The following is a 102,200-nucleotide window of genomic DNA, read 5'->3' as shown; positions in this document are numbered from 1 at the left end:
AACCCCTTCCTGATGCAGTGATTAACCCCCCACAGCACCCCCATGCCCTAGCTCCAGCTGGCAGAATCTGGGCAATTCCTCCCCCCATGCCAGCCCACTCCCCCAACCCAGGCATCTCACCCACCAGAAAGCTGGACACCTGCAATGAATGTGCTGGGTCTGCAGCAGGCTGGCATGGTCCTGAGCAACGTCCGGCAGGGCCCCCGTGAGTAGGGGCAGGAGGTTGGCAGCAGAGATGGGTCTGTGAATCCCTGAAGTGGCCCACTTGGGGACAGGGTCCACTTCCTGTCCTAAATGTGTGGGAGGCTGTTCCCCAGCTGCCCCACTCCTGCATCCCAGCTCCAGGTGAGCCATTGTTATCCTTATAAGAAGCACACAGGATCTTTTGCAAGGGAAAAGGCAATACGCTCCTATCATAAACCTAGTCCCAGATTTGGACCTTAGCGTCCAAAATATGGGGGTTAGCATGAAAACCTCCAAGCTTAGTTACCAGCTTGGACCTGGTAAAGCTGCCACCACCCAAAAAATTAGAGTGTTTTGGGGCACTCTGGTCCCCCCAAAAACCTTCCCTGGGGACCTCAAGACCCAAATTCCTTGAGTCTCACAACAAAGGGAAATAAACCTTTTCCCTTCCCCCCTCCAGGTGTTCCTGGAGAGATACACAGAAGCAAACTCCGTGAATCTAAACAGAGGGATTCCACCCTCTCTATTTCCAGTCCTGGAAACACAAGCACTTCCCTCTTCACCCAGAGGGAATGCAAAGTCAGGCTAGTAAATCTAACATACACATCCTCTCACCAATTCCCTGGTGAGCTGCAGACTCAATTCCCTGGAGTTCCCCGCTAAAGAAAAACTCCAACAGGTCTTAAAAGAAAGCTTTATATAAAAAGAAAGAAAAAATACATAAAAATGGTCTCTCTGTATTAAGGTGACAAATACAGGGTCAATTACTTAAAAGAAATATGAATAAACAGCCTTATTCAAAAAGAATACAATTCAAAGCACTCCAGCAACTATAGACATGTAAATACAAAACAACAAACCATCTTTGTACTCACAACTTGGAAACAGAAGATTAGAAAGCAGGAAATAGAAAAAAATCACTCCTCATAGCCGAGAGAGTACAGGTAGAAGACCCAAGAACAAAGGACTCACACACAAAGTTCCCTCCACCCAGATTTGAAAAAGTCTTGTTTCCTGATTGGTCCTCTGGTCAGGTGGTTCAGATTACTTCTTTCCAGGTGAAAGAGACATTAACCCTTAGCTATCTGTTTATGACAGCTCCGTTGTGTGTGCGCGTGCCTACACACACACACACACACACACACACACACACACACACACACACACACACACACACACACACACACACACACAGTCCTGCCAGCTGATGTTATAGTTACCAGTTCAGAGTCCGGATCAATCTAGTGGCCAGCTAGGCTGGGTCACGGGTAGGGAGGAGCCGGGTTCTGTTGGTCGTGACATGATGCTCCAGGGAAGTCTTGGCAGGAGGAATCCAAAGTTTCATGGCGAGGCCCCTGGTTATACCGTGGTTCTCCTTCACTGGGACCAATGAGATTTGCACCATCATGCTGTAATCAACTGTTGTTTGACGAGAGCTTGTTTTCTTAAATTGTCCTTCTCATCCTTTATTTTGTTCTTTCATCAAGTCTCTCAGGGGGTTACCCCAGGCTGGTTATGATCACAGTGATCTTGTCCCCTTTGACAGGTGCCTGTCTCATCTTTAAAGTCGTAAATCTGCCCTCTTCTGACATTTCAACAGGGCATGTTGCTATCTTCTGGCGCCCTTGCGTCGGTTCTCGATTCGGCGATGGCCTTCACACGTATCTTCTAACACACACATTCCTCATTCACGCACAAACCAGAACTGATCTACACAGAACATTTGAACAGGAACATCAAGTTGCAATGCAAAAGAAAAACAGCCATGGCATTCTTGTACTTATTTTAAAATGCTAAACCTACAACAAAGTGGTGACCCTAAAAGGTCTGTTACTGCCTTGAAATCAGCTCAGACTCAGATTCTGGCTGATGCATCTCTACCAGTGGCCCATTAGACCGTTCCTTTCTGCTGTTCAAAAAGGGTGGCTGGCAGGGTATGGTTAAATCATACGCCAATACATTTCATACATGCTACATTGTTATTCTTTATCCTTCATTCTGCAAAATACAAACATAAAATCCTCCTACTACACCATCCCTGTGAAGTGTTGTGTGGTGTTGAGAGTGTGGTAGGGAGTTGGTGTTGTCAGAACTCCTGGGTTCTCTCTGTGGAGCTGGGAGGGGAGTGGTGTCTAGTGGTTAGAGCACAGGGGCTGGGAGCAAGGACTCCTCAGTTCTAGTCCTGGCCCTGGGAGGGTAGTGTGGTTGAGCACTTGTGGGTACTATTCAGCTCTAGAAGGAACAGAATCCCGGAGTCCTGCTCTCCCCCCACTTTTAAGCCTTCTCTCTTTCCCTGCCCCCGGCTTTCTGTTGTTCAGACCCCACAGGCCTACATCAACATCTTAACACCCTTGTCTTGGCTCCACAGGCCCAGTGCCCGAGGTGGGACATCCACGGGCCAGCCCCCCTTAGGGTTTTGCACTGTTACCAGGGGAAGCCACTCAGCTTCTCCACCCCCAGGACCAAACCTTGACCCCTCCAGCCCTCTGCTCCCCGCTGGGCGCTCCCTCCAGGTTCACCTGTGGGACCCTGAGGGAGATGTGTACCTCCAGAGGGGGCCTTGCCCCTCCAGCATCTGCCGGGGCTCCCAGCCAGCGAGGGAAGGGCAGGCGGATTTTTTAGGTGGCTGGACCCAGCATGGCCGGCCCTTGGGCAACCCGGAGAGCAGGAAGGTGCATCCGTCGGGTTCCCAACTCTCAGGATTTCGTCAACAGTCTTCTGACAGTTATTGTTTTCCTTAAAGCCCCAGCAACAGGAGCCCCAGGGTTCAGTTTCTAGTCTAGTCTTCCCCGCAGCACGTCAGACAGCAAGTGGTCAATACACAGCTTGTATCTCTATAGACCAGTGAGTCTGGAACATGTGGGGCTGGACACTGCAGCCTGGACAGCCCATGAGTGATACATGTGACACAACTCCTAACGGAGGATGCAGCTCTGGATGGTCCCAGGGGGTCTGATCCAGGAGGCAAAAAGGAGGGGGATAATGGGCTGGCTGGGTTGGCTCCAGGGGGCAGGGAGGGGGTGGGACCATGGGTCCCAGGTGTCACGGACTCACAGGTCATGCCCATTCCTGGCCCCGTACGGTCTATGTGGGAAACCCCCTTCAACGTGAAAGCCCTTCTCAAGGATCCACTTTTGGGGGTTAAGTCCCTATGCCTCCAGGAACCACACCTCTCTGCGCTTTAGCATGCCTCTGGACCACCAGAGCCTCCACTTCCAGAGGGAATAATGCCACCCTGTTCTCTAGGCCAGAATGACTCTCAGCCAGCGTAAAACAGGAGGGTTTATTGAGCGTCTGAACACAGCACCGGAAACTCTCAGGGCCTCAGGCCTGGCCTCCCTCAGCACAGAACATCTAAATCTCTCCTGCATCCAGGTGGGCTCTGCCTGCTCCCTCTCTCCAGCCCAGAGACCCCGCGTTTTCCAGCTGGGCATCCAATATCCCCTCCCGCAACAGCTCCTCGCCTGTCATTTGTCTTTTGTCCCAGGTAAACAGGTTGTTGGGGCCCTCTCTCTTCAGTCCTTTGTTCCCTTCTGGCTGGAACTAGTTGCTCAGGTCACCGGGGTCCTCTGTCCTCAATCCACTGTCCTCCCACTTGCTAGAACCAGCTGACTGCCAAGCTGGGGTGGGCCTCTTAGTCACCAGGTCACCGGTTGTTAGGGTTCCCCATCTCCAGGCCACTGTCCGGGGGGTCCCAGCTGCTGAGTGAGGTCACCCCTGGTCCTCTGCAACAACAAACTCTCTCCCACCACATTGTTAAACATGCATAACAAAGGGAAACGGGTAGAGACTGAAGTCAATGAATGGCTACACAGGTGGTGTCGGACAGAAGGCTTTGGATTCTTTGACCATGAGATGGTGTTCCAAGAAGAGGGAGTGCTAGGCAGAGACGGGCTTCACTCAACAAAGAGAGGGAAGAGCATCTTCACAAGCAGGCTGGCTAACATAGTGAGGAGGGCTTTAAACTAGGTTCACCGGGGGAAGGACACCAAAGCCCTAAGGTAAGTGGGGAAGTGGGATACTGGGAGAATGCATGAGCAGGAGAGCACAAGAGGGGAGGACTCCTGCCTCATACTGAGAAAGCAGGACAATCAGCATGTTATCTTAAGTGCCTATACACAAATGCAAGAAAGCTGGGAAACAAGCAGGGAGAACTGGAAGTCCTGGCACAGTCAAGGAATTAAGATGTGATTGGAATAACAGAGACTTGGTGGGATAACTCACATGACTGGAGTACTGTCATGGATGGATATAAACTGTTCAGGAAGGACAGGCAGGGCAGAAAAGGTGGGGGAGTTGCATTGCATGTTAGAGAGCAGTATGACTGCTCAGAGCTCCGGTTTGAAACTGCAGAAAAACCTGAGAGTCTCTGGATTAAGTTTAGAAGTGGGAGCAACAAGGGTGATGTCGTAGTGGGAGTCTGTTATAAGACCACCAGACCAGGGGGATGAGGTGGACGAGGCTTTCTTCCGGGAACTAACAGAAGTTACTAGATCACAGGCCCTGGTTCTCATGGGAGACTTCAATCACCCTGATATCTGCTGGGAGAGCAATACAGCAGTGCACAGACAATCCAGGACATTTTTGGGAAGTGTAGGGGACAATTTCCTGGTGCAAGTGCTGGAGGAACCAACTAGGGGCAGAGCTCTTCTAGACCTGCTGCTCACAAATAGGGAAGAATTAATAGGAGAAGCAAAAGTGGATGGGAACCTGGGAGGCAGTGACCATGAGATGGTCGAGTTCAGGATCCTGACACAAGGAAGAAAGCAGAGCAGCAAAATACAGACCCTGGACTTCAGGAAAGCAGACTTTGACTCCCTCAGGGAACTGATGGGCAGGATCCCCTGGGAGAATAACATGAGGGGGAAAGGAGCCCAGGAGAGCTGGCTGTATTTTAAAGAATCCTTATTGAGGTTGCAGGAACAAACCATCCCGATGTGTAGAAAGAATAGTAAATATGGCAGGCGACCAGCTTGGGTTAACAGTGAAATCCTTGCTGATCTTAAACAAAAAAAAAACTTACAAGAAGTGGAAGCTTAGACAAACGACCAGGGAGGAGTATAAAAATATTGCTCAGGCTGCAGGAGTGAAATCAGGAAGGCCAAATCACACTTGGAGTTGCAGTTAGCAAGTAATGTTAAGAGTAACAAGAAGGGTTTCTTCAGGTATAGTAGCAACAAGAAGAAGGTCAGGGAAAGTGTGGGCCCCTTACTGAATGAGGGAGGCAACCTAGTGACAGAGGATGTGGAAAAAGCTAATGTACTCAATGCTTTTTTTTGCCTCTGTCTTCACAAACAAGGTCAGCTCCCAGACTGCTGCACTGGGCAGCACAGCATGGGGAGAAGGTGACCAGCCCTCTGTGGAGAAAGAAGTGGTTTGGGACTATTCAGAAAAGCTGGACTAGCACAAGTTCATGGGGCCGGATGTGCTGCATCCGAGGGTGCTAAAGGAGTTGGTGGATGTGATTGCAGAATCATTGGCCATTATCTTTGAAAACTCATGGCGATCGGGGAAGGACCTGGATGACTGGGAAAAGCCAAATGTAGAGTCCATCTTTAAAAAAGGGAAGAAGGAGGATCTGGGGAACTACAGGCCAGTCAGCCTCATCTCAGTCCCTGGAAAAATCATGGAGCAGGTGCTCAAGGAATCAATTCTGAAGCACTTAGAGAAGAGGAAAGTGATCAGGAACAGTCGGCATGGATTCACCAAGGGCAAGTCATGCCTGACTACCCTAATTGCCTTCTATGAGGAGATAACTGGGTCTGTGGATGAGGGGAAAGCAGTGGATGTGTTATTCCTTGACTTTAGCAAAGCTTTTGATACAGTATCCCACAGAATTCTTGCCAGCAAGTTAAAGAAGTATGGGCTGGATGAATGGACTATAAGTTGGGTAGAAAGCTGGCTAGATCATTGGGCTAAACGAGTAGTGATCAATGGTTCCATGTCTAATTTGCAGCCAGTATCAAGCAGAGTGCCCCAAGAGTCGGTCCTGGGGCCGGTTTTGTTCAATATCCTCATTAATGATCTGGAGGATGGCGTGGACCGCACCCTCAGCAAGTTTGCAGATGACACTAAACTGGGAGGAGTGGTAGATATGCTGGAAGGCAGGGATAGGATACAGAGGGACCTAGACAAATTGAAGGATTGGGCCAAAAGAAACCTGATGAGGTTCAACAAGGACAGATGCAGAGTCCTGCACTTAGGATGGAAGAATCCCATGCACTGCTACAGACTAGGGACTGAGTGGCTAGGCAACAGTTCTGCAGAAAAGGACCTAGGAGTTACAGTGGATGAGAAGCTGGATATGAGTCAACAGTGTGCCCTTGTTGCCAAGAAGGCTAACAGCATTTTAGGCTGTATAAGTAGGGGCATTGCCAGCAGATCGAGGGATGTGATCATTCCCCTCTATTCGACATTGATGAGGCCTCATCTGGAGTACTGTGTCCAGTTTTGGGCCCCACACTACAAGTAGGACGTGGAAAAATTGGAAAGAGTCCAGAGGAGGGCAACAAAAATGATTAGGGGGCTGAAGCACATGACTTATGAGGAGAGGCTGAGGGAACTGGGATTTTTTAATCTGCAGAAGAGAAGAATGAGGGGGGATTTGATAGCTGCCTTCAACCACCTGAAAGGGGGTTCCAAAGAGGATGGATCTAGACTGTTTTCAGTGGTGACAGATGACAGAACAAGGAGTAACGGTCTCAAGTTGCAGTGAGGGAGGCTCAGGATATTATGAAAAACTTTTTCCCTAGGAGGGTGGTGAAGCACTGGAATGGGTTCCCTAGGGAGGTGGTGGAATCTCCTTCCTTAGAGGTTTTTCAGGTCAGGCTTGACAAAGCCCTGGCTGGGATGATTTAGTTGGGAATTTGTCCTGCTTTGAGCAATGGGTTGGACTAGATACATCCTGAGGTCCTTCCAACCCTGATATTCTGATTCTATGATTCCTTTGTTTCAAACACAAGCTGCCCAGCATAGCGCTTTCCATAGGCATGTCCCTACTTGCCTTGCTGAGTCACAAGGTATATCTGCCTTCTCTCAATGGGTCAGCTGTATACAGGGCCGGCGCTACCATTTAGGCAGCCTAGGCAATCACCTAGGGCGCCAGAATAATTGGTGGGAGGCATTTTGCTGGAGGGGGCGGCAGGCAGCTCCGGTGAAGCTGCCGCAGTGGTGCCTGCGGAGGGTCCGGTGCTCCGTGGCTCCGGTGGAGCCGCCGCAGTCGTGCCTGCGGACAGTCGGCTCCTCACGGGGCTCCGGTGGACCGCCCGCAGGCACCACTGTGGCAGCTCCACCGGAGCCGTGGAGCACCAGACCCTCCACAGGCACCACTGCGGCAGCCCCACCGGAGCCGCGGGACCAGCGCGCGGGGCAGCAAAATTGCTGTCCGCCTAGGGCGCTCAAACCCCTAGCACCGGTCCTGGCTGTATAGCTGATGGTCCTTAATGGGCCATCAAGCAGGCTAGGCAATGCTGATGCCAAACTGTCTGGGGTGTTACCCAGAAGCAGAGCACAAGTTTGAAATAAAGACGTACATACATATGTACAACCATAATACAAAGGCGATACAAACATATAAACAATATTATAATATCAGGCAAATTATAACATTTTTGCAGGTATTTTACATGGCATATCTGGCTGATTATTTTGTGGACGTTACCCCAGGAGCCAACATTTGAAACAGGTATAGAGCCAATACTTATAACTTTAAATACAAAAATGATCTATGCATACAGATAGCATAATCATACCCAGCAAATCATAACCTTTTCATAGACACCTCACTTGACCTCCTTCAAACAAGATTTGGTGCAATTATAGAATGTTAGTTGAAACAATGATCTATACAGTTATAGATCATGTGAATAACATCACACACTCGCCTCCCCCGGACCCAACCCATCCAACCTGATACCTGCCCCCCAGAGCTGACCCATCCAGCCTGGAACCTGCCCCCTTTCTGCCCCCTAGATCAGACCCATCTAGCCTGGTAACACCTGCCCCCCGAGCTGACCCATCTAGGTCAGTACCTGCCCCCCTCACTGCCCCCTAGAGGAGACCCATCCAGCTGGTACCAGCCTCTCCCTGCTCCCCCGAGCCAACCCGTCCAGCCCAGTACCCACCCCCCTCCCTGCCCACCATATCTGGCCCATACAACCAATAACCTGGCCCCTTCCCACCCCCTGGACCCAATCCATCCAGCCTGGTACCCCTCACTACACACCAGAGCCAAACGATCCAACCCAGTACCTGCCCCTTCCCTGCCCTCCAGAGCTGACCAATCCAGCCTGGTACCCACCCACTCTGGGCCCCCTAAAGCTGACCCATCCAGCCTGATACCTGCAGCCTCCCAACACCCCAGAGCCAATCCATCCAGCCCACTACACGCTCCTCCCCACCCCAAGGACCAAACGCATCTAGCTTGGTACCCGCCAGTCCCTGCTCCCCCACCAGAGCTGACCCATCCAGCTTGGAACCAACCAACTTCCTGCCCCCTGGAGCTAATCCATCCAGCCCAGTACCGTTCCCCCAGAGCCAACACATCTAGCATGGAACCCGCCCTCTCCCTGCCACCTACTCATCCCACCCAACTCCCAGAGCTGACCTATCCAGGCCAGTACCCACCCCCTGCCTGCCCCCCAGAGCCGACCCATCCAGCCCTGACACCTGCTTCCTCCCTGCCCTACGGTAGCCAATCCATCCAGCCTAGTACCTGCCCCCTCCCTGCCCCCCCAGAGGCAACAAATCCAGCACGACACTGTCACTGTCCTTCCCCCCAGATCCAACCAAGTAAGCCCAGTAACTGCCCCCTCCCTACCCTCCATGGCTGATCCCTGCAGATTGGTACCTGCCCCGTCCCTGCCCCCTAGAGACGACGAGCCCTGTACCTGTCCTCTCTCTGCACCCTGGAGCAGACCCATACAGTCCAGTACCTGCCCCCTCCCCACTCCTCAGAGCCAACACATCTAGCATGGAACCTGCCCCCTCCTCGGTCCCTGGACTGGACCCAGGCCATCCAGTCTGGTACTCACACCCTCCCTGTCCCCCCCGAGTCAACCAATTTAGTCCAATACCCGCCCCTTCCCTGTTCCCCACATCTGACCCATAAAGCCTGGTACCCCCACCCTCCCCGCCCCTCAGATCCAACACATCTGGCATGGAACCCGCCCCCCTCCTGGCCCCTGGACCCAGCCCATCTAGCCTCGTATCCACCCCATCCCTGCCCCCAGGAGCTGACCCATCCAGCCTGGTACCTGCCCCTCTCAGTTCCCCCAGAGCCGACCCATCCAGCCCACTACCTGCACCCTCCCTGTCCCTCGGATAGCACCCATCCAGCCCAGTACCCCCCACTCCCTTCCCTCCCAGATTTGACTAATTGAGTCCAATACCTGCCCCCTCCCTGTACCCCCTGACCCATCCACCCAGTACCCGCCCCCTCCCTACAACCCAGAACTGACCCATCCAGCTTGGAACCTGCACACCACCCCCCTGGAGCTGACCCATCCAGCCTGATACCCGCCCCCTCCCTGCCCCCCAGAGCTGACCCAGCCAGGCCAGTACCCGCCCCCTCCCTGCCCCCTGGGAGTCGACCCATCCAACCCGATACCCACTGTCATAGAGGTTACACAGGCTCAGTGCTCTGGAATCGCTCTGAATCCAACCCAGGCAGGACCCTCTTTAGTGTGACTCCCTTCAGGGCACACACTGCTAGGGGAGGGCTCCTTGGCTTCAACGCCTCCTGGGATCGACCTCGGAGCAGTCAGCACCCCTGTTCTCACTGTGAGCCCCTGAAGGGCCCTGTTCCCCAAAGTCGCAGCCAGCCGTGACTCTCAGCCAGCGTTGCAAAACAGAAGGCTTATTAGTCGACCGGAGCACAGCGTAGAACAGATTTTGTTCGCGGTACTGCGCTGGATGGGTCCGGACCTGGAGGCAGTGAGGGTGTGGGTACCGGCCTCTGGGGGAGCTGAGGTAGCAGGTTCCATGCTAGGTGTGTTGGCTCTGAGGGGCAGGGACAGCTCTGGAGGGATCAGCACTGGGGGGCTAGGGAGGGGACAGTTACCAGGCTTGCTGGGTCGGATCCAGGGGGCAGGGACAGTGCCAGTGCTGTGCTGGATTGGTCGCCTCTGGGGTGCAGGGATGGGGGCGGGTACCGGGCTGGATGGATCGGCCCCCGGGGTCAGGGAGGAGGTGGGTGCTGGGGCTGAATGGGTCAGATCCAGGGGGCAGGGAGTGGGTGTGTATCAGGGTGGAGCAGTCAGCTCTGGGGGGCAGGCATGGGGTGGGTACTGGCCTGGATGGGTCAGCTCTGGGGAGTTGGGTGGGGTGAGTACCAGGATGGATGGGTCAGGTCCAGGAGGTGGGGAGAGGGTGGCTTCCACTCTAGATGTGTCAGATCTGGGGGTGGGAAGTGGGTTGGTTCCAAGCTGGATGGGTCAGCATGGGGGCCGGGGGCGGGGGGGGGCAGGGACTGGCAGGTACCAAGCTGGATGGGTTTGGTCCTGGGGGTGTGGAGTAAGCATGTAGTGGGCTGGATGGATTGGGTCCGGGGCACAGAATGGGCAAATTCTGGGCTCTGGGGGGCCTGGAGTGGGAGGGTTCTGGGCTGGATAGGTCAGATCTGGGGGGCAGGGAAGGGGCAGGTATCAGGCTGGATGGGTCGGGTCCAGGGGGTGGGAAGAGGGCAGGTTAATGGTTGTATGGGCCAGATCTGGTGGGCGGGGGGGGGGGTACTGGGCTGGATGGATCGGTTCTGGGGGGTAGGGAGGGGCTGGTACTGGCTTGCTGGGTCTCCTCTGGAGGGCAAGGAAGGGGGGGTACCGGCCAAGATGGGTCTCCTCCGGGAGAATGTGTTACCAGGCTGGATGGGTCATGTCCAAAGGGTGGGAAGGGGGCAGGTACTGCACTGGATAGGTCGGATCTGGGGGCAGCTGTGATGGGCGGGTACTGACCTGGCTGGGTTGGCTCTGGGGGCAGGTGTTACCAGGCTGGAAGGGTCAGGTCCAGAGGGTGGGAAGGGGGCAGGTACCGCACTGGATAGGTCGGATCTGGGGGCAGCTGTGAGGGGCGGGTACCAACCTGGCTGGGTTGGCTCTGGGGGCAGGTGTTACCAGGCTGGATGGGTCAGGTCAAGGGGGTGGGTTCTGGGCTGGATGGGTTGGATCCGGGGGGTGGGGGACGGGTGTGATGTTATACACATAAAGTCAAGGAATAACAGATCCACTGCTTTCCCCTCATCCACAAAGCCAGTTATCTCCTCACAGAAGGCAATTAGGTTAGCCAGGCATGACGTGCCCTTGGTGAATCCATGCTGACTGTTCCTGATCACCTTCTTCTCCTCTAAGTGCTTCAGAATTGATTCCTTGAGGACCTGCTCCATGATATTTCCAGGGACTGAGGTGAAGCTGACTGGCCTGTAGTTCCCTGGATCCTTCTTCCCTTTTTTAAAGATGGGCTCTACATTACCCTTCTTCCAGTCATCCAAGACCTCCCCCGATCACCATGAGTTTTCAAAGATAATGGCCAATGGTTCTGCAATCACCTCCGCCAGCTCCTTTAGCACCCTCGGGTGCAGCGCATCCGGCCCCATGGACTTGTGCTCATCCAGATTTTCTAAATGTCCTGAACCACTTCTTTCTCCACAGAGGGCTGGTCACCTCCTCCCCATGCTGTGCTGCCCAGTGCAGCAGTCTGGGAGCTGATCTTGTTTGTGAAGACAGAGGCAAAAAAGCATTGAGTACATTAGCTTTTTCCACATCCTCTGTCACTAGGTTGCCTCCCTCATTCAGTAAGTGGCCCACACTTTCCCTGGCCTTCTTCTTGTTGCTACCATACCTGAAGAAACCCTTTTTGTTACTCTTAACATCTCTTGCTAACTGCAACTCCAAGTGTGATTTGGCCTTCCTGATTTCACTCCTGCAGCCTGAGCAATATTTTTATACTCCTCCCTGGTCGCTTGTCCAAGCTTCCACTTCTTGTAAGTTTCTTTTTTGCTTTTAGGATCAGCGAGGATTTCACTGTTCAGCCAAGCTGAACAGGAAGCACAGGTCGCATGGCAAGAGACTATAAAAGGCAACTGCATCCCCTTCATTTTGTCTTCAATCCTGCTTCTTACCTCTGGAGCAACTTTGCTACAAACTGAAGCTCGGAATAAAGGACTGAATGACCCATCCAAGCTGTGGCTGTACTCCAGAGACTTGACTTAAGCCAGCAGTTTATTCCATCACTGCTACAAGTCTGAACCAAGAACTTTGCCATTACTGTATGTAACTGATTCCATTTAACCCTTTTAACTCTCATGTATATTTCTTTCCTTTTATGAACAAACCTTTAGATTTTAGATTCTAAAGGATTGGCAACAGCGTGATTTGTGGGTAAGATCTAACTGGTATATTGACCTGGGTCTGGGCCTTGGTCCTTTGGGATGGGGAGAACCTCTTTTCTTTTACTGGGGTGTTGGTTTTCATAACCATTCATTCCCATAATGAGTGGCGCTGGTGGTGATAGTGGGAAAGTGGAGTGGCTGAGGAATTGCTTGTGTGACTTCTGGTTAGCCAGTGGGGCAAAACCGAAGTCCTCTCTGTGTGGCTGGTTTGCTGTGCCTTAGTGGTAAAGGAAATCCAGTCCTGCTCTAAGCAATTTGTCCTGAATTGATACTCTCAGTTGTGTCCCGCCAAAGGCCGCTTTGTAACAAGGTGGTACCAGGCTAGATGGCTCAGCTCTGGGGGGCAGGGAGGAGGCGGGTACCAGGTTGGATGGGTCTGCTCAGGGGGCAGGGAGCTGGCGATTACTGGACTGGTTTTGTCAGGTCTGGGTGCAGGGAGGGTGTGGTACTGGGCTGGATGGGTCGGCTCCTGGAGGGGGGGTGTTACTAGGCTGGAAGGTTGGCTCCGGGGGTGGGACAGGTGTTACCAGGCTGGATGGGTTGGGTTTAGGGGCTGGTAAGGGGGCAGGATACTGGGCTGGATGGGTCAGCTCTTGGGGGTGACTGTTACCAGGCTCAATGGGTCTGGTCCAGGAGGTGGGAAGGGGGTGGCTACCATGCTGGATGAATAGGGCCTGGTAGGACTGGTACAAGGCTAGATGGGTCAGGTCTAGGGGGCACAAAGGGGGCAGGTTCTGGGCTGGATGGGTCAGCTGTGGGGGGTGGGGAGGGGGCGGATTCCGGACTGGAGGGATCCGTTCCAGGATGAGGCGGGGATGGGTTCCCAGCTGGATGCATTGTCTCTCGGGGGCACATATGAAGCTGGATGGGTTGGGTCCAGGGAGTGGAGAGGGGGCAGGTATTGGGCTGTATGGGTCAGCCCTGTGGGGATGGGAAGGGGCGGGTCCTGGGGTGGATGGGTTGGATCCTGGGGGTGGGTGTTACCAGGCATGATGAGTGGGGTCCAGGGGGTGGGAAAGGGGCGGGTATGGTGCTGGAGGGTCAGGGCTGGGCAGGGCTGGTACCAGCCTGGATGGATCAGGACTAGAGGGTGTGAAGGGGGTGAGCTCCGGGCTGGATTGGTCAGCTGTGGGGGGCAAGGAGTGGGTCAGGCAAGCTCCAGGGGTCAGGGAGGGAGCAAGTTCTGGACTGTATGGGTTGGCTCCGGGGGGACAGGGAGGAGGGCGGGTACCAGGCTGGATGGGTTGGCTCTGGGGGGACAGGGAGGAGGGCAGGGTACCAGGCTGGATGGGTTGGCTCTGGGGGGACAGGGAGGAGGGCGGAGTACCAGGCTGGATGGGTTGGCTCTGGGGGGACAGGGAGGAGGGCGGGTACCAGGCTGGATGGGTTGGCTCCGGGGGGGACAGGGAGGAGGGCGGGTACCAGGCTGGATGGGTTGGCTCTGGGGGGACAGGGAGGAGGGCGGGTACCAGGCTGGATGGGTTGGCTCCGGGGGGGACAGGGAGGAGGGCGGGTACCAGGCTGGATGGGTTGGCTCGTGGGGGGACAGGGAGGAGGGCGGGTACCAGGCTGGATGGGTTGGCTCTGGGGGGACAGGGAGCAGGGGGGGTATCAGGCGGGATGGGTTGGCTCTGGGGGGACAGGGAGGAGGGCGGGTACCAGGCTGGATGGGTTGGCTCTGGGGGGACAGGGAGGAGGGCGGGTACCAGGCTGGATGGGTTGGCTCTGGGGGGACAGGGAGGAGGGTGGGTACCAGGCTGGATGGGTTGGCTCCGGGGGGGACAGGGAGGAGGGCGGGTACCAGGCTAGGATGGGTTGGCTCCGGGGGGGACAGGGAGGAGGGCGGTATCAGGCTGGATGGGTTGGCTCTGGGGGGACAGGGAGGAGGGCGGGTACCAGGCTGGATGGGTTGGCTCTGGGGGGACAGGGAGGAGGGCGGGTACCAGGCTGGATGGGTTGGCTCTGGGGGGACAGGGAGGAGGGCAGGTACCAGGCTGGATGGGTTGGCTCTGGGGGGACAGGGAGGAGGGTGAGTACCAGGCTGGATGGGTTGGCTCCAGGGGGGACAGGGAGGAGGGTGGGTACCAGGCTGGATGGGTTGGCTCCGGGGGGGACAGGGAGGAGGGCGGGTACCAGGCTGGATGGGTTGGCTCTGGGGGGACAGGGAGGAGGGCGGGTACCAGGCTGGATGGGTTGGCTCTGGGGGGACAGGGAGGAGGGCGGGTACCAGGCTGGATGGGTTGGCTCTGGGGGGACAGGGAGGAGGGTGGGTACCAGGCTGGATGGGTTGGCTCTGGGGGGACAGGGAGGAGGGTGGGTACCAGGCTGGATGGGTTGGCTCTGGGGAGGACAGGGAGGAGGGTGGGTACCAGGCTGGATGGGTTGGCTCCGGGGGGGACAGGGAGGAGGGTGGGTACCAGGCTAGATGGGGTTGGCTCTGGGGGGACAGGGAGGAGGGCAGGTACCAGGCTGGATGGGTTGGCTCTGGGGGGGACAGAGAGCAGGGGGGGTACCAGGCTGGATGGGTTGGCTCTGGGGGGACAGGAAGGAGGGTGGGTACCAGGCTGGATGGGTTGGCTCTGGGGGGACAGGGAGGACGGCGGGTACCAGGCTGGATGGGTTGGCTCTGGGGGGACAGGGAGGAGGGCAGGTACCAGGCTGGATGGGTTGGCTCTGGGGGGGACAGGGAGCAGGGGGGGTACCAGGCTGGATGGGTTGGCTCTGGGGGGACAGGAAGGAGGGCGGGTACCAGGCTGGATGGGTTGGCTCTGGGGGGACAGGGAGGACGGCGGGTACCAGGCTGGATGGGTTGGCTCTGGGGGGACAGGGAGGAGGGCAGGTACCAGGCTGGATGGGTTGGCTCTGGGGGGGACAGGGAGGAGGGCGGGTACCAGGCTGGATGGGTTGGCTCCAGGGGGGACAGGGAGGAGGGTGGGTACCAGGCTGGATGGGTTGGCTCCGGGGGGGACAGGGAGGAGGGCGGGTACCAGGCTGGATGGGTTGGCTCCAGGGGGGACAGGGAGGAAGGCAGGTACTAGGCTGGATGGGTTGGCTCCAGGGGGGACAGGGAGGAGGGTGGGTACCAGGCTGGATGGGTTGGCTCCAGGGGGCAAGAAGGGATTGGGTACCAGGCTAGGTGGGTCGGATCCAGTGGGCATGAAAGGGACGGGTTCTCAGCTGGATGGGTCAGCTCTCAGGGGGGCTGGGAGGGGTGGATACCAGGCTGGATGGGTCTGGTCTGTGGGATGGGAAGGGGGCAGGTTCCAGGCTGGATGTATTGGCTTTGGGGGGGTAGAGAGGGGGTGAGTACTGGACTAAGTGGGTCATCCCTGGGGAGGCAGGGAGGAGGCAGGTACCGGGCTGCATTGGTCAGTTCTGGGGGGCAGGGAGTGTGCGGGTTCTGGACTAAATGGGTTGACTCTGGGGTGGCTGGGAGGGGGCGGGTACCGAGCTGGATGGGTCATTTCTGAGGGGCCAGGAAGGGTGGTACAAGGCTGGATAGGTTGGCTCTGGGGGGCAGGTGTTACCAGGCTGGATGGGTCAGCTCTGGGGAGCAGAGAGGGGGCAGGTACCAGGCTGGATGTGTCGGCTTCAGGGGGCAAGGAGCGGGTGGGTACAGGGCTGGATGGGTTGACTCCAGGGGGCAGGGAGGGAGTGGGTACAGGGCTGGATGGGTTGGATCTGGGGGCCGTGAAGTGGGCAGGTACCAGGCTGGATGGATCAGCTCTCGGGGGGTGGAAGGGGCCGGGTTCTGTGCTGGATCAGTCGGCTCCGGGGAGTGCGGAGGGGGCTGGTGCCAGGCTGGATGGGTCGGCTCCAGGGGGCCGGGAGGAGCCGGGTACTAGGCAGGATGGGTAGTTCTGGGGCATAGGGAGGGGGCAGTTACTGGACTGGATTGGTCAGATCTGGGGGGGTAGGGAGGGCGCAGACACCAAGCTGGACAGCTCAGATCTGAGGGGGTGGGTACAAGGCTGGATGGTTTGGGTTCGATGGGCAGGGAGGGGGCAGGTACCATGCTGTATGGGTCACCCTATGTATGGGTCACCCTATGTATGGGTCACCCTATGTATGGGTCATCTCTGGGGGAGTAGGGAGGGGGCAGGTACTGGGTTGGATGGGTCAGCTCCAGGGGGCAGGAACAGGGTGGGTATTTGTCTGGATGAGTCAGCTCTGGGGGGCAGGGAGTGACGGGTACCAGGCTGAATGGGGCAGAGAAGGGAGCAGGCACTGGGCTGGATGGGTTGGCTCCAGGGGGCAGGGAGGGGCAGAGTCCAGGTTGGATGGGTCAGGTCCAGGGGATGGTTTCTGGGCTGGATATGTTGGCTCCTGGGGGCAGGTACCAGGCTGGATGGGTTGGGTCTGGGGATCTGGTGGTACCAGACTGGATGGGTCAGCTTGGGGGGCAGGGAGGTGGCAGGTACTGGGGTGGATGTGTTGGCTCAAGGGGCAGAGAGGGGGCAGGTATCGGGTTAGTTGGGTCGGCTACGTGGGGCAGGGAGGAGATGTGTACAGGGCTGAATGTGTCAGCTCTGGCGGGGGGCAGGGAGGGGGCAGGGAAGGGTGGGTTGCAGGCCGGATGGGGTGACTCCAGGGGGCGAGTGGTACCAAAATGGATGGGTTGGCTCTAGGGGGCAGGGAGGGGGCGGGTACCAGGGTGGATGGGTTGGATCTGGAGGGCAGGGAGCGGGTGGATACCAGGCTGGATGGGTTGGATTCGGGGGGCAGAGAGGGGGTGGATACCAGGCTGGATGGGTCAGATTCGGGGGGCAGTGAGGGGACGGGCACTGGGCTGGATGGGTCAGATTCAGGGGGCAGGGAGGGGATGGGTACTGGGGTGGATGGGTTGGATTCGGGGGGCAGGGAGCGGGTGGATACCAGGCTGGATGGGTCAGATTCAGGGGGCAGGGAGGGGATGGGTACTGGGGTGGATGGGTTGGATTCGGGGGGCAGAGAGGGGGTGGGTACCAGGCTGGATGGGTTGGATTCGGGGGGCAGGGAGGGGGTGGGTACCAGGCTGGATGGGTTGGATTCGGGGGGCAGGGAGGGGGTGGGTACCAGGCTGGATGGGTCGGATTCGGGGGGCAGGAGGGGGCAGGTGTCGCTCGGATCCAGGGGGCAGACCCAGGCAGTCTTTGCCAGGCTCCGCCCCATCAGGCTGGTTCCCCAATAAAAGTCTCACTGACTCTTTCCATGTGTTTTATTAAATATAAATTATTTAAGTCTGCGCCATTGACAGGTGTGTGGGGGGTTCACCCTGAGAACTCCCCTCCCCTCTGTGGGGGAACCCAGTGCCTGGGGATGGCCGGGAACCAGTGGGTTTTTAATGGTAGGAAAGACCCAGCCCCCAGTTGAATGGATTTGGCCCAGCCGGTTACTGCCAGAGGCTGTGGCCAGGGCCTGGCTACATCAACATCTTGCCCCCATGGTCTTGCAGGGGGGAATTAGAGCTGGTGCCCTTGGAGGGGAGAAGTCCTGTGCCCTATTCCCTCCGTGCCCAAGCTAACCAGGCCGCTGCCCTGGGGCATGCCTGAGGTTGCACGCTCTGAGAGGAGGACACTGCCCTTAGCATCCCAATGGGCTGTTCGCTTCGAGCCCCATGGATCTGGGGGACCCCTACCAGTCCCACCCCAGCAGGGGGTGGGGGTGGGGCAGAGGGCAGCAGACCCAGCCCCCCCATTGGTGGTGTGTGGGAGGGTGCTGCCCTTGGGGGGATTCACGTATATGTCCACTGCCCCCCATGAGCCCCATGGTCAGGCTGCACAGGAAAGTGGAGAGCTGCCATTTTTACTGGGCCTGCAACGCCAGCAGGCGGGCCCTAGCATCAGTTGCCATCTTGGTCCTGCGGTCGCCCTCCTGCATCCAGGCCTGGCTGAGCCAGTGCCAGCGGCAGTGGGGGAAGCCACTCGGAAATCCAACATCCACTGGCTCCTCCCTCCATTCGTCTCTGCAGGAAGCTGATTGGGCTGTTGGCCATTTTGGGCCCCTCTTGGTGGCCATTTTTTATCCACCTTGGCAGCCCTGGGATAAGCCAACCGGCCGATTTCAGGAAGTGAATGGGACCATCAGCCATTCTGAACCCACCTCAACGTCCCAGGGCTAAGCCGGACTTCTTCCCCAGCCAACTGTACTCATCACCAGGCTCAACCGTCAGCCATCTTGAACCCAACTCAACGGCCATTTTGAACCCATTCTTGATGGCCATTAGTGTATCTACCCTTGTGACTTCTTCCCTATCCAGTGCAAATCCATCCCCAGGTCCAACGGAGGAAGTCAACAGGGCCGTTTTGAACCCCCTTTGTCAGCCGTTTTGAACACATCCCTTGATTCCTAATCCCAGCCAATAGCCACTCATCCCCACCTCTAGGAGGAAAAAGTCAACTGGGGAGACAGCCATTCTGAACACCTTCCCCCAGCCGATGGCCACTCATCTCCACCTCCAGCAGCACAAGTCAGCTAGCCTGTCGGCCATGTTGAGAGAGTTGGCTAAGCCGAACCTACACCAACCCCCTCCCACAACAGGGACGACCCTGGGTGTCTGTCCCCCAATGGCTTGATGTGTGTTGGGGAGGAAGAGTCACACATGTGTCTGCATGCGCTGCTGGGCGGGCCGCCCGTAGTCTGACTGCTGTGAGAGGGAGGTGTAGGAGAAGCGGGAGCCACCCGACACCTTGCTGGCCTGGTCCGAGTGTTCGTAGCTGTTCTCTGCCTTCTCATAGGCGCTGGGCTTGACGTAGCTGGTGAAGGCCCGGGTGTAGGGGGCTGTGAGGTAGCCCCCCCCGTACACCGCATCCTGTGGGTAGTGGGGCTCGTAGGCTGTGCGGGAGCTGGGTGCCCCCAGCGTATAGCGGTGGCTGTAGGGCTGCCCTGAGGGAGGGAACATGGCAGCATGGGACCCAGCACAGAGGGGGCGCGAGGCCGGGGCATACTCTGAGAAACTGCCAGACAGGTGGGGCTCCTCGTGAGCACGGACCTTGTAGTAACCGTTGGTGGGGTCCTGGGGAGGGGTAGAAGAGAGACATCAGTGAGACAGACGGGGGAGGGGAGATTGGGGACTGCCCCTCAGAGTGGGGGGGGGCTGCCCCTCAGAGTGGGGGGAATTGCCCCAAGTGCGACTGACACAGCGATGCTGCCTGAGTCTGCAGAGAGCCTGTGCCCCTTGCTATTGGGAAGAGAGAGATGCTGTCTGCATCCCAATGAGGTGTGAATTCCCAGCCCCCGTAGCGTGGGGGGACCCCCAGCCCCACTCCAGCAGGGCACTCTATGTGGGGCAGGACGGGGCCAAGGGAAGTGCAGGGGGGCCACTGTGCCTTTAAGAGAGGGGGAGGAGACACCCTGGCATTGCCTCTTGGGGGAAATGGGGTAGGGCCTGGGTCAGGGGCAGGGCTTCCCACCTTAATATCCCGGCTGCCCTCTTCCTCCTCCAGGATCTCACTGTGCTCCGTGTGCGATGTGGCTGGGGACTCACTGCTCGTGGCCTGTGGGGTGAGGAGAGAAAGGGGAGGGGCTGAGTCTCGAGGTGGGGGGGGTCTGGCTCTGTCATCCACTGCCTGCAGCCAGATCCCGGGGCTTCCACCCCCGCCCCCCCCATGAACCTACTGAACCTGCATGCATAGCCCAGCGCGGCATTGCGGGGCGCCAGGCCGTGGGAAACAGGGGAAGGGGTTCATAGGGGGCGCTGTGCTGTAGGAGGTTTGTCAGGGGGCCGTGCCATGGGGCAGAAGCACAGTAGGGGGTGCAGGGCTGTGGGACAGTTGGGCTCAGTAGCGGGCACAGGGGTGAGGGGGCTCAGTAGGGGGCGCTGTGATATGGGGACCAGGGGGCTCAATAGGGGGCACAGCGCTGTGGAGACCGTGGGGCTCAGTAGGGGGCACAGAGCCGTGGGGACCGGGGGGCTCAGTGGGGGGCACAGCGCCATGGGGACCGGGGGGCTCAGTAGGGGGCACAGCGCCGGGGGACCGGGGGGCTCAGTAGGGGGCACAGCGCCATGGAGACCGTGGGGCTCAGTAGGAGGCACAGCACCGTGGGGACCGGGGGGCTCAGTAGGGGGCACAGCGCCGTGGGGACCAGTAGGAGGCACCATGCTGTGGGGCTCAGTACAGGACACCAGGTCGTGCTCACCATGGGCTCCTTGACATCTTCCTCTGTATCGCTGGGCCGGCTGGGGCTGCTGTCGCTTGCGCTGATCTGCACCAGGACCTCCGTCTTGGAGAGCGTGCTGCCTTGTTTGGCTGCTGGACACAGACAGACACAGGGGCGTGAACCTCCCCTGGGTCCCCAGCTTCTCTATGAGCCCCACCCACCGCTGGTTCGCGGGGGGGAGAATCTGTGCACTCCATTGGTGTGGTTCCCCAGCCCACCTCTGGGGGGGGACAGCCAGGTAACAGCTGTACATAACACTGCACAGGGATGACTCCCCTGGTGCTAAGATGCAGCCACCTCTGCATGGGAGCAGCTCGCCTAGCACTGAGATGAAGCAACTGCCACTGGAAGTGGAGGAGTCACTCCATCGGTGTGCAGCAGTAGAGAGCTGTTATCCTGCACCCGCCATTGGAGGGGCTGCCCACATATGCGAGGGTATGTTTGTGTGACCTTTACATGGGACACGTTTCATGCCTGTACAGACATGTTCTCGGGAGCATCAAGCCTATCCATGGCACCACGAGACTTCTAACACCAACCCGCGTGGGTTTCTGTACCGAAACTGGCGTGTCCATGTGTGTCCTCATGTGTCCCTATGCATAGAAGCGTGGGTCTGTGTGGTACCATGTCGGGGCATGTGTGGATCCACGTATTAGCCCAAGCACATTAATATATGTTAGAAGTGTGTCTGCATGTGAAGGGGGAAAAGCCCATCTCAGCCTTCGAAAAAGGCTTTTTAATTTAACAAAAGTTCCAGCAGCCCCCTGCCCTTCCCCCAGCCCCAGGTCACTGCACTCTGCCTCTGCCTCCTCCCCTGAACGCTGCTCCGGTCCCAACCCCAACCCTGGCTGAGCAGCCCCAGCCTGGCCCCCACCTCCAGGCAGCGTGGTAAGGGAGCAGCGAAGGGGTGTTGGATAGAGGGCAGGGGAGTTGGGGGGGTGGATTAGTGTCGGGGCGGTTAGAGGGCAGGGAACAGGGGGATTGAATGGGGGCAAGCATCCGGGATGGCAGTCAGGAAGGAGCAGGGGTTGGATGGGGCGGTGGGGGGCAGTCAGGGGCAGGGGTTCCAGGGGCAGCCAGGACAGAGAGAAGGGGTGGTTGGATGGGGTAGGTTGTCCCGGGGGGCCATCAGGAATGAGAGGAGGGGTTGGATGGGGCGGCAGGGGGCAGTCAGGGGACAGGGAAGGGGGGTGGATGGGGCAGGGGTCCTGGGAGGGGGGCTGTCAAGGAACGTGGGAAGTTGGATGGTACAGGAGTTCCAGGGAGGTGGGGGGGCATGACTCCCTTGTGGGGTGAGGAGGAGGGAACTGGTTGTTAATATTTTGTCAGCTCATCACTGACTCACGTCTGTAAGTGGGGAGGGGCAGAGCTAGCCAGTGACCTCACCTTTCCCGTGGCACCAGCGCAGGCAGCAGACAGACACGCCAATAACCAAGACCAGCAGCATGGTGACGGCAGCTGCGGCCGAGGCCCCGATTATCATGATGGGGAGGACCTCTGTGGGGGAAAGAGCAGATGAGAGCGGGTCCCTGCTGCTAAAGCACACAGACAGCTTGCCCAGTGCTGAGATGCAGCCACTCTGGGGAGTGGGGACAGCAGGAGAAAAGTCGCACATAACACCTCACAGGGATGGCTCACCCAGCACTGAAATGCAGCCACCTCTGGGGTGGGGCAGCTGGGGAACACGGTTCATCTGGTGACAGCCACCTCAGGAGTGGGCCATCTGGGTAAATTGTAGCTGGTTTGGTGTGGGAGGGTGGGGCAATTGGGTCAGGGGTTGGAACCCATGGGACCCATCCTGTCAGCATGGGGCTAAGTGGTGCCAGTCTGTGCAGCTCTTCCAGGGTTGCGTGTGGGTGGGGCCAGTTGGGCTGTGGGGACGGCTAGTGTGGATGTGGGCAGGGCTATGGGCTAGGGGCAGGACTTACCCTGCCGGCGCAGTGTGACGGATGCTGAGCGGGCCCCGAAACGGTTCCAGGCCGTGCAGTTGTAGGGCTGGGCGAAGTCCTCCAGGCGCGTGGGCTGGATGAGCAGGGCCGAGAGCACCCCCTGCTCCGTCAGCGCCGTGTCCACTGTGAAGCGCTGCTCTGAGCCGCTGTCCAGCACCCGCTCGCCCCAAGCCCATACCTACCGCGAGAGCAAGGCACAGGCCCTGTCAGTGGGAGGGCAGGCTGGGGGTGGGCAGGGGACAGCAGCACTCAGGATGCGGTGGGGGGCACGGTGGGGAGTTCAGGGGGTCAGTCAGGGGCCAGCCCTCACGATATAGTCGGGGCAGGTGGGAGGGCAGGGGGGCATCTGAACTCACAGTGTGTTCAGGGCAGGCTGGGGAGCTGGGGGTGAGTTGCGGGGCAAGCAGAGGGCAGCACTCACCATGTGGTCAGGGCAGGTTGTGGGGCTGGGGTATCAGTGGGGGCAGCACTCACCATGTGGTCAGGGCAGGTTGTGGGGCTGGGGTATCGGTGGGGGCAGCACTCACGATGTGGTCAGGGCAGGTTGTGGGGCTGAGGTATCGGTGGGGGCAGGGGGCAGCACTCACGATGTGGTCGGGGCAGGTTGTGGGGCTGAGGTATCGGTGGGGGCAGGGGGCAGCACTCACGATGTGGTCGGGGCAGGTTGTGGGGCTGAGGTATCGGTGGGAGCAGGGGGCAGCACTCACAATGTGGTCGGGGCAGGTTGTGGGGCTGGGGTATCAGTGCAGTGGGGGGCAGGTTGTGGGGCTGAGGTATCAGTGCAGTGGGGGGCAGGTTGGTGGCTGGGGGTCAGAGGACAGCACTCACGATGTGGTCGTGGCAGGTTGTGGGGCTGGGGTATCGGTGGGGGCAGCACTCACCATGTGGTCAGGGTAGGTTGTGGGGCTGAGGTATCGGTGGGGGCAGGTGGCAGCACTCACGATGTGGTCGGGGCAGGTTGTGGGGCTGAGGTATCGGTGGGGGCAGGGGGCAGCACTCACGATGTGGTCGGGGCAGGTTGTGGGGCTGAGGTATCGGTGGGGGCAGGGGGCAGCACTCACGATGTGGTCGGGGCAGGTTGTGGGGCTGCGGTATCGGTGGGGGCAGGGGGCAGCACTCACGATGTGGTCGGGGCAGGTTGTGGGGCTGCGGTATCAGTGGGGGCAGAGGGCAGCACTCACGACGTGGTCAGGGCAGGTTGTGGGGCTGAGGTATCGGTGGGGGCAGCACTCACGATGTGGTCATGGCAGGTTGTGGGGCTGGGGTATCAGTGGGGGCAGGGGGCAGCACTCACGATGTGGTCGGGGCAGGTTGTGGGGCTGCGGTATCAGTGGGGGCAGAGGGCAGCACTCACGATGTGGTCAGGGCAGGTTGTGGGGCTGAGGTATCGGTGGGGGCAGCACTCACGATGTGGTCATGGCAGGTTGTGGGGCTGGGGTATCAGTGGGGGCAGGGGGCAGCACTCACGATGTGGTCGGGGCAGGTTGTGGGGCTGCGGTATCAGTGGGGGCAGAGGGCAGCACTCACGACGTGGTCAGGGCAGGTTGTGGGGCTGAGGTATCGGTGGGGGCAGGGGGCAGCACTCACGATGTGGTCGTGGCAGGTTGTGGGGCTGGGGTATCGGTGGGGGCAGCACTCACCATGTGGTCAGGGTAGGTTGTGGGGCTGAGGTATCAGTGGGGGCAGCACTCACGATGTGGTTGGGGCAGGTTGTGGGGCTGGGGTATCAGTGGGGGCAGCACTCACGATGTGGTCGGGGCAGGTTGTGGGGCTGAGGTATCAGTGCAGTGGGGGGCAGGTTGGTGGGCTGGGGGGGGTCAGAGGACAGCACTCACAATGTGGTCGTGGCAGGTTGTGGGGCTGAGGTATCGGTGGGGGCAGGGGGCAGCACTCACGATGTGGTCGTGGCAGGTTGTGGGGCTGCGGTATCAGTGGGGGCAGAGGGCAGCACTCACGACGTGGTCAGGGCAGGTTGTGGGGCTGGGGTATCAGTGGGGGCAGCACTCACGATGTGGTCGGGGCAGGTTGTGGGGCTGAGGTATCGGTGGGGGCATGGGGCAGCACTCACGATGTGGTCGGGGCAGGTTGTGGGGCTGAGGTATCGGTGGGGGCAGGGGGCAGCACTCACGATGTGGTCGGGGCAGGTTGTGGGGCTGAGGTATCAGTGGGGGCAGCACTCACGATGTGGTCGGGGCAGGTTGTGGGGCTGGGGTATCAGTGGGGGCAGCACTCACGATGTGGTCGGGGCAGGTTGTGGGGCTGAGGTATCGGTGGGGGCAGGGGGCAGCACTCACGATGTGGTCAGGGCAGGTTGTGGGGCTGGGGTATCGGTGGGGGCAGCACTCACGATGTGGTCGGGGCAGGTTGTGGGGCTGAGGTATCAGTGGGGGCAGCACTCACGATGTGGTCGGGGCAGGTTGTGGGGCTGAGGTATCAATGGGGGCAGCACTCACGATGTGGTCGGGGCAGGTTGTGGGGCTGAGGTATCGGTGGGGGCAGGGGGCAGCACTCACGATGTGGTCGGGGCAGGTTGTGGGGCTGAGGTATCAGTGGGGGCAGCACTCACCATGTGGTCAGGGTAGGTTGTGGGGCTGAGGTATCGGTGGGGGCAGCACTCACGATGTGGTCGGGGCAGGTTGTGGGGCTGAGGTATCAGTGGGGGCAGCACTCACGATGTGGTCGGGGCAGGTTGTGGGGCTGAGGTATCGGTGGGGGCAGGGGGCAGCACTCACGATGTGGTTGGGGCAGGTTGTGGGGCTGGGGTATCGGTGGGGGCAGCACTCACCATGTGGTCAGGGTAGGTTGTGGGGCTGAGGTATCGGTGGGGGCAGCACTCACGATGTGGTCGGGGCAGGTTGTGGGGCTGGGGTATCAGTGCAGTGGGGGGCAGGTTGTGGGGCTGGGGGGTCAGTGCAGTGGGGGGCAGGTTGTGGGGCTGAGGGGTCAGTGCAGTGGGGGGCAGGTTGTGGGGCTGAGGTATCAGTGCAGTGGGGGGCAGGTTGTGGGGCTGAGGGGTCAGTGCAGTGTGGGGCAGGTTGTGGGGCTGGGGGGTCAGTGCAGTGGGGGGCAGGTTGGTGGCTGGGGGGTCAGAGGACAGCACTCACCATGCGGTCGGGGCAGGTTGTGGGGCTGGGGTATCGGTGGGGGCAGCACTCACGATGTGGTCGGGGCAGGTTGTGGGGCTGAGGTATCGGTGGGGGCGGGGGGCAGCTCTCAGTGCAGTGGGGGGCAGGTTGTGGGGCTGGGGGGTCAGTGCAGTGGGGGGCAGGTTGTGGGGCTGGGGGGTCAGTGCAGTGGGGGGCAGGTTGTGGGGCTGAGGTGTCAGTGCAGTGGGGGGCAGGTTGTGGGGCTGGGGGGTCAGTGCAGTGGGGGGCAGGTTGTGGGGCTGGGGGGTCAGTGCAGTGGGGGGCAGGTTGTGGGCTGGGGGGTCAGTGCAGTGGGGGGCAGGTTGTGGGGCTGAGGTATCAGTGCAGTGGGGGGCAGGTTGGTGGCTGGGGGGATCAGAGGACAGCACTCACGATGTGGTCGGGGCAGGTTGTGGGGCTGGGGTGTCAGTGCAGTGGGGGGCAGGTTGTGGGGCTGAGGTATCAGTGCAGTGGGGGGCAGGTTGGTGGCTGGGGGGGTCAGAGGACAGCACTCACAATGTGGTCGGGGCAGGTTGTGGGGCTGAGGTGTCAGTGCAGTGGGGGGCAGGTTGTGGGGCTGGGGGGTCAGTGCAGTGGGGGGCAGGTTGTGGGGCTGAGGTGTCAGTGCAGTGGGGGGCAGGTTGTGGGGCTGGGGGGTCAGTGCAGTGGGGGGCAGGTTGGTGGCTGGGGGTCAGAGGACAGCACTCACCATGCGGTCAGGGCAGGTTGGTGGCTGGGGGGTCAGAGGACAGCACTCACGATGTGGTTGGGGCAGGTTGTGGGGCTGAGGTGTCAGTGCAGTGGGGGGCAGGTTGTGGGGCTGGGGGGTCAGTGCAGTGGGGGGCAGGTTGGTGGCTGGGGGGGTCAGAGGACAGCACTCACCATGCGGTCAGGGCAGGTTGGTGGCTGGGGGGTCAGAGGACAGCACTCACCATGCGGTCAGGGCAGGTTGGTGGCTGGGGGGTCAGAGGACAGCACTCACGATGTGGTCGGGGCAGGTTGTGGGGCTGGGGTGTCAGTGCAGTGGGGGGCAGGTTGTGGGGCTGGGGGGTCAGTGCAGTGGGGGGCAGGTTGTGGGCTGGGGGGTCAGAGGACAGCACTCACCATGCGGTCAGGAGGGGGTGTGCTCCGCACTAGACACTCCAGCCGTGCCTTGTCCCCCAGCACCGTCTGCTGGCTGGACCCAGTGGTGATGATGGGGGGCCCTGCAATGGGGGAAGGCAGAATTTAGCGGGGGGGCACCTCCTCATACCTCTCCCCCAGCACAGACACCCCCGTCCTCAGACGCCTTCAGGCCGGTGCAAGAATGTTTCGCGACCTGGGCAAAACTTCCACCTTGCGCCCTCCCCCGTCCCCGAGCCCCCACCCTGAGGCGCCCCCTCCACAGCAGCACCCCTCCTCTGCCCTGAGGTGCCCCCCCCCGGCAGCTCCCCACTCTCCGCCCTGAGGGACCCCCCCGCACCAGCTCACCCCTGCTCGCCTCCTATCCAATGAGCATATGTGCCACAAGCCTGGGCGGCGGGAGAAGCGAAGCAGCCACGGCGTGCTTGGGGGGGAGACGGGGCAGGGGTGAGCGGGGACAGGGGGTTCCCCTGCATGCCCCCCGCCCTTACTTGCTGCAGGCGGCCCTCCCCACACTCCCCTGCCCCAGCTCCCTCCGCCTAAATGCCGGCGGCGACAGAGGCAGCTGAAGATCCGGCCGCCGCGGTCGCTGCCGAAGAAAATAGCGCCCCCCCAAATCCTAGCACCAGCTGCCTAAATCCTTGCACTGGCCCTGGATGCCTTCCCCACACCCTATAGGAAGCAACCCCCATGGGGCTGGGCCACCTGAGACTCCACCCATGGAAGCCCCACCCCCAGGCAATGCCCAGCCCCCATGAAATGCCCCACCCCTGCCCTCACCATTGACCGCCAGCGTCACCTCCTTGTCAGCCACACCGATGCGTGGCACGATGGCCTTGCACACGTAGGTGCCAGCATCCTCCTGCGTCACGGTCTTTAGGTGCAGGGTGTTGCCATTACTCAGCACCTGCAGCCACATGGCAGGGGTTAGAGTGGGGGGCCAGGACGCCTGGGTTCCAGCCCCAGCTGTGGGAGGGGATCGGGGTCTAGTGGTTAGAGCAGTGGGGCTGGGAGCCAGGACTCCTGGGTTCAATCCCTGTCCCTGGAAGGAAAGTGGGGTCTAGTGGTTAGGGCAGTGGGGCTGAGATCCAGGACTCCTGGGTTCAATCCCTGGCTCTGGAAGAGGAGTGGGGTCTAGTGGTTAGAGCAGTGGGGCTGAGAGCCAGGACTCCTAGGTTCAGTCCCTGGCTTTGGGAGGGGAGTGGGGTCTAGTGGTTAGAGCAGTGGGGCTGAGAGCCAGGACTCCTGGGTTCAATCCCTGGCTCTGAAAGAGGAGTGGGGTCTAGTGGTTAGGGCAGTGGGGCTGAGAGCCAGGACTCCTAGGTTCAGTCCCTGGCTTTGGGAGGTGAGTGGGGTCTAGTGGTTAGAGCAGTGGGGCTGAGAGCCAGGACTCCTGGGTTCAATCCCTGGCTCTGGAAGAGGAGTGGGGTCTAGTGGTTAGAGCAGTGGGGCTGGGAGCCAGGACTCCTGGGTTCAATCCCTGGCTCTGGAAGAGGAGTGGGGTCTAGTGGTTAGAGCAGTGGGGCTGAGAGCCAGGACTCCTGGGTTCAATCCCTGGCTCTGGAAGAGGAGTGGGGTCTAGTGGTTAGAGCAGTGGGGCTGAGAGCCAGGACTCCTAGGTTCAATCCCTGGCTCTGGGAGGTGAGTGGGGTCTAGCAGTTGGAGGCGGGAGCCAGGACTGCAACGGGCAGGTCACTCACCACGCTGGATCCCTTCTTGGTCCAGGCCAGGGTGAGGGGTGGGTTCCCAGCCCAGGCGCAGGTGAAAGAGGCATCGGCCCCGACATCCACAGTGAGGGGCTTGGGCTGGGAGACCAGGCGGGGCCCGACTGCAGGGGGAGGATCCAGTCAGTACAGGGGTGGGGCTTGCGGTGGGGGGGCAGGGTCATCCTATCAACACTGCCAGACCCCCCCCCCATGGTTCCCTGCCAATACTGTACCCCTCCCCCATGCATGCCCACCTTTAATTGTCCTCCCCTGCTCAGTGCCCAGCCCCTGCAGCAACCACAGCCTGGCTCCCTAACTGTGCCCATCCCTCACCCTCCCAGCCCACTCCTCTTCCCCACACTGCCAGCACCCATCCCCTGCCAACCCCCCACAGCGCCCACCCTCACTCACAGTGCTCATCCCTCACCCCTCCCAGCGCCCACCCCCACTCACAGTGCACATCCACCAGGGTGCTGACATTGGTGCTGCCCACGACGTTGGCCACCTCGCAGGACACAGGCTGGGTGAAGAAGGAGTGATCCACCCTGGCCTCGTAGCTGTCCCCATTGGCCTCAGCGATGACCACGCCGCCCTTCGCCCACCTGCCCCACAGCCGGCGAGGGGGCGGAGAGGAGACGCACAATCAGGGGGAGCCTCTGCGGCATCAGCTGGGGACAGTACCGCCTGTTCCCACCAGGGGGCGGGGATTCTCCTCTGCACCCGGTAGGTAAGGCAGCAAGAGCCGGTGGGGGGGGGGCCTGCACGTCCCCACTGCAGCCACCAGAGGGCAATGCATTCCCCCCCCCCTCCCCTGGCTGGGCCCGCGGGGTCTCTCAGGGCACCCGGACGCCGGGGTCCACCAGCGGCTCTTACCGGTAGCCAGTCACCTCGGGGTTGGCAGTGGCGGTGCAGAGGAAGCTGACCTTGCCCCCCTCTGCGACGGTCTGTGGCTGGACAGAGAGGATCACGGTGGGGGGGTCTGGAAGGGGGAAGTGGAAGACGGTCAGAGACATGCGACCAGCTCTGGGGTGGGGCTCACCTGCCCCCCGCTAAGCCCCCTGCCCCTCACAACACAGTGCACCCCACCAGGTGCACCCCCACCCACTGCAGCACAGCGGCACCGAGTCCTCTCCCTGCCCCTCACAACACAGTGCTCCCTGCAGCACAGTGCCCCCCACCTGACCCTCCCCGCTCCCCACAGCACGTTGAGCCCCTTGCCCGGGCCCCCACAACATGGTGCGCCTGCCAGCTCCCATCCCCCCACAGCATGGCGCCCCATGCCAAGACCCCGCCCTGCCCCCCCCCCCCCACAGCGCAGCACCTGCACCCCCAGGTCAGGACTCACACAGCACGTCAAGGGTGATGGAGGTCTGCCTGCCAGCAGGTGCGGCCGGGTTGGTGACGCGGCAGGTGTAGGCGCTGCCCATGTCCTGGGTGCTGGGCGTGACGAGCAGGGTGCTGATAGCCGTCGCCCGCTTCCCATCCTCCATCAGGGCCTGGGGAGCAGGAGCAGAGGTCAGGCCTCAGCCTGAGGCCCATAAGGCCCATCCCCCAAGGGGTCCCAGGGGCTGGGAGGGAGAATCTCCCACCCCCGCACTGTGCCATTCTTTCATGCCATATCCCAGCTCCCCTTTAATACCCTATCTGCCCTGCTCCTTTAATAGCCTGAGTCCCACCACACACCTGGGCTGCCCCTTTAATTCCCAACACCCCCCACACTTCAGGCTGCCCGTTAATAACCTGCCCCGTGCCTCCCCTTTAATGCCCTAGCCCTGCACCCTGGTGTCTCACCTTGGCATAGAGAGCAGAGTCTTGCAGCTGCCCATTGCGGTACCAGCTGATCTCAGGGGCAGGCTTGGCACCAGACACCTGGCAAGTCAGGTTGTAGGGCACGCTGGCCTGGACCCGGACGATGGGGCCATTCTGGATCACGGGGTCATTGGGCGGTACTGGGGGGGCAGATGGGAGACAGGGGATCAGTGATGGGGTGGGAGTCCCCAGAGCGGTGCCCCAGCTGTGGGGAGAGGGGGCTCCAGTGCTGTGAGCTTCCCCAGGGTGGTTCCCCAGTTGTGGGGGAGGGGACACTCACAGAGCACCGTGAGCTGGGCACGCTGGGAGCGCAGCGCCGCCTGCGTAGCCTGGCACTCGTACACGGCGTCGTCACCAAGCTCAGCAGACTCAATCCTCAGGTTGTGCTGCCCAGCCGCCGGATCCCCGACAATGGAGTACCGGGACCAGCCTGCGGGAGAGAGGGACAGACTGCCGGGACTGGCACAGCACCCCACAGGGACCCCCATCTCTCCCCACTGCAGCACAGAGCCCCCAGGGATCCCCAGTCCCACTCACAGTACAGCACCCCGCAGGGACACAGGGTATCCCCCCTGCAGCACAGCACCTCCCCAGGAACCCCTGGTCCCCCCTCACAGCACAGCTCCCCAGGGACCCCAGTCCTCCCCCCCACAGCATGGCACTCTATGGAGTTTCCTGGTCCCTCCCCCCCACTGAACAGTGCCCCTTGGGGACCCTCATTCTGCTCCCCTGCAGCACAGTGTCCTCTGGGGATCCCAGTCCGCTCCCCGGCAGCACAGTGGCAGTGGGGTCCGCTGATCCCTCCCTCCCTGCAGCACAGCGCCCCGTCCAGGAACCCTCAGTACCCCTCGCAGCACAGCGCCCCCTGCTGACCCCCCCCTCTGCAGCCGCATACATACCGGGCAAGTCTCGCTCTCCGCCCAGTGCCAGGCCATCCTTGGTCCACTGCACCATGCCCTGGTAGCCCACAACCACGCAGGCCAGCGTCACCGACTGCCCTGCCACGATCACCTGGTCCATGGGCTGCTGAAAGAAATATGCCCCCCAGCCTGGCAGGTGGGGGCAGGGGGAGGTGTTAACCAGACAGGGGTCCAGGGATTATGGGAGGGGGGATTGGGAGCCAGGACTCCTGAGTTCAATCTCATCTTGGGGAGGGGAGTTCATGAGGGAAGGCTCCCAACAGGCGCACAAGGTGGGGGGAGATTGGATGGGGAAAGGGAGCAGCATGGGGAGCACAGGCCAGTGGGGATGGGGGATCCCAGCAGCAGGGGAGGAGGGTGTGGGGAGCCCAGGCCAGTGGGGATGAGGGATCCAGGCAGCAGGGGAAGGGGGCATGGGGAGCACTGGAGGGAGAGATGGGGAATCTTGGCAGCAAGGGAGGGGTTGGTGTGGGGAGTGCAGGCTGGGGGGATGGGGGATCCAGGCAGCAGGGAAGGGATGTGAGAGGAGGACAGGATGGGGGGGATGGGGAATCTAGGCAGCGGGGAAGGGGGCATAGGGAGCACAGGATGGAGGTGGGGGGGGATGGGGGATCCCGGTAGCAGGGGATAGGGCCACCCAGAGGATTCAGGGGGCGTGGGGTCTTCGGTGGCGGGGGGGCCCCCACTTCGGCGGTAATTTGGTGGTGGGGGGTCCTTCCGCTCTGGGACCCGCCGCCAAAATGTCCTGAAAACCCGTGGCGGGGCCCCCCCGCCGCCAAATTACCACCGAAGATCCGGCACTTCGGTGGCGGGTCCTGCTTCAGCGGTAATTTGGTGTCGGGGGGTCCTTCTGCCCTGGAGCGGAAGGACCTCCCGCCGCTGAAGACCCGGAGCGGAAGAAGCTCCGGGGGCCCAGCCCAAGAGAGTTTTCCAGGGCCCCCGGAGCAAGTGAAGGACCCCGCTCCAGGGGCCCCAAAAACTCTTGTGGGTGCCCCTGTGGGGCCCGGGGCAAATTGCCCCACTTGCCCGCCCCCCCCCCCCGGGCATCCCTGGTAGGGGAGAGGGGGTCATGGGGAGCATGGGATGGGGGATCCAAGCAGCAGGGGAGGGGTGAGCTGGGATGAGGCCCTCAGTAAATCCATTTGATATTGCAAGTGAATGAGGGCCTGGCGCAGCTGGAGGGGCCTTTCCGTGGGGCCTGAAAGGGGAGGCAGGGTTGGCGCAGGGAGGCGGAAGGGGCAGGAAGAGAGGGGTGCATGGAAGGGCAGCTGCTGTAGTTGCCAGCGGGGCAGAGAATGGAGCCTGGGACCTTTCCCCTCTAGGGGGCGCAGCTGTGATCTGGACCCAAGATGGTGGCCTGGCTTGCAGGGGTGGGTCTGGTCCACCTGCACTGCCGCCCCCCCCCCGCCCCCCCGAGCAGTCCATAGGGGAGAGAGAGGGTTATGGGGTCTCTGCCAACCTCCCCACTCTGGGAACCTTAAGTAGGGTTGTAAGGGCATTGTGGTGCCAGTCCCCACAGAGCTGGCCCAGCCTTTCTGTGGGGCTGGCAGGCTGGCTGGAGGGGACATAGGTGCCAGGGCCCAAATGATGCTAGGGCTGGGGAACAGGAGTCAGAGACCCCCGCAATGTACTCAGGGCTATTTGCCCCGCAAAAGGTGGGGGCAGATTGGATGGCAAAGGGCTTCCCTCCTCTGCCCCCCCCCCAGTTCCACATCCCACAGACACACCCTTCCCCAGGGTCCCCCCAGCCCTTCCCTGGGGACTCTGTCCCCTAGCCTAACCCCACCGATACCCACTCGCACAACAGCCCCCAACTGTCCACCCCATCCCACTATAGATACCAGGGCCGTCCTTAGGATTTATGGGGCCCTATGCAGCATTATTTAACTGGTGCCCCATGCCTGACTTGGGGCACAGCCACCACCCCCGCCTGCAGACCCTCCAGAAGAACCACCCCCCATTGCTGACACACACTGAGCTTCCTACACAGCAAACGCTGCCGCAGCCCAGGCTCACAGCCCCGGGGGAAGGGACAAGGTAGCAAAGCAGAGTCACAGTTCCCCGCCCTGTACCCTCTCCCTCGGGCAGAATGCGTAGCGCCAGCACATTTGCCTCTGTGAATATGGCCTCTGCCTAAGGAGACTGCAGCGCATGCTGGGTGCGCGGGAGCCGACCTGCCCTGCCCTGCTGTCCCAGTGGTGCCCCAAATTCTCGGATACCCTGTGCAGCCGTGAATGCCTAAGGACAGCCTTGATAGATACACCCTCCCCCCACCTAATTCTGTCCCCCAATTGCCCTGCAGACTCTCCTCACTACCCCATTCCCCCTAGGCCATGCCCGAGACACCCTACCCCCACCAGCCTTCTATGCCCCAGCCCCAGCAGCCCTGGGGCAGGAACTGCTCCATTTCTGCGGGGAAGGAGCCCAGAGGCTGAAGGGTGAAAGTTCCTTTCTGCGCTCGGCTCTGATCTCCTGGCTAAACCCTTCTTAATTCCAATCCAATAACACCGCCCTTTGTCCCGATTGTTTCCAAGTTTACCCAATAAACCAGGATCTGAATAAGGGGATAATCCTCTGAGGAGGGTCAGGAGGGGCTGGGGCAGAGCGAGACAGAAGAAAGCAGAGGGAGAGGCACATATAGACTCATAGACTCATAGGTCAGAAGGGACCAATATGATCATCTAGTCTGACCTCCTGCACAAGGCAGGCCACAGAACCCCACCCATCCAATTTTATAACAACCCCTAACCCAGGACCGAGTTATTGAAATCCTCAGAACTGGTTTGAAGACCTCAAGCTGCAGAGAATCCACCAGCAAGCGACCCGTGCCCCACGCTGCAGGGGAAGGCGAAAAACCTCCAGGGCCCCTGCCAATCCGCCCTGGAGGAAAATTCCTTCCCGATCCCAAATATGCCAGGCTTTGTGCAGCACAGGGGATCCAGGAGTCCCAGCTCTAACCCATTACACCCCACCGCCTGGACCAGAACCCACAGACTATCAGGGTTGGAAGGGACCTCAGGAGGTATCTAGTCCAATCCCCTGCTCAAAGCAAGACCAATCCCCAGACAGATTTTTGCCCCAGAACCCTAAATGGCCCCCTCAAGGATTGAGCTCACAACTTTGCATTTAGCTGGTCAGTGCTCAAACCACTGAGCTAGCCCTCTCCCCATCTTGACTGCCAGCTCTCCAGAGCAAGGGAGAGACCCCAAGAGTCCTGGCTCCCAGCTCCCCTGCTCTAACTCACTAGACCCCACTCCCTCCCGGAGCTGGGGATAGAACCCAGGCGTCCAGGCACGCAGCGGGTTTCCAGGGGCAGGCAGGGAAGAGCGATGGGTGGGAAGCAGGTCATAACTGCCTGCAGAATTGGGAAGGAGGAGGATGTCCTGGTTAATTTCCAGCCCCCCTTGTTAATTTCACCCCTTGACTGGTTTTGGCTTCACTGATACTGAATCCTCCCCACCCCCCCCACGTGCACACACACACTCACACTCACACACGCTAATTAGATTTTGGCTCTGAAATTACAGGAAAGTTAATGGGATTTCTGTGGGGTGGGGAGATGCATGAGGGATCCCTCCTCCCATGCACAGTGTCAGGTGATGGACACCAGCCGCGGAGCAGGGACAGATGGGCATAAATTCTCACCCACTTGCAATGCCCGGCGGGTGGGGGGCTAGGCTGGGTGCGTGCTGGTCATCAGGGGAGGGCAGAGGAGGCTATGTACGCACACACACACGGAGATGCACAGACACAGCTGTGACAGACACACACACAGCTCTGATACCCATACACACGCTGCTCACTGATACACACACAGCTTTGGCTTGATACGCGAACACACCTCTCTCCTCTGTAGCCAGTGACACTGACTCTGACCCGCTCCACATCACACGCTGACTGAGACACACGGTGACATTGCCAGATTTACACATACACAAGGGATCACACACACCCTGACCCAGATTCACGCCTCCTGACACCCCCGCACACCCAAACAGGCTCACCCCCTCCCCCCACATGGACACAATCATGCACAGACTCACACTGGCGCTGGGGCATAGGGTCTCACACACAGACACACACAGTCCAGAGATGACCTGGACTCACCCCCAGGCTCCCTGAGAACATTCGCACCCCATGACGCAGACTTGCAGCAACAGCTGCAGTGCACCGGGCTGATGCTCACATCCTGACACACCTGCTCAGCTCACTGGGCTGGTCCCATGCCCCCACTCCTGGCCTGGGGGAGAAGATACATGGCACCCTGAGGAAGACCCCTGTTACAGCACCCCACTGTTCTCCCAGAGCTGGGAGAGAACCCAGGAGTCTTTGCTCCCAGCCCCCCTGCTCTAATCACCAGACTCCACTCTCTGCCAGAGGCAGGGATAGAACCCAGGACTCCTCACTAGAACCCACTCTTGGCCCACAGCTGGAAATAAGGGGAATGATTCCCAGTGGTTAGAGCGAGAGGGGACTGGGAGTCAGGACACCTGGGTTCTATCTTGGCTTGGGGATGGGAGCATGTCTAATGGTTAGAGCCGGGGAAAGGGGGAGGACTGGGAGTCAGGATGCCTGGGTTCTCTTGCCATCCCTCCTTCTCCACTTGTCAGCTCTCCCACCCCCTGCACTCAGAGATACTCAGCTGCATTTCCATGCTCAACTGCAAATCCCCTTGGAAGCTGCACAGAGGCCTCAGATTCCTGCCTCCTAACAGGCGTGAAATCTGGCCCCATTGTGCGCCTGGCTCTGGGGAGGGGGCACTGGAAGCCGCGCAGTTCCAACAAATAGCTTTGTGCAGAAAGTGGGCCCTGCTGATCCCAGCCTGGCTAGGGCCCCAGTAACTCCCCCTGCACAGAATGGGGGAAAGGGCCAGCAGAAAGCGCTGAGTCTCCGAGGATGGAAATAGCCAGAGGCAGGGTGGGTTAGCGGTTAGAGCATGGGACAGCACGTCAGGAAACACATACTCCACTGTGTGAACTCTGGGGCGGGGTGGGGCTGGAAGCCAGGACTCCTGGGTTCTCTCCCTGACTCTGCCCCTATACTGCTGCCCAGGTGATCTTGGACAAGTCCTGTTGCAGCTCCGTGCCTCAGTTTCCCCCATCTACATAAAGGGGATAATGAGAGTGACTGGCAGAGGGGGCAGCCTTAGGAAGCTGTCCCATTCCCCACCTGCCTGAGCCACTCAGCGCCCCATTAGCCTTGGGGCCAGTATCTTGTCTCTCATGGGGCAGGGAGGGGTGGATGAGGCATGTGAGTGCAGTGGAGGGCCAGGCAGACAGAGGCCAGGCCATGGGGGGCTGTGGGGTTAATGCAGGACGCACACAAAGCCGGTGTTGTGCTGGGAGTGGCAGTGGGAGGGTGTGGGGCGGGGAGGAACATGGGGGGCCCCACCCTGGGGCAGACAGCTTGTGAGAGCGGGAGCTGCCAGGACCCACAATGGATGCCTTTGTGCTGGGGCTCATTCAGCGTCCATCCCCCCTCCTCCATCCAGCCACTCCCATGCCTGCTGCCTTGGCAGCCCAGAGCAGGGCTGGCCACTCCCCCCGCCCCCCCCAGCCTGGTCCTCCTGCACCACAGCCTGCAACCCCTCTCCACTGGCCTGCCCCCCCACCCCACAGCCTGCACCCGCCATGGCCTGCATCTGCAGCCTGACCCGCCATGGCCACCTCCGCCAGCCTGGCCCCCTCACCTCCACCAGCCTTCCCCCCGCGGCTTGTGACACCCCCCCACCCAGCACTTCTCCACCTATGCTGGCCTGGCCCCCCCTGCCTCCACTGGCCTGGTGCCTCCACTAGCCTAGCCCCCCATGGCCTGTGACCCCCTAACCCCACAGCCAGCACCCCTCCACTTATGCTGGCCTGGCCCCCCTGCCTTCACTGGCCTGGCCCCCCCATGGCCTGCACCTCCCTCATGTCCTCCAGCCTGACCCCCACAGCCTCCTAGCCTGAACCCCCCACACCTCTGCCAACCTAGCCCCCACTGCCCAGAACACAGCCCAGCATTGCCCCCACAGCCCACTGGATAAAGGGGGGGCAGCAGGAAAGAGGGAGAAAGTGGGGGGTGCAGAGGGCAGAATATGGGGATAGATAAATGGATGGGTGTCCATGTGTATGCAGATGGATGGATGGCACCTTCTCTCCCCTCCTCACCACTGCCCCTCCCCCCTTTCACTACAGGGAGGGGGGAGTCTTGCAGCTGCACAGGGCCACCCCACTGGCATGAGAAACCCCCCTCATGCCCAGCCAGGCGCCCCATGGCAGGGGTTGTGGGGCACATGCCCGGCAATGAGCACAACACCCCCTGGCAGGTTTGCCAGTACCACCGGGCACCAGCTCAGCCCCCAGAAATTAGGTCACTTCCAAACAGATGTTAATTTTATGTGTGTGTCTGCAAAGCCAGCCCCTCCCCCATGCCCAGAGGAAAGGCAACCCCCTACTGGGGGCAGGGATTAGAACCCAGGAGTCCTGGCTTCCAACCACCTCACTTCCCCTCCTCCCCTCCTCCCCTCCCCGAGCTGGGGACTAGACCCAGGAGCCCTGCCCCCCAGATCTGGGGAGAGAACCCAGGAGCCCTGCCTCCCAGCCCACCCCTGCCCCCTAGACCTGGGGCGAGAACCCAGGAGCCCTGCTTCCCAGCCCACCCCCACCCCCACCCCCTAGACCTGGGGAGAGAACCCAGGAGCCCTGCCTCCCAGCCCACCCCCTAGACCTGGGGAGAGAACCCAGGAGCCCTGCTTCCCAGCCCACCCCCGCTCCCCCCAGATCTGGGGAGAGAACCCAGGAGCCCTGCCTCCCAGCCCCGCCACCCCCCCAGATCTGAGGAGAGAACCCAGGAGCCCTGCCTCCCAGGCCCCCCCAAGATCTGGGGAGAGATCCCAGGAGCCCTGCCTCCCGCCCCACTGCTGCAACCTACTAAACCCGACATCTCTCCCAGAGCAGGGGATGGAACCCAGGCGTCCTGACCCTTACAGAAAGTATCACCAGAGTGTAGGTCAGTTACTGAGCTTGCATGGCCAGACCATCAGGGCCCCTGGGTTTGACATCCTGAGCAGCAGGGAAGGGAGAAGGGGCAGGTACCAGGGTCCGTGGGTCTGTTCTGGGGTGAGGAGAGATATGGGGCTGGATGGGCCCATGGAGAGCTGCTACAGAACAGTTACAGTCCCCTCTCCTGACCCATCCCCAGCAGCCCTGGAAATGCCCCCACAAGTACCTGGGCCCCCATCCCTCCCCTGTCAGACTCTGATCTTCCTATCCCCAACCCCCCCCCCCCGATTTCCCACACAAGACCCTGGGTCCCATCCCTCCCCTGTCAGATCCCGATGCCCCCCCCAGCCCCATAACCCCCCCAATTTCCCTCATAAGCCCCTGGGCTCCCATCCCTCCCCTGTCAGACCCCAAACCCACTCCCCAAGTCCCCACCCAGCCCCCTGCCAGCTCTTCTGAGCCAACTGAATGCAAAACAATGCCCCAGAGCAAAGACACCCCCTGCTCCATCCAGCCCCCCTCCCCCTGACACTCTGCCCCGAACCACTCAGGATTCATTAGTGTTTCTGTAAAGGGAATTCATAGCTGGGGGGGCCCAGCAGGCCAACCAGGCGTGTAAGTGTGAGCTGGGCTAGGCTCCCCTGACACCTCCAGAACCTGCCCCCCCCCCCAACACACACACATACCCTGGGGGCGACTGGCACCCAGCCATGCCTGGGCACCTCCGCACCTGCCCCAGGGCAGGTCTGCTCCTTTCCCTGTCAGCGCAGGAGGAGAGGATCTGACAGACACACTGGGAAAGGGTAAGGGGCGGGGGAAATGGAGCTGAGATTTTGCTCTCCCCCATCCCCCTCTGTATCCCTGCCAGAGCTTAGGATCCGATAGCCCACCATGCTCTTGGCCTCCAGAATGGGAAATTGAGGCAGATTTAGCAATGGAACCCAGGAGTCCTGGCTCCCAGCCCTTCTCCACCCACTGGCCCCCACTCCCTGCCCAGAGCTGGGACAGAACCCAGCAACCACCTCCTTGGGAAGTCTGTAGGGAATGATCCCGGAAATAGCAGACTCGCAGGACTCATTTGGTTCTTTCCCCAGAGTGCCCCATGGGGTGCAGGAGAGGCTGGGGGACAGCTCCCCACTGCCTGCTACCCTTCCCCCCCCATGGGGCCATATCACAGCACCCCACTATGGGCACTCATTGGGGCCCCTTCCCAGTAAGATCCTGAAGGAGCGAGACAGGCACTGGGGAGCAGGATAATTATCCCCCCCTGGGCTTACTGCATTTACTCCTCCGCCCCAAAACACACAGACATATTCTCCCCCCCTCCAAACCACACAGCTTGGCACCATCATTCTGAATGGCAAAGGCCAGAGGAGCTCACTCAAGGTCAGGATGCCAATAGCAGAGCTGGGGAGAGAACCCAGGAGCCCTGGCTCCTAGACCCCACTCCCCTCCCAGAGCCGAGGAGAGAACCCAGGAGTCCTGGCTCCCAGCTCACCACTGTAGCCAGTGGTGTCTGTGCAGAGTCCTGGGAAGGAAGGCTAAGAAGACCCCTCCAAAACCAGCCATTGCTCAGCCCACTTTGGGGATAGTGGAGGATATGACATGGGGGGACCAACTGATCCCCACCCCACAAGCCCAGGTCCCATCCCCCCAGCTCCTACCTATGTGGGCGAGGCAGCTCAGGGCCAGGATGCAGGGGAGCAGGGCTGACATCTCCGTGCTGGGTTGGGAAGCTCTTGAGGGATCCAGCTCCCGTTCCGGTCTGCTGCTGGCACGGGGATGGGGATCGGTATATCCACACTGCAGCTCTGCTCTGGATTCCTCTGCACCCACCGGGGGAGAGTGGTGGTGAGGACTCCTGGCTTCTATCCCAATTCAGGGAGGGAAGAGGAGGGAAGTCTAGTGGTTAGTGTGTGGGGGCTGGGAGCCAGGACTCCTGGGTTCTATCCTGAGCTCTGGGAGAGGATGGGGGTCTAGTGGTTGGGGGACCTGGGAGGCAGGACTCCTGGGTTCTATCCCGAGCTCTGGGAGGGGATGGGGGTCTAGTAGTTGGGGGAACTGGGAGCCAGGACTGCTGGGTTCTATCCCGAGCTCTGGGAGGGGATGGGGGTCTAGTAGTTGGGGGAGCTGGGAGCCAGGACTCCTGGGTTCTCTCTCGATCCCGAGAATACGCTCTGCACAACCACGCTGATGATGCTCTGGAGTCCTTCAGCTCTGGGGATAGCGACTCATTGAGGCCAGCAGCCGGCAGGCCCCGCCCAGGGTGTGCACTGATTGGTGGAGAGGGTGCTCTCATTAATAAAAAAGATCACACAGACAGAGCCTGGGTCATCTGCGGCTGAGTGGGGGGAGGAGGAGACCCTCAGCCCAAACAGAGGGTTCCCCCCCAGCGGCATGAGAAGGGCATTAGGGGATATGGGATGCTGGGAGGGGGTGTATTTAGGTGTGTTACACAACACAGTGCACACATGCATGAATCAAGCCAGCTCACAAAAGGGGAAAGTGGGCACACAACCCCAGGAGGGGTGTGACCCGGTGTGTGTGCAGTGAGGGTTGTTTTTGTGCAGTGGTGTTGCTGTGCATAGCAGGATGTGTGTGTGTCTGTATGTGGGTTGCAGATGCAGTAGGTGTGCACATTCTGGGTGTCATTTCTGTGTTGCAGTTGGTGTGTGCGCTGCTTTTGTGTGCAGTGTTGGGTGCTGTGTGAGCACAACCGGAGCTGGTTGCTCTCCTTGCCACCCCCCGACCCCCCAGCAGGGAGGCCTAAGAATAGGAACTGGGAATCCCAGGGGGCAGCCACTGCACAACAACCTGACGCAACTCCCGGCTTCCTGCCAGCTCCTCACCAGGCACAACCTTTTGCCCCCTCAGCTTGGCTAGATCCTCAGCCCCCAGCCCCCAAATTCTTGGCCCAAACAGCTCCATCTTCCCCAGGCCCCAGCCTGGCCTGCTCCCCTTCCTTGGTCCCACCCTCTTTCTCTGGTTGCCCCTGTTCTTTCTTAGCCTTTCCCCGCTGCCTACCCTCATGCTCCCTCTCTCTGCCTGGGCAGGTAGCACCAGCTGACAGAGTGCATCCCGGGCCTATGACCCTGCCCCCTGAGGAGTCTTGCACTCACATGAGTGGAAATGCTATGGGGCTGGGAATGCCACCCCTCCCCCCATCTGTTCCAAATGATCTCTTGGGAGTTTGTGCCACATGGGAAATGGGGGAACCTGAGACCTCATGAAGGCATCCTACGTCCCAGCCCCCTGCCTCTAAGCACTAGACCCCAGAACTCCTGACTGCCCCCTCTCACTTTAATCACTAGTCCCCACTCCCTTCCCAGGGCCAGGGATAGGACCCAGGAGTCCTGGCTCCCAACTCTAATCACTAAATCTCACTCCCCTCCCAGAGCTAGGAAACAAACCCACTAGCCCCTACTCCCCTCCCAGAGCTGGAGATAGAACCCAGGAGCAGGGCCGCCCGGGTGGGGGGGGCAAGTGGGGCAATTTGTGCCCCAGGCCCTGGGCCCCTCAGGGGCCCTCATGAGAGTTTTTCAGGGCCCCTGAAGTGGGGTCCTTCACTCCGGGTCTTCAGTGGCAATTCGGCAGCAGGGGTCCTTCCAGGACCCACCACCGAAGTGCCCCGAAGACCCACAGTGGGGGGTCCTTCCACCCCGGGACCTGCCGCCAAAGTGCCAGGTCTTCAACGACAATTCGGTGGCAGGGGTCCTCCACTGCCAAAGACTCTAGGCCCTCTGAATCCTCTTGGCGGCTCTGCCCAGTATTCTGGATCCCAGCCCCCCGGCTCTCTGTGCTAGGCCATGCTGCGGGCACATGCCTGCCCTCCCAGTCCCCGGGTAATGAGGGTGAATGGGAAGCAGATTGTGCTGGGGTGGGTGTGGAGGGGGGAGATTTAAGGGGATTTCTGCTGGTTTGTGTTTTCTTTGCTAGACAGATTTAAGCCCCCACCTCTGTTTCGGCGTGTTTGTGCAGTGCATATAGTTGTGTGTGTACCTGCGTGTTCATGTGTGTTTCAGCATGTTTGTGCAGCTCTGCATGTACCATGCCCTAGCATGTGAGTTGGTGTTGCTGTATTTCTGGGGTCAATGAGCAGGACTGTGTCTGGCTCTGGGTGTGTCCAGAGGACTGTCGCAGAGTGCTGTGAGTGGGGGTGTAGCTTGGAGACACCCAGCGAGCCGCCGTTGGAATCTGTCCCTAGAGGATTTGGAAAGAATATTCTGAAGATTTGGGGATTAAACAGAAAAAAAATTGGCATCTGTATGGAGTAGGGGCGGGGAAATCACTGGGACTGGGGGCAGGGCTCAGCCGCACCAGAGCTCTGGGAGGCAGGACTCCAATATACAATTCCCACATCCTTGAGTCTAACCACTGCACCCCACTTCCCTCCCAGAGTTAGGGAAAGAACCCAGGCATCCCAGCTCCCAGCTCTCCGTCCCCCCACTCCCCGAGCTGGGGATGGAGCCCAGGAGTCCTGATGGCACAAACTCTTCCTAAGAGACCACCATGGGTCCCAATCCTTTGCCGGTGTCATTGGCTCACAGTACGGGGGCGGGGGTGGGCACTGCTCCCCCAACACCTGCCCCTCACTTCCCCAGCATCTGAATGGTGAGTGGCCCATCAATTGGTGTGGGCGTCAGGAAAAGCTGTCGGGCTTCCCAGGCTCAGCAGGGCCCGTCACCCGGGTAACGGGGCCTTGTGGGAACAGGGCCTGCTGCGACCCTATTGAGGGCGGGCGATGGAGGAGGGGGACAAAGTCCCTAAGGGAGGAGTGTGAAAAGGCCAAGGGACCCCCCCAAGTCCCAGCAACATGTGGCTGCACTCCCACTCAGTTCCACGTCCCCCAGCTGCCCGGCAGTCCCGCCAGTCCCCAGCCCCTGCCCAGAGTGGGGGGCTGGAAGCCAGGACTCCTAGGTTCTCTCCCTAGCTCTGGGAGAGGAGTGGGGTCTGGTGGGTTAGAGCAGGGGGGCTGGGAGCTAGGACTCCTGGGTTCTCTCCCTAGCTCTGGGAGAGGAGTGGGGTCTGGTGGGTTAGAGCAGGGAGCCAGGACTCCTAGGTTCTCTCCCTAGCTCTGGGAGAGGAGTGGGGTCTGGTGGGTTAGAGCAGGGAGCCAGGACTCCTAGGTTCTCTCCCTAGCTCTGGGAGAGGAGTGGGGTCTGGTGGGTTAAAGCAGGGGGCAGGGAGCCAGGACTCCTAGGTTCTCTCCCTAGCTCTGGGAGAGGAGTGGGGTCTGGTGGGTTAAAGCAGGGGGCAGGGAGCCAGGACTCCTAGGTTCTCTCCCTAGCTCTGGGAGAGGAGTGGGGTCTGGTGGGTTAGAGCAGGGAGCCAGGACTCCTAGGTTCTCTCCCTAGCTCTGGGAGAGGAGTGGGGTCTGGTGGGTTAGAGCAGGGGGGCTGGGAGCTAGGACTCCTGGGTTCTCTCCCTGGCTCTGGGAGGGGAGGGTGGGTTAGAGCAGGGGGCAGGGAGCCAGGACTCCTAGGTTTTCTCCCTAGCTCTGGGAGAAGAGTGGGGTCTGGTGGGTTAGAGCAGGGGGGCTGGGAGCCAGAACTCCTGGGTTCTCTCCCTGGCTCGGGGAGGGGAGGGTGGGTTAGAGCAGGGGGCTGGGAGCCAGGACTCCTAGGTTTTCTCCCTAGCTCTGGGAGAGGAGTGGGGTCTGGTGGGTTAGAGCAAGGGGGCTGGGAGCCAGGACTCCTGGGTTCTATCTATGCCTTGATGTGTTTTGATTCTTAGGCAATGGTTCTTCCCAGCACTTGGGAGGGTTCCTGTTTGTTGTGGGGTCCTGTAATGGGTCAGTGAGTTCTCACACCTCAGTTTGATTCATGACAAGGGCCCAGCTGGTACCAAACTGGGCCCCTCAGCAGGAAGGTAAGGGCTGAATGGACTAAGGAGAGAAAGCTTCTTCCCCACCCCAGAAGGTTTCCCTCGCCTTTGACCCTCAGTTGCCCAGCACCAGGGCCGCCCAGAGGATTCAGGGGGCCTGGGGTGTTCGGTGGCAGGGGGTCCCCTGCTGCTGAATCGCCATCAAAGACTCAGCACTTCGGTGGCGGGTCCCGGGGTGGAAGGACTCCCTGCCGCGGATCTTCGGGGCACTTAGGCGGAGGGTCCCGGAGCGGAAGGACCCCCCTGCCGCCGAATTGCTGCCGAAGACCCAGAGTGGAAGAAGCTCCAGGGGCTGGGGCCCCACGAGAGTTTTCTGTAGCCCCCGGAGCAAGTGAAGGACCTCACCTCCGAAAAAGTCTCATAGGGGCTTCTGCGGGGCCCAGGGCAAATTGCCCCACTTACCACCCCCCGGGCGACCCTGCCCAGCACTGAGATGCCACCACCTCTGGAGTGGGACAGCTGGAGGACAACTGCACAGCTGGGGCAGGAAGTTAAGGAGAATCCCTTACCTGAACACAACCCCAGTGCATACGTGTGGTGGGGGGCATCAGCCTGCAGATGTGGCCTGGAGATTGGAGTTAACAGGCCACAGCATCATGTCTCTTGGGAGCTTTTTTCCAAGCACGTGCCCGGGGGGACTGTGGGGTGAGATCATGGAAGAAAGCGGGGCAGAGCGAGGAGGGTAATTACCTCCGGCGGGAGGCTGGCTTCGTGCCAATCATGGAGCCAAGGCTGTGGCCCGGGCACCAGCTCCAGGGGGAGCGCAACCTGTGGAAAATAAACAGCGCCTGGTGATGGGGCTAATTAAAGCACCTTCTGTGAGCCGCCTGGGGACAGCGTGCCTGGCTGTGGGTTGAATGGGAGACCCTCGGGGTGGTGATGGGGGGGTTTAGTGGATGGAGTGCAGGGAACAAGGGGAGCATCCGTATGCAGTGGGGGATGGGGGACTGGTGTCACAGCTTGTGGTTGATAGGAGATTGATCCCTAGCTGGAACCTTGACCCAGAGTGCACCCCGGTATACACTGCCTCCCACTGCACCACTATATATCCTTCTTTCCTCCTCTACCCTCCACTCTGCCCCCTATAGACAGCCACATTATATCCCCATGTACCCTGCCCCCACTGTCCCCCAATATACACAGCCTCATTATATCCCCAATGTACCCTCCCCCACTGTGCCCTGCCTCCACTGCACCCTAATATACAGAACCTTATTATATCCCCCATGTACCCTGCCCCTCAATATACACAGCCCCATTATATCTCCATATACCCTGCCCCAAATGTACTCCGATATAAACAGCCTCATTATATCCCCCACGTACCCTGCCCCCATTGGCCCCCAATATACACAGCCCCATTATATCCCCCATGTACCCTGCTCCCACTGTCCCCAATACACACAGCCCAATCATATCTCCATATACCTTGCCCCAAGTGTACCACAATTCAATATACACAGCCCCATTATTCATAGACTCTAGGACTGGAAGGGACCTCGAGAGGTCATCGAGTCCAGTCCCCTGCCCTCATGGCAGGACCAAATACTGTCTAGACCATCCCTGATAGACATTTATCTAACCTACTCTTAAATATCTCCAGAGATGGAGATTCCACAACCTCCCTCGGCCATTTATTCCAATGTTTAACCACCCTGACAGTTAGGAACTTTTTCCTAATGTCCAACCTAAACCTCCCTTGCTGCAGTTTAAGGCCATTGCTTCTTGTTCTATCCTTAGAGGCTAAGGTGAACAAGTTTCCTCCCACTTCCTTATGACACCCTTTATATCCCCATTTACCCTGCTCCCACTGCCCCCCAATACACAGAGCCGCATATATCTCCATATAACCTGCTCCCTCTGTGCTCCCCCCTTGCACCTCCAAGACTCCCTGCTCCCCCAGACTCACTGGGTACCCTGCCCCCCATCTTCCCCCCCCCACTTCGGCCTGCCTTGCCTGTGGCGCCCTGTTGCCATTCAGGGGCTGACAGGCGGTGATGGACGGTGTGGCGGCCATCTGCTCCCCGTGTGGGGATGGGCTGGTAGTCGTCTGCCCTCGCCAAGGGCCGTGGAGGCCTCCAGATGGGGCTAGGCCTCCGCGGCCATCATGGACCTTGTGTCCACAACGGGCACTGAGCCTGCCCTGACTGTGGGGAGTCCTACCCTTTGCCCCCCAGCAGGGCAACATGGATGCTGATGTGATCCCCACAGCCTTCTTCAACTCGCAGGGGAAACTTAGGATCAGAGAACAGTTCCCAGGAGTCCTGGCTGTCAGCCCCCCCTTACTCTAACCACCAGACCCCACGCCCCTCCCAAAACCAAGGCAGAACGCAGGACTCCTGGCTCCCAGCCCCTCATGCTCTAACCACTAGACCCCATTCCCCTCCCACAGCCAGGGGTGGGGAGAAGGGGCAGAACCAGGGGTCCAGGCTCCAAGCTCCCATAGGCAGAGTGATGAGGGGCATATCCTGGGTGTTGGGGGGAGGAGGCCAGGGTGCTGGGCTTTGCAACAGGCTTCCCCTCTATTCTCCATGCCAGGCCCTGTCCTCTAACCCCCTATTCCTCCTCCAGGAGCTACCTCACGAGCTGCCCATTTCAGTTACAGGCCAATGTACCTGCCACAGACAGTGGGCCAAGTGGGTTATAGCAGGGAGGGCTGGGAATCAGGACTCCTGAGTTCTATCCCCAGCTCTGGGAGGGGAGTGGAGTCTAGTGATTAGACCAGAGGAGCTGGGAGCCAGGACTCTTGGGGTCTGTTCTCAGCTGTAACCTTGTAGAACCCACTGCCTAAAGCTGTGCCTCAGTTTCCCCATCTGTGAATTTGACACAGTTGCTCAGAGCAGGATGGGGAATTTCAACCTTGGGCAGAGGCTGGACAGCAGCTGTGAGCAGGACACTGACCTCCCTCTGCCATTAGAAAGCACCTCTCCTGTTGGAGCGGGGAGGGGGAAGAGGGCAGGCTGAGACCAGCCCCAAACCCTAGGCCCTTAGGCTGGGCTGCTGGGACTTTAACTTCTCAGGAGCACTTTGCAGGGCTCCAGAGCCCCCAGGGCGGCCCCTGCCCACCTGGATATCTGCATCTGGGAGGGGCACGGGGAACTCCCCCTCACCCAACTAGCTAGCTATCATCACCAGGCACGTCTATCTATCTCCAGACACCCTCTCTAGTTAGCTAGCTAGCTATCCTGGCAGTTGGTTTACTATATAACCAAGTGCCAGCCCCTCCTCCCCCTTTTGTCCCTGTGAGGCGAGGCGGGCGGGGGCCCGCTCTCACCATGACGACCTCTGCCCCCCTCCACGGGGTCGGGGACTCCAATTGTACTGCCACGTCGTGCTTCATTAAATCTTGATCTGAGTTCATTAAAAGTGTGGTTTAGACATTCCTGCATAGTCTATTAATCCTGGCCCCCAGCCCCCACCCCCTCCCCCTCCACTCCCAGCCGCAGCACCATTATCCCCTGCAGGGGTCACAAAAGTACCATCTGTTTCTGCTGCGTTCATTCCCTGCTGACATGTTGGCAGCGTGGGAGGGAGCGGATGGGGGGCTGCGTAGCTGGGCCTGCTCGCCTTCCTCTGAGCATTGCCCTGTGGCCTCCTTCCCTCGCTGGGATGAAGAGCCTGGGGACTGGCAAGCTATGGACCTAGCTAACCCCAGACACCCCCTCGGCTCTGTCTGTCTATCCCCAGACACCCCATCTATCTATCTATCTATCTATCTATCTATCTATCTATCTATCTATCTATCTATCTATCTATCTATCTATGCCCTGTCTATCTGGGGTGCAGGCCAGTCGGTCTCCATGGCCCATTCTAACAGGCTGCTTCTCTATAGAACATGGCACCTGGTTAAAGGACATGGCAAAATGTAGTTCACCCCAAATCTTCATAGACCAGGGAGACAGGAATGGCTTTCACTCCTCTTCCTGCCCTGGGGCCGGAGAAAATAGAAGAAAGGGTCTGTGTACCATTCTCTATCCCCTGAGCCAGCCAGCGCCCCCACCCCGGGGCTGGATTACAGCTATTGTCTCCTGGAGGAGAAAGGCCCCACCTCCCATTCCCCACTCACCTTGATGGGTAGGTCTAATAGTTGCGTGGTGCTGTGTGTAGTGGGGGACACAGAGACAGGCTCACCCCACGGGGGACCCCTTCATTCCCAGCACCAGAATCATTGTCTATGCTCAGTTCTCTGGGAAGTATTTAATTTGGATTTTCGGGAAGCTCTCTAGTCCCTTCAAATGGATGAAAGATGGAAGCCAATACCCCAGGCAAGGTCATGGTTGCCCACCAGAGCAGGCCTAGAGCAGTGCTGGGGGGAAGAACCTCAGTGTTGGTTTCACCAAACCAGCAGGCCTCATTTTGGCGACAGGACCAGGGTTAAGTTACAGGACAGAGTGTGGGGGTGTGTGTGAAGAGGGGCAAGATGGGGTGGCAGGACCCCATTTTCCTCATGGGGGGAATCTTTCAAAATTTTGGGATGGTCTGAAATTTGTTTGGATTTCACCGACCACTCAGAGATCCCAGCATGGGAGTCTAGAGGTGGTTGGCAGATCCCTTATGGCCCCTGCTCCATAACACCCCTCACCCTGGCATCTGGGCACATGTCCAATTTTATGCCCGCTGTCCAAGCGGCTGGTGTGTTTGGGGTGGGGGGAGGGGCAGGTGGCCCCTTGTTAATCCTGTAATCTCGTTAAGAAAAGATGATTAATTGCCAACAATCCTTACAATTAATTAGAAAAGGGGACAGGGAGAGGAGAGGCTAGTGAGGGGTGAGGTCACCAGACTGGCATTGTTTGTGTGGGGTGGGGGCAGATATTCGGAGGGACAGTGATGAGAGGTGGCATCAGCTGGAAACAAGGCGGGAGGGGGCAAGGGGGACGATCCTGCCCGTTGATCCGTATTTCCTAGCTGTGGATTTTCGCACAGTTGGTCGGTTTAAAGCACACGGCCTTAAACCCCTCGTTCTGCTGGCGGATTAAACCCTCAGCCCGTTTGCACAGGGCATATGTTGTGCCATTATGTTCACACACACACACACACACACACACACACACACACACACACACACACACACACACACACACACACACACACACACACACACACACACACACACACACACCCACCCTCTGTTGGCATTTTGCTGCCACCTGATGGCCAAGCGGTGCAATGCTGGCCAAGCGGTGCAATGCTGGGTGACTCCCACCCGCTGGGCCTGTCTCACAGCAAATTCTTTACAGGATTAAATAATTAATGGCTGGAGGGAGGCTGTGGTGAGGGGCTGTGAAAGCTGGGCATCCCCCAGAGGTCCAGGCAGACGAATTCTTCACCCCTTCGGAACACCCTGGGAAAATGCCGGGTAGGCAAGGAAATGAATTTCCTGCCCACAGCCCCAGTAACTCCAGAGCTCTGTGGAAAAGGAGAATCTCTGTGATGTGAAGCCAAAGCATCTGGCATGGCACTGGGCATGCAGCGGGCCAGTCACAAGAATCTCCCCTCCGAACAGCTCCCAGAGAGGGAAAAGTTTACGGGCTCTGCGATGTGCAGGCCAGGAAAGACGGGGATAGCAGAGCCTTGGTCCTGGCCTTCCATCACAGGCCTTGCAGAGAGCAAGGTGGCGTGCATTGTCCTCCACGTGCTCTGCAATCATATGGTTGGTTCTGAGCCAATCACACGCTTCAGGGTGGCGGGGAGCACCTGTAGCGGTCAGGAAGAGTTCCCCCCCCCCCCACTATGCACAACTGGCCAGATGGCTTCTGTTTTTTTCTTTCCCTGCCTTCCTCTGCAGCATCAGGGATCAGCCACAGCTGGGGACAGGACACTGGGCAGGGTTATCCCCTACTAGGGAGCTCTTTCTGGCTGCCTGGCTGGTGGGTCTTACACATGTGCTCAGGGCAGGCTGACCGTCAGAGTCGGGGTGGGACAGCGCCAGCAGTGGTCAGTAGGGGGGACACCCCGAGCCTGGAGCCATCCATGGCATGGCAATGCTATGGACATCGACGGCTGTAATGCCAGACTGAGTGCCAGGATCCCATTGCCTGGGGAATGGGCCCTGCTGTGTGTGTGTGGGGTGATGGGGGCGGGGACAGGCAGTGCTGGGAGATGTCCCAGCTGGTGCCAGCTGGCGGAAGGGATGGGGGGAGGGCAGGGAGCGTCACCCAGAGCTGGAATCTCATCCCTTCCCCTCACTATTCAGGCAGCTGGGAGGCAAAAGTGCTCAAAACAAAATACAAAACTACTCAAGAAACTGCTCAAGATTGTTAAGTCCCAGGCAGACTGCAAAGAGCTACAAAAGGATCTCACAAAACTGGGTGACTGGGCAACTGAATGGCAGATGAAATTTATTGTTGATAAATGCAAAGTAATGCACCTTGGAAAACATAATCCTAAGTATACATATGATGGGGTCTAAATTAGCTGTTACCACTCAAGAGAGATCTTGGAGTCATTGTGGATCGTTCTCTGAAATCATCCGCTCAATGTGCAGCAACAGTCAAAAAAGCGACCAGAATGTTGGGAATCATCAAGAAAGGGATAGATAATAAGACAGAAAATATCATATTGCCTCTATATAAATCCATAGTACGCCCACAGCTTGAATACTGAGTGCAGATGTGGTTGTCCCATCTCAAAAAAGATAGCTTGGAATTGGAAAAGGTTCAGAAAAGGGCAACAAAAATGATGAGGGGTGTGGAACAGCTTCCATATGAGGAGAGATTAATAAGACTGGGACTTTTCAGCTTGGAAAAGAGATGACTAAGAGGGGATATGATAGAGGTCTATAAAATCATAGGTGGTGTGGAGACAGTAATTAAAGAAGTGTTGTTTACTCCTTCTCATAATACAAGAATAAGGGGCCATCAAATGAAATTAATAGGCAGCAGGTTTAAAACAAACACAAGAAAGTATTTTTTCACGCAATGCACTGTCAACCTGTGGAACTCCTTGCCAGAGGGTGTTGTGAAGGCCAGTACTATAACAGGGTTCAAAAGGGAGCTAGACAGATTCATGAAAGATAGGTCCATCAATGGCTTTTAGCCAGAATGGGAGGAATGGTGTCCTAGCCTCTGTTTGCCAGAAGCTGGGATTTGTGACAGGGCCCGGATTATTCCCTCTGGGGCACCTGCCATTGGCCACTGTCAGAAGGCAGGATACTGGGCTTGATGGACCTTCGGTCTGACCCAGTCTGGCCGTTCTTATGTTCTTGGCACACACCGGCTGGCGTAGCTCCACGGGGATTCTCCTGCCCAGACCTGGGGACACTGTGTGGACCTGGCTACTGGGTGAGTGGTGGGATATGGGGTGGGATAGGCCCATAGGTCTGATGGTGGGGGGGACCAGAAGGGAAGGGCCAATGGGTCTGATGGGGGAGGATAGGAGGCGGGATGGGCCCATGGGTCTAATCGGGGTGGGTGGTGGGGAGGATATGAGGCAGGATGTGACCATGGATCTGATCCAGGGTGGGAAGGTTACAGAGTGGGATAAGCCTATAGGTCTGAATGAGGGCAGGGGATATGGGGCAGGATGGACCCATAGGTCTGATCAGAGAGGAGATACACGGCAGGACGGGCCTATTGGTCTGATCGGAGTGGGAGGGAGAACACGGGGTGGGATGGGCCCATAGGACTGGTCAGGGCTGGGGTAGGGAAGCAGGTTACATGGCAGGGCATTGGGGCACCTCAGTCCCTCCTGTCCTCTGCCTTGGCACTCAGCAGCTGAGTCTATTAAGGCCCGAAATGTTCCAATCTAAAGTTACGGGATTCATTATCCAGGGTTCTGTGGTGGCCCCTGGCCTGGGCTCTCCTAGTGCGCTGATTGGGCATTGAACTCCATGACACTGTGAATGGCGGATACTCGGGGGGCGGCGAGTCACGGAGGGCAGGAGATGCAGAAGGGAAGGCAACTGCACATACAGCCACCAAGCCCTGGCTTTCTGTCCTGAGCCCAAATCCCAGAACAACTCCCCCCCCCCCCCCGCCCCCAGAGACTGCAGCTCCTGTCTATGTCAGGGCCGGCAGTGAACAGTAGGGGGGACACCCAGGGCCTGGATGCCAACGGCTGTAACGCCAGACTGGACGCCGGGATCCCATCACCTGGGGAACAGGCCCTGCTCTCTCTCTCTCTCTCTCTCTGTACGCAGGTGGGTGGGTGCGTATGTCCCTGCTGGATAGAATTAGCCCTGCTCTGTGTATCATACCCCTTGTACTGCTCCTGGCTGCAGGGGATTCTCCTGCAGCTGATCCCTGAGTGGTGGGGTGGGTGGAGGCAAGTGCTGAGCTTTTGCCTGAGGAGCTCTGAGCCCAACCAGCCCCTCGCTTGCCTCTGCCTCATCCTGTAATTAACTGTGCCGCCCCCAGGGACTCCAGCCGCATCCCTGGGCCAGGTTCACAGGCCAGGGGAGGCAGCCCTGGGAGATGTCCCAGCTGGTGCCATCTGGCGGGAGGAATAGTGGGAGGGCAGGGGGCGTCACCCAGGACTAGAATCTCATCCCTTCCCCTCACTCTGCAGGCAGCCAGAGGCTGGGCACACACGGGCTGGCGTAGTCCCACGGGGATTCTCTTGCCCAGAGCTGGGGACACTGTGTGGACCTGGGCACCAGGTGAGTGGGGGGATATGGGGCCCATAGGTCTGATGTGGGGATGGTGATATGGGATGGGAAGGGCCCATGGGTCTGATGTGCGGGATACGGGGCTGGATGGGCCCATGGGTCTGATCATGTGTTTATGTGCAGGATACGGGGCAGGACAGGCAGGGCCGGCGCTACCATTTAGGCAGCCTAGGCAATCGCCTAGGGCGCCAGAATAATTGGTGGGTGTCATTTTGCCGGAGGGGGCGGCAGGCAGCTCCGGTGGAGCTGCCGCAGTGGTGCCTGCGGAGGGTCCGCTGGTCCGCGGCTCCAGTGGAGCCGCCACAGTCGTGCCTGCGAACGGTCGGCTCCTCGGGCGGCTCCGGTGGACCTCCCGCAGGCACCACTGTGGCAGCTCCACCGGAGCCGTGGAGCACCGGACCCTCCGCAGGCACCACTGCAGCAGCTCCACCGGAGCTGCGGGACCAGCCCGCGGGGCGCCGAAATTTCCGGCCGCCAAGGGCGCTCAAACCCCTAGTGCCGGTCCTGGGGACAGACCCATGGGTCTGTTTGGGGGTTGGGGGGGGGATGCGGGATAAGGGGCAGGATGGGCCTATTGGTCTGATGGGAAGGGAGGATACGGGGCTGGATGGGCCATGGTTCTGATCAGGATGGAGGAGAGGAAGCAGGCTATGTCCCCAGCATCTCCCTCTGGCAGCCGGACTGGCCTCCAGGCAGGGGAGATGGGGCACGGCCAGGGGATGAAGAGCAGTGCCCCCTAGCACCAGGCAGGGGAGATGGGGCATGGCCACAGGGATGAAGGGCAGCGCCCCCTAGCACCAGGCAGGGGAGATGGGGCATGGCCAGGGGATGAAGGGCAGCGCCCCCTAGCACCAGGCAGGGGAGATGGGGCATGGCCAGGGGATAAAGGGCAGCGCCCCCTAGCACCAGGCAGGGGAGATGGGGCATGGTCTGGGGGATAAAGGGCAGCGCCCCCTAGCACCAGGCAGGGGAGATGGGGCATGGCCAGGGGGATGAAGGGCAGCGCCCCCTAGCACCAGGCAGGGGAGATGGGGCATGGTCTGGGGGATAAAGGGCAGCGCCCCCTAGCACCAGGCAGGGGAGATGGGGCATGGCCAGGGGATGAAGGGCAGCGCCCCCTAGCACCAGGCAGGGGAGATGGGGCATGGCCAGGGGATGAAGGGCAGCGCCCCCTAGCACCAGGCAGGGGAGATGGGGCATGGCCAGGGGATGAAGGGCAGCGCCCCCTAGCACCAGGCAGGGGAGATGGGGCATGGTCTGGGGGATGAAGGGCAGAGCTCCCTAGCGCCAGGCAGGGGAGATGGGGCATGGCCAGGGGATGAAGAGCAGTGCCCCCTAGCGCCAGGCAGGGGAGATGGGGCACAGCCAGGCATGAAATTCAGCGCCCCATAGCACCAGATGGGGAGATGGGGCTTTCCCAGGGGATGAAGGGCAGTGGTCCTTAGAGCCAGCCTGGGGAGAAGGAACATGGCCAGGGGGAGGAAGGGTAGTACCCCTTAGCACTAGGCTGGGGAGATGGGGCATGGGTGGGTGATGAAGGGCAGCACCCCCTAGTGCCAGGCTGGGAAGATGGGACACAGATGTATTTCAGTATATCTCCAACTGTATTTCAGATTCACAACCATCCACTGTGGTCCCAGTTTATCCTCCCAACCTGTCCCAGCAGCACTGGCGGGGATGGTGTCCAAGGGACCAGTCACCACGTTCCTCTGTCTTCTCCTTGGTGCCTTCACAAGAGGTGAGAGAACTTCCGCCGATGTTCTCTGCAGACGATCATCTCCAAGTAGTGCCAGGAGCCAGACATGGACCGACTCTCCCCTGCCACCCAGCCATCTGTTCCCCATTGCTCACAGATCTCCCAAACAAAATCCTGCCAGGCTGAATATTTCCATGATGGGTCTCGCTCCAGAGGTCACAATTTTTGTGAAGTTTCATTCAAATCTGTCTGAGCTTTTCTGAGTTACAACCAGAGGATCCCAAGCCCCAAAAGTCATCAGTGTCAGGGTTTTTTTGCCCAGCTGTAACGCCAAAACACCTGTACCAATTTCCTTCCAACTTGGCTTATTTTGGAGCTCTCACTGATATCTAAACAACAAGCCAAAAAAGATGAGAAATGGAATAAGGGGGTTTAAACTTATGGATATTTCCATCTGTATTTCCACCAATGATCCCATCAGAAATTTTGCATGTAAATCAATTGAGAAACTCTGGGACAATTTCTTTCAATTTTGGCTCACTTTGGAGTTCACAGAAAGATCTAAAGAACAGGCCAAGTTGGATGAAATAGAACAAAGGATTTAAAGTCACATGGTTCTTCAGCATATTGTATCTTTCTGAGCTTAGGCAAGAAGGTGGGCCAGAGTGGGAGATTCTGGTGTGTGATTTCCTGGAATAATTAATTAATATTCAAATTTGACACAAAATCTTTAAAAATTAGAGGTTAATTAAGTCCCTCCTCTTTCCTCTCCCAGGGGCCAGCACCCAGCAGGCTTTCAGAGTGGAGCCAGATAACATCACAGTCCTGGAAGGGGCTGTGGCTCTCTTGCAGTGCGTAGTGGACAATCCCTCAGGCGTGATCCAGTGGGTGAAGGATGGGTTGCTGCTAGGACCAGACACAAACATCCCTGGATTCCCCCGCTACAGTATGACGGGAGACCCCAGCAAAGGCGAGTGGGTTGGTCTGGCCTCCAGACAGCCAGCTGAGGCTAAGTGTGTCTATTCCTCCCACCCCCAATTCAGCCATTGTGGCTGCGAACCAGCTGTGCGGACACCTGTGTGTGTGAGAGCCCTGACTGGCCCAGTTCTAGGACTCCTGGGTTCTATCCCTGGCTCTAGGAGGGGAGTGAGGTCTAGTCGCTAGAGTGGGGCTGGGAGCTAGGAGCAGAGCCAGCAAAGAACCCAGGCGTCCGGGCCGTATAGATTCACCATTCCCTCTGTGTCCTGCCCAGCAGGGGAGCACCACCTGCGGATCATGGGCAGCCAGCTGGCAGACGACGGGGACTACGAATGCCAGGCGGGGCGCTCCGAAGAGAGCCCAGGCATTGTGTCGCGCACGGCGCTGCTCAGTGTGCTGGGTGAGCTGCCAGGCTGGGGGCGGGAGGGTAGCCTTGGCTCTGGGGAGCTGGGGGAGGGGAGACTCTTCAGGGCCATTCCTCCTTTCCCCTCCCCTGCAGTGCCCCCCAAGACACCCATCTTCAAGGAGTATGAGGCCAACAGCACCGTGACCTGGGTGGCCGGTGTGGAGTACAAGGTGACCTGCAGCGCCGGGGATGCCAAGCCGGCTGCAGAGATCTCCTTCAGCAAGGGTGAGTGCCCCCCATGGGTCTCATTGGGGGAGCTGAGCTGGAGGGGCCCATGGGTCTGATCCAGGGAGGGGGATGGGCTGGAGGGGCCCATGGGTCTGATCTGGGGGGGGATGGGCTGGAGGGGCCCATGGGTCTGATCTGGGGGGGATGGGCTGGAGGGACCCATGGGTCTGATCTGGGGGGGATGGGCTGGAGGGACCCATGGGTCTGATCGGGGGGGGGCTGGAGGGGCCCATGGGTCTGATCTGGGGGGGATGGGCTGGAGGGACCCATGGGTCTGATCTGGCGGAGGGATGGGCTGGAGGGGCCGATGGGTCTGATCCAGGGAGGGGGATGGGCTGGAGGGGCCCATGGGTCTGATCGGGGGGGGATGGGCTGGAGGGGCCCATGGGTCTGATCTGGGGGGGATGGGCTGGAGGGACCCATGGGTCTGATCTGGTAGAGGGATGGGCTGGAGGGGCCGATGGGTCTGATCCGGGGGTGAGGGGGTTGGGCTGGAGGGGCCCATGGGTCTGAATCTGGGGGGGGATGGGCTGGAGTGGCCAATGGGTCTGATCCGGGGGCGAGGGGGTTGGGCTGGAGGGGCCCATGGGTCTGATCTGAAGGGGGATGGGCTGGAGGGACCCATGGGTCTGATTGGGGGGGGATGGGCTGGAGGAGCCAATGGGTCTGATCAAGTAGAGGATGGGCTGGAGAGGCCGATGGGTCTGACTAGGGAGGGAGACTGGGCTGGAGGGGCCCCTGGGTCTGATCGGGGAGGGGAGACTGGGCTATTATATGAGGCCAGCACTCACCATATTGTACTATAATGTGAGAGGGTCTTTCTTTTTCCATATACACCCCCCTATCTAATCCAGCCCCTCTCCCTGGTATCTGGGCACCTGTCCCCCAGGGTGCACAGCTGTGGAGTGTCTCTCAATCATCCCATCCCATCCCCCTGGTATCTGGGCATCTCTTCCCCGGGACACACGGCCGTGGGGCTGCCCTCAGCAATGCTGTGATATGCTGGCCAGGGTGGGAGTGCTGGGAACCCCCCTCCCCTCACAACCCCTCCCGCCCCCAGGTGGCAGCCCCCTCCCTGACGTGTCGCACCAGGTGCACCCTGGGTCCAGCAAGAAGCTCTCCAGCACCGTTGCCGTGCTCAGGTGAGAGGGTCCAGGGATGCTCCCACCCCAGTCCCTTTCCCTGTTGGAGCAGGGATGCCCTGACTTAGCCAGGAGGTTGCCAGCCAGGTGCCCCCTTTCACACACCAGTGCGGTGCCCCCTTCCCTCCCCAGCTTCCACTAGCAGACCTGAGCCCTCTACAGCTCTGCTGGTGCCCCTCACTCCCAACCTGCAGCCCCTTGTAGGCGCTAGTTCAGGGGGAGGGGCAGACTTTTTGGCCCGAGGACCACATCGGGGTTGCGAAACTGTATGGAGGGTCGGGTAGGGAAGGTTGTGCCTCCCCAAACAGCCTGGCCCCCACCCCCTATCCTCCCCCTCCCCCTTCCCAGCCCCTGACTGCCTCCCTCAGAACCCCTGACCCATCCAACCCCCCTGCTCCTTGTCCCCTGACTGGCCAGAGTGTTGGTGGCGGGGAAAACTGAGGCTGCAGGGGAGGGAAGACAGCAGGGGAGTGGCCGTAGTTTGCCCACCTCTGCGCTAGTTGGTATAGCCCGTTCCCCTTCTGTCCCCAGGATCACCCCACAGAGCTTGGACAACGGGAAGCGTCTGGTCTGTGCAGCCACAAATGAGGCCATCTCGGCCTCTGTGGTGGCTGGCTTCACCATGAACATCTTGTGTGAGTAACGCCCACCATGCCCCGGGTGTCCCTCCAATCTCTGTGGGGACTCATTCACAGCTGGAGACACCAGTGAAAGGGTTAAAAAGATCCCCACAGCCATATTCTCCTGCATGTACATCAGCTCCACCTATCAGCTGACACTCAGTGGCTCCCCACTTAAAATATAAGCCTCACCCTCTTCTCTCCTGGGTGTCTCCCCTTCCATAGCCTGCACCCAGCTGTAGTGTTTGCCTCTGGCTCTTCCTGTTTGCAGGCTTTCTGTTTACCACAATTAATTCATCAAGGAGACTATATAAATTGACCTCTCAGTCATTAACCCTTAGGAAAAGATAGGAGGTGACATTTATATAAATCAACTCTCAATGGCTCACCCTGAAAACAATGAGGTCCTGGAGACTCCTGTTGACTCATGTATATAAGTCGCCCTCTCAAAGTTTAACCCTTCGGACAATGAGGCTACAAAGCCTTGTGTATATAAGTTGGCCCTTCAGTGTTTAACTGTTAGAACAATGGGGATTGGAAGACAAGGAACCGTCACAGAAAGAGGAGAGGAAGATGAGTTGGGTCTAGTATTTCAGTTGACCCCTCAACCATTAGTCTGTGGCGCTCTGAGGAGGTGACTCATTGGTAATCCCTACAGCAATGATTTTCTGAAGAGCTGAGGTTGGCCCATGGATGTACTTTGAGCCCTCAGAACAAGATGTGGAATCCCTTCACGGACTGCATTGCAGACAACTTTTTATTTCAGAAAGTTGAAAAAGCTACTGGGGGGAAGCTGTTCTAGACTTGATTTTAACAAATAGGGAGGAACTCGTTGAGAATTTGAAAGTAGAAGGAAGCTTGGGTGAAAGTGATCATGAAATCATAGAGTTTGCAATTCTAAGGAAGGGTAGAAGGGAGTACAGCAAAATAGAGACAATGGATTTCAGGAAGGCGGATTTTGGTAAGCTCAGAGAGCTGACAGGTAAGGTCCCATGGGAATCAAGACTGAGGGGAAAAACAACTGAGGAGAGTTGGCAGTTATTCAAAGGGACACTATTAAGGGCCCAAAAGCAAGCTATTCCGCTGTTCAAAGGGACACTATTAAGGGCCCAAAAGCAAGCTATTCCGATGGGTAGGAAAGATAGAAAACGTGGCAAAAGACCACCTTGACTTAACCACAAGATCTTGCATGACCTACAAAATAAGAAGGAGTCATATAAAAAATGGAAACTAGGTCAGATTACAAAGGATGAATATAGGCAAATAACACAGGAATGCAGGGGCAATATTAGAAAGGCAAAGGCACAAAATGGGAATAAAGCTATGGGAATAAAGGGAAACAAGAAGACTTTTTATCAATACATTAGAAGCAAGAGGAAGACCAAGGACAGGGTAGGCCCACTGCTCAGTGAGGAGGGGGAAACAGTAACAGGAAACTTGGAAATGGCAGAGATGCTTAATGACTTCTTTGTTTCGGTCTTCACTGAGAAGTCTGAAGGAATGTCTAGTATAGTGAATGCTTACTGGAAGACGGTAGGTTTAGAAGATAAAATAAAAAAAGAGCAAGTTAAAAATCACTTAGAAAAATTAGATGCCTGCAAGTCACCAGGGCCTGATGAAATGCATCCTAGAATACTCAAGGAGTTAATAGAGGAGGTATCTGAGCCTCTAGCTATTATCTTTGGAAAGTCATGGGAGACGGGAGAGATTCCAGAAGACTGGAAAAGGGCAACTATAGTGCCCATCTATAAAAAGGGAAATAAAAACAACCCAGGAAACTACAGACCAGTTAGTTTAACTTCTGTGCCAGGGAAGATAATGGAGCAAGTAATAAAAGAAATCATCTGCAAACACTTGGAAGGTGGTAAGGTGATAGGGACTAGCCAGCATGGATTTGTAAAGAACAAATTGTGTCAAACCAATCTGATAGCTTTCTTTGATAGGATAACGAGTCTTGTGGATAAGGGAGAAGCGGTGGATGTGGTATACCTAGACTTTAGTAAGGCATTTGATACGGTCTCGCATGATATTCTTATAGATAAACTAGGAAAGTACAATTTAGATGGGGCTACTATAAGGTGGGTGCATAACTGGCTGGATAACCTTACTCAGAGAGTAGTTGTTAATGGCTCCCAATCCTGCTGGAAAGGTATAACAAGTGAGGTTCCGCAGGGGTCTGTTTTGGGACCGGCTCTGTTCAATATCTTCATCAACAACTTAGATGTTGGCATAGAAAGTACGCTTATTAAGTTTGCAGACGATACCAAACTGGGAGGGATTGCAACTGCTTTGGAGGACAGGGTCAAAATTCAAAATGATCTGGACAAATTGGAGAAATGGTCTGAGGTAAACAGGATGGAGTTTAACAAAGACAAATGCAAAGTGCTCCACTTAGGAAGGAACAATCAGTTTCACACATACAGAATGGGAAGAGACTGTCTAGGAAGGAGTACGGCAGAAAGAGATCTAGGGGTCATAGTGGACCACAAGCTAAACATGAGTCAACAGTGTGATACTGTTGCAAAAAAAGCAAACGTGATTCTGGGATGCATTAACAGGTGTGTTGTAAACAAGACACGAGAAGTCATTCTTCCGCTCTACTCTGCGCTGGTTAGGCCTCAACTGGAGTATTGTGTCCAGTTCTGGGCACCGCATTTCAAGAAAGATGTGGAGAAATTGGAGAGGGTCCAGAGAAGAGCAACAAGAATGATTAAAGGTCTTGAGAACATGACCTATGAAGGAAGGCTGAAGGAATTGGGTTTATTTAGTTTGGAAAAGAGAAGACTGAGAGGGGACGTGATAGCAGTTTTCAGGTATCTAAAAGGGTGTCATCAGGAGGAGGGAGAAAACTTGTTCACTTTAGCCTCTAATGATAGAACAAGAAGCAATGGGCTTAAACTTCAGCAAGGGAGATTTAGGTTGGACATTAGGAAAAAGTTCCTAACTGTCAGGGTAGTTAAATACTGGAATAAATTGCCTAGGGAGGTTGTGGAATCTCCATCTCTGGAGATATTTAAGAGTAGGTTAGATAAATGTCTATCAGGGTTGGTCTAGACAGTATTTGGTCCTGCCATGAGGGCAGGGTTCTGGACTCGATGACCTCTCGAGGTCCCTTCCAGTCCTAGAGTCTATGAGTCTATGAATCTATAAGCTGGCCTTTTCTGTGATCAACTCTCAGGAGAATGAGGGGTCAGCTGCAGTGTATATAAACTGGACCCTCACCTCTTAACCTCTAGAACCCTGAGGAATTGGGGGCCTGTGTCTCAGTCAACCCATCCTCAGTTACTCCTTAAAGCAATGGAGAGTCAAAGCTGAGGATGTGACCATCACCCCACCACCATTAACTTCACTCCCTATATAAGTCGACCCCCTTAACCATCAACCCCTAGAAGACTGAGGTTCTGAAGGGGAAGAGCTGGCATATATAAGTCGACCCTTCAATAAGTAATGCTGAGAGCACCAAGGAGCTGTATTTTGAGTATATAAGTCAACCCCTGAACTGTTAACCCTGTGAGTGCTAGAGATGAAATGGGTATAGAATGCCAAACCCTAACCATTAACCCGTACTGCACCAAGGAGCCAGAGATGCTAGGAGGGTCTGTCTCTAGCTGGCTCGAGGAACAGGGGATACATTGGTGTGGGATTGGAGGGGCTGGAGAATTCTCCCTGCTCCAACCCTACTCTGGGGAAACCCAGAGGCATAGGGCTCTGCCCCCCAGTTGGCAAACGGGGTGGGGAAGATTATTTGATGGGGAGGTGATTCCACATCCGCTCATCTCCAGCATGAGAGTCATTAGGCAGCTCATTAAACAGCTTAATTATACACCTAGCACTCCGGGCTGTTCCCCTCCCCAAGCACCCTGATGAGCAAGCAGCTGCAGGAGGCCCCAGGCCATGGAGGGGGCCCTGCAGTGGGGAGAGGACTGTGCATGTTTCAGGCATCCTTCCCATCCCCTTGTCTGTCTGTCCAGGTCCATCCCCTTCTCTGTCCCCCCCCCCACTACCTCCCTTCTGTCCGATGCCCCGAGTCAGCTCCCTGACCATACTGCTACCCCTCACAGCTACAAGATCTGTCTGCCCCCCGGAGTGGGGTGGGGGGCAGCATATTTCAGCTCCAATTGACTGGGGCCAGCTACGCCTGTCTTCCCAGTCCCCCAGCTGGCCTGACTGACTCCTCACCCTGGTGGCAGGACATGGCACTGTTGTGCCACAAGGGAATGCCCCTGAGCACAGGCTGCACCAGGGTTCCCCCACCATCCGTCCTTGTCTCTTCGCCCCCAGTCCCACCTCAGCCACCCACCATTGAAGGATACAAACGCCCCCAAATCAAAGCTGGAGAGACCCTGAAACTCACCTGCATCTCGCTGAGCGGGAACCCACTGGCCACGCTGCAATGGCTAAAGGTAACAAGGAGAATGGACAGCAGGGGTTGTGGGTCGGGAGTGAGGGGCATTGGCAGAACTCGGGGGAACCCAGGGCTGGGCTAGCAAGGCCTGCAGGTCGGGAGTGAGGAACACTGGTAGAGCTGTGTAGGGGAAAGCCCAGGGCTGGACTAGGAGGGGCTGCGGGTTGTGAGTGAGGGGCACCAGCAGAGCTAGTGGGGGCAGGGCTTGGCTACCAGGGGCTGCAGGTCAGGAGAGAGAGACACTGGCAGAGCTGTGGGGGGGAGCCCAGGGCTGGGCTAGCAGGGGCTGCAGGTCAGGAGTGAAGGGCACAGGTAGTGCTGTGGGGGGGAACCCAGGGCTGGGCTAGCAGGGGGCTGCAGGCCAGGAGTGAGGGGCACCAGCAGAGCTGTGTGGGGGAGCCGAGGGCTGCGTGTTAGCACAGGGCTGCGGGTCAGGAGTGAGGGGCACCGGCAGAGCCGTGGGGGACGCTAGCCCATGTCCCCGCAGAACGGGAACGTGGTTTCCACCAGCTGGGAGACAGAGGATGCCAGCGGCGCCTCCCGCAGCCTCCTGACCCTCAGCATCAAACCCGAGGACAATGGGGCTCAGCTGCACTGTGAAGCCACGAACCAGGTGTCACCCCTGCCCCTGGTGGCCAGTGTCACCCTGCGTGTGGTCTGTGAGTGCCGCTTCCATCCCCCCGGCACCCTGTGACCCCCAGCACTCCCTGCTGGCCAGTGTCATTCTGCATGTGGTCTGTGAATGCCCCCCCCCAGCACCCTGCGCCCCCCAGCGCCTCTGGACTGCCTCCCGGCTTTAACCCACCAGGCAGCACCCTGCTTCCCCCAGCACTCCCTGCTGGCCAGTGTCATTCTGCGTGTGGTCTGTGAATGCCCCCCCCCCCAGCACCCTGCGCCCCCCAGCGCCTCTGGACTGCCTCCCGGCTTTAACCCACCAGGCAGCGCCCTGCTTCCCCCAGTGGCCCCTGCTGGCCAGTGTCATTCTGCGTGTGGTCTGTGAATGCCCCCCCCCAGCACCCTGCGCCCCTCAGCGCCTCTGGACTGCCTCCCGGCTTTAACCCACCAGGCAGCGCCCTGCTTCCCCCAGTGGCCCCTGCTGGCCAGTGTCATTCTCCGTGTGGTCTGTGAATGCCCACCCCCCCCAGCACCCTGCGCCCCCCAGCACCTCTGGACTGCCTCCCGGCTTTAACCCACCAGGCAGCGCCCTGCTTCCCCCAGTGGCCCCTGCTGGCCAGTATCATTCTGCGTGTCGTCTGTGAATGCCCCCCACCCCCCAGCACCCTGCGCCCCCCAGCGCCTCTGGACTGCCTCCCGGCTTTAACCTCCAGGCAGCGACCTGCTTCCCCCAGTGGCCCCTGCTGGCCAGTATCATTCTGCGTGTGATCTGTGAATGCCCCCCAGCACCCTGCGCCCCCCAGCGCCTCTGGACTGCCTCCTGGCTTTAACCCACCAGGCAGCGACCTGCTTCCCCCAGTGGCCCCTGCTGGCCAGTGTCATTCTGCGTGTGATCTGTGAATGCCCCTCCCCCCCAGCACCCTGCGCCCCCCAGCGCCTCTGGACTGCCTCCTGGCTTTAACCTCCAGGCAGCGACCTGCTTCCCCCAGACTCCCTGCTGGCCAGTGTCATTCTGCGTGTGGTCTGTGAGTGCCTCACCCCCAGCCCCCCAGCACCCTGTGCCCCCCAGCACTCCCTGCTGGCCAGTATCATTCTGTGTGTGGTCTGTGGGTGCCCCCCCAACTCCCCCCAGCACCCTGTGCCTCCCAGCGCCTCTGGACTGCCTCCCGGCTTTAACCCACCAGCACCCTGCTCCCCCCAGACTCCCTGCTGGCCAGTGTCATTCTGCGTGTGATCTGTGAATGCCCACCCCCAGCACCCTGTGCCTCCCAGCGCCTCTGGACTGCCTCCCGGCTTTAACCCCCAGGCAGCGACCTGCTTCCCCCAGTGGCCCCTGCTGGCCAGTGTCATTCTGCGTGTGATCTGTGAATGCCCCCCCCCCGCACTCTGCGCCCCCCAGCGCCTCTGGACTGCCTCCTGGCTTTAACCCACCAGCACCCTGCTCCCCCCCGACTCCCTGCTGGCCAGCGTCACCCTGTGTGTGGTCTGTGACTGCCCCCCACAGCGTCCCCTGGTCGATGAGGCTGGGTCAGGCTGGAGTAGCTGGGAGTAGGGAGCTCCCTCCAATCCTGCTCCCCTGGCAGTGGCTGGGTCTGCAGTTCTGAGGTCTCTCCCCCTCCCCAGTTCTCCCCACAGAGGTTTCCATCCTGGGCTCCAGCAGCACCCCGGAGAACAAGCAGATCTCGCTGTCCTGCTCCACCACCCCCAGCAACCCCCCGGTGCAGCTGCGCTGGTGGCTGGGGTGGCGGGAGCTCACCACCACCGAGGTCACCATCACTGAGGTCAGTCCCCAGCCACAGCCGCCCAGAGCTGCCCCACCTGCTGCCCCAACGGCCACCAGAGGGGGAGACATTGAGCCAGGGGAAACTGGGAGGGGCTGGGAGCCAGGACTCCTGGGTTCTCTCCCTGAATCTTTTGTGAATTTCAATGAGCTCCTCCCATTATGGGTAATTCAGTTTCTCTCTCTGCATAACAATAGTGATGGTCACTGTCCCTGCCCCCTACGCCAGCCAGTCCCCCTAGGACAGATCAGGGCCAGTGTCCCCTGGAGGGAACAGGCCCTGGGCCCCATTTCCTGCCCCCAAGCCCGCCAGGCCCCAGGAGCAGGGGCTGGGTGCCGGGTTCTCTCCCGCAGGCAGCGCACGGCGGGACAGTGACCGTCTCCAACCTGACACACATGGCCCGGCGCGAAGAGAACGAGCTGCCCCTCACCTGCGAGGCCTTCAATGAGGTCATGCTTTTCACTCGCAGCACCAGCCTGCTCCTCAGTGTGCAGTGTGAGCCCCCACCCAGGGCGGGGGGGTGCCAGTGGGTGGGGGGGCTGGGCAGGCTGCGAGGCAGGGTGGAGCGGGGTAGGAGGAGGGCTGGAGGAAGGGGAGGGGGCAGGGAGGGATGAGGGGGCAGTGGGGGGGGATAGTGGGGTGGGGCTGGAGTGAGAGCAAAGGGCGCTGGGGGCAGAGGAAGTGGAGGACTGGAGGTGTGGAAACGCCCCCTGTGGAGACTTAAGACCCCCTCAAGTCCCCACCTATGTGGAATCCCCACCCACCAGCGGCCCAGTCCCATCTCACCCCTGCCTGGGGCACATGGCCAGATCTACAGGTGGAGAGGGGTCCTGGGGAAGGGGGGGCTGCACCCCCTGTGATGCTGTTGGGGACGGGGGAGCTGACATAGGTTGTCATGGCAACACAGGAGTTGATTGACATTAACCCTCTTTTTGTTCCCCATCCCTAGACCCACCCCAGAAGGTTTGGATTGAGGCCCCGCCCCCTCACAGCCGATTCCGGGCTGGCACTAAGGTCAGGCTGACCTGCTTTGCCAGTGGGGGAAACCCGGCCCCCCGCCTCGTCTGGATCAAGGTTATGAGGGGGCACCAGGCCATGGGGGGCTCAGCAGGGGGTACTGTGCTGTGAGGAGTGGAGCGGGGAGCTCAGCTGTAGCACCATAGTGCAGGCAATGGGGTGGAGGCTCAGTGGGGGGCAGTCTCCCTTTGGAATGAGCTCCAACCTAGCCCAGAGCCCTACCCATGGGGTGTTATATGCGGCTGTTTCCCAGCTGCCCCGCTCCAGAGGTAGTTGCATCTGTGCATCACTCACTGGGCTCTGGGCTCTCTCCCGACAGGACACCAAGTCCCTCAAGGAGGGGACCCAGGTGGCCTCTGGCAAGATCGTCTCCAAAGAGCTGATCCTGACCACCAGCCCCAGCGACAACCTGGCCATCTACCGCTGCAACGCCTCCAATGGCGGCAAGAGCCCGGCACTCACAGCCCAGACCCGCCTCCATGTCCAGTGTGCGTCTTTGGCCCTTGGGGTAGGGGGAGGAGAGGGGCGGTGTGTACACAAGGTGGAGTCAAGTAAACCCACCCCTTAAGGGCACAGCACCCCCATTGGGTGGTGACAGCAACGCACCAGTCTAGGGTGACCAGACAGCAAGTGTGAAAAATCGGGACGGGGGTGGGAGGTAATAGGAGCCTACATAAGAAAAAGACCCAAAAATTGGGACTGTCCCTATAAAATCAGGACATCTGGTCACCCTACACCAGTCTCAGTTCTGCCCCTTTGCTCTCCCCGCCCACACCCAGTCCCCCCCATAGATGTGAAGATCACGACCATGGCCAAGGAGGTGCGACGTGGCCAGACACTGACCCTGACCTGCGTCACCGGCAGCAGCAACCCCTTTGCCACCCTGGCCTGGTTCAAGGACGCAGAGAAGTAAGAGAGGGTGCCCCTCACTCCTGACCCGCAGCCCCCTGCTGTCCCAGCCCTGGGCTCCCCCTACTTGGCTCTACCGGTGCCCCTCACTCCTGACCCACAACCCCCTGCTGTCCCATCTTTTGCTGCTCTTTCAGGCTGAAGGGTGTGGATCTGGGCCAGAAGCCGGCAGAGTTCGGGGGTCTCTCCACCTCGGGGAAGGTGACCCTGGTAGTGTCATCCTCTGACAATGGGCTGCGGGTGACATGCCAGGCCTACAGCTCCATCCTGGCTGAGGCTGTCAACACCTTCTACAAGCTCAACATCCTGTGTGAGAGCTTTCCCTGCCTGGGGATAGGGTGCACCGTGCTGCGGGAAGCAGGGCAGGGGCTCAGCAGGGGGCGCTGTGCTGCAGGGAGGGCAGGGGCTCAGCAGGGGGCGCTGTGCTGCAGGGCGTGGGGTGGAGGCTCTCTGTGCTGCAGGGAGTAGGGGGCTCAGCAGGGGGTGCCGTGCTGCAGGGAGGGCAGGGGCTCAGCAGGGGGCGCTGTGCTGCAGGGCGTGGGGTGGAGGCTCTCTGTGCTGCAGGGAGTAGGGGGCTCAGCAGGGGGCGCTGTGCTGCAGGGCGTGGGGTGGAGGCTCTCTGTGCTGCAGGGAGTAGGGGGCTCAGCAGGGGGCGCTGTGTTGCAGGTATCAGGGCAGGGGCTTAGCTGGGGGCGCTGTGTGCAGGGAGCAGGTGGGGGCTCAGCAGTGCTGCGGGCAGTGGTGTGGCGACTTGACAGGGGGCGCTGTGCTGCAGGGAGTAGGGGGCTCAGCAGGGGGCGCTGTGCTGCAGGGCGTGGGGTGGAGGCTCTCTGTGCTGCAGGGAGTAGGGGGCTCAGCAGGGGGCGCTGTGCTGCAGGGCGTGGGGTGGAGGCTCTCTGTGCTGCAGGGAGGGCAGGGGCTCAGCAGGGGGCTCTGTGCTGCAGGGAGTAGGGGGCTCAGCAGGGGGCGCTGTGTTGCAGGTATCAGGGCAGGGGCTTAGCTGGGGGCGCTGTGTGCAGGGAGCAGGTGGGGGCTCAGCAGGGACGCCGTGCTGCGGGCAGTGGTGTGGCGACTTGACAGGGGGTATTCTGCTGCAGGGAGCAGGTGGAGGGCTCAGCAGTGGGGAACTGTGATGCAGGGAGGGGCCAGAGGCTAAGCAGGGGGCTACAGGCTGCAGGGAGCAGGCAGCGGCAGGGGTCAGCAGGGGGCACTGTGCTGCAGGGAGCAGGGCAGGGGGCCCAGCAGGGGCACTGAGTAGGGCGGGGTCTCAGTTGCTGCTGCCCCCTGTGTGGCCCCAGATCCCCCCGAGTTCTCGTCAAAACAGCCGGCCGTGGTCCAGGGTGTGGAACACGGAGCCGTGGAGCTGCCCCTGCACGTCTCTGCCAACCCCCCCAAATTGAGCTGCAGCTGGAGCTTCCGTGGGGAGGTCCTGAAACCAGGTGTGTGGTGGGGGAGTGCTGAGATGAGGTGTGTGTGGGGGGTGCTGAGACCAGGTGTGTGTGGGGGGGGCGCTGAGACCAGGTGTGTGTGGGGGGAGGCACTGAACCAGGTGTGGGTGGGTGGTGGGGCACTGAAACCAGGTGTGTGGTGCAGGAGAGGCGCTGAGACCAGGTGTGGGGGAGGCTCTGGGAGGGCGCTGTCCCTGCCCAAGCTGGGCATAGCGTCCCTGCATCACTCCTCTCTCTGTCTCTCTCACAGAGGGGTCCCCCCGGCACCACCTGCGAGCAGGGGGCAGCCTGGCCATCTGGAACCTGAGCCGGGCCGATATGGGTCAGTACCGGGCACGGTGCCAGAACCCTGAGGGGCGGAACGAGACCCACCTCCAGCTGGACGTGCACTGTGAGTTCCACCCCCCGCTGCCCCCTGACCTCAGTGCCCCCTTCTAACCCCTGCCCTCTCTCTGCCCCCCAGATGCCCCCTCCATCCGCAGCCTGGGGGACCCCGTCTATGTGGACCTGGGCGCCACAGCTGAGCTTGTATGCATAGCCGATGCCAACCCCATCCCTGCGGGCATGTTCCAGTGGACATGGCTGGTAAGGGGGGGCTGCTCTGGCAGCATCTCTCAAAGGGGCATAAGCCACCTGTGACCTTTGCCACCTGGCTGCCCCCTCTGACGTTTGTCATCTCCTGATCTCTGACCTTTGACATCTCTTATGTGACCTTTGTCTCCTCTGACCTTTTAATTTAGCTTATGGTCTCTGACCTCTGACCCTCACGTACACAAGTCTGCCCTTTGCCCTCTGATTTGTGACCTTTGCACTTTCCCATCCCTGACCTGTGCCCTCTGACCCCTCTCTCCAAACTTTAAGGTTTGCTGTCACCCATCTAGCCATTGACCTCCCCAAGGTGGCTTTTGACCCATGCAGTTATGTGGGTGACCTTTGCCCCGGTGGCAACCTTTGTCTCCACTCTGACCTTTGCCCTCTCCTATTTGATCTCTGCACAGAATTCTGATGTGTCTTATGTGATCCTTGTCCCTCACTGGCCTTTTTTATTTCTTTTGACACCTTTGACCCTCATTTACCCGGATCTACCCTTTGCCCCATGACCTTTGCACCTTCCCCCTCCATGACCTGTGACCTTTGACCCTCTACTGAACTTTCATTTTTCTCTAACCTTTAACATTTGCCATTGCCCATCCAACTGCTGACCTCCCCAATGTGGCCTTTGAGCCATGCAAATATCAGGAAGATCTTTGACCCCTCTGACCTTTGTCATCTGTGGTAACCTTTGACCCCTCTGACCTTTGCCCTGCCTGGTTTGTCTTCCCCGCCTGTGCCTGCTGACCCTGGCTTTCCCGCAGGGGGCAGAGGAGCGCAGCCTGGAGGAGCTGGAGCTGGAGCCGGAGGCCTCGGGGGCTGTGGGGCGGCTGCGGATCCGGGGGGCCCGGCAGGCACAGGCCGGGCTCTATGAGTGCCGCGTGGACAACGGGCTGCCCCCCCCAGCCCGGGGCAGCGCCCGCCTCATCGTGCGCTGTGGGTGCCCCATGCAGACCCCCCCCCAGGGACCCCCCCCCAAAACCCCCACTCCCAGGGCCTTTGACTCACTGGTCCCCCACCTCAGAGATCTCCCCACTCTCTGCCCCTACCCCACCTTGAGGATCCACCACATGCACTGCTTCTCCATCCCGGGGACCCCCCCAGCCTCTCTTGTGCCCCCACCACCTTATAACCCCCTCTCCAGGGACCCCCCCCGAGAACAAACCAGAACCCAGCACCCCTTGATGTGACCTTTGCCCATCCCCTCTGATCTCTTCCGTCCCTCCTTCAAACCCCCTCCCTTGGGGAACCCCTTGAAGCCTGGGGGACCCCCCCCACAGAACATTCCCCTCCCCAGGGACTTCCCTGCCCCTCCAAGGCCCTTCCAACTCTTCCCCCACCCCGATTCCCAGACTACCATTCATTCTCTCTCTCCCTGCAGTCAAGCCAGAGATTGAAAAGGGCATGGGGCTGGGGAAGGTGGCCATGCCCGGGGATGGGAGCTCGCCTGCCACCCTGCAGTGCCGTGCCCAGGGGGTCCCCAGCGTGAAATTCAGCTGGGAAAAGAACGGAGCAGCCCTGCACCCTGACAACCCCAGGTAGGAGGGGGCCCAGCATGTGTGAGGAGAGGAGGGGACATGAAACCCCACAGACCCGTGCAACCCCGCCAATATGGGCAGAGACTCCCCGGGGCATTGGGTCAAGCTGGCTGGGGTTGATTAGTCCCTGGCACACAGGCATTGGGAAGCTCTGAGCTTGGCATAGAGAAGCAAAGTCAGAGACTCAGCCAATCTTGCACTGCTCCTGCCCGGCTCTGTCCTTTTCCAGCTCCATCTCACTGGCAGTGCCAGGGCACAGCTGGGCATTGCTCCAAAAGCTGGCCCTTATCCCAGGCATCTGGCGAACAGTCATCCGCCTCCTGCAGACCCCGGGATCCACGTAGGGTGACAAGACAGGAAGCATGAAAAATCAGAGCGGCAGGGGGAATAGTTGCATATATAAGACAAAGCCCCTAGTACTGGGACATCTGGTCACCCAAGACCCATGTCCTCTGCCAGCCGGAGCTTGCCAGGGACTCTGTCAATTGGCTCCATTACAAAAACTCCCCCACTGCAGGGCACCGCTTTCCTGAGCAGCTGGAATTTAGGGCCACCTGCCAGTGGCAGGAGAAGGCTGAAAGGATCCAACTTTCATCCCTAAATGCTGATCACTGTCGATTTCACTGCCCACACCCTGGCCAATGCAATATGCCCGGGAATTTATGAATGATGCTGGCTGAGACCTTGGGAGAGGCTGCTTTTCAGCAAGTTGTTTAACATATTTTGGCAGGTGACCTTGGCGATTTGTGTTTTCACAGTTAATCAAGCTTTCACTTTTGGAATCTTACCAGCTACTGGCATCAAATCATGATTCTCCCCCCAACCCCCATTATTTCCCACAACTGTGAAAACGTCAGCTGATAAAAATGGGAAAAAATGCTTTAAAATAAACATTGCGATTGTCTGGCAAAAGTACCAAAACTAAAATCTGCCAGAGAAAAAGATTCTTTGTTAAGAATTGCTGGTCCCAGATTTCACCACTAGGGTCACTTGACGATAACGAGCTTCTGGGGACCCGGGTCGGTTCCAGCCAGTCCTTTAACCTCCCCAGCCAGCTCTGGGACACACACACCCCATGCCTCTGATGCTGCTCCAAGACCAGCGTGTTAGCCCTTTTTCACCCCTGGGAGAGTGACATGAAGCAGAAAGGTAAACTGAGGCAGGCACCAGCTTCATAAATATGTGACAGAAAATTCCTGCTTTGTCACAGTAATGACTGGCAGAGGCAGACCCTCATTCTAATGTGCCCCTCATTGCGTGGACAAAGGGCACACCAGTGAGACCCCAACCCTGGTGAGTGCTCCCCCACAACCCCTCCTCCTTAGACTACCAGTGGGGTCTCTGACCTACCCCCCCCTTGAGTTTGCTGCTTCCATCCTGCTTCTGATGCGATTCCTGGTTCTCATCCAGTCTCCGTCCTGATCAAATCCTTGTTCTAGTCCCGTCCCTGTTCTGATTCAGCACCTGGGTCTGGGCTGACCCCAGTTCCACCCCCACCCCCAGGTACACGGAGCGCACGTGGCACGAGGGCACCTGGCACAGCAGCACCCTGACAATCGCCAATGTCAGCGCCATGCACGACTACGCCACCTTCACTTGCCGTGCCAGCAACGCACTGGGCACCGACAAACTGGACATCCAGCTCCTCAGCACAAGTACGGCCCGGGAGGGCTGTGGGTCAGGCATGCGGGGGAGGGAGGCCAGGGCTGGGCTAGCAGAGGCTGCAGATCAGGAATGAGGGGCACCGGCAGAGCAGGGTGATCTCTCTCTCTCTCTTTCTCCTGCCTCTGCAGGCCCCCCCGACCCCCCCACGGGGTTGAAGGTCGTGAGTGTCACCCACAATTCAGCCACCCTGGAGTGGATCCCTGGATTTGATGGGGGGCTGCCCCAGAGATTCCGCATCAGGTGGGGAGCAGTGGTGTGGGGTGGAGGAGGCAAGGATGGGGTTGGAGGGGACTCTGGATGGGCAGTAGGAGGATGAAGAGGGGGTTGTGGGGTGGGAACAGTGGGGCTCAGAGCTGGGGGGCTGGCATGGGTGGGGGGAGGAGGAGGAGGGTGGGGACAGTAGGGCTCACAGCTGGGAAGCTGGTGTGGGTCGGGGAGGAGGAGGAAGCTAGGGGGCTCAGGGCTGAAGAGGAGGGGCTGGGGAGGCTCAGAGCTAGGGGGCTGGCATTGGTGAGGGGAGGAGGAAGAGGCCAGGGACAGTGGGGCTCAGAGCTAGGGGGCTGGTGTGGTTGTGGGAGGATGACAGGGCTGGGGGCAGGGATAGCGGGGCTCATAGCTAGGGACTGGCATGGGTGGGGGAGGAGGAGGGGCTGGGAGGCTCAGAGCTAGGGGGGCTGGCATGGATGGAGCCATTGGGTGGGGATGGATGAGGTGCCTCCCCCCCCCAGGGTCTGGGGTGCCTCACCACCTGTGTCCCTCAGGTATCGCTGGCCAGGCGCCCCCGGTGCCCTGTACATGGATGTGTTCCCCGCCCAGACCCCCGCATTCACCCTGACGGGGCTGAGCCCAGCCACCCCCTACAGTATTGGTGTCAGCGCCCACAACACCCTGGGGGAGAGCACCCAGGGCCCCAGCATCACCATCACCACCGCAGGTAGGGGGTGCCTTGCTGGGGGAGGCAGGGGGTGCCAGGCTAGGGGAATGGGAGTCCCAGAAGGAGGCACTGTGTGGTGGCAGCAGGTGTAATAGGGGCCCTGTGCTGGAATGGGCAGGGGGCTGTGCTGAGATGGAGGCAGTCGTGCTGTGCAGAGGTGGGGGCTCAGCTGGTGAGGGGGTGTCTGTGGGTTTCGACCCTGACGGAGCTGATGTCGTTTCAGAGCTGCCCTTAGAGGAGCCACCAGTTGTGGAGCCTGAAGTGCCGAAAACAGGTGGGTACTGGAAGGGGTGGAGAGCCCAGACTCCCGGGTTCTGTCACAGCTCTGGGAGGGGAGTGGGGTCTGGTGGTCAGAGTGAGGGACAGGCTGGCTCAGGGGGTGGCAAATGGGACGCCAGGTGTTTCCCCTCTGGCGGATGCTGGCTCCTGGCCGCTCTGTGACACTTTCCTTTGCTTTCCCAGAAGCCCTGTCGTGGCCCCCGGCCCTCACTGGGGGACTGAGTGCACTGGGGGCCTTGCTGCTGCTCTCTAATGCTGCTCTCCTCACCTGCCTGCTCAGACGGCACCAGACCTGGGCAGGTAATTTCCCACCCCCCTGGACCAGGGCACTGCCCTTGGGAAGCTCACAGCACCAAACAGTCTCCCCTCAATGAGGCCCAACCTGGGCTGATCCTTGCTGTTTTCTGGTTCTGACTGCAGGTGTCCGGGAGGAGGCGAAGGAGAGGTGAGTGTCAGGGGCAGGGCACATGGGGGGCAGGCAGTTCTGTGAATCCTGTCACACTATGACACCCTAACACAGACACACGGCGCTCCCAGCTCCAACCACTAGACCCCCCCCCCTCCTCTTCCAGAGGTGGGGAGAGGATCTAGGCATCCTTGCTCCCACCCTTTGCCTTTCAGGAGGAAGCCCAGTGCTGGGAATGACTACAACTTGGGGGAAGCAGTGAATCCAGGAGCATGGCAGACACTCCTGGACAGTTACTCAGAAAGGAGTGCGTCCTCTGGGGTGAGAGAATGAGGGAGTGGGGCGGGTGGGGAGATCAGCAGGAGCGTCGTGCTGCTGGGAGTGGGGCATGCTGCGGAGGCAGGTCGAGGGACTCAGCAGGGGTAGGGGCTCAGTATGCGGTGTTGTGCTGAAGGGACCTCAGCAGGGGGTGCTGTGCTGCAGGGAGCAGGGCGGGGGTTCAGCAGGGGGCGCTGTGCTGCAGGGAGCAGGGCGGGGGTTCAGCAGGGGGCGCTGTGCTGTGGGGAGCAGAGTGGGGGCTCAGCAGGGGGTGCTGGGCTGTGGGGAGCATGGTGGGAGGGCTCAGTAGGAGGTGCTGGGCTGCAGGGAGCGGGGCAGGGGCTCAGCAGGGGGCGCTGTGCTGCAGGGAGCAGGGCGGGGGTTCAGCAGGGGGCGCTGTGCTGTGGGGAGCATGGCGGGAGGGCTCAGCAGGGGGCTTAGCAGGGGGCGCTATGCTGCAGGGAGCAGGGTGGGGGCTCAGTAGGGGGCGCTGTGCTGCAGGGAGCAGAGTGGGGGCTCAGCAGGGGTGCTGGGCTGTGGGGAGCATGGTGGGAGGGCTCAACAGGGGGTGCTGGGCTGCAGGGAGCGGGGCAGGTGCTCAGCAGGGGGTGCTGGGCTGCGGGGATGAGGGTGGGGGCTCAGCAGGTGGCACTGGGCACGGGCTCAGCAGGGGGCTGTGCTGCTGGGAGCAGGATGGGGGGCTCAGCAGGGGGTGCTGTGCTGCAGGGAGCAAGGTGGGGGGCTCAGCAGGGGGCACTGTGCTGTGGGGAGCAGGATGGGGGGCTCAGCAGGGAGCTGTGCTGTGGGGAGCAGGGCTCAGCAGGGGGCACTGCTGTGGGGAGCAGGGTGGGAGGGTCAGCAGGGAGCTGTGCTGTGGGGAGGGCTCAGCAGGGGGTGCGGTGCTGCAGGGAGCAAGGTGGGGGGCTCAGCAGGGGGCACTGTGCTGTGGGGAGCAGGATGGGGGGCTCAGCAGGGAGCTGTGCTGTGGGGAGCAGGGCTCAGCAGGGGGCACTGTGCTGTGTGGAGCAGGGTGGGAGGCTCAGCAGGGAGCTGTGCTGTGGAGAGCAGGGCTCAGCAGGGAGTGCGGTGCCGCGGGGAGTATGGTGGGGGGCTCAGCAGGGAGCTGTGCTGTGGGGAGCAGGGCTCAGCAGGGGGTGCGGTGCTGCGGGAAGCAGGGTGGGGGGCTCAGCAGGGAGCTGTGCTGTGGGAAGCAGGGTAGAGGGCTCAGCAGGGGGCACTGTGCTGTGGGGAGCAGGATGGGGGGCTCAGCAGGGAGCTGTGCTGTGGGGAGCAGGGCTCAGCAGGGGGCACTGTGCTGTGTGGAGCAGGGTGGGAGGCTCAGCAGGGAGCTGTGCTGTGGAGAGCAGGGCTCAGCAGGGAGTGCGGTGCCGCGGGGAGTATGGTGGGGGGCTCAGCAGGGAGCTGTGCTGTGGGGAGCAGGGCTCAGCAGGGGGTGCGGTGCTGCGGGAAGCAGGGTGGGGGGCTCAGCAGGGAGCTGTGCTGTGGGAAGCAGGGTAGAGGGCTCAGCAGGGGGCTGTGCTGTGGGGAGCAGGGCTCAGCAGGGGGTGCGGTGCTGCGGGAAGCAGGGTGGGGGGCTCAGCAGGGAGCTGTGCTGTGGGGAGCAGGGCTCAGCAGGGGGAACTGCGCTGTGGGGAGCAGGTGGGAGGCTCAGCAGGGAGCTGTGCTGTGGGGAGCAGGGCTCAGCAGGGGGCTCAGCAGGGGGTGCAGTGCTGCAGGGAGCAGGGTGGGGGGCTCAGCAGGGAGCTGTGCTGTGGGGAGCAGGGCTCAACAGGGGGTGCGGTGCTGCGGGAAGCAGGGTGGGGGGCTCAGCAGGGAGCTGTGCTGTGGGAAGCAGGGTAGAGGGCTCAGCAGGGGGCTGTGCTGTGGGGAGCAGGGCTCAGCAGGGGGTGCGGTGCTGCGGGAAGCAGGGTGGGGGGCTCAGCAGGGAGCTGTGCTGTGGGAAGCAGGGTAGAGGGCTCAGCAGGGGGCTGTGCTGCAGGGGGGCTCAGCTGACAGGTGAGGGTTGGGTCTGGCCTGGCGGGGAAGGAAAGATGCCAGAGTTGGGGGTTACAGGGCACGTGCACTAGCAGAAAAGGAGCAGGGTCAGGCAGTCATAGAAGGGGATGTGGGAGCCAGAACTCCTGGGTTCTCTTTTTAGGGGCTAGTGTTCCCTTAGCATGTGACAGGGTCTCTCTGTGGCTCCCCTGTAGGGCAGTTCCATGGGCATCTGGGCAAGGTACGTGCCCAGCCGTGAGTATCAACCCCAGCTGCCCCCACACCCCGAGAGAGCCGAGGGGGAGACAGATGCCAGCACCACAGGTGGGTGTGAGGTGTCAGAACTGGTGCCCCCTAGAGGGGACAGCCCCCCTGCCCCATTCCCTGCCCCCCAAGTCTGGGAGTCCCCACCCTGGGGCTGAATCAGATCCAGCACCTGCTAGAGGGGAAAGGCTCCGTAGTCCTTTGCTGTGATCCACCCACAGGTCCCTCTGCCATTCCGGACTCTGGGTTTCCTGCACGCTGGCTCAGCCCCTTGGGCCCCCATGAATACGAGGATGTGATGGAGCCTGGGGTCTATGAGGAACTGGGGGCACTACACCTGCGAGCTGCTGCCCCACTGTCCCCAGGGGCACTACCCTGCCAGGATGATGTGGTGAGTGGCCATCCACCCAGCTTCAACAGGACTTCTGGGTTCTGACTCTGCTTCAGGGAGGGGAGTGGTGTGTAGTGGTCAGAGCAAGGAGTCACGACTCCTGGGTTCTCTGCCTGGCTCAGCAAGGGATTGGCATGACAAGCTCTCTCTCTTCCCAGGGCACATATCCATGGAGGGGCTGGTCCCAGGCTGGCTCTGAGGAACCCCTGAGGATCTACGACCAGGTGGCAGATACCCCACCCCCTAGGGCAGATGAGGGGCTGCCCTTTGAGCTAAGAGGGGAGCTGGTGTGAGGGGGTCTAGGCTGGGGGCCTGGTGTCTGTCTGACCATAGAATAAACCACCTGAACCCCATGGTGCCTGGACCTGGCCACTGTTGTATGAGGGACAATGGGGAACAGGGTGAGGGGCTCAGCGAGGGGAATTATCCATCTGTCCTCTCAGCCCGACTCAGCGACTACCCTTCTCAGTGACTGCAAGCCAGGTAGCAGGATGTCAATAGCCATTTATTATTTGGGGGTGTCTGGGAGTCCTCTTTGGGGGCCAGGAAGCCCTGGTGCCAACACCCCACTCTGCCACCCCTCCCCCCCAAACACCTACTACAAAGCAACAGGCATCTGCCCAGGTGCACCCTCAGGCTGGTTTGTGGGAGATGTAACCCCCCTAGACCGGTTTGCTCCCTACCCCCAGGAGTGGGGCCAGAACCTCTGCCGCCGTGCAGTTGTTGCTGGGGGCTGCTAGGGGCACTGGGAACAGGAGTTACCATGGGGAGGGACACTGCTGGGTTAAGAGGAGCAGCTCTACTGTTTATCCCCAGACAGGTGAAAAGGGGTCTTGGATAGGGGGCACCCTCCCCCAACAGGCAGGGCTGGCCTCTATGCCCCAGCCTGGCTGCAGGGGGCAGTGTAGGGGGCACCCTCCCCCAGCAGGCAGGGCTGGCCTCTATGCCCCAGCATTATGCTGGCCTGAGCCAGAACAGCCCTGGCTGTCACTGGGGAGGGGGGGGGGTGCGGCCTTGATTCCTCCCAGGTCTGGACTAGCAGTTGTCTTAGTTCCATCATGGCAGCTGGCAGGAGCTCTAGCCATAGGCCCGGCCCACACAGTGCCAAGGGCTGTTTAAACACAGAACAAAAAATACAGTCCTGCCCCCGAAGGAGCTTACAGTCTGCCCCTCCCCACTTGTATAGTCAGAGCTCAGGGGACAGGCACTGAGATGCAGCCACCTCTGGGGTAGGGCAGCTAGGGAACAGCTGCATATAACAGTTTCCCCAGTGCTGAGATGCAGCCACCACTGGGGCAGGGCTACTAGGCCCAGCTATAAGTTGAACCAGGGTATCTGGCCTACAGGTCTCCAGTAACACAGATGCTGTGCGGGAAGTTTGAAAAGGCAAGAAGCACTAAACCTTATTTCTGAATGAAATGTCTCATGTTCCAACAAGGGAACAAACTTGGGACCCCCTGTATGTGTGCATGCACGGGGGGTAATAATAGCAACGCTGGACCCCGGCCTACTGCCTCCCAAGGACAACAGCCCTTGGTAGTACAGGGACTATGAAACAGGCAGCAGTTCTGCTTACTGCCTGAAGAGGGCACTGCTATGCCATTGCCCTTATCACAGTCAGTCACTCAAGGCTGTTTAGGGACACAGCGCCATGTAAATGTGGAGGGTGTAGGTCAAAGGGCAGTTGGACACATAGGTCTGCCCCACACTCTGCCTCACTCTTCCTCCCCTCTATGTGAACCACTGTGGTTGATAAAAGTTCATTTCACAGAAATGATAAGACTGAAGGGGGGGTAGCTCCTCCCCCCCTTGGTGGGGCCGGACACCTGGGTTCAATTCCCAACCAAGACATGATTTCATAGAAATTAACACAGGACCCTCTGTTGCCTCCGCCCCCATCCCAGCAATATGGGGCCAGGGGGGAGACAAGATGAGGTGTAGGGCTGCCCCCAGACAAGAGAGATTTGGGCTGAGTCAGTGCTCAGCAGAGGAAAGGTTAATGGGGCAAACCAACCTCCCTCCCCATGGGGGTAGGTGGGTGGGAAGGAGGCTGCTGCAAGCAGGATGTCTGGGTTCTGTCCCCAGTCTGGCTGGAGTTAGGTCTAGGGGGTTTAGAGATGGGGCTGCCCTTGGCCTGCCCCTCAGCTGCCACCCTCTGCATTGGCATGAGCGCATGTAGCCTCACCGGGGGAGGGGGTTTGGGCAGAGTCTCACCTGCTCTGTCCAATAGGGGGGCAGTCACAGACCCAGCCCCAAGAGAGGGAAGGCAAAGAGCTCAGCCCCCCAAGTGGTGCAGCCGCACATGGCAGGCAGCAGCAGACCCAGGCATCTGAGGGGCCATGGTACCTGTTACTGTGGGAGCCAGGGGGGTCCAAGCAACAAGGGAGCAGGGGACTTGGAAAACCCAGGTGTCCGGGCGGCCCCCATACAATAAGTTAGTTAAATACAGAAAATATTACAGACAACTTTCCCAAGAAATGCCAAATCCTCCCCCCCCCCGCCACTTCATTGAGCGGCACCAGATGAGTCCCCCACTGCCCCCTTCCTTTGGCAGCCATGGATCTAGGGGGGCTGGGTGGGACGGCGGGCAGTGCCAGGGAGCGGGCGCCGGCTCTTCAACAAGAGGCGCAGCTAGGGGGAAGAAGGGGAGAGGTTGAGTTAGGGGGATGCTGGAGAACCCCCAGCCACACACTGTGCCCCCCCCTGCAGGCTGGGGTGCACCTGCTTCTGTTGAGGCCAGGCCCCAGGGCTGTGGGGGAGAGTTTTGGGGTCCACCAGGGCTAGGGGGCCTCAGTGGGTCACAAAGGCTAGGGAGGCCTCACTCCAGGTCTCTGGGGGTGGGGTGGGGGTAATCAGAGGGATGGTGGAGCTCCTGGGGGTCTCACCTGGTCTCCCCCGGGCCCAGGGGGCAGCAGATGGGCCGGCTGCTCATTCTCCAGGTTGCGGGCACTGGGGTCAGCCCCCCGGCTCAGTAGCAGCCGCACAAGGCTCTCCTGGCAAGGGGGGCTCGGCAGGGCTGCAGCCATGTGCAGAGCTGTGTTCCCGTGGGCCTGGGGGGTGGAGGGAGGAGGGACAGAGGATCACACACAGCCCCTCCCCCCCCCCAATCAGGAAGGCTCCCCCTCCCCTGCAGGCCTGGCTGAGCCCACCCCACCTCCTGCAGCTCAGATTCCCCCACCCAAACAGCCCCCATCACATCCCACCCCATCCCCCTGCGGAACGGCTTCTCCCCCATCCAATCCCCTCCTCCCCCCCCACAAGCAGGGGGACACCACCTTCTCACCTTCATGTTGATGAATTGCCGGGGCCCGGGCAGCTGCAGGAAGAACTGAACCAGCGGCAGGTTCCCATCCTGCACAGCCAGGTGCAGAACTGTCTTGCTGCTCTTTATGTCCTAGGAGGGCAGGGATGAGAGAGTGGTGAGGACCAAATCCTGCCCCCTCAAATCCATGGGCAGCCTGTCCCTCCCACCCCCACACCCAAGAGGGAAGGCCAGGACAGCTGGGGCTATGCGGGGTGGGGGTGGTGGAGGAGGAATTCCCAGCACCGTCCCCATGATATCACCAAGGTCACCTGCAATGCAGTGGGGAGAAGAGGGGGCAAGAATGGAAGGGGCATGTTTCAGGTGCCTCTTAGCCAATTCCCCACCCATCCTCCCCCACCTACACCAAGCACAGTCAAGGCTGACAGACACTGGGGGGTGGGCACAGAACTCCCCCTCCCCCACTCTGGCCACCTACCTGGCTGGTGTAATCTGCCCCCATGTGCAGCAGGGTCTGAATGCAGGCCAGCATCTCCTGCAGCCGCTCTGGGGTCAGGGTCCCAACGCCCAGCGCCTGCAAGGCCTTGTTGTGGGAGATCACTGCACAGTGCAGAGGGGTCTGCCCTGGGGGTGACAAGAGAAGGGGTAAAAACAGCCCCTGCACAGCCAGCACTCCCTGCTGGGAGAGGCCAGGAGACCCCCCACCCCCAGCATGCTCCCTCATTCCCCACAGCTGGATGCATCCTACCTTCAAAGTTCCTGGCCTCCACATTGACAAGGACCCCAGATGCCACCACAGCCTGGGGGAGAGAAACCAGGTTAAATTAAATCGGGGGGGAGAGGGGAGTAAATCGACACTGGTTTCAGACATTGTATTTGGGTAGAAGGAGTGGGGTCTAGTGGTTAGAGGGGGGTGGGGGAAGGGACTGGGAGCCAGGACTTCTGGATCCCCAACTCTGGGAAGTGAGGGCTGGTTGCCTGTGATCCCAGACACCTGGGTTCCTTCTCAGCGACACACTCACCATGAGGACGTTGGGGAACCCGTAGGTGGCTGCCAGGTGCAGCAGAGTCTGGCCCTTGTGGTCAGCGGCATTGGCATCGGCTCCCAGCGCCAGCAGGTCCCGCACCAGCTCGGCCTGGTTGGCCGTGGCAGCCACCAGCAGCGGGGTCTGGGGAGGCCGGGAAACCCCAGCGTTAGAGAGCAGCAGAGGGGCCCAGGGCATGACCCTTAGCCCCCAGTAATGCCTTTATCCTGACCACCCAGTGACCCTTGGCTCCTATCAGTGCCCTCACTACCCAGTGACCCTTGGGCCCATCGGCACTGTTGGCCAACTCATCTGCGTGACCCTTACCATCCACCCACAGCACTGCGACCTTTGACCCACAGCAGCTCCATTCTCCTGCCCAGCCACCCCCAGAACTCCCCAGCTCACCTTGCCCTTGTGCTCCTTGATCTCCAGCCGCCCGCACTCCTTGAAGGCCTCAGCCACCGCCTGGGCAAAGTGACGTAGCCCCCGGGCAGCCAGCAGGTGTAGGATCCTGCCATGGGGGGGGCGGGGAGATGTCAGTGACCCCTTGCACTCCCAAAACCCCTACAGCTCTCCCCATCCAATGCCACCCACCCCTGCAGCTCCCCCAACCTGCCTCCTGCACCCCTAGTGCCACCTGCTCTCTGCCCCTCCCTAAAGCCTAGGAGATCCCCCATCCCCTCCGTGCCACCCTCCCCTCTGCTTGCACTGCCCATTCCCCCCACCCCAAGCTTCCACTAACATTACCACACATCCCCACACCTCCAGACAGACCGTCCCATCCCCTCACCACTATGTGCCCCCTGCCAGCTCTATCCATTACCCTCTCTGGGACACAGCAGCTCAGTCCCCCCAACCCAGATGGCCCCTTTCCTCCACTCCCAGGAGTGGGGGGGGCAGAGTGAGTTTTGGGATCTCCCCCCAGACACTCACGTGTCCCCATCTTCATCCTGATGCAGCAGCCGCGCTGGGTCCATGCTCTGGATCTCGGCTCGGGCCCTAGCCAGCTCCCCGGGATCCAGCACCCCAACTGGGTCCCCGAAGCTACCCAGCTCTAGGGGATCAGCATAGGGGGTGCTCCGGGCAGGCTGCATCCAGGGGGCAGCAGATGCCTGCGAAGTTGGGAACAGGCCCAGTGAGGGGGCTGACACAGGGACCTGATGAGGGGAGAGAGCAGGGGGGGTTATAGCCCTCACTTCCGACCCACTGCCCTCTGCTAACCCAGCCCCACAGCTCTGCCAGTGCCCTTCCCTCCCAAACTGCTGCTGCTAGCCCAGCCCCACAGCTCTGCCAGTGCCCCTCACTCCTGACCCACCACCATCTGCTAGCCCAGCCCCACAGCTCTGCCAGTGCCCTTCCCTCCCAACCCACTGCTGCTGCTAGCCCAGCCCCACAGCTCTGCCAGTGCCCCTCACTCCTGACCCACAGCCCCCTCATCTCACCTCCAAGTCCCCCGTGGCTGCCATCATGGTGCTGTAGGGATCCCCTGCTCCAAACGCCCCGGTTCCCACGGGGGCGTAGGAGTCTGTTGCATCGTACGTGGGTCCTGGGGGTTGGTAGCTGCTGGCCGTGGCCGAGCAGTGATAGTGGCAGTCAGGGAAGGCCGCATGGCATGAGGGATCGACCTGCCAGGGTGGGTAGGGAGCAATGGGGGGGCCAGAGGCAGATTCCTCCCCAGATCCCCTTCCCAGCCCCATGGGCTCCAGGCACTCATCTGGATGGGAGAGAGAGACATGGATGGTGGGTGCAAAGCAGGGGGGGGGGAAGGACTGAGCAGGGGGGTCCCAGAGCTGGGAGGGGATGTATACTGGGGGGGGGGGGGGGAAGACTGGGAGACTGCATGGGGATCTCAGAGGGAGGGGATGGCACTCCTGAGGGATCAGATGGTCTGGGTCACTCGGATTGTCATACCACAAGCAGGGAGTGGGGACCCAGGGGAAAAATCGAAGGGTATCTAGGGTTGGGGGAAAACTACAATGTGGGGTCCATGTTAGACTCACCTGTCTGGGAAGGGTCAATGGCATCTGTTGGGATCTAGAGAGAGAAAAAACAGAAATTGCTGAGTAGCCACAGGGCAGCTCACCTGGTGCTGAGATGCAGCCACCTCTGGGGTAGAGCAGCCAGGTAACCACTGCACATAACACTTGTGAGTGGCCAGGAAGGAAGGGAGCATGCGCCTTGGGAGGCGGAATGGCACTGACAGGAAGGGATTTGGCCCACACACCAGGAGTCACGCCTGAGGTCTGGGGCTAGAGAGGTCTCAGCTGTCATCACGACACCCAGGGAAATTGGGGGGCAGGGCAGAGGGGCTCACCTGAGAGCTGGTCACATAGCCCAGCGCCGTCTGCTGCCGTCTCTTCTGCTCCAGAAGCTTCTTCACTGTCTGGGGAGGGACCGTGCTTCTGTCTCCTCTACCGCCTGGTGAGGGGAAGGGAACCAAGCACTCAGCCCAGGACTCCTGGGTTCCATTCCCCAGCTGTGACAGGGGAGTGGGGTCTAGCGGTTAGAGTTGGGGTGGGAGCCGGGACTCCTGGGTTCTCTCTCTGGCTCTGGGAAGGGAGGGGGAGGCTAGTGGGTTAGAGGCAGGGAGCCAACACCTAGGGTGTCTCCCCAGCTTTGGGGTCTAGTGGTAGGTAGGACACTAATGGGATGTCTCGGCGCTCTCCGCCCGCCCCTCCCCACACCCATGGAGCAATCGTTTCCACCCAGGCCGGTGCCTACACAGCGGATTTTTCCTTTCCAAGCCGCCCCAGGAGGAAAACGTGTCATGGACCGTCTGAGACACGGAGAGACAGAGGCCGCTGCTGCTGCGGCTGCCGCCCGCCCCGTGCCCCCGGCAGGGCTGCCCCTGCCACCCGGCAGCGTGTTCCTCCCATGCTGGAAAGCAACAGCTCACGCAGCCCCCACGCCGCCCGCCGGGGAAGTGACGTGGGCCCCAGCGACAGGTGGGGGCGGGGGGCTGGGAGCCTGCCCAGCTCCAGGTATAGGGTGAGAGAACCCAGGCGTCCTGGCTCCCAGCCCCCTCCAGCTATAGACCCCACTCCCCTCAGAACCCAGGCGTCCTGGCTCCCAGGCTCTCCCTCCTCCAACCACTGGATCACGTCTCTCCCGGAGCTGGGGCTGACGCACCCAGGATTGGGGGGAAGGGGGAAGAGTCAGTCTCAGGTGGGGGAGAATCCCAATGCCCATTCTTGAGGGGGGCCAGGAGGCAGCCCCCTCACAAGATCCTAGTGCCCCCAGCCCCATGACCCCCCCCCATCTGCTACCCAAGAGCAGCTCCCGACCCACTCCTGCGTCGGGGGTGGTCCCCATCTGACCAGTCAGAGCTCCCTATGCTCCTCTTCTCGGGGGGCCTCACCCCCGTCTGCCCTTCCGCTCTGTAGCTGCCCTGACCATGTGCCCCCTTTCCCTGCCCCCTCCCCACTTCTCATCCAATCCGTGGTCAGTTCTGCCCTCCCCCACCTCAGCCCAGCCGCCTCCTCCTCCTCCCAGAATGCCCCCCCCCAGCACCGTCCTAGCTCGCCTCCCCCCCGTGGATTTCATTTCCGCTTCCCTCGCCCCCACATTCAAACCGAGACTGAATTTGAGACATTCGCACCCCGATGACACCGACCCACTGGGCAATGAGACAGTGTGTCCTGGAAACGGGTGTGGGAGGGTAACGCGGGGAAGTCTGGACTCCTGGGTCCCATCCCTGACTCTGGACCAGGACTGGGAGGGGGAGTGGTTAGAGCGGGGCTGAGAGTCAGGGTTCCTCTACCGCACCCAGGGTTCGCGCAGGGACGGTCCATCCCCCCCCCCCGCTCCGGCAGACCCTCAGCGGGGTCTGGGAAGAATTGAGGGTTCCCCAGACCCTCCACTCGTCCTCGGCTCCAGGCCTGTCATTGGCTGCCCACTGGAGAGGCTGTTTCCTCCTTACCGTCAGGGCTCCGCCCTAGCAGGGGTTTCCCGGTGACGCAGAGCTACTGCTCGGGGATTCCGCTCCACGCACCAATGCCCTGGGACTGTCAGGCCCACAGGACGGAGGGGACAGCCCAGACCATCACCCCGCCCCCGTGCTCCAGAGGAGATCCCTTTATCCCTCCACCCACTAGCCCCCACTCCCCTCCCAGAGGTGGGGACAGAACCCAGGAGGTCCAGGCAGCCCTTAAACCCCCCAACCCCCGTTTCGTATATCACTGCACTCTAGGCACCAGCTGCCAGTAACAACTGGTCCATAGCCAGTTCTTATTACAGCACCAGTATATAGAGACCATACAGCCCTGGGAACTCCTCCCATCCCACGTATTATAGCCCTGATGGTCTTCACTGAGACTAGTCTAATATAGGTTTCCCCTCCCTCCCTCACTGCAGACTTGTCTATAGGGCTGTAACTCAGGTGTCAGATACCCTGTTCTGTATAGGGACTGTTCCAATACAGAAGGCCCCTACACCCGTCTATGATAGCTGTGTCTCAGGCCCAGCAATACCGGTCCAATATAGAGCCCTTCCTGCACAATACACTCCAGTCTATGATAGCAATGTCCCAGGCACAGCGATATTGGTCCATACACAGCCCCTCTACACAATACAACTCAGTCAATGATAGCTGCAGCCCAGACACAGTGATACCGGTCCAGTACAGCACCCCCCGCACAATACAGCCCACTCTAGGATAGCTGTATTTCAGGCACAGAGATACTAGGCCAATACAGCCCGGTCTATAATAGCTGTATATCTCATGGGACAGCTAAGCAAATCTGAATACGGACTGGTCCCATACAGACACCACTCCTTAAAGGTACAGCACCCTGCTTTATTCAGCAGCTTATAAAGGGAGCAAAGAAGCAACAATGTGTCTCCTCGAAAGCAACCACATCCCTCTCTTAAAGGGCCAGTGCACCCCACTCACCTTTCTGAGAGCGCATGCCCCCCAGCCGCCGTTCCCCGCGAGCTCACTGCCCTAGTAAGCCCAGCTGCCGTGTGTCCCGGCTTATAGGGGGCAAGCACTGCTCCGCCCCTTGAAGTGGAAACACCTGCTCTCTGAGGCCGGCTAGTGACATTTTCCCCACCCCCTCAGCAGGGCGGGGCTAAAACGAAATCGCTTTCTGATTGTCCCCAGATCACTGAGAGCCCGGACTCCGGGTTCGGGGGGCGCTAGAGGTTTAGCGCAGGGGGGCTGGGAGTCAAGACTCCTGGGTTCTCTCCCCAGCTCTGGGTGGGGAGTAGGGTCTAGCGCTTAGAGCACAGTGGCTGGGACTCAGGATTCCTGGGTTCTCTTCCTGGCTCTGGGGGCCAATGGTTACAGCAGGAGGGGGCTTGGAGCTAGGGCTTTGGGTTCTACACCCAGTCCTGGGAGGGGAGTGGGGACTAGTGGTTAGAAGGGGGAGGGGCTGGGAGCCAGGACTCCTGGGTTCTCTCCCCAGCTCTGGGTGGGGAGTAGGGTCTAGCGCTTAGAGCACAGTGGCTGAGACTCAGGATTCCTGGGTTCTCTTCCTGGCTCTGGGGGCCAATGGTTACAGCAGGAGGGGGCTTGGAGCTAGGGCTTTGGGTTCTACGCCCAGTCCTGGGAGGGGAGTGGGGACTAGTGGTTAGAAGGGGGAGGGGCTGGGAGCCAGGACTCCTGGGTTCTCTCTCCAGCTCTGGGAGGAGGGGTTCCCCAGGCATGACATCAGAGTTCCCAATGACCACGTTTGCAGAAGTGACACCGGACGGGCGCACTGCTCTGGGGGCTCAATATGTCACAGCGGGGGCGGGAGATTCCCCCCAGCCCTGGGGTGTTCCCTAAGCCACGGTCCAGCGCCCAGGCGCTGCTGCTTGGCGGCCTTTCCGGGGGGGCCTTTAAATACACGACACCCACTTGTAACCACAGGTTCCCTATGAGGCTACCGGCTGGACAGCCCATCAGAGACCGCCTCCAGGTGCGACTCAGCTGGTTCCCATGGCAACTAGTGAGTAGTAAGAGAAGAGCCAGAAAGAGCCAGAAAAAGCAATTTAAAGGGGAGGGAGCTGGGAACGAGCCTGGGGGCCTCTCCCCTCTCGGGGGCGCTGGCTCCCATCCAGCCCCAGGGCAGGGGACTGACTGACTGGCTGGCTGGCTGGGGGGTGTGGAATGGGGCACGGGCCTTTCTCCTCTAGGGGATGCCAGCTCTTCCCTGTATCTTGAGCTGTCTTGGCTTTTGAGGAGGGGAGTCTTTCATTCCTGTCCCTACAGCCTTCATTTGCCCCATTGCTGGCTCCACTACTCTAACCACTAGACCCCACTCCCCTCAAGAGCTGAGGTTAGACCCCAGGAGTAAGGATAGGGATAGCTAGAGACTCCTTATGTGAACATGTCCCTCTCCATCTGTCCGCTCTAATTAACAGGCTATTTCTATGGGACACTATTATCTATCGATCTATCTATCCCCATACACCCCTCTACCTATCTATCTATCCCCATACACCCTGTCTAGCTAGCTAGCCACCCCAAGGGCTCAGGTTTGCAGAGCAGCACCACCCTGTGGTGGCAGGTGGAAATGCTCCTCGCAGCGGCAATGAAGCTATTGCCCGTAGGGTGAGGGCGGGCAGGGGAATCAGTGGGGCAGAGTCGTGGACGGGGCAGGGTCCCCAGGGACTGAGTCATCAGTGGTGACTCACCACATCACTGGTGAATCTGCGACAGACAAATCATTGGGATATTTCCCCCACTCCACGCCCCTCTCCCGGCCCCAGGCAGGGGCTCTGTATCTGTCTGGCCACTGCCTCCAGCTCCGGGAGGGAGGGGGAGCTAGTGGGCGGGAGCCAGGACTCCTGGGTTCTATTCCCAGCCATAGCAGCAGGGGGGTCTGGTGGGTTAGAGCAGGGGGAGGGGCTGGGAGCAGATCGCCTGGGTTCTGTTGACAGCTGTGCTACTAGAGACAGACTGCAGTGCTGCGAGCAGAGCGGCTCCGCCCTGCCCCGCCGGGCTTTTATAGCAGCGATAATTTTAGTCCCCGACACACAAGGGGAAGTGAAGAGTCATTAGTTGTAGGAGCATAAACAGGGCACCTGTGTGACTCAGAGCAGGTCACCCTGCCTAGGGAAGACGCCCACTCGACAGATGGCTAGATAGTGGGGGATGTGTGGGGAGAGACAGTGGGCAGTGGGTGCTGATGGATAGATGGGGGGGTTGATGATGATGGATAATGGGTGTGGATGGGGATGGAGAGATGGGCAGTGCATGTGGATGGGGAGGGATAGATGAGTAGTGGGGGTTGATGGGTATGGATAGATATGTGATGGGGGTGGATGTGGATGGAGAGCTGGGTGGGGTGGATGGGGATGGATAATAGAGTGTGTATGGGAATGGACAGTGGGGAGTGGATGGGGATGGATAATGGGAGTGGATGTGGATGGAGAGGTAGGCGGTGGGGGTGAATGGGGATGGATAGATAAGCACTGGGGGAGGGTGGGGAGGGACAGATAGGCAGTGGATGAGGATAGATAATGGAGGGGGTGGGGAGGGATAGATAGGCAGTGGGGGGTGGATTGGGACGGATAATGGGGGGTGGGTGGGGAGGGATAGATAGGCAGTGGGGGGTGGATGGGGACAGATGGGTGTGGGTGGGGAGGGATAGATAGGCAGTGGGGGGTGGATGGGGACAGATGGGTGTGGGTGGGGAGGGATAGATAGGCAGTGGGGGGTGGATGGGGACAGATAATGGGTGTGGGTGGGGCGGGATAGATACGCAGTGGGGGGTGGATGGGACAGATAATGGGGGGTGGTTGGGGAGGGATAGATAGGCAGTGGGTGGTGGATGGGGACGAATAATGGTGGTGGATGGGGACGGATAATGGGGGGAGGGTGGGAAGAGATATATAGGCAGTGGATGGGGATGGATAATGGGGGTGGGTGGGGAGGGATAGATATGTGTAGGGTGACCAGATGTCCTGATAAAATCAAGATTATCCCGATATTGAACCCTTTGTCCCACATCCCGATCAGTGTACGATAATCAGGTGAGGAGGCAAGCGGGAGGAAGGTGCCGACTCCGTGGGCCTTTTATATTCTCTGCTACGTGGAAGGACACCCCTTTGTTCTTACTGTGGAAAATCAAAGCAGCAAGATGGGGTTTGGAGTCACATGTCCATGCATGACTCAGTCTGCAGGCGGCAGCCATTGCTCATAAGCTACCTTGAACGTTCCCCAGGAAGACTTCTCAGCTGTGGATTGGAGTCTCCCAAGTCCATTGTAAGTTAAGTGTCTGGAGTTTTCCAAGGGCCATTGTCAGTTACATGTTTCTTGACTGGGCACTTAATCTACAAATTCCTTTCTCAAGAAGCTGACCAAATGCTTCACTAATGCTACTTAGGATCAAACACTTTGAGCTACAAGTACAGAGCCAATATTCATAATTTCAACTACAACAATGATACAGCATAATCATAATCAGCAAATTATAACCTTTTTGTGGACACCTCACTTGATCTCCTTTGTACAAGATTTGGGGCCACTATAGGACGTTGGTTGCAACAATGATCTGTACGGTTACAGTTCAAGTCAATAACGTCACACCCCTGTTAGGTAATAAAGCAAGTCCTCACTCACCTCTCCAACACCCGAGTTTGTGCGGAGTTGGAATATGGGCCCACAATTCTGTCAGAGACCAGACACAAATGCGTTGATCAACGGGCACACACTACCCCAAAAGCTTTAGAATAAGTGTGGCCCCTTTATTAGGGGTGGGCATCAATATTTATACACAGAAGTAAACAAAGTGATTAACAAAAGATAATGGTCATGCATAATCAATCAAGATTTTACAGGAAGAGCAAGTTTAAGAAGTAAATGCATAGAGATAAAAGGCTAATGGCTACTTGAGGAAGGGGGTGTCATGAGTAGTTTGCAGGTCAGTGCTTTGTTCAAAAAAAGGTTCAGAAAGGATTATGCAGAGACGGCCAGTCTGGGTGTTTTTTGGCTCCAAAGTTCACCAAAAGTTTAGACCCAACATTCCTCCATTTGTAGCTTTGAGATAACTATTAATCAAAAAGCTACACCCTATTTCAAGATCTCAAGGGCCGCTTGGCAATTTCAGCCTGGGCCAATTCGAAGAGAGTAAGGCTTTTAGCTGAAGTGGGAAAAGAATAAACTGACTTACATGAGTTTATGAGGGAGGGGACACACTGAATACAGCAACACAGTATTATAAGGACTACCATGGCCCCAACAACACCCACCAAGAGGTTTTTAACCCACCCAAATCCGGGCAGCCAATTCCATAAGGCTCCCCACCAATCATAAGGTGGCTGGCCAGAGGAGTAGTTTTTAGCCATTTCCCTTAGGTGTTTGGTACGTTGAAAAGTGTCAGAGTAGGTGTCATTTACAAAAACACAGCATTCTTCATTTATGAGGGCGCAAGTTCCTCCCTGGGCTGCTAACATCATATCTAAAGCCATTCTGTTTTGCAAAGCCAACTGGCGCAGCTGGGACATTTCCCCGGCCTGGTTCTCAAATAGGGTTGCAGTTTCATTGGTCAAAGATTCTAATAGTCCCTGTAGACGGATGATAGCACCCTTCAAGCTAGTGTGACCAGCCCACCGCTGCCAGGACAAACCATCACGGAGATTAATATCTCTGTCAGTTTCACGGATGTTACGAACGTGGGGAAAATGAGGGGGGGTGAGGGAGATCCGAGAAGGCGGTGCTAGCCATGCCAAATAACATGACCCTGCCCAATCAGGGGAGAGGAAATAATAAGCCTTGGGCCCGCACACCCAGTATGTTCCATATAATGCGTTTTGGGTATTCCATTTCTCAAAGTAGGAGGTAACCCACCGCCCGTTGTACCACTGTTCCCCTGGTAACGCAGAGGGGTCGTTGTGTGAACTGCAGAGGCACAATTTGGTAGTGTTGTCCTCACAGGGCAGTGTAGTACTGCTTGAGCAGTTGTAGAAGGCAATTGTGTATCCTTTAACAATTAGTTGGACACCCTCGAGCTCTGAGCAGGGCTTTTTAAAAACTGACTCTGAAAACCTGCCCCTCCATGAAAAAGTTGAAAAGGTTGGATCGGGGTGAGGGATCCACATATGGGATAAGTGGGATGCGCAAGGCTTGAAGCCAAGATTTTTACTAAAGGCGGTGCCATTAAAATATATGTTGCATTTACTTGTTCCCACAAAAGTTGACCCTTTTTCTTTAACAAAACACAGTGATCCTGTTTGATTGGTTACCCTGAGATATTTGTTAATTGGCACTTCTGTTTTGTCCCATGTAAGATTGGGTTGGACTGGATCTTTTATTCTAGTCGGTGGCATCCAAGTCATATTAGCAGTGGTTAGGGGAATGGGTGTGAAGGGGAGTCCCTGTGCTGCATTTACTGGAAATTGAGTACATACCCAGCAATCACTTCTATTTCCTAAAATACGAGTTTTAACCTCATGGGAATATCTAATAAAAGCATTATCTTCATAAGCAGAAAATAAACTGAAAAAGCATAAAAAACATACAGTTGTCAGAATAAAGGGTCCTCTCATTTTTTTCGAGTTAATTTAAGTCTAATGTCTGAGAGAGGTAAGCTGGTCCACTGGTCGAAGGCAGTGTCCTCAGTGGTGACAAGAGCTGCTGGTCCGTCACTGTGGTCCACTACGGCTGGCTTGACGTGGGAGTGGTGGATCCAAGATTTGCATCCTTCCAGGAACACTGCAGTCTGGGTTGTCAAAAGAACCTGGTGGGGTCCAGTAAACCTTGGCTGGAGGGTGTCGTCACGAACGAACTTTTTGGCCCAGACGAAGTCCCCTGGTTGGAACGGGTGGATTTGTTCCTCCAGCGGCACGGTCTGGGAAAACTGCGAGGCTTTCCAAAGGGTACGGAGGCGAGCCTGTAGGGAGAGAAACTGACACGCAGTCATATGATCCCCTCCCAATAGTGAAACATCAGCACGTGGTAGCGCCCCGCCTTTGAAAGGGGGGTGTCCATAGAGCAGTTCAAAGGGGGATAATCCCAATGCGCGGGTTGGGCGAGTACGAAGGTGAAACAGGACCAAGGGAAGTACCTGAGGCCACTTTAATCCTGTTTCCTGACAGTATTTAGCCAATGTAAACTTAAGTTCCCTATTCATACGCTCAACTTTCCCGCTAGACTGGGGGTGGTAGGGTGTATGAAAGGAGTGTGAAATGCCCAGTCCTTGTTCTAAATGGCCAAGGACATGACCAGTAAAGTGAGGTCCGCGATCTGAGTCGAGCACAAGAGGGATGCCAAAACGGGGTACAATATCTCTAAGGAGAATCTTCGCCACTGTGGCAGCAGTACAATTAGCAGTAGGAAAAGCTTCGACCCAGGAAGTCAGAGGGCAAACCAAAACAAGGAGGTGCTTTTTTCCAAAAGCCTTTGGCATATCTGCAAAATCAATTTGAAGATGTTGAAATGGAGCAGCAGGCGGAGGTCTTCCACCCTTAATTTTGTTAAGAGGTGGAGCAGGTCCATTACGCTGACATGTGCTGCATGCTTTCACTATTGATAGGCAATAGGGTTGAATGCCTGGAGCATACCAAAAGCGAGCGATAGTGTCCACGAGGGCGTGCGTGCCGTAGTGACCCCCTTTATCATGGTGCCAGCGAACTGCCACAGGGTATGTGGAGCGAGGGAGGCAGGCTCGGCCATCTGGCATAAGCCAGGTCCCTTTGACCAGAGTGGCCCCGAGGCTTTCCCATGATTTTAGTTCAGCAGCGGGTACTGGTACGGGGTGCGGTGGAGTAAAGGAGGAGGTTGCAATAGCCAATGTGGGCATGGCTAAAGGTAAGGTGGCAGCCTTCTTGGCGGAGGCATCAGCCAGGGCATTCCCACGGGTAACGGGGCTGCTATCTTTAGTATGGGCCCGGCAGTGAACTACAGCCAGGACGGAGGGTTTTTGGAGGGCGTCCAAAAGCTTGTGGATGAGGGGGAGGTGCTGAATGGGTTTACCGGCAGCTGTCTGGAAACCTCGAAACTTCCAGAGGTGGATATGACAATGCACAACTCCAAAAGCATATTTGCTATCAGTAAAAATGGTAACGGTCTTACCAGCGGCCAACTGGCAAGCTCGGGCCAGGGCATAGAGTTCAGCGGCTTGGGCTCCCCAGTTGCCTGGCAGTGAGGCGGCCTCTTGAATGTCCCATTCAGAGGCGACCAGGGGCGACAGAAGCCAATTAATCCTAAGAAACCTCGAAGTTGTTTCTTGGTGTTCGGTAGAGGGCAGTTTTGAATAGTCTTTATGCGGGCTGGGTCCATCTGTCTTCCTTCTGGGGTTAACAGGAAGCCCAGATATCGGACCTTCTGTGAGACCCACTGAATCTTTTTAGGGTCTACCTTGTGGCCTCTGGTGTGTAGGTATAATAAAAGTGCCTTACCATCGATGCGGAGGGCAGCTTCTTCGCGATTACCTAATAGGATGTCATCTACGTATAGGACCAATGTGGATCCCTGCGGACTGGTGAAACCTTCCAAGTCGTGGCGGAGGCACTGGCTGAAAATCGTGGGGCTGTCTCTGTAGCCTTGAGGAAGTCGTTGCCAGACATAACTTTGTCCCTCCCAGGTGAAACCAAAGAGATACTGAGAGTCTGGGTGCACAGGAATGCTGAAAAAAGCTGATTTTAAGTCAATAACAGTGAACCACTCAGCATCCCAGGGGATTTGGCTGATGATAGTAGCTGGGTCAGGAACTACTGCATGAAGAGGGACCACATACTGATTAACAACTCGTAGATCCTGTACAAAGCGCCAACGAACAGGGTCTCCGTCCTTTTTAGGAGGCTTTTTGACAGGCAGTATAGGGGTGTTACAGGGAGTGCGCTGAGGGCGGACTAGCTTTTGTGCAATGAATCCCTCAATAATGGGGCGGATGCCCTCCCGGGCTTCCAGCGACAGGGGGTATTGAGGGACTGACGGGGGGGTTAAGGAAGGCTTTACCTGAATCCTTACGGGCTCTGCCGAAAGGAGCAGGCCAACATCAGTGTCAGAAATTCCCCAGAGGGTTGAAGGCAAGTCAGTGAGGTCAGGGGAGAGAGAGGGGGGTGTTTCCCAATTACCCTGAGTAGGGGCCGAATCTCCTAACACTGTCATCAATAATCCTACCCCTTCAGGAGTGCAGGTTAAAGTAGCCTCAAGCTTACAGAGTAAATCCCGGCCCATCAAAGGGATCGGACAAGCTGGGGAAAAAAGAAAACGGTGAGAAAAACATTTATCAGCATAAATAACATTCAAAGGCAAAGTGAGTCCCAGAGACTGTGGGTTGCCCTCCACCCCAGTCGCAGTTTTAACCTCAGAGGATAGCCAGGGAGAGGGGGCATGATTTAAAAGAGAGAAAGTAGCCCCAGTATCAATGAGGAAAGAGACAGGCAGTCCCTGGACTGAAAGGGTTAAACGAGGCTCTTCGCTGGGAGGAGAGAAAGTGAGAAAGGAGCCGGCTAAAGACATTAAGGAAATAAGACCATCACATTGTTTGCCTTCGCCCCCGGGGTACCGTCATTGAGGAGGCTGAGTTTGCTGCGGCTGCTGCTGTTTTCCATAGTTGATCCAGGCCTGGGGGATGGGCTGAGCTGGTGGTGCAGGGGTGTATTCCTCACTTGTGTAAGCATCTGCGGATGCAGCCAGACCCTCTGGGCGTCCCCAGGGGCATTCACGTTTAAAGTGACCAGGCTGTCCGCACTGAAAACAATTTCCTGATGGCTGGGGTCGCCAGGACCCTCTTCCCCGGGCACCCTGGAATCCCCTGCCACGGCCACGGCCTTTGCCTCGAACACCACCGTGAAAAGCTAAAGCCATCAGCTTATATTCTTCCTTTTTCTCTTTCTTTTTACTACTTTCCCTTTCTTTCTCCCAGGCAAAATCAGCTACTTCCAACACTGAAGTGACTGACTCACCTCCCCAACCAGGGCGAAACTTTAAGAAGTAATCCCTTACAGGGGGCACCGACTGATTCACAAAAAATGAAATAAGAGTAGGGTGGTCTGCTTCTCTCTCAGGATCCATCTGAGTGAACATTCGGGCCCCCTCCAATAGCCTCGACCAGAACTTTCTGGGCGGCTCATCAGATTCCTGCCGAATCTGCATGAACTTAGCCTGATTAGGCGAGCGGCGAGCCATTTCCTTGAGTCTCTCTAACAATCGCTCTCTATCTGTTCGCAGCTGAGTCAGCCTTAGCTGAGTCCAGTCTAGGGGATTCCAGCCAGCGGCCAGATCCCGCCTATCCATCCAAGTAACATTAGCTGCATTGCTATCTCCCCATGTCCTTTCTGCCATCCACAATCTACTACGTTCTTCTCCAGTCAAAACTCTACTTAACAACTGATCCACATCCGTATAAGTAGGATTATAACTTAAAAACAATCTTTCTAGAAGTTCTATGATCTTTCGGGGATTTTCCCCAAAAGACCCTGACAACTGTCCCCACTCTTTCAAATCCCATTCTAGCCATCCTTTATATTCCACAATACTAGCATGTTGCAATCGTCCATCATTGCTCATATAAGGTTGATCGTGCACCTGTAAAGGCATCTCTATAACCATACTTTTATTATTCGCAAGAGATTTGACAGAGACATCCTCTAGGCTATCCTCGGGGGGGGGCATGCACCCTGCTGTACCTGCTTGGACCTAAGCCTAGTAACTACTCCTCCCAAGGTTGGCCCCTCCAATTCCTCCTCATCCTTCTGCACAAATTCCAATCTGGGATCCTGCAGATTCCCCTCTGCTACAAGGAGAGAGTTCCCCTGCGGAGGAATAGGGGCAGGTGCAGAGGGGACCAGCTGACGAGTCAAAACACGCCGTGGTCTACACCCTTCATCGAAATAACCTGGAGGGGGTTCACTCTCGGGAGAGTACCTGACTGCCATAATTTTTAAAGATTTCCACAGCTCTGCTGCTGTGTCCCAACAAAACCAGTAACATAACTGTCCCGGATGGTCTTTTTCGATCTGGCTCTTTACTCCTCTTAAGGCAGCCTGCTCGAAAGAGCCATACGAAGGCCACCTCATCTCCGAGTCGGCCAATACCGCGGTATACCCAGTCCAATTCCTTACACATAGTGTGTACAACTTCTTCCTAGACATTCCTGTCTGTACTGGGAGTTTCCCTTCATTCCATAACTTATTTACAATCCCCAACGGACTCTCAAGAGGCACGCTAGTCCCTTGACCCATGGTGTCTGACAGGAGCCCTCCAACTGGCGTTTACCCTGCTGTCCAATACACGACCCCTCAATATTGAATTGGCTAGGAGAAATCTCCTGTGGCGCCTTGCCAATTCATATATGAGTGGTCTGACCACTGGACAGAGGTACCGCACCAGAAGGAATCCCGGACGAGCCCCCAAATTGTTAGGTAATAAAGCAAGTCCTCACTCACCTCTCCAACACCCGAGTTTGTGCGGAGTTGGAATATGGGCCCACAATTCTGTCAGAGACCAGACACAAATGCGTTGATCAACGGGCACACACTACCCCAAAAGCTTTAGAATAAGTGTGGCCCCTTTATTAGGGGTGGGCATCAATATTTATACACAGAAGTAAACAAAGTGATTAACAAAAGATAATGGTCATGCATAATCAATCAAGATTTTACAGGAAGAGCAAGTTTAAGAAGTAAATGCATAGAGATAAAGGCTAATGGCTACTTGAGGAAGGGGGTGTCATGAGTAGTTTGCAGGTCAGTGCTTTGTTCAAAAAAAGGTTCAGAAAGGATTATGCAGAGACGGCCAGTCTGGGTGTTTTTTGGCTCCAAAGTTCACCAAAAGTTTAGACCCAACACCCCTCTAGCAGGCACTGGCTCTAATCCTAGGGCAGGACTTTGGCTGGCACAGTGGGTGGGGAATGGGACATGGGGCTTTTCCCTCTAGCCAGCTCCAGCTCCCATCTAACCCCAGGGTGAGGGACTGGCTGGCTCAGGGGGGCAGGGAATGGGGCACAGGGTCTTCCCCTCAATGGGGTGCTGCTTCTGACCCATCTCCAATGGCCTTTTCAGCCCCCTGCCTGAAGGTCCTGGTGGACGCAGACAGCCTGGGCCTGATCAGGGAGGGTGATTGTTCACATTGAGATGCATGGGAACAGCAGGTCGCTGGACCAGTTCTACTTCTGGGTTCACAACTACAAGGACCTGCCCAGGCGCCCCCTGTCCAGATTGAGCAGGGGGCCACCTTGTGTCACGGGGGCAATTACACCTGCATAGAGTGGGTCTCTGGGACCAGGCACAGCTACCTGGCCATATCCCCCACAACCTATGTGGCCATCCTTGGTGAATAGCAAGTACCAGTGCAGGGCCACAGCCCTGGGAGGGGGCCAAGGAGCATAGATGGAAGGGGGCCTTCTCTCACCACATTCCAGTTGGGGGCAGGGCCACAGCCATGGGTGCGGAGCAGGAGAGCACAGATTGGGGGTCTTTTCTGTCACTGACGTTCCAGTTGGGGGCAGGGCCACAGCCATGGGGGTGAACCAGGTTCACAAATGGGATGGGGCTAGAGCATTGGGGACGGAGCCATGGAGCCCCTCTGCCCCATGCCATGCTGTGCCTAAGCCCCCCAGCTGCCACCCTGCAGGGGCACCATTAGCTAATATCTCGTTCGGCTTCCTCCACAAGCTCCTCCTTCCCCCATGGTGCATGTGGCGGCAAACTCAGGCCCTTATTGCAGCATGGGAGAGCACCTGTCCCTGATGTGCCAGCTGGACACCAGTGTCTATGGCAGAGGACGGTGAGCCTATGATACAAGGATGGTGAGTAGCTGGGGTGGGCACAGCCAGAGCTGGCTTTCCTACATGTCCGGGTGGCTGATTGGGAAGAGTATCAGTGTGAGGTGCACAGCACCCCAGGGAAATTCACCTCCCTGCCACTCACCATCACTGTGGTGTGTAAGTAGTGGGTGCATTTGACTCCACGTTATGCATTACATAGCCAAGGAATGGCTTAGAGCCCCCCAAGCACCATGGTTGAACCCCTACCCCATGCCACCCCAGCACCATCCTTCTCCAAGACCAACCTCAATTAAAGAAGCTCCCAGCTCATGCTCCAGCTGGATCCACTTTGTTGACCAGGCACCAGTATCCCTGTCCAGGGCACAGAGCCATCAAATGGCCAAATGACATTGCAAGTCAACCTGATATCAGGCCAAAAAACACCTGTTCAAATAATGTAGATTTGGCTGAAATTTAATATTTTTTAATCATTATGAAAAAATGTCTGGTTTGCTCCCCTCAAAATTAGCTCTTTGCCAGACTTTTCATTGAAATTTTCATCTCAGCTTTTATCTACAGTGTTTCTGAAGGGGCAACTCATGGGTGGCGGGTGAACAAGCCATTGGGGGAGCTAGCCCCTTGCCCCTACTTCTCTGCCTGAGGCCCCACCCCCCTTCCCCACCAGAGTCCAGAGCCCTGGTGTGTGTGTGTGTCCCCCTGCCTGCCCCCCGCAGCCACTGCCCCCCTGTGTGCGCTCCCAGTCCTGGAGCACCCCTAACCCCTGCGCCAGGTGGCGTGGCATGGCCCCAGCCTCAGCACCCCCAGACCTGGCCCAGGCCTCGCAAGCAGCAGTCCCAACCTGCCTGCCCCAGCCTCTCAGCCACAGAAGAGTGGGAAGGGAACTGGAAGCAGGTAGGGGAGTGCCTGGGGGTGGAGTGTGGGTGGGACCATGCCTGGCTGGGGAGACACAGCCTTTCCCATCCTATAATACCTGCTGCCCATGGGGCAATTGTTGAAAATTATAATCAGTTAAAATTAAAGTTAAATAATCTTTTAAACAGAAAATGGTGTGGGTGTGTGTGGGGGTAAACAAAATTGTTTAGGTTTTTCGGAAACAGACAATTATGATGGCTGAACAGAACCATATTTGATCAAAATGCAGATGAAACGATGGATGAAAATTTGGAGGAAATGTTTGCTCAAAGTCAGATTCGAAAGGGTAGGTTCAAAATTTAGCAAAAGTTTCAAATGCCAAATTCCCAAAACTTTTTGGGGAAAAAAAGGGAAAACGGCTCCATTTTGTACCCAGCGAAACAGAAACACACATTTTTGTGATCATTCAAGTTTTTTCTTCCATTGGCCTGTGCACCTGCCAGCACAAGGGGGCTCTAGTTTCACTTGGGGCAGGGTCTGTCTCTCGCTCTGAGTCTGTGATCTCAGCAGGGACAGAGACTGTCTCTGTCTCTGTGTCCTGGCAGTGCTCAGCACAACGGGGCCCTGATCTCAGCAGAGGCTTCTAGATGCTATTGTAATAGGAGAGATTGGAGATTTTATGAACCTGAAAGAAACTCCAATGTCCAATAAACACTTGGGAGGAAAATTCTCCTGGTTAAAAACACAGCTTCCTTCCTGCCTCCTCCACTGAGACGCCTTCACTATCCCTAGGACTATGCTGCCCCCTCCATCCCCTCCTATCTTCCCATCTCCCTTGTGCCTGCCCCACTGCACCCTGGATGACACCAGAGCTAATGACCCTATTCTCCATCCCTCCCCCTACCACAGACCGCAGTCACTGGTACCAGCTGAGCCCTGGCCTCATGACAGGCTTTGGAGCAGGGGTCCTGCTGCTCTTCCTCCTGAGCAACCTTGGGGTTTATTGTCTGGCCAGGAGAATCCTACAGCGGAAAGAACTGGGGGGAAGGAGAGTCTGCAAGGTAAGGGACCCCCCTGGGTGGGAACTGAGGGAGGGGCAGAAAAGGGGGGGCTCTGGCTGCATCACAGAAAACCTAGAGTGTGAAGAAAATCAACCCACTGCTGTGTGTGTGTGTGTGTGTGTGTCCCTCCACTCCCTGCTGGGAGGGCTGAGCCCTGCACTGTGTGTGTGTGTCACTCCACCCCCTGCTGGAGGGGCTGAGCCCTGCACTGTGTGTGTGTGTCACTCCACCCCCTGCTGGAGGGGCTGAGCCCTGCACTGTGTGTGTGTGTCCCTGCTGCCCCCTGCTGGAGGGGCTGAGCCCTGCACTGTGTGTGTGTGTCACTCCACCCCCTGCTGGAGGGGCTGAGCCCTGCACTGTGTGTGTGTGTGTCACTCCACCCCCTGCTGGAAGGTCTGAGCCCTGCACTGTGTGTGTGTCACTCCACCCCCTGCTGGAGGGGCTGAGCCCTGCACTGTGTGTGTGTGTCCCTCCACTCCCTGCTGGAAGGGCTGAGCCCTGCACTGTGTGTGTGTGTCACTCCACCCCCTGCTGGAAGGGCTGAGCCCTGCACTGTGTGTGTGTCCCTGCTGCCCCCTGCTGGAGGGGCTGAGCCCTGCACTGTGTGTGTGTCCCTGCTGCCCCCTGCTGGAGGGGCTGAGCCCTGCACTGTGTGTGTGTGTCCCTCCACTCCCTGCTGGAGGGGCTGAGCCCTGCACTGTGTGTGTGTCCCTGCTGCCCCCTGCTGGAGGGGCTGAGCCCTGCACTGTGTGTGTGTCACTCCACCCCCTGCTGGAGGGGCTGAGCCCTGCACTGTGTGTGTGTGTCCCTCCACCCCCTGCTGGAGGGGCTGAGCCCTGCACTGTGTGTGTGTCCCTCCACTCCCTGCTGGAGGGGCTGAGCCCTGCACTGTGTGTGTGTGTCACTCCACCCCCTGCTGGAGGGGCTGAGCCCTGCACTGTGTGTGTGTCCCTGATGCCCCCTGCTGGAGGGGCTGAGCCCTGCACTGTGTGTGTGTGTCACTCCACCCCCTGCTGGGAGGGCTGAGCCCTGCACTGTGTGTGTGTGTCACTCCACCCCCTGCTGGAAGGTCTGAGCCCTGCACTGTGTGTGTGTCACTCCACCCCCTGCTGGGAGGGCTGAGCCCTGCACTGTGTGTGTGTGTCCCTCCACCCCCTGCTGGAGGGGCTGAGCCCTGCACTGTGTGTGTGTGTCACTCCACCCCCTGCTGGAAGGTCTGAGCCCTGCACTGTGTGTGTGTCACTCCACCCCCTGCTGGAGGGGCTGAGCCCTGCACTGTGTGTGTGTCACTCCACCCCCTGCTGGAGGGGCTGAGCCCTGCACTGTGTGTGTGTCACTCCACCCCCTGCTGGAGGGGCTGAGCCCTGCACTGTGTGTGTGTGTCACTCCACCCCCTGCTGGAGGGGCTGAGCCCTGCACTGTGTGTGTGTCACTCCACCCCCTGCTGGAAGGGCTGAGCCCTGCACTGTGTGTGTGTGTCACTCCACCCCCTGCTGGAGGGGCTGAGCCCTGCACTGTGTGTGTGTCCCTGCTGCCCCCTGCTGGAGGGGCTGAGCCCTGCACTGTGTGTGTGTGTCACTCCACCCCCTGCTGGAGGGGCTGAGCCCTGCACTGTGTGTGTGTGTCCCTCCACTCCCTGCTGGAGGGGCTGAGCCCTGCACTGTGTGTGTATCCCTGCCACCCCCTGCTGGAGGGGCTGAGCCCTGCACTGTGTGTGTGTCACTCCACCCCCTGCTGGAGGGGCTGAGCCCTGCACTGTGTGTGTGTGTGTCACTCCACCCCCTGCTGGAGGGGCTGAGCCCTGCACTGTGTGTGTGTGTGTCACTCCACCCCCTGCTGGAGGGGCTGAGCCCTGCACTGTGTGTGTGTGTCACTCCACCCCCTGCTGGAGGGGCTGAGCCCTGCACTGTGTGTGTGTCCCTGCCACCCCCTGCTGGAGGGGCTGAGCCCTGCACTGTGTGTGTGTCACTCCACCCCCTGCTGGAGGGGCTGAGCCCTGCACTGTGTGTGTGTCACTCCACCCCCTGCTGGAAGGGCTGAGCCCTGCACTGTGTGTGTGTGTCCCTCCACCCCCTGCTGGAGGGGCTGAGCCCTGCACTGTGTGTGTGTGTCACTCCACCCCCTGCTGGAAGGGCTGAGCCCTGCACTGTGTGTGTGTCACTCCACCCCCTGCTGGAGGGGCTGAGCCCTGCACTGTGTGTGTGTCACTCCACCCCCTGCTGGAGGGGCTGAGCCCTGCACTGTGTGTGTGAGGGTTGGCGGACGCAGCCTGCTTTGGGGAGGGGGGGTTGCCAGGAGGGGGAAATGATCAGTTTGGGGGGAAATGTTTAAAGAAGTAAAATAAACAGTGAAAGGGGATAATTGTGTCTCCTTCCCCAGGGGGCAGCAGAGGACCCCAGCGCCCCATAGAGAGACTCACACTATGAGGTCCATGAGAGAGGGGTCTGTTAGCCCTTGGGTCCCCACTGCCCCCACATACTGCCTGGAGTTGAGTATGCAGCTGCAGTCTGTGCCCTCCCCCCCATCAGGGTGAAGCTCTGCCCCCAGCTGGACGGAATCAGCACTCCCTGAGTATGCACCATAGACCCCATCCAGATAATGGCTCAGGGGAGATTTCCCTTCACATCCAATAGCCAGATCTTGCGCTGGCACAGGGAGCTGGGAGATCTCTCCCCAAATACAGTTGGGGATGCTCGTGGTTAGTGCATTAGGTAACTGCAATTCACAGCTCTGCAGGGCGGTAAAGATAAGCATGAAACCTAGGAGTCCAGGCTCCCCGACCCCCCCCTGCTCTAACCACTAGACCCCACTCTCCTCCCAGAGCTGGGGATAGAATACAAGAGTCTGGATCCCAGCCCCCCTCCCTTAACCATTAGACCCCACTCTCCTCCCAGAGCCAGGGAGAGA

General features: G+C 58.8%; 3 protein-coding genes across 3 annotated transcripts; 1 reads left to right on the top strand and 2 right to left on the bottom strand.

The window, feature by feature from the left end:
- Positions 1-17,794: 17,794 nt before the first annotated feature.
- Positions 17,795-40,218, bottom strand: KIRREL2 (kirre like nephrin family adhesion molecule 2). The gene is made up of 15 exons (XM_030543390.1): positions 39,983-40,218; positions 31,315-31,464; positions 30,696-30,845; positions 30,398-30,555; positions 29,952-30,102; positions 29,480-29,585; positions 29,060-29,208; positions 28,601-28,728; positions 27,681-27,807; positions 26,883-26,983; positions 22,633-22,831; positions 22,091-22,201; positions 20,684-20,796; positions 19,957-20,040; positions 17,795-19,559 (listed from the first exon to the last, which is right to left on the bottom strand). Exons 1-15 carry the CDS (start codon positions 40,032-40,034, stop codon positions 19,140-19,142), a joined length of 2,199 nt encoding a protein of 732 aa, XP_030399250.1. The 5' UTR covers positions 40,035-40,218; the 3' UTR covers positions 17,795-19,139.
- A 14,209-nt stretch (positions 40,219-54,427) lies between these two features.
- On the top strand, positions 54,428-76,741 carry NPHS1 (NPHS1 adhesion molecule, nephrin). The gene is made up of 29 exons (XM_030543130.1): positions 54,428-54,544; positions 55,278-55,472; positions 55,758-55,880; positions 55,980-56,111; positions 57,175-57,256; positions 57,788-57,891; positions 62,158-62,279; positions 62,769-62,940; positions 64,520-64,677; positions 65,031-65,172; positions 65,627-65,751; positions 66,014-66,182; positions 66,474-66,603; positions 66,741-66,913; positions 67,902-68,042; positions 68,302-68,442; positions 68,515-68,636; positions 69,407-69,578; positions 70,024-70,180; positions 71,684-71,835; positions 71,974-72,085; positions 72,607-72,779; positions 73,003-73,053; positions 73,242-73,358; positions 73,479-73,503; positions 73,680-73,785; positions 75,993-76,101; positions 76,263-76,432; positions 76,591-76,741. The coding sequence occupies exons 1-29, from the start codon at positions 54,484-54,486 to the stop codon at positions 76,723-76,725; spliced, it is 3,771 nt and encodes a 1,256-aa protein (XP_030398990.1). The 5' UTR covers positions 54,428-54,483; the 3' UTR covers positions 76,726-76,741.
- A 2,253-nt stretch (positions 76,742-78,994) lies between these two features.
- NFKBID (NFKB inhibitor delta) lies at positions 78,995-83,053 on the bottom strand. The gene is given in 12 exon segments (XM_030543462.1): positions 78,995-79,063; positions 79,318-79,482; positions 79,716-79,826; positions 80,173-80,318; positions 80,443-80,494; positions 80,717-80,863; positions 81,128-81,233; positions 81,656-81,879; positions 82,165-82,370; positions 82,373-82,436; positions 82,723-82,756; positions 83,037-83,053. Coding segments are annotated over 12 exon segments (1,341 nt in total).
- Between the last annotated feature and the right edge of the window lie 19,147 nt (positions 83,054-102,200).

The sequence above is a fragment of the Gopherus evgoodei genome, unplaced genomic scaffold, assembly GCF_007399415.2.
Source record: "Gopherus evgoodei ecotype Sinaloan lineage unplaced genomic scaffold, rGopEvg1_v1.p scaffold_31_arrow_ctg1, whole genome shotgun sequence".
NCBI classification, from domain to species: Eukaryota; Metazoa; Chordata; order Testudines; family Testudinidae; genus Gopherus; species Gopherus evgoodei.
Note: the sequence above shows the minus strand (reverse complement) of the source record. Positions and strands in the feature narration are given on the sequence as shown.

Excerpts from the sequence above, each read along its gene's own strand:
- NPHS1 (XM_030543130.1), top strand. The coding sequence starts at position 54,484 with ATGGTGTCCAAGGGACCAGTCACCACGTTCCTCTGTCTTCTCCTTGGT. Across the intron at positions 66,914-67,901 it reads CTACAAGCTCAACATCCTGT|ATCCCCCCGAGTTCTCGTCA; the intron begins GTGAGAGCTTTC and ends GTGTGGCCCCAG. Across the intron at positions 73,054-73,241 it reads GCCTGAAGTGCCGAAAACAG|AAGCCCTGTCGTGGCCCCCG; the intron begins GTGGGTACTGGA and ends TTGCTTTCCCAG.
- KIRREL2 (XM_030543390.1), bottom strand. The coding sequence starts at position 40,034 with ATGTCAGCCCTGCTCCCCTGCATCCTGGCCCTGAGCTGCCTCGCCCAC. Across the intron at positions 30,556-30,695 it reads TGCCCAGCTCACGGTGCTCT|TACCGCCCAATGACCCCGTG; the intron begins GTGAGTGTCCCC and ends CTGCCCCCCCAG. Across the intron at positions 22,832-26,882 it reads CACCCCCTCCTGACCGCATG|GTATGGGCTTGGGGCGAGCG; the intron begins GTGAGTGCTGTC and ends CTCTCGCGGTAG.